Source organism: Danio rerio, chromosome 6, assembly GCF_049306965.1.
Source record: "Danio rerio strain Tuebingen ecotype United States chromosome 6, GRCz12tu, whole genome shotgun sequence".
Taxonomy (NCBI): domain Eukaryota; kingdom Metazoa; phylum Chordata; class Actinopteri; order Cypriniformes; family Danionidae; genus Danio; species Danio rerio.
In genome coordinates, this window is record NC_133181.1 from 52,435,811 (window position 1) to 52,579,989 (window position 144,179).

Genomic DNA, 144,179 nt, shown 5'->3' on the forward strand with positions numbered 1-144,179 from the left:
TATAAATTTTTTTATAAATTTTTTTTGTATCATTCAGTGATACAACAGCGGGAACGGGATTCAATAGTAATTTGTATTGATTGCCATGTATCAGAATTGCTTTATGTGAAGATTGGAGAAAACGACAATTTTAAACGAAGTTTTCGATCGCCTTGTTAATAACTTAATCGACTGTGAACAACCGTCGTTGGTCGTAGAGATGACCATGTAGGAAGTCATGAAGTGTACAAGATTCAAGTATGACGTTACACATTTTCATAGGTTTATATTTTATGCAAATATTTTATGCACTGACCCATTTGAATGAGCCACTCGGCCAGCAGATTGACGGTCTGTGCGACAGCAGAGTAATTCTCCGAGAGGAGCTGAATCACGTGCTCAGGTGAACCACCTGCCTGGAAATACCTGTGGAGACAAACACACAATCAATCACCAATAAGAAGCCTTGCTTTTAATCATCTCCACTATTTATCAATAGATATCACACACTGTCAAAATGGTTGGCTTACGATTTCAGGGTGTTAAACACGGTGGGCTCCATGATGTAGTCTCTGCTGGAGAATTTCTGCAAACAATCCTCCTGAACTTTTCCGTCAGCCTCAGCATCCCCGTATCCATCCTCCTGGAGCAACAGACAAGGGCGAAACTGTCAGTGTCAGGTAATATTTGAATGTTAAATCAAAATGTACAAAACGGTTCTTGTAATAAGGCTTTGCACTTATATTTGTCCACGTGTGCATATAACAAACATTTTAAACAGCCGCTATAGACCGTTTTGAGGGATGTAAACAAAAACAATGGTCCCAACAACATATCTCCTGTTTTACATTTTTTATTTCTATAGCTTCAGAGAATCCAAAAAGAGCCATGTATAGATAAATAATGTTATGATTACTGTTTTGACGTTAAGTTATGATTGAATTGCCTCGTGTTACAGTTATGAAAGTTTAACAACAAGCAAGAAATGTTCATGGGCCAATGACAAGACCACATTGAAACGGTCTATTAAAGTAAAATGTAAATATTACCTATATCATTTTCAAGTGGGGTGACAGGTAAGAGGCTGCAACAGTTTTCTTCTAAACTGAAACTCCTATTTGCCGGTTATTTTAATTGTGCAGCCCAGGTCAACAAGCACAATTAAGATAGAAAATTGACGACAAGACTAAAAACTTTAACTGGCATTTGCCTTTCTTTACCTTTTTACAATGTTCATTGAAGCACTTAAATAAGATAAATAAATGAGATGTGGTTAAAATAAATATATGGATCTGGTTCACTGATACATAAATTACACAAACTGAAAAAAGTCCATCCCCTTCCCTCGATAATTCGCACACTGAGTTTGACTATTAACACTCCGACTATCATGCGTTTGTGGACATTACGACTGGTTTTGGGACACGATTCCGCGGTAATAACATGTTAATCAATCTCCGATGTTTTATAAAGACATGTCATGGTGCAATCATGAACATTTATCGCGTCATTGCTTGATCTAACTTATAAATGATATGAAAAAGCAAGTCCTGATTTCAAAAGCTGTAGCGAGGAAAACAATCAGATTACAGCAGCATGATCTTATTGTCTGCGGCGGAGTTTCAGTAAATTACCATACTGCCGTCTTGTGCTTCCCATTCTCCTGCATGGCTGTAGTATTCTTCGTCCATTGAGGAGGGAAAATGTAGTTATTTTATACAAAACAAAATGACTGTTTACAACATTCGCGCAAGAACAGCGAACGGCGCGTGTATAATACGTCATTGGATAACGGGGTAAAGCGCCGCCTTCTGGACTGGCGTGAACCAGAGCTCTCTACATGGCTCTTTTTATTATTGGAGACAAATATACAACCCTAACAAGACACCCAAATAACTATGAAATGTGGCTCTGTTGTAAAATACTGTACTCTAGGGACGTTTCGAATACTTACAGGCCAGATGTAGCTTTTAAAACTATATAAATTATTTTAAAACAAATGTAAGAAATTGCAGAGGCGGGAGGCAATTTTATATTTTATTTCCGATAATGATTAATTTTTAATTTAATGTTGTTGATATTGTTATTATTATATAACAGCAACAGCAAAATATCTAAACCAATATTTATTTATAGGGCATCAACGGTGGCGCAGTGGGCAGCACAATCGGCTCACAGCAAGAAGGTCCCTAGTTCAAGCCTCAGCTGGGTCAGATGGCATTTCTGTGTGGAGTTTGCATGTTCTCCTCCAAGTGATCTGGTTTCCCCCACAAGTCCAAAGACATGCTATAGGTGAATTGACTAAGCTAAATTGTTCGTATAGTGAATGAGTGTGTATTCCGCTGTGGCGAACCCAGGTTAATAAAGGGACTAAGCTGAAAAGGAAATGAATGAATGATTATTTATTTATTATTTAACTTATTTCAGGCTTTCTGGCTTTAAACCTTGGAGCTTTTATTTTGGCAGAAAACCACAAAGACACTGCTCTTTTAATTTGCTTTTCTTTTGTTGACAACATATTTATTATTCATTCTCATTGCAAAATAGTGTTGTTCGTTAATCTGGATTTTCAAATGCCCTTGATAAGTGAACTATACTGCTCTGAGCTGCCAAAACCCTGTTATCCTGAGCTGCTCATGTGAAAAGATTACAATGCTGTGGATCAATTACATATTTAAATAACTACAGTACAGTCTTAGCAATTTTATTCATTTTTCTTTGGCTTAGTGCCTTTATTAATCTGGGGTCGCCACAGCGGAATGAACCGCCAACTTATCCAGCATATGTTTTACACAGCGGATGCCCTTCCAGCTGCAACCCATCACTGACATTCACACACTCATACACTATGGACAATTTAGCTTTCCCAATTCATCTATAGCGCATGTCTTTGGACTATGGGGGCCACCGGAGCACCCGAAGGAAACCCACACCTCGGGAGAACATGCAAACTCCACACAGAAATGCTAACTGACCCAGCTGGGGCTCGAAACATCAACCTTCTTCCTGTGAGATGACAGTGCTAACCACTTAGCAACCATGCTGCCTTTTGTAAAGTTAGTATCACACTAAACTATATTGCATTATAGGCATAGTTAGAATAATTAAAAAAAACAGCCAACTGGTGAGAAACAATGTTTACTCACATCTGTTAATTTATTAGGTTTTATGAGCAGCCTGTAAACTGTAAACAATAGCAATCTAAAATGAGAGGTTAGTAATTAAATATAATAGTTTAATCAGAAATATCTATTGTAAATACACTGTCAATAAATTAGCAACTATTAAGTTTTATTCATTTACTTTCCTTCAGCTTAGTCCCTCACCTCCCCTCCCCTTCCCCTTGCCACTTTTATCATTAATGGTATTACTTTTACTTTTGTTATCATTAATATTATCACTGTTCTGACCTGTCCTCCTGTTATCTTTTCATTATCATTAATATAAGTATTAATACGATTATCATTATTAAGGTTGCAGTAATTGTTGTTGTTGTTGTAGTAGTAGTAGTAGTAGTTGTAGCAGTAGTCATTGTAGTAGTATCGATTGTAATTGTATTTCGAAGTAGTAGTTCCTGTAGTAGTTGATGTCGTTGGTATAGTGGTAGCAGAAGTAGTAAAGGTGTCGTTGTAGCAGTAGTAGTAGTCGTTGTTGGTGTAGTAGTAGTAGTAGTAGTCATTGTAGTAGTATCGATCGCAATTGTGATTATTGAAGTATTAGTTCCTGTAGTAGTTGATGTCGTTGGTATAGTAGCAGAAGTAGTAAAAGTGTCGTTGTAGCAGTAGTAATCGTTGTTGGTGTAGTAGTACCAGTAGTAGATGTCGTTGATGTAGATGTTGTAGTAGCAGTGATTGCGGTAGTAGTAGTAGTAGTAGTAGACGTTGTATTAGTTGTAGCAGACGCTGTAGTATCAGTAGTGGTAGTCATTGTTGTGGTAGTATCAGCAGTAGTAGACATTATAGTAGTAATAGTTGTGGTTGTGATTGTAGTAGCAGCAATAGTAGTTAATAGTTATATAGTAATATAAGTAACTTTCTGCAGTAGTAGTAGTTAGGGTAGTACTTGTGATTTATTATCATTGTTTATTATTATTTCTATTATACATTACTAAGCATAGTTGTTACTCCCTAACTCTGACTGGTTTCTTTTGTATCTGTTTTACTTATATCTGCGAGACTAGATTCATTTATTGGCTAATATTGTTCCTAATGTATGTAATCTGACCTTCCACCAAGTTACCTTTACATGGACACACACACACACACACACACACACCTAACAGTACCTGACTATATTGTTTTTTTGTTTTGTTTTTTATTGTTGTTTTGTTATGGTTTTTTGTTGATGTTTTTTGGATATGTATGATCCCAATTTATGTACCTTTTTGCATATTCTAATAAAAAAAAAAAAAAAAAAAAAGCTTAGTCCCTTTATTCATCAGGGGTCACCACAGCGGAATGAACCACCTACTTATCCAGCATATGTTTTACACAGCAGATGCCCTTCCAGCTGGAACCCAGTACTTGGAAACATCCATACACACTACGGCCAGTTTAGTTTATTCAGTTCACAAATATCGCATGCCTCTGGAATGTGGGGGAAACCAGACCTGGAGTAAACCCACGCAAACACAGGGAGAACATGCAAACTCTACACAGAAATGCCACCTGACCCGATAGTATCTGGATGCAGCCTTTATGATGCAAGCTGAGACTGTCAGACTTGTCAAGACATAATGCACTCAAATGAAGCTAGTGACGTCACTGTGACGGGTAGGGTTAGGTGAGCCCATTAAAAAGCATTGGATGCAGCCCAGATTGAACTGCACCAGGTCTGCAGCCACTGGCCAGACCGAACCAGCGACCTTATTGCTGTGAGGCGACAGTGTTACCTACTGCTTCACTGCGTCGCTTTAATAGGTTTTAATTATTCTCAAATATACTGTTAACCATAGAAGAGTCTACATTATCTTTGTTTTAATTTTACTGGTAAAAATATTTGTGAATGCAAATATAGAGATTTATTGAGCAGATTTCAAATGATTTAACTTAATAGATTTCAATAATTTACCTTTGCTGTTAACTAACGTAACCAAACCAAGAGATAGAACAGAAAGCTCGGTTTACTGGGCCGTCAGGCGCCCTCTAGAGGAAGACTACACAATGACCCTTAAAATAGTCATTTGCTAGCAGCGTGTGCCATCCAATGGCAGTGTTGTGAACTCCTAAACTGTCAGAAGAGCCATTTTGAGCAGCGCTGTTTCAAATCATTCTGGTCACACAAATCAACTTTGCCCAGAAGTTATGTTTCGATCCAAATGTTGTACACAAAGTCATATCAGCAATCTAGGGTGGGATGATTACTTACCTTAATGTGTATGCTACATATAATTAATATGAAACATTTATATTAAAATATTAATTAAATTGGTTGAATGAGTTTGCATAGTATATTCATTCATTTTCTTTTCGTCTCAATCCTTTGATTAATCTGGGTTCGCCACAGCAGAATGAACCGAAAACTTATACAGCACGTTTTATGCAGCGGATGCCCTTCCATGTGCAACCCATAACTGGGAAACACTCACACAATCCAATTCACACACATACACAACGGACAATTAGCTTACCCAATTCACCTATAGCGTCTGTCTTTGAACTGTTGGGGAAACTGGAGCACCCGGAGGAAACCAGAAACGCCAGCCGAGGCTTGAACCAGCGACCTTCTTGATGTAAGGCGACAGCATAACAGCATATATTCATTATTATTATTTAAATGAAGTCTAACTTTAATAATTCAACAAATTATGTTGTAATTACTATTTTTACGTGCATTTTGACCTTATATCACTGCTGACAATTCAATAGAAACCTGCCTGTGTGGTTTTAGGAAACTTCATTACTTTTAATGTGGATCAGACGCAGTCGATATCTGTCCAGCAGATGGCGCTGAACGTGAATGTTTTGAGCAATACATCCAGCCCAGTGGATGTCCCTGTTGATGATGTGAGGGTGAGATTGACAAACACTGAATAAAGTTTCATTCTGCTTTTAGTAGTCCACACAGTGGTCAGATTTAATCATTAAAAAGGTCTAAAATACCTTTTAGACTTCAAAGACAAACTTGTCATTAACCACATGGAAATATTTATCTAGAGCTGAACTCAGAATATGTGTGTAGGCCCTTATGAAGTTATTGTAATAAAGCCACCATTTATTTATTGTAATAAAAATACTAATGAACAATCCCAAATGTTCACTTAAGAATAATTTGCTCCTGCTTCAGTTTAGATGAATTCTTGTCTTAATGTATGCAAAAGCCAAGCTGAATGAAACTAACCCAATACTGTGTGAAGGGTCTCCTTATATTTACTACTGAGCAGTAAGCTGAAAATCAAAACAACTTGCCAATAAATTAAGTCCTGCAGATGCTGTGTTTAATATTCATCAACAAGTGTGAAACTAAAATATCACACAAACCATCTTGTGTTTTATTATCAAAGTAATGTTTTAGGTTAGAGGTCATCAATCTCGGTCCTGGAGGGCCGGTGTCCCGGCAGAGTTTAGCTCCAACTTGCCTCAACACACCTGCCTGGGTGTAGTTGGCTAGCTAGTAAGACCTTGATTAACTTGTTCAGGTGTGTTTGATTAGAGTTGGAGCTAAAATTTGCAGGAGACCAGCAAGTTTGGTGACCCGTGTTTTAGGTTTTATCTTAAAATCTATGATGTTTAATGTAAAACACTATTCTGATGTCCCATCTGCTTATGCTGACATGTAAGTCCAACCATAAAATCAGCTATTGTTGCTTTAAAGATTAGGGTGTTGTTGCAATAAGAACTGACGTCTAGAACAGTCTTCTCAAATTCCTGGAGGTCCACAACTCTGCACAGTTCAGCTCCAACTCACACCGGCTGAATAGTCTCGAGTAGTCTTGAGCACCTTGATTAGCTGGATCAGCTCTGTTTGATTAGGGTTGGAGCAAAACTGTGCAGAACTACAGGAATCCAGTTTGGCAAGTTCAGACCTTGGTCTAAAATATCTAAAGGAAGTGTAACTTCCAAACCCACGTGTTTGTTAATACATTTTAACTTTAAGACTAGTAATTACTTCCTTTTGCTGTTTAAAATGACACAGGTAATGCTCTTCCAGACTAGAAACAGATTTTAACATTGACATCTTTTAAACACTAATAGACTTGTGCATAGATGATCATATACGATGCATTTAAAGAATTTGAGAAATGTATGCTCATGTGCCTGCCTGCAAGAGAAATGGTGAGCAGTTTAAGGACAGCTAGGTGATCTCTGAAATCATATTAGAATGTGTAATGCATTGTGGCTTTGAAACTGTTTAGGCAGCAAACGATATGTTCATTTAGCTTCTTTAGAAACATCTAGCACAGTGGTTCTCAAACTATTCTCACCTCAGAAGTACCACCTCAGAAAAAAATGGTCTCTCCATGTACCACCATGCTGACCAGAATAGTAAAGTAAAGTAAAGTAGCGTATAGTAGGCTAAATTACGCATGTAGAGCACTGCAGGGTGCAAATACCAGGCATATTAACTCCTATTCCTTTAAGTATATGTATTATTGTCAGCCACTTTAAACATTATAAATAGTTTGAATATTAACTGCGCCTGCAGGTAAAAGCAAAAAAAAAAAAAAAAAAAAAAAAAAAAAAAAATTTTCAACGTTTAAATTAAAATGTGCTTTTAAAAGTTAACTATATTATTACAGTTTGTCGAGACAAACTTTGAGGCTGGCTTGACAAAACCTGTTGGTAATAGTTTATTTCATTTAAACAGTTTAAAAAAAGTAAAAAAGTATGTAAGGATAGAGAGAAAGAAAGAAAAGCTGAAAGACAGACAGACAGATGGATATATGGATGGATGGATAGGTGGGTGGATGGATGGGCGAAAGAAAGAAAAATTAAAAAGAGTCAGACAGACAGATAGATGGATGAATGGATGGATGGGTGGGCGAAAGAAAGAAAAGCTGAAAGACAGACAGACAGACAGACAGACAGATGGATATATGGATGGATGAATGAACGAATGGATGGATGGATGGATAGGTGGGTGGATGGGCGAAAGAAAGAACAATTGAAAGACAGACAGACAGATAGATGGATGAATGGATGGATAGGTGGGTGGATGGATGGGCGAAAGAAAGAAAAAAACTGAAAGACAGACAGACATATACAGTAGATAAGGTATAACAGTTTGAAAAAGTATAGATAGTAAGAGCTCACAAAGTTTGATCCAATGTTAAGTCAATGACAGCCTTTTGCAATTAAAGTCTAAAGTCTGTTTGACACACCAGCCTAATTTAAAATGGCGCTGTTCTAAAAAAGTCAGGAGAAAACTGCTGTACTTTAATGTAAAGTATTAACTTAGTAGCCTATTCATTTAAACCAGGAAATGTCGCTTGGGTATTATAAATATAGGCTATATGTCATATTCATACTTATACAATTTTTGATACCTTTTGAAATATATTTTGCATGTTCATGACATATTTGTTCAACTTTCTGAAATCGAAACATTAACTTGTATGTATGTTGCTAGGGAGCCTGTTTTTTTTTTTTTAGAGGATGTCAAGCTGACAGAACTTGTATCAGAGTGCAGCAATGTTTTATTTATGGAGAAAATTAAAAAGCACTGCAGTGTTTGTCTGAGATAATCAGACTGACGAAATTGTATTCCATATAAAATATGAAGCTGATCAGTCGGTTATTGTCACGTGATTCGCAGTACGGTCGGCAACTCCGCACGCCTGGAATAAGCAAGTGCATCGCACTGCTTGCACCTTCATTATACAGTTGAAGTCAGAAATATTAGCCCCCATGTTTATTTTCCCCCAATTTCCGTTTAAAGAAGAGATTTTTTTCAACACATTTCTAAACATAATCGTTTTAGTAACTCATTTTTAATAACTGATTTATTTTATCTGTGTCATGATGACAGTAAATAATGTTTGACTAGATATTTTTCAAGACACTTCTAAACAGCTTAGTGACATCTACAGGCTCAACAAGGTTAATTAGGTTAACTAGGCAGGCTAAAGTAATTAGGCAAGTTATTGTAGAGCGATGGTTTGTTCTGTAGACTATAGAAAAATATATAGCTTAAAGGGGCTAATCATTCTGACCTTAAAAAGGTTCATAAAAAAAAAAAATCAAAAACTGCTTTTATTCTAGCCGAAATAAAACAAATTAGACCGTCTCCAGAAGAAAAAGTATGATCAGACCTACTGTGAAAGTTTCCTTGCTCTGCTAAACATCATTTGGGAAATATCTAAAAAATAAAAAAATGATTCAAAGGGGGGCTAATAATTCTGACTTCAACTATAAATAATGAACTTGCGTGTGAAAATGGTGCGATATGTGAACAGTCGCCATCATTTGTGATCTACAGCAGTTGATCATTTCGTTGACCGGTGCCGGTCTGTGGCCTGGGGACCACTGCTTTAGCGTGTATCTGCCTCTTTCTCCAGTTCTGCGTTAACTGGATGGATTTTTAGCAGCTGATGACGTGATTCACTAAAGTAAACATTCTAAGTACAGCTCTTTGATCGTAGGCTTTAGAGAACAGCCAATGTTCATCACATCGGCGTTATCGTACGCATCAAATGATTAAAACTATATACATTTTCTCTTTCATTACTCAGGAATCCCTCCACGTACCACTAGATGTAAGCTCGCGTACCACAGTTTGAGAACCACCGATCTAGCAAATCGTCTATTAGACCTTTAAGAACCACCATCACTGAAAGAGCAACTACATTTTCCTTTATAGTTTGATTTGGGCCAAAAAAACAGAGTTAGCCTTGTGAAAAGGATGTGTGTGTGTGTGTGTGTGTGTGTGTGTGTGTGTGTGTGTGTGTGTGTGTGTGTGTGTGTGTGTGTGTGCAGGTGTGTGCCACTCAGACAGTGTTACACTCTTCTTTTACTGCTGTAATTTGAATCTTTGTACAAAATGTACAGTAAGTGTGAGAGACATGGAAAAAAAAGCAACATATACACTGAAAACACTTCTTATAGAGACAGAGTCAGGCAAGGGGGCGTTTGGTACTCAAATCTCACTCACTTATTGCTGCAGCGAGTCTGAACTAGAAAATAAAAAAAGTAAACATACTAAAATGTCATAGCTTAACATCTCCCCCCACCCCAATCCCACACCCATAACCAAATATGATATTTATATAGAATAACATTTGTATTAAATGTTATTTTATATATATATATATATATATATATATATATATATATATATATATATATATATATATATATATATATATATATATATATATATATAAAACGGCTGTACCACATTTTGCAGAAAACACAACCGGATCAAACCGGTTCAACGTTAGAGTTTTGATTCAAATTATGGCCTTTTGGGAAAAAAAAAACAATAGTAGTATAAAATGACAAATAAATAAAACAAAAATAAATACTTTGTTTGTGTAACAAAGTGGACCATTAGAGCACCAAAAGCTGGCCCCTGCTTTCATGTGACTGGGTAGCAGGACAGGAAGTGTGGTACAGAGAGGGTTACAATTGGTCATTGTCCGGTGATGGGCGGCCTCTTTTTGTTAGTATGTCAGTTTGTAGAGCAGCTTTTTTTCTTTTCTTTTTTCTTTTTTCGTCTTTTTTTTATAAAGAAATAAACATGAATACCATGGGAGGGGGGGATATGAACCCAATATCTGACTGTGCAGCTATCAAAACAATTTGTACACTTAATACATCGACAGATTTGCTGTCTTTTTCACTCTTCTTTTTTTTTTAGCAAAGGAATTTGGTTTTTTTACGAAGAGACAAGCAATGTTTTTGCATTTGGATTTTCTCCTTTAACAGAGTTAAAGCTAAAAAAAAAAAAAAGAAACAAAGAAAACAAAAAAAAAAAGCCCCACACCCTGCCTCGAAAATAGACTATTGTTGACACTGACCCAAAAAAGGCAAAGAAAACCTGTAAAAAGCAAACACATATATATAAATAATATATTTACACTTATAAATATATATTTATATATACTGTATATAATGTTTCTTGCTTTGTACTACACAGCATCAGGCGTCTCGCCTTGAATCCTAAAACATAAACCAGAGGCAGGTTAAACGAATGAAAATAAAAGAGCAGAGGGGGGATGCGACAGACAGCATCTCCCCCAAACTCCACTGATAAGCAGTGCCAGTAAAAGTCACGCTCAGTTGCCGATCTGACACCGGTTTCATTCTAGAGTTGTACAGGGAGGCCTGGATCGGCGCAAGGAGGGGAGGAGGGCGGGCGACGTCCACCCAGAGTCTGATGAGCAAACAGGCGATCGGGGAGTGGGTCGAGGGGGGGGGTCAGAGTTCAAGGGAATCGACAGAGGCAGGGCAGAGCCAAACAGCGCAATGAAACATATCTTACTTACATCTTAGCTCATTTTACACGTACAGTCGTGATCAAGGCACAGGGAGCTTCTACAAGTTACTTTTTTCTTCAATAAAGTTGTACAAAATAATACATTTTACAGTCTGTACAAGAATAATGATCCAGCAGAGAAATCAAAAGACAGACCAAAAGCCAGGCTAAAGGGGAGGAGAGGAAGTCGGAGGGGAGGAAAGGGGGAAGAGAAAGAGAGAGAGAGAGCGACTAGGCCATCCGTTAGACATCCTTCTCATGTCTCGCGTCATTACTCTGTCTTACCCTCAGTCTGATGAAGTCCCCACGTGTCAGTGTACAAGGTTTTTGCAGTAGGGAGGAGACAGAGAGAAAGATAAGGAGAAGAGAAAGAACAGGAGAGGGAGGAATGACACAGGAGAGAGCAACCAGGAAAACAAGAGGTTTAAAATGGTGCTTATTTGCACACAGCAACACACAAACTGGGGAAACTAACGAAAAAAAGGTTGTATTATTACAGGAATATATATATATATATATATATATATATATATATATATATATATATATATATAAAGTTTGGATTTTTTGCACTGCATTTAGTTCACTGTTCTGCATGAATCTAGCATTGCATGCGCTCGCCTCTCCTGCGATGCATCTTGAGAAGCGAGTCATGTGATGGGTCTTGTGTTCAAGTCATTCTCTGCTCCACACGCAAAGCAACCCGGAGCAGTAAAAGCTCCAAACCCTCTAGGTTTGTTGGGGCGGGGAGGATACATTTTTGCTCTACATTCTGTTTTTCTTTTGTTTGTTTGTTAGTTGTTGTTTTAAATGTATGGTCCATGGTTTTGCTCTCAACCAAGGGGGGGAGGGGGGGACCGACCCCACCTTGTGGGATGGGGGAAAAAGGGGGAAAAGGTGAAAGGGACACACCAGGCTCGCACAGAGGCACTACACGTTCAACAGGACCAAAATGGTGGAGGATAAGAATAGCGTGTGTATGTCTTGTGCGTGCGCATCAATATAAGTAACGTGTGTTTAGGCATATGACTGGAAAAAAGACAAGTTTGACATGTAACATACATAGGACTGCGGGTCAGGAGTTTAGCTGGACGCATTATGTGTCTGCATGTGTACGAAATGGCTTCCTTGTCCTGAGCAGTCCCGGACAGTTTTTTTTTTTTTCTTCCCTCTTTTCGCCCCCCCCTCCCTCTCCCTCTCACATGTTTTGTTTTCCTCTCTCTCTTTATTAACATCGGTAGTCCTTGGCTGTGTTAACAAGTCTTTTTGCCAGATATCACAGCCACGCTTTCATCAGTAACACAGTGCGTCCCCTTGCCCCAGCCCCTAGTCACTCAGGATGGAGAAAGGCCATGTGTGTGTGTTTGTGTGCGTGTGTGAGTGTCTGTATGTATATATATATATGTGAATATATATACATACGCATATGTATATATCTATATAATATGCATGTGTGTGTAAGAGGTGGGGACTCATCAGTTTGAAGGTTCGTGGTTTTGAAATTGGGGCGTGATGTAGGGCAGGGGGGCCTAAAGAAAGTTCAGGTGGTGAGTTTGCGTCCTGTCATCCCTGCTGCGATCACAAGAGTTCGTACTGTCGTAGGTGCATGCGCTGGATGATGTCTCTGCAGTCGTTAAACACTCGGCGGATGTTTTCCGTGTCCACGGCGCAGGTGAAGTGGGGGTAGCAGTAATGCCGGCCATCTCCACTCGCTGTACTGATCCTCTGAATAGACAAAGCAATACCTCATCAGGATTAAATCAGTTCAAATGAAAGACAAAGAAACTATCTACTAAAGTCAACATCCTTGAGTTTTAGATATATATGAGCGGAGAGGTTTTGAAGTGTCTTTTGCTCACTAAAATACTATAAAAGCAGTAATTCTACGACTAATTTTTTCTCCTCAGTGTTTCGTAGTCATGTTAAAGGTCCCGTGACATTAAAATAACGTTTTATAGATGTTAGTATAAGTATTCTTCGTATTTTAGTAGGCATCCTCCGATCGCTATTGACAGACAATCACATTTCATGACTCAATTGGTACTCGCCAATCTGGCCCATTTCATAAACCGATCCCAGGTGTTTATGAGTTTTTAAGCAGAGGAAGGCACACAAGCGCTCCTGTATATTAAACATTGCCTAAGCCAAAGCTGAACGAATTGTTTTTTGTTAAGCTGTTCTGAACAAGATAGATAGACAGACTGATAGAAAGATAGAATAATGGATGGAAAGACAGAACTAAGATAGATAGATAGATAGATAGATAGATAGATAGATAGATAGATAGATAGATAGATAGATAGATAGATAGATAGATAGATAGATAGATAGATAGATAGATAGATAGATAGATAGATAGATAGATAGATAGATATAACAATTGATGGAAAGACAGAACTAAGACAGACAGACAGACAGACAGACAGACAGACAGACAGACAGACAGACAGACAGACAGACAGACAGACAGACAGATAGATAGATAGATAGATAGATAGATAGATAGATAGATAGATAGATAGATAGATAGATAGATAGATAGATAGAACAATGGATTGAAAGACAGAACTAAGATAGACAGACAGACAGACAGACAGACAGACAGACAGACAGACAGACAGACAGATAGATAGATAGATAGATAGATAGATAGATAGATAGATAGATAGATAGATAGATAGATAGATAGATAGATAGATAGATAGATAGATAGAACAATGGATTGAAAGACAGAACTAAGATAGACAGACAGACAGACAGACAGACAGACAGACAGACAGACAGACAGACAGATAGATAGATAGATAGATAGATAGATAGATAGATAGATAGATAGATAGATAGATAGATAGAACAATGGATGGAAAGACAGAACTAAGATAGACAGACAGACAGACAGACAGACAGACAGATAGATAGATAGACAGACAGACAGACAGACAGACAGATAGACAGATACAGACAGACAGATCAATGGATGGAAAGACAGAACTAAGACAGACAGACAGACAAATAGAGCAGAGGAAGATGCACATGCGCTCCTGTATATTAAACACTGCCTAAGCCAAAGCTGAATGAATTGTTTTCTGTAAAGCTGTTCTGAACATGACACATTCACACCTAAATAGTTATAAGAGACGTGTTTAAGGTATTACATGGAGTATCCTTCATTTATTCTCTTAATTAAGGCAAGATCTTCCCTTAAGGTTCATACTGAATTGCTTAATGCATTATAAAGCTTTGGAATCAGTACTCTGTGTCGGCCGATCACTATGACAAAGAATCGGTACTTGCGAACGGCTGCAAAAATCCTGATCTGAGCATCCATATTTTATCGGATATCTATGAGCTACTGTGCTCTAAAACAGTGACAAATTTCACGTTTAGAAGATATACAACTGATATAAACATGTAAAGCTTTCAGTTTGTTGCTTCCGCCTAAATGGATCAACGGTTTTATTCACGTCAACCCATTCTAGTTTTTCATCACATCATAACCAATCAAATGCTCTTTAGTATCTGGCATGCCCCGCCCCTTTAAGACGCTTCTCATTTGCTTTTCATTTGATGTGCTTGAGCTGGCAGAGCTGTGATAAACACAACGCTATGTCACACATCCAATAAAAATGCACATTCCAAAGCACTTTTTGACTCATATTGCGATTTCGATTTGATTTGCGATTTAATTTTGTAGTCAAGCTTCAGCTCAATAACCTGTATCGTAGCTTCTTACTGCTAAAATGCAGTGAGTGTTAGTTAAAAAAAGGAACTGAAAAGATGTTTACTAAGACATTTATTTACTTTTGTTTTTAAATATTCAGAAATTAAAAAAAAATAATTTAGAAATAAGAAAGATAAATATTTTTCTCTTGAGCCACAAATAAAATGACCTTACCTTTCTGTAAACAAGTTGAACTTAAATTAGGGAGATAGTGTAGCTTATTATACTATCAAAAAATAATAACTATAAAAATAGAGAACACTCAGCAAACAAACATGGCTGAAACAACTCTGAAATTATTATTATTATTTTTTTAGTTTGTTTACACAATTCTGATTGGGCAGAACGAAAGTGTCCTCACTCGATTGGCTAGTAAGACTGTTACACACAGACGGCAGTTACGCATTTGCTCTGGCCGAGAGGAATGAAATAATCTTTCATATCGCAGCTTCTTGCGATTAGCTAATTGCAATGTTTTAAATTGCGATTAGATTTCAGTTAATCACACAGTTCTACGTCATAAAAAACCCAATATAAATACTTTACACATTTTTTTTTTTTTACAATAGCTAAGGGTAAACAAAAAAATTCAAAAACCCTCAGTCCCCCATCCCACCCCAAGGAGGAGAATTAAAAACACACACACACACACACACACACACACACAACAACGTTAGCACCTACAAGAATTGTCAAAGCAACTAAATAAATATACATAAAATATAAATAACACACGCACACATGAATAAAAAAGGCAGAGATCTGTCTTGAAAGAAAAAAATAAAAATAGAAATCTTATTAATCAGTGAAGAGTTGCGTTGTATTCCTGACAAAATTAATTTGAGGATCCCAGTTTTCTAAAATTTTTCAGTGGAACCTCTTAATGTCAACCTAATTTTTTCAATATATAGAAAAGACATCAAATCTTCAAACCATGAGAAAGGGTTCCAAGAACGGCATAATTTATTTAAAATCCGTAAAGTATTAACGTCTCTAAAGGAAATCAAACAAATCACTGATTAATATATAGGTTGTATTTTCCTCAACTGCCACAATTAAATACATAGAGTGTTGCATAATGATTTTTGTCTCACAGAGAACAACCAGACTCACCAAGAACTCGTCTCGGATGAAATATTTTGCTCTCGTAACTCTTGGATCTTCCCCTTGCTCTGGTGTTGCTGTTGGAAATAAAAGCAGAGGTTTCTTAACTATAACACAGACTTTGATTTCCTAGTTTATGAGTTCACTATGCAATTCAATTAGGGTTAATACAAGAACGTGTACTAGGCATGGGACGATAGCAGTTGGTATTTATGCAATACCATCATTCCTACTGTTAGGGTTAGTTTATTTATTTAGGGTGAGTTTATTTATTTATTTATTTATTTTTGACATTTTTTTGTTTAAGTTTTTTAGGACAACAGTATGCCCATCAGAAAAGATATTCAAAGATTTTACTTTAAATGGTAAAGAAATCATTGTTTTTGAAACTAATGAAGCAGCAGAAGTCAATGATTTGTTTGAATGATTTAGCCCGATATGTTTACTGCTCCAAAATACTTTAAATATTTCTCAAAATTGTGTTTAAAAGGGAAAACAAGTGTAAGTTTTTTACTCAGACATTTAAAAATGATATATTTTAGAGCAGTAATCACAATACGGTAAAACCTCGATGATTTTATCCAAAGTTATTATACTGTCAGAATCTTAAACCGGTCCATGCCTATTGTGTACTCAATTAAACTACATGAACAATTTTTTTTTCACTGACCATCATCTGGTGTAGTGTAGCGTGCAAACTCTGGGAAATAATCCTCAATTTTTGATTTTCCCGCCAAAACCTTCTCAGCCAGCAAATCCTGCTTATTTAGGAACAGAATGACAGAAATGGTTCGAAGCCACCTGAAAAGAGAAGAAGAGAAATGATGAGGAAATCTAGAAAAAGATCATCGGAACACTTAAGAACACCTTCATCAAGCCTTCTAGTTCTCTACGTGTGTGAGCGTGTTTAAAAAGGTACCTGTTATTCCAGATGTTCTTGAACAGGTTAAGTGCCTCCTGGAGTCTGTTGGTCTGATTGTCCTCTCTGAGCACCATGTTATAACTGCTGCTGGCTACCACGAAAATGATGGCTGTCACGTCTGTAACAAAGAAAACAAGTTTTTTTTTCAGCATTCACTTTGAACTAGCATGCAAACAAACTATTCTATAATTATTTCTTGATTGCAATAAATTAATACTAATTAATAAGAAAATGTATTAGCCAGGTTAATAACATTTGTGCTGATTCTGTGAACATAGATACAGTGCTCAGCATAATTAAGTATACCCCATTTGAAAGTTAACATTTTAATCTCAGTGAATATAGGCAATTTATTTTGGTACAATTGAACAAAACAGATTTATTAAATGGATATATTTATTAAAATAATATTTTAGTCACTAAACCCATTTAGAAATAGAAAAAAATACAGTTAAATTCAAGAAATAAAGTTACAACCTACAAAATTTTTCAATTATTTTGCTTCTCTTGATTTTTTCTCTTTTTTTAAATCTGTATTTAACATTTTTCTATAACATATACGATTGGGTGTGCTAGTTTTTGGACCGTTATCGTAAGTTACTTAATAGATAAGCTCCAGATTTGGCTTCAGTACTGACAAATCTAATTTATATACACAAATATAATATTGCAGAACTTCCTATTAAAAATATGAAGAAAAAAAAAGATTTGTGAGGGGTGCACTTGTATATGCTAAGCACTGTGGATGGATGGATGGATGGATGGATGGATGGATGGATAGATGGATAGATAGATGGATAGATGGATAGATGGATAGATGGATAGATGGATAGATAGATAGATAGATAGATAGATAGATAGATAGATAGATAGATAGATAGATAGATAGATAGATAGATAGATAGATAGATGGATAAAGACAGACAGGTAGATGGATGGATGGATGGATGGATGGAATGGATGGAAAAACAGAACTAAAATAGATAGATAAATAGATACATTTACAGACAGACAGATTAGACAGATTAGATAGATAGATAGATAGACAGACAGACAGACAGACAGACAGACAGACAGACAGACACACAGACAGACAGACAGACAGACAGATAGATAGATAGATAGATAGATTGCCGGATGGATGGATGGACGGATGGATTAGATAGATAGATCTTAGTATATTAGATGTGTTACTAATTTACTTCTATTAGTGTAACTATTTTACTAAACATCTACAGCACTAGTCATTACATTTAATCACCAGTCATCTGATTTAATCTTCCCTATGATATCAGCATTTAAAACCATATCGATGAAGTAATAAAAAACAAAATGGAACAAAACTGCACTTAATCTTCCCTTTGATATCAGATTTCATCTAGATGGATTAACGTAATAAAAAGGAATAAAAACTAAACGTAACTAAATGCATTTAATCTTCCCTAACATATTGATGGAGCAATAAAGTAATAAAAAAACAAATAAAAACTACATGTAACGCAAAATAAAACATGCACAACATATACCATTGAAACACTGGATCCATTTCCTGCGTTCATCTCTCTGTCCGCCAACATCGAACATACTGGACAAAATAACACAATGCATTAGTCAGGCCACAAACATGTTTACATCAAGCACTTATTACTGATGTGCAACTTAAAAAGGAGAATAAGATGGCTTGTTGCTAGACAGGATATGGTTGAGGCCGGAAGTGAGCCAGAATTATTTATAATATTTATTACATTTCACATTTATTGTATTTTTTATTAGCACTCACCCCAACTCTAAACCCAACCGTCACAGTACTGTAAAATATTAATTATTATTATACAGTGTCATAAAAAATGATCTATAATTGATGTCCATATCGCACTTCCGACCGGCCGCATATCCGATCTAGACTTTACCAACAACAAGCTGTCGACTGTGCTTATGTCTGTGTTACTGTCCTATTGCATTTTGTTTTATAGTTCTGTGAAGTTTTAATAATCTGTGAAAAGCCTCCTGGTTAAACTCACTGAAAATTAACTTTATCCACTTGGAATCTTGTCTCAAAGATCCCTGAAGTCAGAACTCTGCATCTGAGCAAGTCCTAAAGAGGAAGACGACAAAGGTAGGAGTCACAAACACAATAAATGACATCAGACACTATAATATCATTAGACCAAAGATATAAGACTAAATACTATCATGTTCGAATTCCAGCATGGGGGAATTTTTGCTGAATCTTTACAAACCTGATCAGTGGGAGTATAGTCACTTTGTTTCACAGTGTCAATCCTGTCCAGGAAACTGAAAAGAGAGAAAATTATATTAGTAACTTCCCAATATTTAATCATCTCTACCTCAGAATCAATAAAGTAAGACTGATATGTTGTTTGTGAAACTAGAAATAAACACTTAATAGACATCATTAAACATGTACACCTACAGTTGAAGTCAGAATTATTAGCCCCCTTTTGATTATTTTTTTCCTTTTTTAATATTTCCCAAATGATGTTTAACAGAGCAAGGAAATTTTCACAGTATGTCTGATAATATTTTTTCTTCTGGAGAAAGTCTTATTTGTTTTATTTTGGCTAGAATAAAAGCAGTTTTTAATTTTTTTTAAAAACAATTTTGGGACAAAATTATTAGCCCCTTTAAGCTATTTTTTTTTCCGATAGTCTACAGTACAAACCATCGCTAATCAATAACTTGCCTAATCACCCTAACCTGCCTAGTTCACTTTATTAACCTAGTTAAGCCTTTAAATGTCACTTTAAGCTGTATAGAAGTGTCTTGAAAAATATCAACTAAAATATTAATTACTGTCATCATGGCAAAGATAAAATAAATCAGTTATTAGAAATAGGTTTCTAAAACTATTATGCTTAGAAATGTGCTCAAACAATCTTCCCCTCATTAAACAGAAATTGGGGAAAAAATAAACAGGGGCGCTAATAAGTCAGGGGGGCTAATAATTCTAACTTCAACTGTATATGTAGGTCCACACGGAATCTGTGTGCGCCAATCATTAATTCTGTTTATTTACTTGAGTAAATGTGTGTAAATCTATATTTATTTAGTTTTTAAATTATTTGCAGTAATATTATTGACTAATGTGAAAATGTGCATCTGATTTACAGTTTGTACAGTAATATTTTCTGTCTTTTAGTAGAGATTTTATACGACACTTCCTTTGTTTACCAAATAAAGTGAATCTAATTCGATTTGCATTTTAAACATTAAATAAAAGTTAAAAATATATGGTCACACTTTACAATAAGGTTCATTAGTTAATGTTAATTATTGCATTTACTAACATGAACAAACAATGAACAATACATTTACTACTGTATATGTTCATGTCTGTTAACGTTGGTTTATGAAAATACAGTAGTTCATTGTTAGTTCATGTTAACTCATGGTGCATTAACTAATGTTAACAAGCATGGACTTGGATGTTAATAATGCATTAGTAAATGTTCAATTATGATTAATAAATGCTGTACGTGTGTTGGTTATGATTAGTTCATGTTAGTAAATGCATTAACTAATGAACCTTATTGTAAAGTGTTACCAAATATATTATTTTTTTTTATTTGAACATATTAAGGTTTTAGTTATGATACTTTCAAAGTAATTCCACAGAAATCTGCAGATTTTTACCAAAATTCTCAGCAGAAATAGCAAAAAGCGTCTGCAGATTCCGTCTGGCCCTTCCTATATGCTATAAAACTGCAGGCTAACCATGCTTGTATATAACAACTTATATTTGATTTAGGCATGGGACGATAACCGTTTTCAAGGTATACCACGGTTTGAAAAAGTCAAGGTTTTAAATCCGCCAAAAATTTTCTGCTATACCGTTCCTAAGGTATGTGCACATTTTTTTTAAATTTACGTTGTTTTTTGTCGTTTTTTAGTACAACAGTATCTCCAGGTGAAAAGATATCCAAAGATGCCGTTTTAAATAGTAAAGAAATCTGAGTTTTTGTTACTAATAAAGACAGCAGACGTCAGTAATTCATTTAGCTACTGTTCCAAAATATTTTAAATGTCTCAAAAATAAAATAAATTGTGTTCAAAATTAAAAAAGCTTTTGTTTTTTTACGCAGACATTTTAAAAAGGATATATTTTTGAGCAGTTATCACAATACCGCAAAACCGTGATATTTTTTATCCAAGGTTATCATACTGTCAGAATCTTAAACCTGCCTAATTGATTGTAGCTTTAATTTAATTTGACTGTAATGCAATAATGTGCACCTTTTGTAAAGCTGCTTTGAAACAATAATTGTAAAAAGTGCTGCACAAATAAACTTGAATTGTTTTGAAACACGCAATAATACAAATATATTTAATTTAAATGATTTAGGAGAAGGAATAATAATATCTACAACCCAAAGTTCAGCCATTTCCGAACAAGCAACTTACATCTGGAAAGCAAGCACAAATAAAAAGCACCACCACATGACTTCTACATATATACAAACAATCCTATACTGTTGTGTTGGTGTCCATAGTGTGATAAGCTCATCCAACCTTTCATTTGAATCCGAAAAGCTTGAAAAACCCAGCACACTCTTTAATAAAGCTAAATCCTGCATTTACACAATGCCAACAAGCCTCAGCGAAAGTTTCACACACAAATTTTTCAAATGGCAGCTGACACAATCTGCAGCTGCGGCATCAGCCAGCAGGTGGCGCATGTTTGTGTTGCAGATCAAAGCAGGCAGGGTTCTGAGTCATAGTGATCAGAGAGCTCTCAGTCAGACGCTGCTCTAGTCAATGGATCGGCTCTAGTGGGAGGAAACAGAGGGGAAGAGAGGGCAAAACAGAGGGAGGGAGGGGGAATCAAGAAACGCTGTCTTAGTCGAGCTGCTATCTGACGAAACGGCTGCAAGATGGTGGTACGCCTCAAACTCGCCTCTTGGTTCTTCGCGCATGGAGATCTTAGAGACACACATCGGAAATAATCAAGCAAAAAAGCATAGATGATGGCAATCAATGCCCAAGCAAAACGCTTCTCATTCAGAATTGGCTCCTGATTTTTTTTTTAAGAAACATCACAGAGGCTTGCATATTATTCAAATGAGGCCATATTTATTTTCCTAGCACACGCTGGCTACAGTTACATGGACATCGGTAATCTAATTATTTACCTTAATCTGAATAATAAAATATGATTAAGATGTTACTTGAGAATATTTGTTAATAGCAGGAGTTACGATCTAAAAATAGCCCGCAATAGGTGAAGTCCGTGAAGTAGTCGGCTTTATTTTTTACAATAATTATAGATGTTTTAAGGCTGTGAAACCCTTCACTACACTCTTTTCCCAGATAGGCCATAACATTTTCACACTTTTCTCTTTTAAACACTCACGTTACTTCTACCTTCCTTTAGCATGTCCAGAAGTCCAACGTTTTGTGCGATTGTTAGCAGCTAACTTTGCCTTTTGGGTGCCTTTGACGTGCAGAATGTTTGGTCAGCATTGTGAGGTTTGTTGGGGAGAAAACTTGCAAACATACAAGTCCAGCACTTCAGAGGCACACTGCTAGAAATCGAAGATTCATGTGAATTTGTAAACTGAACGCATTCTGTACTGTACAGGAGACATGGAACGGAAGAGATTGATTGACAATGGTCTACAGCCAATCAGGACGCAGAACACAATGCGCTGTAGAAAAAAAACATGTCAAAGTGCACTAAAAAATCTGCGAGACTGAGGGACCACTGTACATAGTTTGATTAACGTCATTACGTCACCATTTGATGCTAGTTTTCTCCAGCGTTTCACGCAACAATTCATGTTGGTCATGGCACCGAACATGAAAAAATAATCAACTGTGATTTTCAGCTTTTCCATTTTCGTTTAACTGCAATTAATTTCTCACACTATGCGTGCAAACAAACAAAAGCAGATACAAATTCAAGCAACAGGCAACTTGGGCCAATTCATTCACGTTTCATTCATGCCTCAGTGACAAACTCGGAGGTACTGAATAAGAGCATAGTCATCTTTTTTGCACTAAATATGAGCTCTTTTGCTTAAAGCCATTCTCATTTGTTCGTCATCAAACACCTGACAACTGCTGTGTGTGCATCCTGTCGCAAAATGTAGCGAGTAGTACTACAAAACGATAATAGTTTAAGGTGCTTACATGTCTGAACTGCAGTTCAATAATGCCACTAAATGTCTTAAATATTATTGTTGTTGATTATTACTTATATGATTATGACTTTAATTAGGAGTCCACCAAGTAAACAGCTATTTTTAGATTACCTTAATCCGACTAGAGTATTGTCTTAATTGTATTAAAATCAGAGTAATGGTGTCCATGTAAATCAGGGGTGTCCAAACTCGGTCCTAGAGGGTCAATATCCTGGAGAGTTTAGCTCCAACCCTAATCAAACACACCTGAACCAGCGAATCAAGCTCTTACTAGATATTAAAAACTTCCTGGCACGTGTGTTGAAGCAAGTTGAAGCTAAACTCTGCAGGACACCGGGACTCCAGGACCGAGTTTGGACACCCCTGATGTAAATGTACTCACTATTACTATTGTGGTGAACAATGAATTCTTGCAAGTTAATCCACTGAATTAAAAGGTAAATTTCGGAAATTTACAATCAAACTTGAGACCATTTGCTTCTTTGGAGTGGTGATACTTCTGTGATGATGTCAGTTCGACGGCTTAAGCCGCAATGTTATTATCCACCCCCTTCTTACTGTTAGTTTGCTACAAGGCAATGATGCGCAAGAAAGCCCCGCCCCCTACTCAGTATTCAATTTCAGTTGGAAGTGCATCAACATACTGAAATTAGTCTCAGCAACTTCCAGTTCACACAGACTTTAAAGTTGACAGATATAATATATAGTATTACCATCTTGCTTCTATACGATATTCTTGACTAGATGATGCTCTTAAAAAAAATAAATAAATAAAAAATGTAACATTTGTAGAATTGAATATTAAGACATTTCACAGTTTCAAACTTGTTTACTTAGTCCTACTAGGGTTGGGCGATGTCGACCAATTTGGCATCGTACGATGTCTAATATGAAACATCGCGATGGACAATGGCATCGTCGTCATAGGCGGAGGTGAATTAATAATTAATGAATTAATTATTTGTAGCCTACCGTTTCAACAACATGACCTGCATGGTGTCTGTTTTGCCCATAAACAAATCATAAATAAATAAAGTTACACACAAATTACCACCTGTCAATCACTTTTTCCGCACGACTCTGGCGTGAAAAGGTAGAGTGATCTGTGTCGTTTAATGGTGTCGACAAACTTGGTCGGTAAAAAAGGTGCAAGACAAACAGCAACCAACCAACAGTATCTGACGTTTTCACTAGAATTACTAAGTGCAAGTGTGAAAGCGAAAGATTGAAGCAGTGTTTTTGAAAGATTCAAAAGACAGAAGAGTCGTTAGATAGACAAGATTAATTAAATATCATGTTTAACTGCTTTAGTGAGACGCGATCCAGCGGTACATCCTTGATAAACTGTCCAACGTGCACTGCTCTCTGGAGCTCAGATAATCGCATTATAATGTGTGTGGCTGTGTCTGTGTGTGTGTGTGGTCACGGGATGTGTGTTTTCAGCGGATGGAAGGTTGTTCAGAAATGCTAGCTAAAACTGTGTGGATAATTTTTGTTCTAAAATGCCATTTTAACACAAAGACGTATTAGTGTAAAAGGGGCCTGATTGTGTGTTTTTCGCGAGCAGGTTTGTGAGGGGGGCGGGGCGGAGGATCGTGTTGTCTATCGGCCATCATCGATGGACGATGGCATTGTCTATCGGCCCAACCCGAACTCCTTCACAACATTTTTTATGCAAAAATAAAAAAAATGCTGCAAACTGTATAGTGAAATATGCTGGGTGCTGTACTATATTAAAGTAATCTATAAATAAACGTTTTAAGGGGTGGTCCACTATAATATCACATTTTAAACTTTAGTTGATGTGTAACGTAGCTGTGTGAACATAAAAAACATCTCTGAATGTAAGACGCTCAAAGTTCAATCCAAAGTGAAACATTGGCTTTTACAGAGTTAGCTTAACAAAGCCTACAGCGAACAGCGAAGTTTGTAGACTACAGAAAATACATCCAGGTTAGTGATGTCATTAACCCTTCAGATTACGCAGATTACACCCCGCGCAGGTAAGGGGCGTGGCCAGAGGCGCTGTAATGTTATAACAGTGATGCTTGTAATGTTGAGCTGATCTGCGAATCACAGCATATTATGTTAGCTGACCAATCAAAGCCTCTTGAGTATGGGTCTTCAGAGTTCGTTTTCATGTTAGCTGAGTAGCTGTATATTATCGAAGTAGGATATATATAAAAAAAAAATAACAATGTGATTTTCTACAAATGAAACATGAGCACACATTGCTTTGCACCCCATAAACACATTCAAGCCTTATAAATAAATTCTGGACCATCCCTTTTTGTTTTTATTTAATTATTTTAATTATTTGGCTAACAAAATTTTACATTCATAAATGTAAGTATACCAATAAGAAACCGAATTTTAAGATGTTGATGACTGAATTATGCTTATACATTAGTAGTATCAGAGACTCTCTAAATAAGAAAGCCCTACACACTTTAAAACATTGTGAACTCTACAATGTATTTAATTATTACATATGTACATTTTGTATATTTGTATTTGATTCATGCTTACCCCTGGCATGTATATTTTTTGTACTGTTAAAATGTTATAATAAAAAAAGAAATAAAAAAAGAAATGAATTATATAATAAATGCTTATATTAAATGATTATGTATTATTATCTTAATGATATAATTGCACTTTTACTCATGTTATAAACATTTAAAGAGTGGATGTCACAACTTGTTTTCATAATGGATTTATTTAAATATTGAAGCAGGTTAAGAAACCATAATCTGAAACATATTCAGCAAAATATTCCTTTCTAGAGTTATACAACAGCCAATTAACTGCACAAGTTTATGATCAGTAAATGCAACATTGTAGGATGTTGTGCAAAAGCAGCTCATTTACATCTTTCCATTTATGAAACACTGATTTAGCCATAACAAATGATACATTTTGAGGTGTGCGCTATCACAGTTTGTTGCAAGACAAAATTAAATGACTACATTAACCTTAAATAACTGTAAATTGTATATATTGTTAAATCTGCATGCTGTACCTGCACAGTCAGGTTATTAGTATTTATTTATTTTTTAAATCTACATCTCACACATCTACTGTAAATCATTGTTTACAACAGCTTTGGGTAAATGAAAATCTGTTAAGGGCGAGTAAATGAAGTCAATTTTCAGTTTTAGGTGAACTATCCATTTAAATCATGTTACAGTTTCTATTTGTTTGTATGAAGCACCCCCAACCCAAAACATCTTCCCACACCCCTGCACCGTCAGCTACAGCAATCAGTCACAGCTCATTAAATAGCAACAAAATGTTTTTCTAATTATTATTATTATTCCAATATAATAAAGCTTATTGCAATGCTTTATTGGATGAATAAAGATGAAAGGCATGCTACATATAATGCTTCATTAAGGTATTTCCACACAATAAATGAAAACAGGATAGATTAAGAGATTTAACAATCAGTATCAGCTCATCAAAATGAGAACTGATTAATATCAAGAGATTGATTTGTTTAAATAAGAAATAACAGGGCTGGGTGATTTGGCCTAAATTCAAAATCTCAACATTTCAACTCAGTTACGATTAATGAACGATTATTTTATTTATTTATTGAATTTTCATTGATCACTGACAAGTTTTGTACAGTAAATACACTTACATATTACAAGTGAGAGATTTCTGAAGGGAGGGTGCGTTACTTTAAAATATAGTAATATAATATGTTAATTTAGGATTATTTATTGAACATCAACGTTGAACATGTATAAATAAGTTATTTTCAATGTTTTTTATGGTAAAAGTAGAAAATAAGCAGTGTCTCTTCTAAATAAAATACCTCTTGTATCTTCAGTAAACAAATATTTTACTGTAATGAAAAACATGCGAAAAAATGCTAGAAAAATGCTCTCAAAAATGGGTCCATCATTGTACCCAGCGCTTAATTTGTGAATTTTGAAGTCTCGGAACAGATTGGGGTAACGGAAACGGCATGCTACCCGAGGCTGAATCCGGAGATCCGGTGTGTTCTGGCACAAATTAAGCCCTGGTCGTACTTGACCAGAAATCAGATGTGGCTGCAAAGTGGCCGCAGAAGTAGAAATCAGCCTTTAACAGTGTGGGCTCACGTGACATGTAGCTAAGGTAATTAAACAAATCGTTATGGAAAACTTAGATTGAATTTAGGTTGTGAATGTCGATTTCCATTACTTTGATTAATCGCCCAGCCCTACTAAATGATATAAATAATAATAATAAAGTACATACAGGTTAGATAGATAGATAAATTCGACCCCCAGACGATCTTAATCCAGCATTTCTACGATTCTGCCAATCATATTTTCAAGTTCAGCAAAGAGAAGCAAAGGCGGCTGCACGAATCTTTTCATTCTTTCATATACATTGCTCTGCGACATGGATACCTCCAAATGATGTTGAAAGAGTCACATACTGTATTTATAAGGTATAATTCACCTAAAAATGTCATTTTTGTCTTCATATAATGATGTATTCGCGGCTGGGAAATCACACGTGACGTGAGTTACTGACTGTGAGCTGTAGTGCGGGCGCGCGCCCTACTGAATGATAGACGTGCACGCGTCTCCTTTAGTGAACAGAACCTGCTGTGAGTAACGGGTAATAAAGTTATAAATAATATTGAGTTTGTGGCACAGAGGGATCATTTGGGTGTCGCGCGTGAAGTATGATCAGCACTTAAAACTGACACATTGGAAATGAAACTGAAAGCGAGCACATCATTTAATAATCATCGCATTTTAGAGATATGACTGCGACAAGCATTTGATGTTTTTTCTTTCATAGTGAACACAGTTGTGCATGAAAATAAATGTTTACAGTGTCAGTATAACTACTCTAGCCTATATAATGTTGATTTTACCAGTGAATTAAATGGTCTAATAATGTTGTCAATGATTGCAAGCATAGGCCTATATCTCAAACTAAATTTAACATCATAATTATTATAAGTAGAATAGAACTATTTATAGAAACCAGTAGACCTACACATTATATTATTTTTTTACCATACGTTTGAGAAAAAAACAATAATATTAACCTTTATTTTACATCTACAGAATCGTGAGAAAATCGTGATATTTCAACAAAAAAAAACCATCGCGATTCTCATTTTAGCCAGAATCTTGCAGCTCTGAAAGATAGATAGATAGATAGATAGATAGATAGATAGATAGATAGATAGATAGATAGATAGATAGATAGATAGATAGATAGATAGATAGATAGATAGATAGATAGATAGATAGATAGATAGATAGATAGACAAATAGATAGACAGATAGATAGACAAATAGATAGATATACAAATAGATAGATATACAAATAGATAGACAGACAGACAGACAGACAGACCGATAGATCGATAGATAGATAGATAGATAGATAGATAGATAGATAGATAGATAGATAGATAGATAGATAGATAGATAGATAGATAGATAGATAGATAGATGGATAAAAAGAACAATGGATGGAAAGACAGAAGATAGGCAGACAGACAGACAGACAAATAGATAGATAGACAAATAGACAGACAGACAGACAGACAGACAGACAGACAGACAGACAGACAGACAGACAGACAGACAGACAGACAGACAGACAGACAGACAGACAGACAGACAGACAGACAGATAGATAGATAGATAGATAGATAGATAGATAGATAGATAGATAGATAGATAGATAGATAGATAGATAGATAGATAGATAGATGGAAAGACAGAACTTAGACAGACAGACAGACAGACAGACAGACAGACAGACAGACAGACAGACAGACAGACAGACAGACAGACAGACAGACAGACAGACAGATAGATAGATAGATAGATAGATAGATAGATAGATAGATAGATAGATAGATATAACAATGGATGGAAAGACAGACAGACAGACAGACAGACAGACAGACAGACAGACAGACAGATAGATAGACAGATAGATAGATAGATAGATAGATAGATAGATAGATAGATAGATAGATAGATAGATAGATAGATAGATAGATAGATAGATAGATAGATAGATAGATAGATAGATAGATAGATAAAAAGAACAATGGAAAGACAGAAGATAGACAGACAGACAGACAGACAGATAGATAGATAAAAAGAACAATGGATGGAAAGAAAGAAGATAGACAGACAGACAGACAGACAGACAGACAGACAGACAGATAGATAGATAATGTAAATGATAATGTTTTTATTTATAACTAATGACTCATTAACTTAATCTGCTTTTGCAAAAGTACTAAATGAATCATTAAGGAACTTAATTAGAATCATTAAAATTCCTCATAATTGGCTGTGAAAGACGAACGCCTCAAATCAAAGCATGAGGGAATCAGAGAGAAAGCGAGAAAAATCTGCAGGCCGGACGCGCATGTGCATCCCCCCATCCAAGTCCAACAGGAATGTGACATGCAGGGTTGAAATGTGACAGCAAGGCTGTAGGTCCCACACACGGACTGCACTAGTTTGTGTGTGTGTGTGTGTGTGTGTGTGTGTGTACGCACACATGAATGCAACACACACAGCAGGCCCTACAAATGAAAGTGTGGCACGTCACATGGAAGATCAGGCATGAACAGAAATAAAAGCAGCAAATAATGAAAGACAGACAGGATAAAACGCAGACAGGCAGGCAAATGAGGGAGGCTAGAACAGACAGTTGTGTTGTGACCGCAGCCGTTGTCTAACACCATATCTCAATTATTGCCTTTCTTCCTATTAATAGCACAATTCCAACAATAGCTCAGCCCGCTGGTCAGACATAATACAACTCATGCCCCTCTGGGTACAAGTTGAGCACACATACAGCCTCTGCTGTCGTAATGCCAAGCAGAAGAGACAGCTATAGCTGCAGCCGAGTATATTTAGGCCTGCATTCCAAATCCAGCCTCAGCTCAAGCGGAATTCTAGAATCGAAACGGCCGCACGGCAGGAAGTTCGGGAAATTCTAGTTGCGTGCCGACGGCTGCCAACAGTTGCAGCAATTCAGTGTATAGCACGAGCTGTGAAAGTAGACGTTAGTGCATATGTATCATTGCATATGCTTTTAACAAACAGTGCAGATACCATTAGGCAGTAACTTCAATAAAAAAAAAAAAGTTAAAACACTTTAAGCAGTAAATGGATGGTCTGGCCACACACACACACACACACACACACAAAACGAATCACATGAGTCATATGACTTGGCCCACACAGAATTTCTGTTCAGCTCCCTTTATTTATTACATAAAAAAGTATGCAGCTCGCTCACAATTAAAGCAAGTAAACTGTTAATTGTAATGATATACCAAGTACATGGTATAATAATTTACATTTGTGTTATACTCCATACTGAAAAAAACAGCTTAAACAAGCCTAGGCTGGTTGGCTGGTTTTAGCTGGTCGACCAGGCTGGTTTTAGAGGGGTTTTGGCCATTTCCAGCCTGGTCTTAGCTGGTCAGGCTGGGAGATGACCAGCTAAAACCAGCTTGACCAGCCTAGCCAGGCTGGGAGCCCAGCCAAAACCAGCTATGTCCAGCTTAAACCAGGCTTGTCAAGCTAATTTTTTTTTGTACACGAGTACGATTTGACTTCCTTGAAAACTGTCAAATAGAGCTATCCAAATCATCTTGTGAAACTGTATACATATCACAGAAAAATAAAATACCGCAATATCAGATTTTTCCAATATTGTGCAGCCCTAATCTTAAATATTATATTTTTGGTGCACTGTTGTGTTAAGTGTCACAGAGCTGACAAACACTATGCAAAACAAACCAGCTTTACTGATATTTATAATCAAGTCTAATGGTTTATAATTATGCATTTCACAATCTTTACTGCATGTACATGTTAGGATGAAGTAATTCCATCACAAAAAAAAAATCAAAACAAACATTTTCAAGTTTTATATATAAAGCAGAATAATTATAAACATGTACTTGTTGGTAAAAAAAAAACTACAGCAGAGTACTAAATAACAAAAACAGTTAAGGAAATAATAAATAATATAATACTTCAAAATACATAGTTTTGTTAACACTACGGCTCTTAAACACACACATTTAAATGATCATATTGCTTTAAGTATTTGATATATATTTTTTTCTTTTATAGTGAGCACAAAGTGCTGTGCATGAAAATAAATGTTATACGGTGTCTGTACAACTACTCTAGCCTAGATAATGTTGAATTTATTGCAAGAGGGAATCTGATAATGACAAATGTCTGATATTACCAGTGAAAAAAATGGTGTAATAATGCTGTCAATGAACATTAATTCAACTTTAGAATTATGAATAGTTGTATTCTGATAATCACTTTACTGTGCGGTAATGACCAGGACAAATTTAAAGTCCACCATTTAAAGTCTATACAAAAGTTAGCATTTTAACCAACACATAAGCCTAATATTATTAATATATATATATATATATATATATATATATATATATATATATATACACACACACACACACACACACACACATACATATATATATATACACACACACACACATATATATATATATATATATATATATATATATATATATATATATATATATATATATATATATATATATATATATATATATATATATATATACACACACACACACACACACACACACACACACACATATAATATATATATATATATACACACACACACACACACACACACACACACACACACACACACACACACACACACACACACACACACACACACACACACACACACACAATATAATATGTATTGTAGTTTTATCTTATGTTTGAGTAATAACAATAATAATAGCCTACTGATATGAACTTTTATTTTACATCTACAGAATCATGAGAAAATCTTGATCTTGATTTTAAGCAAAACAAAAAAAACGTGATTCTCATCGTTACGGCCAGACGGAATCTGCGGACGTTTTTTGCATTTTGTGCAGAGAATTTTGGTAAAAGTCTCGTGGATTTCTGCTGAACTATTTTGGCAGCATCATAATTAAAACCTTAACTTATGAAACAAAAAAATTATATCTTTTTAACTTTTATTTAATGTTTAAAACACAAATTCAATTAGATTCACTACATTTGGTAAATAAAGCAAGCTTGTCATATAATATATCTAGTAAAAGACAGAAAATATTACTGTACAAACTGCATTGTACATAAATCAGATGCACATTTTCATATTACTGAAATTAATTAAAAAAGTGAATAAATATAGATTTACACACATTTACTGAAGTAAATAAACAAAATTAATGAGGGGCTAAAAATCTGCGTGCGGAGATTCTGGGTGGGCCTACTCATTGTGTAGCCCTATGTACTAATATGTTAAAAGCAAATGTTTTCATGTTAACCAAAGTGAAAAGGAGATAACCTCATTTTGAAGAATGTTTTATTCTTATTATTATCATTATTAAGAGTTTATGTAAAATGAAAGCTAGGAAAAATACGCAAAGAGAAAAATCTCTTGATAGAGAGTAGAGTGAGCTGTTGTGCTGATGGTGTATTAGCATGGAAAAGCTGATAATATCCTCATCGCTTACTAATCTGGTTAATGTTACAGCTCATCTAGTTAACAGCAGAGTATTAAGAGTGTGGATTAGGCAGCTTCCGGGGGCCAATACGACAAACACTGTTTAGACTCGAACAGCGAATGGTGTGTGTGTGTGTGTGTGTGTGTGTGTGCGTGGCACGATATGGTACAGAGCCCAACAAGCCTTTCTGAAACAACAGTGGCATTCAACACCAAATGTTTCACGGTTAAAATAAATACATCACATTAGTTTAATTCTTTTATTGTTGAATCTCATTTAAAAACATTTAAATAATATATAATTCGTATGTTAGTTGGTTTCAGAGTTCAGCATTATATGAAACGCAGCCCACAAAAACAGCTAGCTATACTTATCTCAGGAAATATGCTAATATCGGTGACAACGGTGAATTAATCGATAGCCTCCACTGCATTTTCTCTGCCTTACACACACACACACACACACACACTTCTGTAAGTTTGCAACAGCAGAGTAAGGGAGCAGCAGAAAAGCGGGAGAGAGGGAGCGGTGGAAGAGAAAGAAAAGAGAGAAGGCTGTGTCTGACATTACAGCGGCGCTCCAAAAATAGCTCCCTGGCGCCCTGGCCTCCAGCTCGGTTGTCATAGCGACAGAACCACAGGCGCTATAAATAGACTATCAGCTCCAAATCTTGTGTGACTGGAGAGAGGCCAGAGAGAGGGAGAGACAGACAGAAAGAGTGAAGCGAAAAAGAAAGACACAGGGAGTGGAGCGAGGGAAAGGACGGGAGGAGGGAAAGGTGGAGAAGGGCCAGTCAGAAAGCAAAAAAAAGAGAGAAAAAAAAACAGGTCTGGTTTCGCAAAAGAGGGATAGAGGAAGAAAAGAGAGAAAGACCGAAAGAAACATGGCGGGTGGTTTAGAATTGTGTTTTTCTCTCCATGCACTGGGCTTATGTTGAGGAACTGCGGACAGTCCTCCTGAATGCAACGTTTATCTGCTTTGCAAACATACAGAAAGCTTGTGGAAAATAGCTTTGTTTATGCTCTCTTTTAAAATAAACAACCTTCATGAAATATAATATTTTCCTGTGAAACATGCAGGTGAGAATGCAACATTTCTGGAAAATAGAAAGCTCATAGAAATAAATGGTAAATCTTTTGCTTTCTCTGAAACACGGAGACATAGTTAAACATTTCTTTGCATATATTTCCACTAAGTGGTACGGTACGGTATGGTACGCTTTTATGTGCATTTCCACTGTCAAAAGGTACCTAAAAGTGAACCGTACAATATACGGATGGGTATCGTTTAGGTTTTAATGGTATTACTACTTTTATCGATACCACTTATAGGTTTGGTAATTTAACGGTTGTCTTATCTGTACTTTTTGTAGAGTTTTTTATTTTATTTTTTTTTATAAAAAACAAAACAAAACAAATTGAACAGAATTAACAACACTCAGTTTTATTATTATGTCTATAAATGTAACATAAAAGTAAACCAATAATTGTACAACAAATAAATATTTATTTTCGTGTAAAAGAATGTACAATGGTTTGAAGAAAAAACGACTCGACATGTTTGCCTTTTCTGGCAGAAGTCAGGATCTTCCTTGGTTTATTGTGCTCCCTGCAGTTGAAAATACCCTGCAAAATGCAGTTAAACGAGATCATGTTCATGATCTTTCATTAACGCATTCACATAAATGAGTTAACAGTGTTTTGGGTATTTACTGTGTTTTTAATACAGTTTTGGAGCATCTTGCAATGTAAAAACAAGCAGTTTTTTAATATAATTTCTTAATAATAGTTTATTATTAGGCTATTAATAGGCTATACTTGTAAATACAGCTGATGTAAAAGCATTTTTAATGTTTGAGATTTACTTAGGCTACTGCAGAAAAAAGACTGTTTTCCTTGTAACTGAATGTGTGTGTTTATTCAACTATTAATGTTATACTAATTTAGGTGATTGACTGCTGGCATAACAATGTGGATGATGTAACGTTACCTAGGCAGTCAAAAACTTTTCTTTACTTTTCATTGCAGTTAAAGCACTTTTGAAAGATGCTTTCACTTCGCTTATACAAGAAAACAACTTTTGCGTTTGTTGCAAATGGCATTGTTGTTGTCCATTCAGGAAATACAACCTGTTTGGTTCTCTCTGCCACTCCGCAAGCTTACAAGCTGTGTGTGAGCATGTCTGAGTTGCGAGTTATGTGTGTGCACTTAGCGCGAACCTCCACTGAGCGCGCGTGAACAGCCGAGAACTGTAAAGGCTTTTATTCTTGACATGCTTGCAGGAAATACAAGCATTTCTCATGCGAGTTTGCCTACCGTGCAGACGAAGATTAAATATGGCAAATTAGAAAAGGTTGGTCAGTTAAATTAAGCAACTGTGGGTAATGTTTATTTAGCAATATTTCTACAGTACCGATAGCAGAACCGTTAACGTCAGAGCTTAGATACTTCGGCCTTTTATAATGTAGCGAGTTTCGGTGCCCATCCCTAGTACCAAACCAATTTTTGAGTACCTAGCACAACAAAAGTGTACCAAAAGGCAGAGCCAGGCATGCAACTGAACGCTATTGGTTTACAGAGATACGTCACCTGCTCGTGCACAAGCAGAAGAATGAAAACAAAGGAAGCGGCATTTTTAAATACACATCCGAGACATTACATTATAAAAATATATACATAACAAATCTTGTCGTCGTCTTGATGAACAGCAACAAAGCAAAGAAGAAGAGCAGAATCTACCCTGTGCACTGTAGTTGTTTACAAGGCCTTCTAAAGCTCGGATTCACTTTCTGGCATCTATATTTGAAATAACAAGCTTTGAGCTGATGATAATAATGTGCGCGTGATTATTGAAGAGCTTTTGACATCGGATCCTTTCAGAAATAGATAAACAAGAAAGTGAGGAGCGAAAAAACAAAGGAGAAGCCGGGAAAAAAAAGCAGCAAATGATTCTCTCAGCAACCTAAACCATGAACAAACTGCCATGTTTAACTATTATCATCGCATTTTGGACTATTATGAACTCAGAATGACGGAAATACTTTTTAACAAGAGGTTACATGTATATACAGTTAAAGTCAGAATTATTAGCCCCTCTTAGATTTTATTTATTTTAGTTATATTTCCCAAATGATGTTTAACAGGGCAAAGAAATTTTCACAGTATGTCTGATTATATTTTTTTCTTCTGGAAAAAGTCTTATTTGTTTTATTTCCTCTAGGATAAAAGTAGTTATTAATTTTTTAAACAACACTTTAAGGTCAAAATTATTAGCCCCTTTAAGCTACATTTTTTTCAATAGTCTACAGAACAAACCACCATTATACAATAACTTACATAATTACCCTAACCTGCGTGGTTAACCTAATTAACCTAATTAAGCCTTTAAATGTTACTTTAAGCTGTATAGAAAACATTATTGAAAAATATCTAGTCAAATATTATTTACCTGGGGGGCTAATAAAGCTTCTGAAGCAGCAGACGCCCAAATCCCACTTGCCATAGCTTTCCTGTTTGTTTTCTTTCTTTTTTCTTATTGTGGGTGTAGTTTGGTTGTGCAATTCTGATTGTGCAGAACGAAAGTGTGTTTACTCAATTGGCTAGTAAGATTGTCACACACTAATTTGCTTGCGTCAGGGGAAATTATATAATAAAGAATATCTACTTTATATTGCAGCCTCTTGCGATTAACTAATCCCAACGCTTTAAATTGTGATTCGATTTTGATTAATTGCACAGCCCTAATCTCCATCCACTGGATTTACGCTTACGAAATGTAAACAAAAACTAGAACACAAAGCTTCTCTGATTTATGAAACTACTGGGAGCTTGTAGATTATTTTGTCTGATTGTGGGTAGTTCATACAATCACAATTATTTGAGATAACTGCGATATTGGTGCAGTTTCAATTTTAGTCACATTTTGACACTGAAATTAGGGAAATTTTAGCAAAACAAACAAATGGCAATTAAGAAATAGTGTGCAACAATTGCTAAATGGTTTTACTGCTACCTCTAAAAAAATCCAAAATATTATTACATAACTATAAGATTACATTATTATAAGATAAATAAATATTTCTGCTGAATAAATAAATGTTAATTTACAGTTAAAATCTACTTTTAAAATATATTTAAGGTGCTGCAGAAAAAGTATAGGATTATTTAACAATGCCTAAAAAAAATAAAAAGTTTAGTTTTGGTAGGCTTCATTGTGAATTTGAAGTGGACAAAGACAAAAATATTTGTTAAAATTTAAGCTTCACAGTATTTTGCTAAATTTGCATCCACTTTTGAAATATTTTTACAGTACTACAGACAATAAAAAACATACCGGTGACTATTTAATGTTTACAAGAAAATAAATTACAGAAAAATAAGTTAGGCATACAATGTCAAACAGGCCAGATCATTCATCAGAACAGTTTATTTTGAATACCATTATATATTATTAATTATCATCAACACAATCATAAAATTCATGGTCATGACATGCCTAGCTAACACTTTAATAAGGGTTTTTACAGGTTTCATCAAGTCAAATTTAAGACCTTTTTAAGACCATTATGAATGTAATTTCAGACTTGCGGCTAAATGCTAAGGATTTTATTCTAATGGCCAGTTAAAACATTAAAAAAAACATTAAAAACAAGTGTTATTATAAGAAAGATCATTAAACCCTGTGTTTACAAAAAGAAATATAAAAGAGTTGGTAAATAGAGTTAATAAGTAAACATGTCAAAACTTTTATAGAGATAGAGTGATTGAATGGGTGTTGGCCCGATTGGGTAGCTTTACATGGACAGGAAAATTAAGACCCGTTTAAAATGATTTAAGACCTAAAACACAATATTTCAGTCAATTTAAGACTTTTTAAGACCCTGCAGATGCTGTTTATGATCACTTTTTAATTGTATTATTATTTACAATTTCCAAACTTTTTCCTTCTTACAATTATTTACTATTGGTTTAATTTTTTGTGAAAGTCCTAAAGCATTACTGTCAGGAGAATGTGAACTAGTATTTCACTGGTTTACAAAAATACAGAAGAAATTAAAGCTGCAAGCAGCGATGATAGGGACCTCGCACCCGGGCTCACCGCCTCCCGGTGGTCTCAGGATGACAGAGAACAGCGAACAATATTAATTTAAGCCGATAAATATAAAAAACCTAAGGAAATCATAGATTTATGCCAAACTTCCTCTTGTCAGCAGGATGCGCTATAACTGTGACTCAAGATTGTTATGTAGATGCCTTCAGTAAAGGAATCTTATCAACCATGTAAATTTTCAGGCAGATCGAATATTGTTTGGCTGAGTTGTAAGCCAAATTTCTGGTTGCCAGCAGGTGGCGCTATGACTGTGACTCAATATTGTTTTGTAGATGTCTTCAGGAGTGGATTTTAATTACCCATGTGAAGTTTCAAGCTGTTCAGACATTGTCTGGCTGAGTTATAAGCCTAAGTACCTTCTGTCAGCAGGTGGCGCTATGACTGTGACTCAATATTGGCATGTAGATGTGTTCAGAAGAGGACTTTTATCAACAGTGTGAAGTTTCAGGCAGATCAGAAATTGTGTGGTTGAGTTAGAAGGACTTCCTGTTCCATGGCGAAGCGTTGAGGTTTGTCATGCCACAACGGACACGCCCCTCTGCAAAAACTCTAAATCTTCGCAATTTAACATCGCGAAGGCCTTTAGATGAAAAAACCAAATTTTGGTGTTGATCGGATAAAATCCCTAGGAGGAGTTCGTTAAAATACAACGCCTGGAAATGGCAAAAACGCCACTTTTTTACAGCAGGTAGTTAAAAATATCCGACTTCCTGTTGGGTTTGAGTTATGGCTCCAAGAGACTTTTTCTATGTTTTGGCATGTTTGAGGTGTGTGCCAATTTTCGTGCATGTGCGTGATTCGTATATCAGGGGCTCATCCGATTAATTTTGGTAGGTGGCGCTGTCGAGTCTATTTGCCACGCCCACTGCAACATTGTTATGTGGATGTGTTCAGGAGAGGACTTTTATCAACCATGTGAAGTTTCAGGCAGATCGGACATTGTGTGGTTGAGTTATATAGCCTTCCTGTTCCATGGCGAAGCGTTGAGGTTTGTCATGTCGCCACGGACACGCCCCTCTGCGAAAACTCTAGATCTTCACAATATATCAACGCTAGAGCTTTCAGATAACACTATCATACTTTGGTGCTGATACGATAAAATTTGTGGGAGGAGTTTGTTACTCTGTAAAACGTCATTTCCTGTGGCCAGCAGGTGGCGCTATAACTGTATCTGGATATTGGCATGTAAACGTGTTCAGGTCAGGACTCTTATCAAGCGTGTGAATTTTGAGGCAGATCGGATAATGCATGCCTGAGTTATAACGACTTCCTGTTTTGTGGCGAATCGTCAAAGTTTGCGAGGCCGCCACGGACACGCCCATTGACGAAAACTCAAAAGCTTCGCAATTTAACATCGCCAAGGCCTTGAGATGACAAAACCCAATTTTGGTGTCGATCGGATAAAATCCCTAGGAGGAGTTCGTCAAAATACAACGCCTGGAAATGGCAAAAATGCCACTTTTTCGCCGCAGGAAGTTAAAAATATCCGACTTCCTGTTGGGTTTGAGATATGGCTCCAAGAGACTTTTTCGTATGCTTTGGCATGTTTGAGGTGTGTGCCAATTTTCGTGCATGTGCGTAATTCGTGGATCGGGGGCTCGTCCGTTTAATTTTTCTAGGTGGCGCTGTCGAGTCAATTTGCCACGCCCACTTCCGAGACCCATAATAAACGTAAATTTTCGCCACTTCTAAGGCGTGTGCAAAGTTGCGTGAGTTTTCGGGCATGTTTAGCCCCTCTAAATCGCGATTCATTGGAGAGAATAATAATAATAATAATAATTAAAGCTGCAAGCAGCGATGATAGGGACCTCGCACCCGGGCTTACCGTCGCCCGTTGGCCTCAGGATGACAGAGAACAGCGAACAATATTAATTTAAGCCGAATTTTATAAAGAACCTGAGAAAATCACACATTCATGCCAAGCTTTCTCTTGTCAGCAGGTGGCGCTATGACTGTGACTCAAGATTTGCATGTAGATGCCTTCAGTAGAGGAATCTTATCAACCATGTGAATTTTCAGCCAGATCGGACATTGTTTGGCTGAGTTATATGTAATTTTCTGTTGCCAGCAGGTGGCGCTATGACTGTGACTCGATATTGGCATGTAGATGTCTTCAGGACAGGAATTTAATCAACCATGTGAAGTTTCAGGCAGATCAGAGATCGTGTGGCTGAGTTATAAGCCAAAATACCTTCTGCCAGCAGGTGGCACTATGACAGACTCAATATAATTATGTAGATGTGCTTAGGAGAGTACTTTCATCAACCATGTGAAGTTTCAGGCAGATCGGACATTGTGTGGCCGAGTTACAAGCCAAACTACCTTCTGCCAGCAGGTGGGGCTATGACAGACTCAATATTGTTATGTGGATGTGTTCAGGAGAGGACTATGATCAACCTTGTGAAGTTTCAGGCAGATCGGACATTGTGTGGTTGAGTTATAAGGACTTCCTGTTCCATGGCGAAGCGTTGAGGTTTGTCATGCCGCCACGGACACGCCCTTCTGCAAAATCTCTAGATCTTCACAATATATCATTGCTAGAGCTTTCAAATAACATCACTCAAATTTGGTGCTGATATAATAAAGTTTGCGGAAAGAGTGTATTACAATGTAAAACATGTCATTTCCTGTGGCCAGCAGGTGGCGCTATAACTTTATCTGGATATCAGCATATAAATGTATTCAGGTCAGGACTGTTATCAAATGTGTGAATTTTGAGGCAGATCGGATAATGCATGCCTGAGTTATAACAACTTCCTGTTTTGTGGCGAATCGTCAAAGTTTGCAAGGCTGCCACGGACACGCCCATCGATGAAAACTCTAAAGCTTCGCAATTTAACATCGCCAAGGCCTTAAGATGACAAAACCAAATTTTGGTGTTGTTCAGATAAAATCCCTAGGAGGAGTTCGTTAAAATACAACGCCTGGAAATGGCAAAAATGCCACTTTTTCGCCACAGGAAGTTAAAAATAACCGACTTCCTGTTGGGTTTGAGATATGGCTCCAAGAGACTTTTTCGTATGTTTTGGCATGTTTGAGGTGTGTGCCAATTTTCGTGCATGTGCATGATTCGTATATCGGGGGCTCGTCCGATTAATTTTTGTAGGTGGCGCTGTTGAGTCATTTTGCCACGCCCACTTCAATATTGTTATGAAGATGTGTTCAGGAGAGGACTTTTATCAACCTTGTGAAGTTTCAGGCAGATCGCACATTGTGTGGTTGAGTTATAAGGACTTCCTGTTCCATGGCGAAGCGTTAAGGTTTGTCATGCCGCCATTGACACGCCCCTCTGCGAAAACTCTAGATCTTCACAATATATCATCGCTAGAGCTTTCAGATAACAACACTCAAATTTGGTGCTGATACGATAAAATTTGTGGGAGGAGTTTGTCACACTGTAAAACATGTCATTTCCTGTGGCCAGCAGGTGGCGCTAAAACTGTATCTAGATATTAGCATGTAAACGTGTTCATGTCAGGACTCTTATCAAGCGTGTGATTTTTGAGGCAGATCGGATAATGCATGCCTGAGTTATAACGACTTCCTGTTTTGTGGCGAATCGTCAAAGTTTGCGAGGCCGCCACGGACACGCCCATCGACGAAAACTCTAAAGCTTCGCAATTTAACATCGCCAAGGCCTTTAGATGACAAAACCTAATTTTGGTGTTGATCGAATAAAATCCCTAGGAGGAGTTCGTTAAAATACAACGCCTGGAAATGGCAAAAACGCCACTTTTTCGCCGCAGGAAGTCAAAAATATCCGACTTCCTGTTGGGTTTGAGATATGGCTCCAAGAGACTTTTTCGTATGTTTTGGCATGTTTGAGGTGTGTGCCAATTTTCGTGCATGTGCGTGATTCGTGGATCGGGGGCTCGTCCGTTTAAATTTTCTAGGTGGCGCTATCGAGTCATTTTGCCACACCCCTTTTTGAGACCCATAATAAACTTAAATTTTCGCCACTTCTGAGGCGTGTGCGAAGTTTCGTGAGTTTTCGGGCATGTTTAGCCCCTCAAAACCGCGATTCATTCCGCGGAAGAAGAAGAATAATAAGAAACGGAGCAATTCCAATAGGGCCTTGCACCGTTCGGTGCTCGGTCCCTAATTAAAGCTGCAAGCAGCGATGATAGGGACCTCGCACCCAGGCTCACCGCCACCCGGTTGCCTCAGGATGACAGAAAACAGTAAACAATAATATCTTAAGCCGATATATAAAAAAAGATCTAAGAAAATCACAGATTTATGCCAAACTTCCTCCTGTCAGCAGGTGGCGCTATAACTGTGACTTAAGATTGGCATGTAGATGTCTTCCGGAGAGGAATCTTATCAACCATGTGAAGTTTCAGGCACATGGGACATTGTGTGGCTGAGTTATAAGCCAAACTACCTTCTGCCAGCAGGTGGCGTTATGACTGACTCAATATTGTTATGTGGATGTGTTCAGAAGAGGACTTTCATCAACCATGTGAAGTTTCAGGCAGATCAGACATTGTGTGGTTGAGTTATAATAACTTCCTGTTCTATGGCGAAGCGTTGAGGTTTGTCATGCCACCACAGACACGCATCTCTGCAAAAACACTAGATCTTCACAATATATCATCGCTAGAGCTTTCAGATGACACCACTCTATTTTGGTGCTGATACAGGAAAGTTTGTGGAAGGAGTTTGTTACAGTGTCAAACATGTCATTTCCTGTGGCCAGCAGGTGGCGCTATACCTGTAACTGGATATCGGCACGTAAACCTGATCAGGTCAGGACTGTTATTAAATGTGTGAATTTTGAGGCAGATCGGATAATGCATGCCTGAGTTATAAAGACTTCCTGTTTTGTGGAGAATCATTAAAGTTTGCGAGGCCGCCACGGACACGCCCATCGATGAAAATTCTAAAGCTTCGCAATTTAACATCACCAAGGCTTGAAGATGACAAAACCCAATTTTGGTAATTATCAGATAAAATCCCTAGGAGGAGTTCGTTAAAATACAACGCCTGAAAATGCCAAAAGCGCCACTTTTTCGCCACAGGAAGTTAAAAATATCTGACTTCCAGTTGGGTTTGAGATATGGTTCCAAGAGACTTTTTCGTATGTTTTGGCATGTTTGAGGTGTGTGCCAATTTTTGTGCATGTGCGTGATTCGTAGATCGGGGGCTCGTCCGTTTAATTTTTCTAGGTGGCGCTGTCGAGTCATTTTGCCATGTCCACTTCAATATTGTTATGTGGATGTGTTCAAGAGATGACATTTATCAACCATGTGAAGTTTCAGGCAGATCGGACATTCTGTGGTTGTGTTATAAGGACTTCCTGTTCCATGGCGAAGCGTTGAGGTTTGTCGTACCGCCACGGACACACCCCTCTGCGAAAACTCTAAATCTTCACAATATATTATCGCTAGAGCTTTCAGATAACACCACTCAATTTTGGTGTTGATACGATAAAATTTGTGGGAGGAGTTTATAACTCCGTAAATCATGTAATTTCCTGTGGCCAGCAGGTGGCACTGTAACTTTATCTGGATATCGGCATGTAAACGTGTTCAGGTCAGGATGCTTATCAAGCGTGTGAGTTTTGAGGCAGATCTGATAATGCATGCCTGAGTTATAACGACTTCCTGTTTTGTGGCGAATCGTCAAAGTTTGCGAGGCCGCCACGGACACGCCCATCGACGAAAACTCTAAAGCTTCGCAATTTAACATCGCCAAGGCCTTTAGATGACAAAACCCAATTTTGGTGTTGATCGGATAAAATCCCTAGGAGGAGTTCGTTAAAATACAACGCCTGGAAATGGCAAAAACGCCACTTTTTCGCCGCAGGAAGTTAAAAATATTCGACTTCCTGTTGGGTTTGAGATATGGCTCCAAGAGACTTTTTCGTATGTTTTGGCATGTTTGAGGTGTGTGCCAATTTTCGTGCATGTGCATGATTCGTGGATCGGGGGCTCGTCCGTTTAATTTTTCTAGGTGGCGCTGTCGAGTCATTTTGCCACGCCCACTTCTGAAGCCCATAAAAAACGTAAATTTTCGCCACTTCTGAGGCGTGTGCAAAGTTGCGTGAGTTTTCGGGCATGTTTAGCCCCTCAAAATCGCGATTCATTGGAGAGAAGAATAATAATAATAATAAACGGAGCAATTCCAATAGGGCCTTGCACCGTTCGGTGCTCGGTCCCTAATAATAATAATAAACGGAGCAATTCCAATAGGGCCTACGCACCGTTTCGGTGCTCGGTCCCTAAATACTGCCAGTGTTTCACACATTTGTGTATTAACTGTATGGTAAAGAAAAATGTCTTTTGTCTGTAGTCAAACATCTCTCGCACACCTGAATGGTAGCAGGCAGGTGCGTTGGATAGAGGACATAATGCATAAGAGAAAAAAAAACTGCATACTGCTGTATCCTGCGAGAAATCCAATATTTACTGAGATAGCAACGTTTCAGTCATGAGACCTTTGTCAGGAATTTTTTTAAATCATGCACTTGATTTGCATTTGCAAAAAGGGAGGAACACAGCATTTCTCTGTTTTATGGAAATATAGAGAGCTCACAGATAACATCAAAGAAGCATTTCTTCTTTTTTTCCATAGTGGATTTCCGCAAAAAAAAAAAAAAAGAAATACACCGACTACGTTTACATGAACAACAGTAATCAAATTATTTGCCTTAATCCGACTAAGACAATACTATGATTAAGGTGTTTACATGAGTTACTTTTTCCTTTCATGATCCAGTTTTACATGTTATAGCACATAATTCAATTAACATCATTGCATCACCGCGATATCCACATTTCCTCTGGATTTTCATGCCATTTCTGGTGTTTCGCTTTTAATTTGTCGACTTTAACTGCAGTTTGGCACTTTCACTTTCATTCAGGAACATTTGATGCATGCCCCCTGTTAGGGCTGTGCGATTCAGGGAAAATATCTAATTGCACTTTTTCTGACAGATATTGCGATTTCGATTTGATTTGTGATTTCATTTTGTAGTCAAGCTTCAGCTCAATAATCTGTATCACACTTTCTTACTGCTAAAATGAAGTGAGTGGAACTGAAAATTTCAACTTATATTAGCAAACAACTCTGAAATTGTATTTTGCTGTTGCTTGCTATTAGATTGAGTGTCAGTGGCAATACTTTTCATTTGCTTTTTAGCAATACGCTTCTCATATAGCTACCTGTGGTGCTTTTTTAGGTGCTGGTTGTCGTGTTTCCTCTTGTTGTGGCAACAATTCTACGACAGCTGTTACAAATGACCTGGGTTTTGTTTCGTGTCTGTGACTTTGAAATTAAGAGAATCCCATATTACCGACATGCTGTTTTTCTTAGGTATTACTTAGTCTATTAATGCTTCTGAAGCGGCAGATGCCATTATCCCACTCGTTCGGACTTTCCTGTTTGTTTGTTTTTTAATGTTGATCTTCTGCATAGTTTAGTTGTGTAATTCTGATAGGGCAGAACAAAAGTGTGCACACTCAATTGCCTAGTAAGGGTGCTTTCACACTTGTGAATCGATTTAGTTGCTCCGAAACAGGGATTAAAATTGTTAAATTGTTGCTCTTTTGCTCTTGGTGCGGTTCGCTTTTACACGGCAAAGGATCTAAATGGACCAAAATAGCTAAAAAGAAAGTCATGTGAGTAAACTCTCCTCACATTGGTCAGAATTTCACGGTTTATTTTGCAGTCCCGCTCAGCTGTCACAGGGTGCACGCGACATGTCTGAAGAGCGAAGAGGGATGCTGACGTGAGAAGGGTGCGCGACATATTTGAAGACCAGGAGGGAGTCGCACGATTTCCAGGAAATTATCACTTGTTTGCGGACATGCGGGAGTCTCGGTGCATTTGCAGGAGACTAAGGGAACTTTGGGATACTTGGGATGTCTAGACTGACCTCCCGCCCTACTCATAATTCTCTCTTCATATAGTCGTATGCCTATTACATATCCATAAAACACTGTGATATAGCAAAGCTCGGATCATATGGCTTTTTCAACACAATTGATCCGCTCCAGAGTTCGTTTAAACCGAGCCAAGTCCACCTCACTCAGGCGATCTCAGACCGATTGTTGTGGCGCGGATCCGAGTGCGATTGCTGGATTCACATATGCCAAACGAACTGCGCTAACTGGGCAAACGAGACAGGTTCCGAAACAAAAGTCTAGGTGTGAAAGCACCCCAAGCCTGTCACACAGACGGCAGACACGCATTTGCTCCGGGTGAGGAAGTTAAATAATATGTTTCATATTGCAGCCTCTTGAGATTAGATTTCGATTAGTCACACAGCCCTACCCCCATAACAAACAAGATATTGAATGAGAGTGTGAACTGCTGGAAGAGTGTTGTTTTAATGGAATGTTATACAGCATGCCATATGGGGGAAAAAACCTCCGCATTTTGCAATGCAGGTGTCTGAAGTTCTTCACTGACTTGATAGGTGCAGAGAATAGTGTCAAACAGCCGTGTGTTTGCAGACTATCCTGCTGCAAAATGCGGTGAAAATCCTACATGCAGGTAATAGTTTGATTGAGGTGTTTACATGTCTGTACTCCAATAATGCGACGATGAAATCGGCATACTCCACAAGTTGTAATTTGAGTTTTGTTTAATTCAAGCGGCAATCTCCCGCTCTCCCTTGTGAAGCAAATACAGAAGTAACTGAAACTGCAATTCATCGAAATTCCACTAGTCACCTGTCAGTGTTATTTTCATTCTCTCATCTTCAGCGCTTCACATTTTTGCGGTTGTAGCTCCTGTCGTCTGAAGGCAGAAGGAATTGACTGAGTGATTGACGGCTGATATTAACCAATAATTCGCGCTCAGTTAGACCAGTGGGCCAATAAGAAGACCACAAAGGCAGGGAAAGCATTGCGGCCATTTTTACTTAAGCAAGTTCACATAACAACTGTTCATCTATTCCTGAGTGCTGCATTTGGCGTTTTTAGGTGCAAAGATGCATTCTGCACAAATGTCTCCTAAAGCCGCGCACGCGGTGAGGGTTTTGCAGTGAAAACAATGAAAATGTATGCACTACAGTGAACTCCAACCGAACTCTCATCTCCTCCACCAGCTGTGGGAAAAGCCATTAGAACGACACATCACTGTGCCTATTCATGCCAGAGTCCCGCGGAAAAAAAGTGATTGACAGGTGGTCATTTGTTTGCAACTTTATTTATTTATGGTTTGTCATGAGTAAAGCAAAGACCATGTGGGTCAGGTAGAGAAAACGGTAGGCTACAATTAACTAAATCATTATGAATTAATTGATATTTAACAACCACCCCTGCCTATGACAATGAAGGCATCGTCCATTGCGATGTTTCACATTAGACATTGTACGATGCCAAATTGGTCAACATCGCCCAACCCTACTGACTAACATCTAGCAGCTAAATGTGTCTGGAAATAAATTCACAGGCTTTCATTCTCATAAACTGAGTGGACGTGAATGTTCTGACTGGCTAAAGTAGACGTCTTACGTCAGCACGTTTTAGATATGAACGCGCTTCTTCCGGCGATTTTCCTTCTGCGTTCACACAGCACAGCATTCCGGCAAATTACCGGTAATGTTACAACTTCTCTTTCTGGAAAATAGCCGGACTGAATTTACCAGTATTTTCAAAAAAGGCCTGTTCGCACGCACAGACCTGTATGTGTGAAAGGGGCTACTGTGTTCTTTGACAGAGCATACTTGCATTATGATGCTATTATATTGTCATTCTGGCATTATAAAGTGAGTGGCATAAAATAAAAATAATATCATTTATGAACTTATATTTTGGTGCACTATATCGTACAAAGAAAAATAGATATCGTGACAGGCCTACTCTTAATCAGTGTATTGTCTTAATCACATTAGAATCAGATTATTGGTGTTCATGTAAACACTCAATGTTTATTTAGTTTATGAAAATAACTCGTCTCACAAAACAACAGAACATATTGCTTTATAATTACACATGCTTGCCATAAAAACACCGCAGCCCCAAACAAATGCTTTCTCTTCTAAGATTTACAACAAATACAGAAGATTTGCTTTGATTTCATCAGTGTAATCTTTAATAATCTTCAATTTCCAATGGAAACAGTATAACCCTGATCAAACTATTGTCATTGCTTTTTTTTTTTAGATCTCAGCCATTTTCTGGTACTGCAGTGACGCTACCAGCAGATGTAGGAAGAACTAGTCAGGAGAGGGAAAAAAAACATGCAGGATGAACAAAAACAAATAGAGATGCGTTGTTGCGTACTCATTTTAGTGTTCGTCTCGGCATCTATGACAGCATTATTGAGCCCACAATACCGCTGCAGCTCCGACGTACAAAGAAACCCAGATGAATGAAAGCGAATACACACGCACACGTACAATATGGACACCTGGCCATGTGACAGGAAGAGCCTTGATAACACTCAGACAGAAAAATGAGCTCATAACAGGATTAGCAATTGACGACGCACGGTTCTTGTCGAACGCGTGTATGTGCGTGTGCGCGCTTGAAAAAGCACCGTCATTCTCCTCCGTCCCTCTTCGCAGGCTGGGAGTTGCCCTGCAAATCCTCCAAAGTGTCCACCATTATCACTTCAAGCTCATTTCTTTTTCTTTAAAAGGGAGATGCATTATTTGCGATACTTGCGGATCGCCTCTCTCTCTGATACAGTCTACTTCTGCTGCGAGTGAGTGAACCAGCGAGTTAAAAATAGCTCTCTCTCTCTCTCCGCTCTACGTTTACATAAGCGTGCAGCGGGGAGCAGTGGAGGGGGGCCACTTCCGGTCTAAACGGCTCAGGCCAGCGTCTGATCCACAACAACCACCAGTGGCTGTGGGAGAAGACAGGACACACACATATACTGCACAACCTTTCCCCGTATAGTCAACATGAAGCGTCTAGCACTAGCTCATCGCATTTCTGATTTCCCTCTCAATTGTGTGCATAAATCAGTCTGAAACATGCAGTGTGCTGGGAATGTCACACAAAAACAGCTTCAGCCCGAGAGCAACCAATCTGACCAACTGTTACAAGAAGATTCCAATGTTACTGAAATTGCCTGTATTAGCAAAACACTGCACAGTTAAAGTAAATCCAGCATTCAGAATGAACAGAATACTCACTACTGCGCGCAGTCGATCAGTTGATATTCGTTGGATCTTTCGAAGCAAGCTTTCACCCCTTCATCCTGCCACAGGGTTTTTGTGTGTTCATAAAATTCCTGTTGGGAAGACAAGTGGAAGAGAGGACAAGCCCTTAAATTAGCTGTCAGAATCTTTTACACCTCTGTAGTTTGCTCATTTTGTCAACATGTTTATTTGGTTTGCAAAGACGCTTTTGACTACAATAAATAAATATATTAAAATTAAAATTATTATTCTTATTATAAAAAAAATATTTCATTTTTAAACTTTTACACAGAAGGATACCAGATTTTGCTTCACATTCAGATTAAAATTGGACAATATTTTTTTGATTCCTTAATAGTTAAAAGCCAGATTTAAGCAAATTTAGTTTCGATTAGGGCTGCACGATATTGGAAAAAGCTTCCATTGCAATATTTCATTTTTCTGCGATACATATTGCGATACTGAGTACAATTCTACCAGATTAAATAAAAAGCTCCATTTGGAAAGAATTCATAATTTTAGATTGATTGGGATTGTTTTGTAGGGGAGATCATCGGGCTCTATTTTGACGATCCATGCGCAAAGCGCAGGGCGCAAATGCCTTCAGGGCGTGTCAGAATACATTTTTGCTAATATCAAGACGGAAAAATCCGCTTTGCGTCGTGGCGCATGGTCTAAAAGGGTTGAGTTTATTTTCTTTTTGAGTTCAAGATGTGTTTTAGGAAAAAACCAATCAGAGTCTCATCTCCCATTCCCTTAAAGAGCTAGTTGCTTCGCGCCATAAGCAAATTTGCTATTTACATGACGTAAAGTAAATGGAAGTGGAATAACTGAGTTTTTCACTAGCAAGAAAACAGTTAAACAGAGCATCTACAGCGCGAGAATGAAAGATAAGGCATCTCATAATTACTTTCACTTTCGCTCTCGTGGACAGGGAAACCTTGGACGCACAGACATCAACTAGCCTATAAATATTTAATTTCGTTGATTAAGCACAAAGATTTGTTTCAAAACTGTTTCTAAATTCAGTTCTACTTTCTAGCAAACGAATAAATGAACAATAATAACGAAGTGTGGTCAAAGGTTGCGCCGGAGCATACGCTTGCGCTTGATGCAGAAGTATAAATCAGCCTTTAATTTTTCTATGTTTAATCAACTTAAATTTGAATAATCTAATAAGTTAAATTAATTCCAACATGTTGTCTCAACACACATCGATTGTCTGGAACCCAGCATTATTTACAGTGTTGTTAAATACAGTAGAGCAAAGTTACAAATTAAACATTCCTTATTATTCTATAAAGGTATACCAAATTGCAAAAGTAAAACACTGTTTTTTCTTCATTGTATATGTACATAAATGCTATAATCTTTTTTAAAGTTACTTAAATCAAATTCTCACACAGTGACAGACATTAAAAACAAATGCAAATGCTAAAGTTTTTGGTAATTTTTGGTTAAAATTTGCAATGACTCCACAAACCAACTATGGCTCCTGGTAACTATAATTTTGATTTGACATTGCAGATCCTGTGATGCGAGTATTGCGGATGCACACATTGCGATATCGATGCTGAAGCAACATATATCGTGCAACCCTAGTTTTGACAAAACAATAATATAAATAGATCCAAGTGCTTCCCACACACTTTATTGGGTGAACCGCCTTAGTATATTAACGACCACTCAAGTACATTTAGTGACACGTTTTGTTTTTTACTATTATCATCATCCTTTTACATTATATTGTATTCGCCTAATATAACCAAACATCCACGATCCATTAAGTAGTGTAAAAACCTCTCTCATTTATCCGTTTCGTTTTGTGTGTGTGAGACCTGTCAACACTCTAACATACAGTCTCTCGTGCTTTGCAGACCCCCAGAGACACGCCTTTTTGACACTTCAATTTGTCCGACAGAGTTTCTAAATTTCCTAAAATGTTCGGGATTCAGCTTTTGCTTTGCGAGCTGTTGTTCAGTTAAGTACCTTTTTACTCAAGCCTACTTTCGCTTGGCTGTACAACTGACTGCGTACAGTCGCGAGAGTGAGAAAAACATTAAATAATTCATACTTGAATATAAACGACTCAGAAAAACTTTACTATTTACTCAGAGAGGACGAAATAGCTGGTCTAAACTGGCTGCAATATATCTGTACACAAATAGTTAAATCAACGCATTTGCCTTATTTAAATAATCTACACGTTTTAATCTTGTATTTGTTATCATTTTGAGACACTGTCTCAAACTCCTTTTTCTGTCATTTATTTCTCATTTGCAGTATATAATATTAATTTGATGATGTCAGTAGGCTATATCACATAGGCTATTTTCTATCTAAAATGCTTTGGCATTCACGTTTGCTTTGAACTTGAAAGTAATAATAAATAAAATTATTGTTAAAAATGTAATTATGTTTTGTTTGTCGCATATAGATAACTATTTATGTGATGTGGGTAAATGGTGTTTCAATCCAGCTACCACCACAAGTATATTTCAAACCTATGGGAAGCACTGGTGTGTGTGTTTGTATGTGGGTATGTGTGTATGTATGCATGTATGTGTGTGTGTATGTATGCATGTATGTGTGTGTGTATGTATGTGTGTATGTATGCATGTATGTGTGTGTGTATGTATGCATGTATGTGTGTGTGTATGTATGTGTGTATGTATGCATGCATGCATGTATGCATGTATATATAAAATAATAATTAAAGAATTTCTCTTAAGATAGAATTAAACCTTAAGCCAAGAAATTGGACATATTTAGTATGCAATAATACCAAGAAAAAAAAAACATAGAAATGTTCTCATTGTGCAACTTGTCCTGTCACTTTTTCTGAAAACATGTAATACACACACACACACACACACATATATACACAAATATATATATATATATATATATATATATATATATATATATATATATATATATATATATATATATATATATATATATATATATAAATATATAAATATATAAAGAAAGAAAAAAAAAACAACATATGCACTTTATGCATAACAAAAGCCACATTTAAAGAAGAGTTCAACACAGAACTAAAGAATTCTGACCGCCCACTGCAATCCAGACATGGTGGTGAAGCATGAACAAGCGTTAGAAATGAGAAACTTCCAATGTGAGCAAATACAACATGACGAGAGACACAGACAGAATGGTCTCACCTCGCTAAACCGTTTATATGTTGCAGCATGAGCCTGAACAGCAAATGGACTGGTTCACAATACACAGGACTAAATATTCCTGACATGGAAAGAATATTTGCCTCGCCAGATCTTTAAGCTTATATGTTAAGAAATGGTTGCTTTCAATTTGGCACAGCTTCTTCAAAAAAAAAAAAAAAAAAAAAAGTGCCACTACTCTGTTAAATGTGTAGGACAAAAGCCACACACTTCAGGATCACGCCACCCACCAACTTCACTGCACCTTACATTTCTCTTTTTAACATACAAATATATGGATTTTTGAATCATAACAGTATATTGAGATATATTTGACACACGTTACATGTGCTAATAAATTATTAAAAATAAATGCATGCATTTATAGACACAAAACACACTAGTTACAGATCAGATGAGAGAATTAGAGGCCTCCATTTATTTTTTACCTATTTTATTTAAACGCACACACAATCATATTATTATACATTATTGTAATAATTATAGAGAAACTTTAGCAAACCAAACAATGAACAAAAATTGGTTACACTTTATTTTACAGTGTCCTTTTACTGTGTAATTATACATTTAAGCACTGAGTAATGTTAATTAACAACATGTATTTACTTGACTGAAAATAAGGTTAGCTAGACGTTTGGTTCTGGGTTGGTTTTTAATCCAACTATGCATTATTTGAAGATGTTACAACAGTACGTACATGTAACATGGACATTGTAAAATAAAAGTGACACAAAATTTGTAGAAATTATAATACAGTAAGTAATATCAATTAAGTAACATAAGATAATAAAAAGTAAACAGCATAAGTGAGGTACAGCAGATGGTAGCTTTTAAAAGACAAAAACAGGACGTTCTTGAAACAAACTTTTATAATTATATACATTCAAAATGTTTCTTCTACAACATACATAATATAATGAACATTCATTATCTTTAAATTAATTACTTAATGTACGAACAACATATAGACCATTTCAATGTGGTCATCTCATTGGCTCATGAACATTTCCTGCTTATCAAACTATTTCATAACTGTAACAAGAGGCGATTCAATCATAACTTCATTTTAAAACAGCTATCATAACATCATTTATCAATAATTTATCTCTTTTTGAATTGTCTGAAGCTACAGAAATTAAAAATGTAAACAGAAGAAACGTGGGGACCGCTGTTGTTGTTTACATGCCTCAAAATAGTCTATAGGTTACAAGTATAGGGCATTTTACAACCTCAAATTTAAACTAAAGTTAAAACAGTTGGTCATCTTAATTAATTTGAATGTTTTCAATTAGTTCAAACTGAAATGATTGATTGAAACAATTTAGTTAAAACTGCTTTTTTATTATATTAATGAAAACTGCTAAAATTGAAAATAAAAGAACATGAAAAATCAATCATCTCGTCTACATCTGTCTTTCTCTCCACTCGAAAATAGTTATGCCTGTACTTATCGCCAGCTTCCGTCTCGCTTCATCGCTTCAATTCTTTTTTTAAAGAAATATTTCAACTTGTCCATACAAACAGTGCAGAAATAGTCTTCATCTATAAACTTCAATGGGTCTTTATATCCTAAATTGGCTTTACGGAGTTATAAATGTCAATAATTGCTTTTGCTTTTTTTATTTTTGTCTTTTCGCTTGCAACACAATCAACCAGTCAGACTGGTTCCCAGCGGGCCCTGGGGCCACCGAGGGAGAGAGAGGGAGGGTGGGGCAGTATCTTCTTTGTAGTAATGCTAAAACTACAGACACTTCCTGCACTCGATTCTGAAGTTTAACAGTAAACGATCAACTCCAAATAACATAGTTCCTCTGCTGATCCTGAAACCATACTAAAGAATTTACACCTAGCCAAACCGCTATTCTACATCCATCCAGCTTTGTGAATAATTACAACCGACTGTATTCACAATCAAATAATCACAGTAACGTTTACGCAACGCTAACTACCTAAAAAACAGCAAGTGAACCGTTTGTGCTTCCTATTTTTAAGTCCACAGGGCCACCATGTTTGAGTCACCTGTAATTAAATCTTAAGCAGGCCCATTGGTGCAGGTCAGGGCGGCTCTCCGCTCCCCTTTCCCTAGACACAGAGCACCTGTCTGGGTGATGAGGGAGCAGGGAGGTCCTGGGTGACAAGCTGTGTGGCTCAGGTGAGGCCCTCTTAAGGGAGGGTTTAGAGATTATTACAAGTAATCAGTCGTAATGAACGCCGCACCATTATACCTGAGAGTCACACGTTCACACACCCACATTTCCCTCAGGTGGGGCGCTTTTTCAATTCACCAACGTGTTGTCCCACAGCAAAGAATAGCTGCCAATTATAACCGCACAAAAGGCACTACAACTGAGGGAACACTCAACTTGTGGTGACATCTGAACATGCTCAACAATCTGCACAACAATTTGATGCATGTAATGGCTTTTCGTTTAATACACACGATTCTTAACCATTTCCACGCCACATCGGAATGAAAAAGGCTAAACATAAAGCTGAGAAGGTTTGGAAACCAAAACCGGGATCATAGGGGTGACAAAAAACCTTAATACTCACCGTTGTGAACTCAAAGTCCTTTTGATTGGCTAAGTTGAGGATGTAGTCAATTCGAAACTTATTTGCTGGACAGGCTAACTGGACTGGAGGTACCAACACGGACATCGCCGTCACAATAGTCTGCAGGAAAAACAAAGCCATTTAGAGTTTCTGTTCGTATTTGTTTCAGATTATTAGTACTAAAACCGTATTTTACTATATTTTATTGTATAAAATCTTCAACAATTACCTCTATAGCTTCTTTTATATTATTCTTGATGTCTTGAATTTTCTGTTTTTTCTCTCTGTAAAAAAACAACAACACATGGTTACTTCAGATCTCTTCATTTTGAGGCAACATGCAGTGTCCAGCGTTGTAAAATGTAGAAATTAAGCAAACCAAGTTTGTATATTGCAGCATGAAACCTCGAATATCATTACAATACTACAGCAAAACAAGTTATTTTTGTTGGAAATTCAACTAAAAAGCTTTGATATTTAATAGTCCTAATTAAATAGTACTTGTTGAAGCTTGTGCTTGAATAACCTGATTAATTAAACACACAAATACTTACGTCATAAAAAATTCTAAAAGACATGAAAGATGTTTAACTAACATTATGAAAACTTAATGTCTTTAAAGTCTGACTTGATAGGCGAGTTGTTTAAAAAAAGTTGCACAGCATGTAACTGTACATAATTTACATGCATTTAATATAATATTTAGTTTAGGTGTTAAACATTTACCAAATATATGCATAAATGGTACAGCGAAATCAAACATTACACAGCATATAATATCAGGCCACCCTCGAGTAACTCTTTCCTGCTTTCTAAACACCAACTTTGTTTTAGTTGCTGAAGCGCAATTTTACTCATGCAAGAATTACTTGATTTGCTGATTTAATCATTAATTAACTGTAATCCTGATAGTATGTGACTCTGTAATATCCCTATGATTCTGATCAAGGACTAGATTATATTCAGGGTTCAATGCTAAGGATTTTTTCTACTGGTCCGATCGGGCAAGTGGTTTAGATTTTTACTTGCCCTGCCAAAATTTTCACTGGCCCCACCAAAAAAAAGGGAAGTTAATAGCTATTTTTAACCACATATTTTAAACAATGTGTCAAAAATAAAGTCTGTAAATCTAGAATTTCAATACTTAAAAAACAATTGTAAATATAAGTGTTATGCAAACAAAAAGAGCAGTATGGAAAATGTGGAGGCATTTTATTGCAGTTTGAAATTATTTTTTTTTAAAAAGGTGGCTGACTTGTCAAACTGACGGCAAACTATGCATAACATCACTTCATTATTATTTTGTCATGTTGTTTCCATGTAAATGTCTACTTCCAACACGTTAGAGACAGACATTTTTGTTTAGCCTTTTAATTTGAGCCAACATGTTGCTGTTTCTATGCTGTACTGGTTGTTACCAGGTTACAAAAAAAAATAGCATGGTCAAATCAATCAGATAAGACGAATCAGAAAGCAATATGTTGTTTACGACATTACAGAGAAGGTAGCATTTAAAGATTTAAAAGCACAAACTTATTACTTATCGCTAATTACGTGACATCACCCAGACGAAGGAGCTTGTGCGGACCTGCCCCAGCCTGAACCAATCACATGGATCGAGCACGTCATTGTTAATATTAGGAATAAAATAAATATATTTACAGGGTTCAACGCTACAGATTTTTTCTACTGGTCCGATCGGGCCAGTGGTTCAGATTTTTACTTGCCCTACCACAATTTTCACTGGCCCCACCAAAAAAAAGGGAAGTTAATAGCTATTTTTAGCCACATATTTTAAATATCCGTGTGTCAAAAATAAAGTCTGTGAACCTAGAATTTCAATACTTCAAAACATGTTAATAAAAGTGTTATGCAAACAAAAAGAGCAGAGGAAAATGTGGAGGCATTTTATTGCGGTTCGAAATTATTTAACAAAAGGTGGCTGACTTGTCAAACTGACGGCAAACTGTGCAAAACATCACTTTATTTATTTTATTTATTTTTTTGTTTCATTGTTCACAAGATGTTAGAAACAGACATTTTCTTTTAGCCTTATAATTTGATGTTGCCGCCATGTTGCCGTCTCTTCGCTGTATTGGTTGTGACCAGGTTACGGAAAAAATAGCATGCTCAAAACATCAAATCACATAAGAGGAAACGAAAAGCAATATGGTCTTGATGACATCACAGAGAAGGAAGTGTTTAAAGACTTAAAAGAACAAACTTAAAATGCACGCAACTGACAAATAGTCGCAGACAAATTAAATGTTAGTGACAAGGCAGCACTGTCTCAATCGGGCCAGTAATGATTCTGTCTACTGTCCCAAGCGTCTCTCACACTGGCCCTGGGCCACCGGGCAGTCCTTATTGTTGAGCCCTGATTTATGCTCTTTTGGAGTCAAACACTTTGGACCATGCTTGAACAAAAATTAAGACCTCGTAAAAATGTGATTAAGACTTTTTAATACCTTCAAAAAGCCTTAATTTTCTCAGAATTGATTTATCAACTTTTAATACTTTTTAAGACCCCGCAGACACCCTGCTGAAGCTACAAAAATTTGAGAATCCAAAAGATGACATATTTTCGGCCGATAAATTTTCGGTAAATTATATCTAATATCAACACACTTCCCGTGGTTGCAAATTTCAGCAGGGTGATAGGCTCTTAGATCAATATAGAGTGTAAAAGTCCAAAGTCTACCATTGTTGTTGACATAAATTATCGCAATTCGATATAACATCGTTTATCGGCCCAGCCCTAATTACATTAAACAAATGAGCAGTAATCAGAAACCTGGTTTCAGACCAACTGCTTATATGTTAGTAAACATTACTTACTGAAATAAAGTCAATATGTTATTATGAGTAAGCAAAAACGTAACATCCCACTGCATTAAAAGCACAATGACAACGATATCAACATCCTCCCAAAAGAGCAGGACTTCACCCAGAAAGCACTATTTCAAAACTGTATCACCAGCACAATTGCACAACAAATGAAAACAGTGTTTTTGACGCTATATATCATCCTTAACTATAGGCTACTTAAAATAAATCTAGTTTGATTTGACTTAAGAATCAAATAATAGATCCAGAAAGCCATACTTACTCAGCATTGAAGCCATTGACATGTAAAATGCGCATCTGTTTGACTATGGTGCTTTTCCCCGATTCTCCAGCCCCTGAGAGACGAGCAAAAAGAAAGATATAAATCACAAGGGATGTGGGAGGAGAGGGGGGGTCAGATATCACCTGATTCAACAAGAATAATTAATTAGATTTCACAGTAGCATTTTCTTTTAAATGGCAAATCTAAACATTCATCTCTAGCAGAAAATTAATGCTAAAGCTAATAACGGGATTATTGAATTATTGCTAAAATGTGTAACTACTTTCAACATTTTCATTAATAATATCAACTTAGTCATAATTTCTTATCAAATAGGAACATCATAGCTTTATCTTTTACTATTTAAGTAATATTCACCACTAGTTTCCAAATAACTAGCATGCTCGATAAACACTCAACAATTGTTGCCATAATTCACCAGGTAAAACAAAGAGATGTAGACTGATTCTAGTATTTAATTACATTATGATCACTTCAGAGTCACAATCAGTGCCCAAACTTAAAAAGTAACTCGCTATATCCATCAAATCAGACGGTGAAATGCAAAACAAAATTCTGGTGAGGAAGTATGTGGAAACACCAGCTATTGTCATACACTACTTGTTGTTAAACATTGACAGTACTGAACAATTATTACATTTATGGCGCACAGTCGTCTTGAGTTTCTAAACGCTAAATATGAAATGAGAGTAAACTTATCCCCATGGATGTCAAGAACAAACTGCAGAAAGACCAAAACAGGCTTACGATGTGAATCGGTTTATTACAACAAGTTCAGTTACCAGGCTCTAATTGTGTCAAATAGGCCCGTTTGCATTGAGGAATTCCACTTTTGTGCTCCAATTACACTGGTACACATCCCTAAATCATATATTATTATGACACACTTGAATTATGGGTATCTAGAAATATACCCATTTCCTCCTTAAATCCCAGACATTATGATTTAGAGTGCTTTGCTACGCTGAATACACAGGATTTTGATTTCGAATAGGACACTTTCATGTCATGTGTCTATCATGCTAAACAAATAGGGTGTTGAGAAGAGGGTTTTATCAGACTTAGCGAGACTAGTGTTTCAAACAAAGACTAAATCAAATCAAAAGCATCTTAATGCCATGCTTCAGCACGTCTATGAAACTGAAATGCTTACTGATTAAGTCAGGCCCAAAGTAGTAGTGTTTGTTTTTTTTTTGTTTTTTTTAATGGGCAGTAATACCAGTGACTAGGTCCATACGGAATCTGTGCTAGGCATGCGACGATAACCATTTTCAAGGTATACCGTGGTTTGGAAAAGTCAAGGTTTAAAAACTGGCAAAGTTTTCTGTAATACCGTTCCTGAGGTATGTGTAAGATTTTTTATTTACATTTTTTTAGGACAACAGTAGCTTCAGCTGAAAAAATATCCAAAGATGCTGTTTTAAATTGTAAATAAATCTGTGTTTTTGAAACTAATGAAGACCGCGATATTTTTATCCAAGGTTATCACACAAGGTAACCACAAAACTTATACCGGACCATGCCTAATCTGCGCTTGCAGAAATCAGCAGATATCTTCAGATTTTCAGCCCATCATTGATTGTATTTATTTAGTTGTGTAAATCAATAAATTGTTAAACTAGCACAAATTGTTAATATTATAACTATTATAACAAACTGTGCAATAGTTATTTAGGTATTATTTTATTTCCTTCTGTGATTTTTTTTTAAATTGGGTTATATTTTATATAACTATATTGTAATAAAAGTATGAAATTATAAAACATATTTATTATGTTAGGTTTTTATAGTGTTTGATGTTTTTTTATGTTCTTGTTGGGTTTGATGCAACTTAACTTCGTTCAGCATTACAATTTATTGTGATGTTTTGAATGACAAAAATAAAATTAAATAAAACAACACAAAATGTGTATAAATGTATAATTATTGAGTTTTAAAAACAAGTTTAGTAATATTATTGACTAATATGAAAATCTTCATTTGATTCATTTACAATATAGTTTGTAAAGAAATATTTTCTGTCTTTTAGTAGATAGATTATATAAGAGACTTGCTTTGTTTACCAAAAAAGTGGATCTAATTGGATTTGCATTGATAACATTAAAGTTAAAAAGGTATTATTTTTATTTCATTAATTAACTTTTTAGTTACAATACTTTTAAAATAATTTTGCATAAATCTGCAGATTTTTTTTTTTTACAGAGTTCAGCGCAGAAACAGCAACAAAAAAATGTCTGCAGACTTTGGCCATACCAATGACAAATCTATAGAGCAGGGTCCCACAAAGAGATAAAAAAAAAGCTAGTTTAATAAGTAGTACATTTTTCATTTCAAACTATTTTCTGAATTAAATAATAATAATAATAGTAATAGTAATAAAATAATGTTTATTTGTTGACCACCTGCTAATTTCAGAACTGACTAGACATAAGATTCTGCCGGTTATGATAACCTTGGATAAAAACATCACGGTATTGTGATTACTGCTCTAAAATATATTCTTGCTAAACGTCTGGGTAAAAAACAAAAAACTTTTTCCCCTTTGAACACAATTTATTTTATTTTGAGAAACGTTTTAAGTATTTTGGAGCAGTAAACATGTCAGGCTAAATCATTTAAATGAGTCATTGACTTCTGCTGTCTTCATTAGTTTCAAAAACATTGATTTCTTTACAATTTAAAATTACATCTTTGGAAATCTTTTCTGCTGGAAATATTATAGTCCTGAAAGAAACTCAAATAAATCTCTTACATATACCGTAGGAACTGTATAGCAGAACATTTTGGTGGTTTTAAAACCTTGACTTTTCCAAACTGCAGTAAACCCAGAAAACGGTTATCACTGCATGTCAAGTCCTGACAATGTGCGACACTCCCATATTATTAAAAACATTATATTTAAAGCATATGAAACGGAATCAAATGATCCAATCAGTTTCTGTTCCATATGTATTATGTATGATGTAAAAAATACTGTGGCATATTTTGCTATTATCATTATGAAGAGACTTAGAATGATAAACCATAAAACAGTATTATGTAAACAACCTTTCATGGGTCTTGAATGCCTATAAACAAGCAGACAGAAAATGAGGTAGTTCTAAAATACTGAACAGCATACCAAAAAGGCCTCAACTAAAAAGTGTAATCATCTAATTTACTAATGTTCCCATAATTACATGACATGTAAAGAGATAAGCACATTGTTTCTTTAGCAATATGCACAAACAACCCTAAACTCACAAGTCTGAAGAAGCTGTGATGTGCTCAGAGCCCTGCATGTGCAAGTCTATTCTCACGAGTGATGGATCTCCATAACACAACTGAATTTCTAAATCATGTGAGGCCAAACATTTCCATAATGCAAAACGCATTCGTCATAAATCAGATGCGAATGAATGGAGAGATTGAGCGGCGTTAAACGGAGCACCACAGGCCTCCACTATAGCACGGCATCGAAATCCCCAGCAAAACGCTTGTACCTACATCATGTACTCGCGCAAATGAATCAAATTCGCACAAACAAAACAACAAACGCTACGTGTGACAGGCCCGATGACGTCACGGGCATCAGTCACAAGCGTCCATCAGGAAAGAGTGTGTGTGTGTGTGTGTGTGAGTGTGTGTGTGTTTGCAGCAGTGACAGAACCTCAGCTTTTCAGACCAAGCGACCAACCTACCCAGCAGCAGTAGTCGATGAGTTGCTCTGTAGATCTGTTTGTCTTTCTGGAGCTGCTTCTCTATCTTTTTGTTAGCTTCTCGCTGGGCCTTCTCCTCATTTCGCTGGTCCTCAGTCTTACTGTTGCCCAAACAACCCATTTTCCCAAAAACCCAAGAAAAGTTTTGGGGTGGGGTGAGGGGAAGGTGAATCTACCGAATGAATAAATGATCCAAATCCCTCGATTGGCCTCCGATCAGAACACTGTGATGGAAAACCGGGACATTTATACGTGTATGCACACAACTACCCTGGATTTCGCCGATGTGGGCAGGGGAGCACGGGGAAATAGGAAAAAGCTCTGGGTGACTAGTACTGGCGAGAATAGGTGGTGGTGGTGATGGTGGTGAAAACACTAGGCCGGCCTACAGACGGCCAAGTCCTGTCGAGCGCTTGCTACTATAAAATAAGAGATTTCTGTGTATGGATGTGCATCCAGCAAAAGCCTTCGACGTTACATGAATGATCTCGGCTTTCCCACGACGGCGATTTAGCAGATTTCCCGTCGCGAATCCATGGTCGCTTTCCCGAAATAACGACCGACTCCTATTAAAATCATGAATAGCTCCACAAAACGCGATTCTTTTCGGTGGCTTGCTGTCGAATCCGTTCGCCGATGCAACGAGACGGGCAGAACGAGATAGAAAGGGTGGCTACAAATTAAAAAAATAAATATTTCCACCAAAATGACGGCATGTGGATCATTCCGCCCTGCGCCGTGGCCGACATGAACCTTTTAACTCCGTTACGAAACGACGTTGTCTGCGAGCAAAATACGGTGGTGCTGCTGAAAAATTCCCCTCAGATTGACGCTATTTTCCCTCCTGTTCTGCTTATGGTGACTTATCGCTTTTTTCGGCTTGTCCAAATCAAACGAGGCCCTTCGCCGTCTTCTCCGTTACTGTAATTTGAATTTCTCCTCACATCCGTAGGCTTTGCTTTGACGCGAGCGGCGATCCTTACGGTTCTTTCAACCGCAGATGCAAATGCGACCGATTCCGTCGATATTTTTACCGGTTATCGCAGTCCGAGTCCGCTGTCAGGCTACGCTTTGTATCCTTCTTGAATTCGGGTGGTAGATCATGTGCATTTGGATACGTGAAGATAAATCCGATACCACAACGACAGCGGTGGATTCCCTACGGACGGAGCGCGTTGAATCCCCAATTGTGGCGAATGAATCCTTTTCGAGGGTATATTTTTAGCGATTATTTCCTTTTCTCAGTGAATTGTACATTGAGATAGATAGCGTTGAAGAGATGGGTGGGGCAAACAGCTCTCATTGAACCCTGAGTATAATCACATGACAGCCAGAAAACGTCAGCAAGTGGAGAAAAGGCGCCCTCTTTGAAGACATGATTCATACGTGATAGAGTTCGCGATTCCAGCCGATCCGTCTTTCACTGTTGACCAAAACTTCTGGTTATGTGCTGACTGTGTGATGTGCTCTTATAATGCACGTTCAGGGCTCTGAATAACAGCTTCAAGCTGAAAAACTAATTAATATCTTAACCTTATAAAGTATTTAAAAGCGAGAATTGATTACATTGATAATACTAAATAATATTTTATGCTACAATATTTTTTTTCCAGCTATTAATCCACGGAAGTACATTCTGCAACCGGACTAATATACCCTGAACAGTGCAGTTCGGCTCCCTGAACGGATGGCTCTTATGAGTCGGTTCTTTGTTATGAATCTCCAGCATTCAGACCGACTGGCGCAGTGCGAGTCCCAAACGAATGACTCGCATGAGTCGTCGGCTCTTCTCGGTGAATCAATGTGTACTAAAACACTGCCGGACGTTTTATACTGATCAGTGTAATTATATAGCAATAAAATACATATTTTCAAAATGCTTTGTTTGCAGTCTAAAAAGTCTTAAAATTTTTGCATATGTTGTTGTAAATCGGATATTCTCATAATTAGCCACCAGTATGTTGAGAACAGGTAATGCAAAACAAGCTATAAAAATATAATTAGACAAATAGGGAAAAAGTAAAAAAAAAAAAAAATCACAAGTTATTTATTTTATAAAAATAATGAATTAATTTACAGATTGTTTTGTTTGTGTTTGCACTGCAGTATAGTCATAAACAGGTTTAAGCTCATACTTTGTAAATGTATAAAAGTACTTCTGCTTAACATCTAATACTGTTGACACCAGTCTGCTGAGGATAGGCAACGGTGTATGAGTTACATTTCCTCTTTCTAGGTATTTTAAGTTACAAATATATATATATATATATATATATATATATATATATATATATATATATATATATATATATATATATATATATATATATATATATATATATATATATATATATATATATAAAACTGACACGTAATACTGAGGACCTTGTCACAATTAATTAAAACTAACAATACTGATTTGTGTGAATGAACAAAATTCAATTACTTATTTGTTACACTAAAACCGCATTTCTAAAATTATTCATTAAATCTAATTACATTAAAACTAAACAGTTATTCAATAAAATAATATATACATATTATATATTATACATATACATACAGATATTATAGATTACATTTATTAAACATGTTGAAACGAACATTTATACTGGCCTATATTGTGCAATAAACATAATTCATCATTTTTAGGCATCCTCTGCTTTTCTAAATGTGAATTATATGCAGGTTATATGTTTTTTTAACAATAATGTTTGTAAGAGCTGATATAATTTTATTATAGAATAACTTAAATGAGTCTTCAGGTACATTTGGGTCTTGACATGTTAACTTCAGTCATCAATGTTTCCAAACCGTTTTCTATACTGCTCCAAACAAAGATCTAAAACAGTGAAAAGCTGACAGCCAGAGAGTAAACGAAAGAATCCAGAAACAAAGTTCTAGCATAAGAGATCATACACAAGTCAAAGTGATGTCAACTGGTGAGAGATAAACTACTGTATGACAATGACCGAATTGGAAAATGATGTTTCACTGAGCTATTTTAGACACACTGTCGTCTATTTTTGATCCCTTAATCTCTGTGTGGTGTGAGGACGCAGAGACTAAACACAATCAATCAGAAACAAAATAAAGCCTGTTTTTAGAGTAAAGTTGTATTAACGGTATTAAAAGTTCAAGCCTAAAATAAATATTTAAAAAAAAATCCTCGCCTTTTCTACAACCGGCATTCTGAGATGAACTTTGTTGTTTTACATGCGCTGATGTATGAGTATTGTATGGATACAATTATTTATAAGTTGGCATGATATTAGTTGAGAACAATATACCGTGATCTGTCACCAGAAGGTGGCAGCAGTTCTCTAATATTAGCTCTCCTGCAGACGTGTTATTTTTGAGGAACAGTAGGCCATTTGTGGCCAAAACTACGTATGCAACGATTCTAAATGAGGAGAATCCTCAGGACAGAACACACACAATCAAGTATTCTCTGCTCTGAGAGCAGAGGGCACAAATATCTATCACATATTCTTTTTTAACAATAAAATAAAGTCTCATTAGGTGTTTATCCCTTTTATTTAAAAATGCCCAATCTAAATAGAACAAATGCAGTCTGGCATTTCTGGAAAATATAATATTTAGAAGTCTCTAAGTTGACTGGATTCATATTGTTTTAAACTATTTTCTTGTTCACTGTTTAATGCTTATTATCTTTAACAGATCTTCCACAACATATTCAATCATCATCCAGAGTTATAGACCAAAATATCAGACACTATTTCAGTGGCCACATTTGCTCTGTCATGTGGAACGTTTCAACAGTAAAATTCAGTTCAGTTTAATTAAGGAAAATTAACATTCTCTTTTCATTTGAGACCATTTATATAGAGTTTTAAATTATGTAATATTATTGTATGTATTATTCTTGCTGTTTCTGGCATAATAAGTTTGTATCTTTGTATATCGGTCAAAGGCAAAACTCGCCATTTTGGAGTCTGCATCAAATTAAATTGACAAAACTTTTTTTATACACATAAAATGCATATTTGATGCAAGTGAAGTGTTTACATCTATTTATGTAACAAATGAAACTTAAATTGACCTGTACTTATTAAAATATATTGAAAGAATAAGTGATTTGTGGCCAAAACTACAAAAACTACATATGAAACGGTTAAATGAGGAGAATCCTCAGGACAGAACACACACAATCAAGTATTCTCTGCTCTGAGAGCACAAGGCATAAATATCTATCACATATTACGTTCTTTTTTAACAATAAAATCTCATTAGGTGTTTTTAAACCCTTTTATTAAAAAAAAAATAGAAAAAAAATAGAAAAAAAAGCAGTTTAGCCTTTCTGTAAAACATAATTGGTTATATTTAGAAGTCTCTAAGTTGACTGGATTCATAATGTTTTATACTATTTTCTTGTTCACCATTTAATGCTTATTATCTTTAATAGATCTTTCACAACATATTAAATCATCCAGAGTTATAAACCAAAATATCAGACACTATTTCAGTGGCCACATTTGCTCTGTCATGTGGAACGTTTCAACAGTAAAATTCAGTTCAGTTCAATTAATGCTCTTTAGGAAAATTAACAATCTGTTTTTATTTGAGACCATTTTTTATAGAGTTTGAAATTACGTATTATTATTGTATGTATTATTCTTGCTGTTTCTGGCATAATAAGTTTGTATCTTTGTATATCGGTCAAAGGCAAAACTCGCCATTTTAGAGTCTGCATCAAATTAAATTGACAAAACTTATTTTATACACATAAAATGCATATTTGATGCAAGTGAAGTGTTTACATCTATTTATGTAACAAATGAAACTTAAGTTGACCTGTAGTTATTAAAATATATTGAAAGTATAAGTGATTTGTGGCCAAAACTACAAAAACTACAAATGAAACGGTTAAATGAGGAGAATCCTCAGGACAGAACACACACAATCAAGTATTCTCTGCTCTGAGAGAACAAGGGCATAAATATCTATCACATATTACGTTCTTTTTTAGCAATGAAATCTCATTAGGTGTTTTTAAACCATTTTATAAAAAAAAAAAAAACAGAAATAAAATAGAAAAAAATGCAGTTTAGTCTTTCTGGAAAACATAATTGTTCATATTTAGAAGTCTCTAACCTGACTGGAGTCATATTGTTTTAGTATTTTGTTGTTTACCGTTATATATATATTATCTATACATTGTAAAACCCAACAGTCGACTTTATCAAATGAAATGACTGTATTCAACTCAAAATTTACTGAGAGTTAATTCTACTCATTTGAAAAGAGTGTTAAAGGTGATGAGTTAATTAAATACTTCATTATTTAAACTTAAATGGAGTAAGTTCACGGTACTCATACAGATTAGTTTTTTTAACTTCAATGGTTTGTAGCAGTCGGTTTCCTCAAACGGTTTGAGTTGCCTTAACTTATTGGGTTTTACAGTACTCAGATGGTTTGAGTTCTCTTCATTTATCTGGTTTTTCTGTGCTCAAATTGCTTCGTTCACTCAAATGGATTAAGTTCACAGTACTCATTAGTTTTTGAACTGAAATGGTTTGAGTTACCTTCACTTTGGGTTTTACAGTGTAACAGATCTTTCACAACATATTCAATCCAGAGATATGAACCAATATATCAGACACTATTTCAGTGGCCACATTTGCTCTGTCATGTCATTCAGTTCTCAGTTAAGTTAATTAACATTCTGAGACCATTTTAATTTATGCATTATTATTGTATGTATTATTCCTGCTGTTTTCTGGCATAATTAATTTGTATTTTGTATACAAAACTCGCCATTTTTAAGTCTGCATCAAATTAAAATCATTTTCGGCTTAGTCCCTTTATTAATCTGGCGTTGCCACAGTGGAATGAACCGCCAACTTATCCAGCATAGGTTTTACGCAGCGGATGCCCTTCCAGCCGCAACCCATCTCAGGGAAACATCCACACACACACACACACACATACACTATAGACAATTTAGCCTACCCAATTCACCTGTACCGCATGTCTTTGGACTGTGGGGGAAACCGGAGCACCCAGAGGAAACCCACACGAACACAGGGAGAACATGCAAACTCCTCACAGAAACGCCAATGGAGCCGAGGATCAAACCAGCGACCCAGTGACCTTCTTGCTGTGAGGCGACAGCTCTACCTACTGCGCCACTGCATCACCCCCTTTATTTTTATTATATATTGTCTAATGGTTAAAACCACTAGCAAAGCATAACGATTTTAAATGAGATTTAATTAGTATTTTGAGGCTGCGCTGTGATCTTTAAACTTTTCATGTCATCATCTGCGTTGACTATTTTCTAAATATGCCTGCCAATATTTTTTTTTTGGTATGTATAAACTGTTGTATGGCGACGCAGTGGCGCAGTAGGTAGTGCTGTCGCCTTACACCAAGAAGGTCGCTGTTTTGATCCTTGGCTCACCTGGCGTTGATGTGTGGAGTTTGCATGTTCTCCCTGCGTTCGCGTGGGTTTCCTCCGGGTGCTCCGGTTTCCCCCACAGTCCAAAGACATGCGGTACAGGTGAATTGGGTAGGCTAAGTTGTCCGTAGTGTATGAGTGTGTGTGTGAATGTGTGTGGATGTTTCCCAGAGATGGGTTGCTGCTGAAAAGGCATCCGCTGCGTAAAAATGTGCTGGATAAGTTGGCGGTTCATTACGCTGTTGTGACCCGGGATTAATAAAGGGAATGAATGAATGAATAAGCTGTTGTTAAATGATATAGCATTTTAGTTGGTGTATCCTCTGAAGTCTATAGCTGTGTAGTAAAGAATTAAATATGACTGTTTATAAATGTATGAAAGTGATGCGCTGTTTATGCATGATCACAAAAATGAAAAGGGGCAGATACAGAACATGAGATGTTTTCCCAGAAATCTCTCTTGATATTCTTTCCCCACTGTAGAGTATGAAGTTTTTTTCACCCACGTTGTCACCCAAAAATAAGTGAGGTTTAATATAGTCAAACTTTTAACTCATGACCCATTAGTGTTATGTCACATTACATAAAACAGCCCCTTTCAATGAAAGAGGTAATTTGGGGAATTAGTCGCCTTCTCCTGGTCTGATGTTATATTAAGATCTGCACGCCTTCCTCAAAAAAATAAATACTAAATTCACAGAGACCTGCACGATTATATGATTACATGACAATCAGCACGGTAACGTTTCAGCATTCATTGTAAACCTATTGGCTTAATTTAGCTGTGTATAACCAGACACTGATTCTATTAAAACTGGACGTGGTACGTGTTGAATGTCTTTTGTCATGCCCTGCATTAAGTTGCATGATAAACAGTGGACCCCTTATGAGTCCATTCATCTGATTTCATGCAATATTTCATCCTTCATGAGAGGATGTGATTCTATTTAAGTGAGCAATAACACCATGCAATCACTTAAAGTAAGATATTACACTCGCGGGCTTGCAACCGCTAGCACAGCGATCCTGCTTCAACAACAGAGGCCGTAGTCAAAAATCAGGAGGATAGGTTAAGCCACAAAAGAGTTAACCGATGCTTTAAAATGACAAATTATTATTATTATTATAGCCCAAAAACAAATAACACTTCCTTTTTTGACACACACACAAGTGCTCAACTGGAACACACAGAGATGGTTGGTTTTCCTACATTCTAAGGTTGCAACAATCAGCTTTGTATGTATGTGTGTGTCATCTGTTTTTGAACCGAGCGCCCGCATGACTGGAGTATTTTGGTCACAGAGCTTAACAGTTTCTTCATTTGTGTCGTCAGGCTGGCCTCCTTTTCTTGTGTAACTTGTTAATAAAAAGAAGAACAGCTCTCATAAAGGTAGCGGCATATGAGACCTTGTGTAATACTACTTCATCAAAACATGGCCGGTCTAACGTTGTTTACACCTCCAAGAAAGGCCACAGGGAAAATCCAAGAATTCAACGAGTTTAAGAGAGAGAGTATAAACATATTTTACAATGTAGTTGGATAGGCTTAGATACACCTCGTTTTGCTTTGGAGAAAGTAATTCATGTCACTTGGAATTTTTTATCTAAAGAGGAAGTTAAGCCATGCTACTGGCGCAGAGGTAGACGGAAGGGGAAAACGCCACTAAACACATATGCTACAAGAATAGCACTGAAGTTCAGAAAATAAAAATGTACCTCAGACGACAGTTTCACTTCACTTTTTGATCACACAATTTTAGACCAGACTCTGAAGCTGAACGTCGCCGAAAGCTTCTTTAGATTCATTCTTCTTGTCACTTCTTGTGTGTTTGCAAGGCAAAATCAAGTAGGGCCAGTTTTCATGCCTTAGATTAGATCTTGACCAGATGTTTTCACTGTTATGACGATCACACAAACAACATTTCATCTTCGTTTAACACCTTAGTCTATCAAAGTTGCTTTAAATGCTCGTTTGGCGTATTATTTATTTCGCTGACAAACTCAGTAGTCATTCAGGTGTGTTGTTCAGTAACCAGACACAAACCTGAGCGACCATAGTTTCCACCGAAATACCACAAAACAACTTTTTTCAGTACTTTCTATGGACGGTGTACAAGCCTAAAACCTAATGATAGATTCAGATTTATGTGATTTATATTATATGATTTATTATATTAATAATTATTAAGAGAATGGGTCACAACCTTTCACATACTTTCATTCTACGTAACAATTAAAAGAGACACATCACAAATAATGCCAAAATTAGCTGAAAATTAAAGCATGGGTGCAAGATATTTTTAGTATTTCTCTGCATTATGTGATTTTTCCAGCTATAATCACTATTGTACAGTTGAAGTCAGAATTATTAGCCCCCTTTGAATTTTTTTTCTTTTTTAAATATTTCCCAAATGATTTTTTACAGAGCAAGGAAATTTTCACAGTGTGTCTGATATTTTTTCTTCTGGAGAAAGTCTTATTTGTTTTATTTATGCTAGAATAAAAGCAGTTTTAAAAAAACATAATAATAATTTTAAGGTCAAAATTATTAACCCTTTTTAGCTATATATTTTTTCAATAGTAAGTCTACAGAGCAAACCATCATTATTCAATAACTTGCCAAGCTACCCTAACCTGCCTATAACCTATTTAACCTATTTAAGCCTTTAAATGTCACTTTAAGCTTTATAGAAGTGTGTTGAAAAATATCTAATCAAATTTTATTTACTGTCATCATGGCAAAGATATATTAAATCAGTTATTAGAAATGAGTTTTTAAAACTATTATGTTTAGAAATGTGTAAAAAAAAAAAATCTTCTCTCTGTTGGGGAAAAAAATAAACAGGGGGGCTAATAATTCTGACTTCAACTGTACACTAAACAGGCCAGATAGTATTGGATACTAGCAGGTCATTAGATTGTCTCTTCATAAAAAGATACCAGGACACATTAGGAGTGGGACAACAAGTAACTAAAGTTGAGTTGACTCCACCCATATAAATTACATAACTATCCTAGAGAAGCAGGACCAGGATATAATGAAGAATCAATGCAGATTTGTGCCTTCTTGCCTGTACTGTACCTTTGCCTGTCTTAGCATCCATTGAAACTGTATTACTGTAAATGCATTTTCTGCATATATATGAAGACTTTAGATGCAAAAACCTCTAAATGCCGTCTGAATTTCTGCTTTAAAATTAGCATTTTTATCAGGCTCCTGTGTGTATGTTCAGTAATATCACTTTTATGGCAAAGAGTAAGTCCTTTTTCTAGTCTTTAAAGTGAAATATCTCAACATAATCAAAAGAGGCTGAGAAAAATGTTGGCATTAGGAGGTTTTTGCTTCTGAACTCTACCTTAGTATCCCACCAGTGACGATATACAGCCAAATCTCTTCACTAACGCCACTTTAAAGCTAGTATTTGAATGATTCTCTAGCATAATGTCTAAAGTGATGGCAAAACTGATGATTTTGCTTACATTTTAAGATTTTAAGGCTGAACGGCCATCACTCTATAGATTTCCAAGTATTTCTCTGTTGCAATCGGGATATCGCAATATTTAACGTTGAAAAAGCCAAAGCAAAGCAATCACTACCAGATTACTGTTGTCTTTGCGATAAGGAAAAATGCTAAACACATGCGGGCATTCCTTCTTTCTTTCTGTTTACTGAACTAGTCTGCAGTAACGAAAACAGGAGATACATTAGAAACAAACAGATGGCCAACCAAAAAGTAACTCAGTGTTTTACAAAGAGTGGCCAACACAGAACACATACATTCCTGTTATGTGATGTCATCTCACAATCAATACACAATAATTACTATGGTATAAATACAGCACTACAACAATGTCACTCCCTGACAGCAATGTCACTCACCAATTTTATAATGATTTGATCAGCTGTCTAACGATCTTTTCTCTTCTAAGGGCTTATTATGCAGTCTCTGACGCCATCTCGTGGATGGACGTGCTGTATGCCCGAAATTATAAATATTTAAAATAGGCACTGTTCTTATAAATAAACTGCATAGATGCAATCTAAACAACTACATTCTCGCCTTAAAAAGCCTAAAAAGTACTTATCTTGTCTAAAGGCTGATTTATACTTCTGCGTCAAACGCCGGCGTATGCTACGGCGCTGACGCTAGCCCTTCGCCTTGGCCGTCAGTGTGGCTGACGTGCACCTCTCAAAAATTGTAACTACACGTCGCAACGATGTGTAGCACAAGCTCTGTGATTGGTCGGCTTGGTAGCGCTGACGAGTCAGGGCGGGAAAGAGAGCCGCGCGAATGGCGCGAGCGATTGTTTACAAGTGTGGAGTCCCGTGAAGAAGCTCCGGATGGAAAGTTTTGTTTTGTGTTTACCTCATAGTTAAAGTTGTTGCACGTCCGCCGGTTCCTGCCTCAAAATGAACGAGTTTGAGTCACTTGTACAACCAGGAAGTGTTCAGGAAACGCAAAACAGAAGCGAAGAAACTCGACACAGAGGAACATTTACACCTCACTGCCAACTTGCGTTTCGGAAGTGTTAATGCTGACCAACAGAGACAGCGCGCAGAAGTATAAATGCACAGCTGCGCGCGTTGCATGCGCCGTGAGTTACGCTGGTCACTTGACGCAGAAGTATAAACCAGGCTTAACAGCTGCAATATTTATCAAACTGTAGTGAGTTTATTGATCTCCTGTCACTATATTTGTGCAGTAATACAGATAAGTGAGGAGGCTGTAGAAGCTTTACTATTGCAAAATAAAGCATGTCTAACAGCCAATCAGATTTGACAACCACACAGAACTATAATTGCAACTGAGTAATAAACCATTAGTACCTGTACAGTGTTAAACCAGAAATTTTTAGAAAATACTTAATGTTTTTATACCATTTCATGTCAAAGATTTTAGATATTTGTTTTATACTTAAAAAATAAATGCAAAATAACAGTTATACACACATATGATTTGCATTTCGCATATACCACAATTTATATATCAATTTAACACGACTGAGTTTCAACTGTTGCAGTACAGTCGAGATCTCAGAAGTGGTACAGTAAAGGTCAACATAACCATATTAATAAAATAAACAATTTTAATACATTATTCTTACCATATGTAGACTATTACCCCATATGCTTAAAAACTAGTATATTAATTTGGTGGAGACTATGCAAACACAATATATGATTTAAGTACTAAGTCACAAACTTTGCATCAGCTCGTCTGCACACATTTGACACAGCAGATGAAAGTATAGTCGCACCACCAGAATCTCCTCTCTCTCTTACCTAATAAGAGCAGCCTGTGCGTCTGCTTGTACTCTCTCTTCTCCGCCTTCAGGCTCTTGTCAATGTTTCTGCTCCGCTTGTTCTCCGCCTTGACCCGCGCCCGCTCCTCCGCCCGCCGCCGCTCTCTGAGCTGCGGGTCACAGCTGTCCGAGTGGCCGCCCGACTCCGCATCGATCCCCGCGCCCGCTGCGCTACGGCCGCCCGTGTACGTGATCGCCGATTCTGATAACCGAGATCTGAAGCTGTGGCACATCCCCATGACCAATGCTTGCTGTTTAACATCCGTATAGGAAAGTCTTGAAGGATAAGAACACCATGATGATGATGATGATGAAGATGGTGATGATGATGATGGTGGTTATCCAGGTCAGGTGGAGAGAAAGGCTCGCTATCCCTTACAGCATTACCGCTCAGGCTTTCCAAAGGTGTCGTTTAGCCGCATCGGCTTTTCCCCCTCAGGTTCTGGTATTGACAGGAGTGAACTTTGACCTGACACACATAGCGCACTTTTCACTGTTTGTTATTCTTGCTCTACTATTTCTGGACGCCGCTCCAAGTCCCTCCTCGTCCGCTTCTCGCTCGCTCCCGCCGCTGACCGGAGATCAGTTTTCTGCTGTAACTTTTTTTGCACGGCGTTAAATTTTCACGAGCAGCAGGGGGAGGTCACTCACTCCGTGACGTTGCTTAAATATTTGCGGCTCCACAAATTTTACTTTAAGGGAGATTTTAATATATATGTATGATTGTAGGCTATATAAAACAGGATTTAAATCCTGTAATAAGTGTTATTAAATTAGGTATTTTATAAATAATTTTCCCATATCATCCTTTATGTGAGGCTACAATGTACGCATTGAACTTAAAAGTACTTTATGAAACGAAGTATTTATTTCAGCGGTCGCCCCCGGCGGTTATCTTATATTGGCTGTTATTCATGCTGTTGTATAATGTTGTTGTTCATTGAATAAAAAAAGGTCACTCTGTGACGTCACGTGGAGAAACAGCAATCACGATTTTACAGTGTTGCGAGACATTTACTCCTCTTATCAATGCAATGTTTGGTTATCTGCTCATAGTTTTAATATTGTTTTAATGTATTGCAGGCCCGTTGGCAGCCAAATAAAAGGGCTGGTTCTTTTCTTCTGGTTATCATTACCACACTTTTTTAATGCAGCAAAAATACTTCCTACATTTATGACTACATGTTTTGTTTACAAAAATGTTTTTTTATTTACAAATGTGCATTTAAACTGTAAGGTTGTTACATTTTTATATGAACTGTAATGAGATTTGATTTTTAGAACTATGAAAAATGCTTATTAAATGCTAATTTATTATCATACATCAGAAAACAATTGCAATCTCTTAAAGCTTGTTTTAAATTAAGAACTGTACTCTATATGCAGATAATAACAAACTGGCCAGCTTATTTCCTCAGTCAGAATTTGTCCATTTAAATAATAAAAGCCTTCTTTTATTGGTTATTTTATTGGTTATTCTTCTTAAAGACTTCTTCTATTGGTTATTTTCACAATTTATGATGGCATACTGTCAAAATAGGACAAATTAGCTCATTTAGGGGCCAAATTCTGGACTTTGTCAGAAGGTGGGTGGGTCTTTCAAACCACCCATCCCTCCACCCCCCACCGGTACAGGCCTGTATTGTATTTTTTAAATAATTTTATAGTGATAGTTTTCATTGTAGAGATGAGATATACAGTACAAATGATGAGTTGTCATAACCCAATGTTGGGTTTTATAAAAGAAATATAATATTTATATTGTTTATATAATATTTATATTGTTACCTTATCTACTGTGGAGGATGTTTTCTTCCACTCTGGGGTGATTTTGTGTCTTAATTTGGCCATTACTTTTTCTGTTTCAGCTAGCAGAAGGACTTTTGGTTACAAATCTTATTTTGACACATATTTTGAGAAAATTCATTCATTCATTCCTTTTCTTTTCGGCTTAGTCCCCTTATTAATCTGGGGTCGCCACAGCGGAATGAACTGCCAACTTATGTATGTATTATTCTTGTTGTTTTCTGGCATACTTAATTTGTATCTTACAAAACCCGCAATTTTTGAGTCTGCATCAAATTAAAATCATTTTCGGCTTAGCCCCTTTATTATTCTGGGGGTGCCACAGCGGAATGAATCACCAAATTATCCAGCATATGTTTTACACATGGATGCCCTTCCAGCTGCAACCCATCACTGGGAAACACCCACTCGGCTTACCCAATTCCCCTATAGCACATGACTGTCGAGGAAACCGAAGCACCCAGAAGAAACCCACACAGAAACACCAACATGCAAACTTCACACAGAAACGCCAACTGACCCAGCCAAGGCTCGAACCAGCTACCTTCTTGCTGTGAGGCGAATGTGCTACCCACTGCGCCACCCTGTTGCCCATTTTGAGAGAATGCTTTGAATTAAAAAACCTCAGAAATATACTCTGGGCAAATTTACTACCCTTTTGTTATGTTCGAGATGACAATATCCACTAAATGTTAATTAACAGATAAATATATATTTTTTCAACCTCAGTCCTCATTAAAACTAAATTGCATAGAAAATTAGAGGGTTTTAACTCTTTTAATTGCCAAATTCACAAATTATGTCTCTGATTTGGTGGGGGGGAAAAAACACACAAAATGGCGTACTTTCAATATCAAAAGTAATTGTGAACTGGATTCTTTTATCAAAGTCTTGGACATGTGAAACTACATTAGCTTTGATGCATTGCTTTTATTTAATTTTCTTTTTTTCTCCCTAATTTACTGTTGGGCAGTTTTGCTACATTGACTTCCAGTATAACCATGTTGTTTTGATTACAAATCCGTGACACCATATAATCATGCATTTTTGATTGTTGTTAGTTGAGGTCAAAATAGTCATTTTTACTGTTGATCATCCACTGGCATCATTAACCCGTTACATAGGCCTGTGCAAAAAAGCTTAGTTTCTAGATTTTATATTGAGATTTTATATTGAGTATAACAGCAAATAATTAAACTCTGTGTATGTGTGTCTATGAGTGTGAGAGTGACCTTTGTACACCTTGATGCGTCTGAAAAAATCTAAATATGCATCTCAGCTCTCAGAATGGAACAAATAAAAACAAAGACTGTGTAGTTATGCACCATCAAATGTGGTTATAATGGAAAACAACAGGGCAAAAACAGCCACCAACAGTAAATTAGGGAGAAAAAATGAAAATCTAGCAATGCATCAAAGCCAATCTTGCTACTAATCATTCACATATCCAAGAGTGTGATAAAAGATTTTAAAAAATCCAGTCCACAATTACTTTTTTTATTGAAAATACGTCATTTTGTGTGTTTTTCCACCAAATCAGTGACATCACTGAATTTGCCAATTAAAAAGTGAAAATACTGTAATTTTCTAAACAATTGAGTAGTTTAGGACTGAGGTCGATTAACAAATTTATGCAAAGATAATTTGAAAAAAAAATATTAATCTGGTGAATTTTTACAGCAGTTCAATTCAGTGGATGTTTTCATAACATAACTCAAGGGTAGTACATTTGAACAGTGCACAAGGGTTAAACATAATTTAAATTACACCCAGCGGTTTGGTTTTTCCAGGGTTTGTCATATTTGACCCAATGTTGGATCACACTGAGCCATAATTTTGTTATAGTGTAGATAGATAGAAAGCAAGAAAAAAACACGTGTGATTAAAAGTCAAATATTTTCAATTTTCTGTAGCTTTTTTTCTAAGGATCTTTTGTAAAATTTTTTAATTATGTAGATCAGCATAATTTTGTATTTTAAACTCTGAATTGCTGAATTTAAACCCATTGTGTGCTTCCCTATGTGTCGTTATATTCAAATTATTTATTAATATTATATTGTCATTACTTGATGAAGATCTTTAAAATTTCCTTAGTTTAGCTCCATTAATGCTGCGGAAACTCTGACTGTATTAAAATAAGTTTAACAATAGCAGTTCTAGCTTTTGAAACTACAGGATGCATTAAATATAAATATGGTATTCAATAAATATACACTGAAAAAAATACTGTCTGAAAAAAAATGCTGTCTGCAAAATTGTTGCAAACAATTTATTTGTGTTGAATTTAAACAAACAAATTACATTTAGTATTGTTTAACATAATTTGTTTGTTTAAATTCAGCCCAGATAAATTGTTTACAAGCCCTTAACTTAAATTTTTTTTTAGTAAATCCAAGGAATCATTTTTGAATGATTTTTTTCAGTGTTGTTTATAAAGTTGAGTAATTATAGCCCCCTGTAGATGGCGCTATTGCACATAAACCGGGATGTACACGACAGACAAATTAATTAAAGATGTATAATAAGCTTTGAAATAAACTAAATGTTTGTAAAGAAATTATTCTGGCTCAAGAATAATCAAAGGTGATGTTAAAAAAGGTCTAAACTTTTTCATAAAAAAGTATTTTATAATATTTTTACACAAAATATTTTATGAGATTTATTTAAAATGTTTTAAAAGTATCTTAAATCACATAAGCCACAATTGTGTGACAGAACACAAAGTTAAAGTTCTGTGTGATGTATTTTTCCAGCTTGTGTCATGTAATAAATGTAATAAGTTTAATGGTGCCAAATATTATTGCATTTATTATTGCCGAAATTTTATTCTGCTTAATTTCATAGTGGAAACCATAATACATTTCAAGTTTCTTTGATGATTAAAATCTTATGTGACGTTATAAATGTGCTTTATAAATAAACAATTCATTAATTTGTTTTCTGTGCATGCTACTTTTCAATAATAACGTATCACCAAATAATCATATTACAATTATTTCTGAGTGGAATTATAATGCTGAAGACTTACATTTACCACAGTAATAAATTACACTCATCGGCCACTTTATTAGGTACATTAAACTGCTCATTAACTCAAATGACTAATTAGCCAATCACATGGCAGCAACTCAGTGCATCTTGGTATGTAGACATGGTCAAGATGATCTGCTGCAGTTCAAACTGAGCATCACAATGAGGAAGAAAGGTGATTTAAGTGACTTTGAATGTGGCATGGTTGTTGGTGCCAGACGGGCTGGTCTGAGTATTTCAGAAACTGCTGATCTACTGGGATTTTTACGCACAAATATCTCTAGAGTTTACAGAGAATGGTGTGAAAAAAAGAAAATATCCAGTGTGCGTCAGTTCTGTGGGCCTTGTTGATGCCAGTGGTCAGAGGAGACTGGCCAGACTGGTTGGAGCAGATAGAAAGGCAACAGTAACTCAGATAACCACTTGTTACAACCAAGGTCTGCAGAAGAGCATCTCTGAACGTACAACACGTCCAACCTTGAGGCAGATGGGCTGCAGGAGCAGAAGACCACACCGGGTGCCACTCCTGTCAGCTAAGAACAGGAAACTGAAGCTAAAAATCGCCCAGACTCACCAAAATTGGACAATAGAAGATTGGAGAAATGTTGCCTGGTCTGATGAGTCTCGATTTCTGCTGTAACATTGGGATGGTAGGGTCAGAATTCAGAGTCAACAACATTAAAGCATAGATTCAACCTGCCTTGTATCAACGGATCAGGCTGGTGGTGGTGGTGTAATGATGTAGGGGCTATTTTCTTGGCACACTTTGGGCCCATTAGTATCAACTGAGTCAACGCCACAGCCTACCCGAGTATGGTCGCTGAACATGTCCACCTCTTTATGACCACAGTGTCCCCATCTTCTGATGGCTACTTCCAGCAGGATAACGCACCATGTCATAAAGCGTGAATCATCTCAGACTGGTTATTTGAGCATGACAATGAGTTCACTGTACTCAAATGGCCTTTACAGTCATCAGAGCTAAATCCTATAGAGCAGCTTTGGGATGTGGTGGAACGGGAGATTTGCATCTTGTGCATAATGCTATAATGCTATTATGTCAATATGGACCAAAATCTCTGAGGGATATTTCCAGTACCTTGTTGAATCTATGCCACAAAGGATTAAGGCAGTTCTGAAGGTGAAAGGGGGTCCAACCTGGACCAGGTACTGGAAAGGTGTACCTAATAAAGTGACCGGTGAGTGCATAATCACATAGAAAACAGTTGTTTTAAATGGAATGAACATTTTCAAAAAAATGTAAATGCTTTTATTGTATTCTGGATTGAACAAGTGCAGCTTTCAAAAACATTGAGCAAATCTTGATGTTTCAAACTATATAAAAGCAAAGCAGATTCGTTTGCCCTTTATCTTTGGCTTTCTCTAATTCCTCCTCTTGCATGCTGTTTGATTTCTGTTAATAAAATGACTCAGAATTATGAAAGAACTCATTGTAAATACAGATCTGACACACTTTGTACAAACACCACAGCACTTTGCTAAATATACGACCGCTCTCCTGTTTCTTGGAAGGTTGAATAACTTGCACAATAGTTTGCCTTCTGTTCTTAATCTGTCCTCTAAGATGCCTCATGCATTGACCTTATCTACAACAGCGCCGGCGCTTCACACTTCCCCTTAACTCCAGGGTCTTTCTAACAACTCAATTCTTGTGGATTATCTAACCTTGTTTTATTTATGGTTGTTTAGATGCTGACAGTCAAGAATCACTAGGATGAATGAATGATAGGAAAATTTCTGACTGAATCTAAATTTTAATTTAGGAGTAAACGAAGAACTCTTGTGAAAACTACTTTGAGCAAAACAGTGGCATCTGCTGGTGAACTATAAATCTGCATATACGTGTCAGACTCCATGTTAAAGATGGTTCACCTAAAAAAGAAAAAATCGTCATTGTTTACTCACGTTTTATGAGTTTATTTTTCTTTGAAACACAAAATAAGATATTTTAAAGAATGTTGAAAACCATTGACTTCAATAGTATTTGTCTATCCTACTATGGAAGGCAATGGTTAACAGCATTTCTCAAAACATCTTCATTTGTTTTCAACAGAAAGAAAGAAGCTCTTAAGTTTGGAATTACTTGAGGGTGAGTAATTAGAGGACATTTTCATTTTTGGGTGAACCATGCATTAAATTTCACCCAAAAATGAAAATTCTGTTATCATTTACTCACCTTTTACATGTTTCAGACCTTTAAGAGTTTATTTTTTCCCTTTTAAACACAGGACAAAATATTTTAAAGAATGCTGTAAAGCTGTATGACTTACATATTCCTGTAAAGGGATAGTTTATGAAAAACTGAAACTTCTGCCACCATTTACTTCTCCTCAAAAACTTTATTTTATGTTAACAACAAAAGAAGATAGTTTGAAAAATGTTGAAAGCCTGAAACCATTGGCTTTCATAATATTTGTTTCTCATACTATGGAAGTCAGTGGTTACAGGTTTTCAGCTTTCTTTTGTGTTTAACAGAAGAAAGAAACTTAAAAGTTTTCAATCACTTGATGGGGAGTAAATACTGATTGAATTAAACTTTTTGGGTGAACTATCCTTTTAAACAGATACTTCACCCAAAAAAAAATTGTGTCATCATTTACTCACCTTTTACATGGTTCAAACCTTTATGAGTTTCTTTTTTTCTTTTAAACACAAGGCAAGATATTTTGAAGAATGCTGTAAAGCTGTAACTATTGACTTCCATATTCCTGTAAAGGCATTGTTCACTAAAAAAGGACATTTCTGCCATCATTCACTCCTCCTCAAGTGATTAAAAACCTTAAAGCATCTTTCTTCTGTTGAGCTTATTTTGAAAAATGTTGGAAACCTGTAATCATTGACTTTCCTAATATTAGTTTTTTCATACAATGGATGTCAATGGCTACAGGCTTTCAGCTTTCTTCAAAATATCTTCTTTTTTGTTTAACAGAAGAAAGACACTTGAAGGTTTTTAACCACTGACTTCCGTGTTCATGTAAAGGGATAGTTCACCCAAAAATTTAATTCTGCCATAATTTACTCTCCCTTGAATGATTAAAAACCTTCTTTTGTTGATCAAAAAAGAAGATAATTTGAAAAATGTTGGAAACCTGTAACCATTGACTTTTATCGTTTTTCACACTATGGACGTCAATGGTTACAGGTTTGCAGCTTTCTTCAAAACTTGAAGGTTTTTAACCACTTGAGTGGGAGTAAATAGTGATTGACTTTTGATTTTGGGGGAACTATCCTTTTAAACAGATACTTCACCCAAAAATGAAAATTCTATCATCATCTATTCAGCTTTTACATGTTTCAAACCTTTATGAGTTTCTTTTTTCTTGTATACACAAAATAAGAAAAAAAGAAAATTTTGAAGAATGCTGTAAAACTATTATTATTATTAGTTTTTTTCATTCTATGGAAGTCAATGGTTGCAGGTTTTCAGCTTTCTTTAAAATATCTTCTTTTGTGTTTAACAGAAGAAAGAAACTTCAAGGTTTTTAACCACTGACTTCCATATTCCTGTAAACAAATAGTTCACCAAAAAAAAAAAAAAAAAAAAAAACGTTTCTTCCATCATTTACCCCCCTAAAGTGATTAAAAAACCCTAAGCTTATTTCTTCTGTTGAACAAAAAAGAAGATATTTTGAAAAATGTTGGAAACCTGTAACCATTGACTTCCATAATATACATTTTTCAAACTATGGAAGTCAATTAAATTGGTTAATTAACTATGAAAATGGTTACAGGCTTTCAGATTATTTTATAATATCTTCCTTTGTGTTTAACAGAAGAGGGAAACGACTTGAGGGTGAGTAAATAACGATTAAAAGCTCACTTTTGGGTGAACTGTCATTGAATATGTTACATTAATATGTAAATATAAATTCAAATGCAAAAAGGAGGTCGTGCAATAACCAGGTCTGATATATAGAGTCAACATAAATCTACATTATTTTGCTCTTGGGCCCAAACATCATAAAAGCAACCTACAAACAATTGCTATGAATGTCTATGGAACTGTGATATAATTACGTACCACACATTCTCATTGTAAAGTTTACATTGAAAATATACAATATTTTAGGCAGAACTGAGTTGACTGGGTGAGCCCAGCCCTATAAAACCACCCCAGTTTCTAATCTGCCCCCTTTTGGAAAATGAATTGCCCACCCCTGCCTTACAGAATTGTCAGCTGAACAAACTGTAGCAGGAAACACTCAGACAATGAGCATGCGGCCTGTCTGTCTTTCTGATGGCCTGTGTCACTGCAATAGGACAGATACGGCCTGCAGGAGTCTTATCATGAACACCAGAGAGAAAGCGACTGATCGAAGCTCATGATGACTTTGCATCCTGTATATGAAATTCTATAACATATATGTAAAAATAGCTCTAAATCATTCATTAACATCATCAGTTTGTCTCGTTGTGGTGTGCTAATGTTTGACAACACAATATCTGTCCATCTCTAAAATGCAATAAGCTCTTGTAACGTTACTAGTTCGTAATTCAATGTTCGTTATGTGGCGTTTGGGTGACTCCCTCTTGATGTTGTCATCACTGGTATTACACACACAGTGGGCACCTCGGACTCCTGGTTAAGGCTATTCCTGCTCTTTCAGCAAGCCAAATTTGCCATTATGCGCGAGATTGTTCATCTACAGATCGGACAGTGTGGGAATCAGATCGGCTCAAAGGTGACTCAAAACGTTTTGTGTGTTTTTATATGTGTGTTTTTGTTAATTAGTGTTACAGCATTACCATCTCACCCCTGACTTGTTTCACGCTAGATTCTGATGCTGGATTGAGAGAAAAATGGGCATGTATTTATCTAAAGGAAGAATTCATTTGTATTTTGTTTATTCAGTTGGTTATGTCTATATGTAGTGTCATTAATTTATTATTATATTCATTTCTGTAGTCATTTTGAACAGCATTCTGCTTGTGGATAAATACTTAAAGTGTTTCAAGTGTGTTTATTCAATGTTTGATGGATGAATTGTGCAGTTGAAGTCAGAATTATTAGTTCCCCTTTGAATTTTTTTTCGTTTTAAAATATTGTTTAACAGAGCAAGGAAATTTTCACAGTATGTCTGATAATGTTTTTTCTTTTGGAGAAAGTCTTGTTTGTTTCATTTCGGCTTGAATAAAAGCAGTTTAAAATTTTTTAATAACTATTTTAAGGTCAAAATCATTAGTCCCTTTAAGCTACTTTTTCCAATAGTCTCCAGAACAAACCATCAATATATAAAAACTTGCCTAATTCCCCTAACCTGCCTAGTTAACCTAATTAACACAGTTAAGCCTTTAAATGTCACTTTAAGCTATATAGAAGTGTCTTAAAGAATTTAAAATATTATGTACTGTCATCATGACAAAGATAAAATAAATCAGTTATTAGAAATGAGTTATTAAAACTATTATGTTTAGAAATGTGCTGAAAAAATCTGCTCTCCGTTAAACAGAAATTAAGGGAAAAAAAATAAACAGGAGGTCTAATAATTCGGAGGGGCTAATAATTCTGACTTCAACTGTATATATTATAATAATACATATGTAAATTGATGATACGTGCAGTCATAGGGTGTTCACCCCAGCGTGGTCTACTGTAAAGATAAGAGCAGAGGCTCCTCTGATGGGGTGGGCCTACTTTATCATGGATTGAGCTCAGCAGGCTTTGAGTTTCATGCTGTAGGATTGTGGTAAAAACAGAGTAGACTCTGGAAGAACAAGTGCAACTCTCTCAACAGAGAACGCAGGTATTGGTGGTGTTTAAAATGGCAATCAATGTCAATTAAACCAGATTGTCATCCAAGGTTTTATTCAGTGATAATAAATGGGTGAAAATATGCAGACATTTTTCCAAAAGTGTTTTTGTGTGTTTGCAGTTTTGGGAGGTGATCAGTGATGAACATGGCATTAACAGAGTTGGAGCATACGAGGGCGACATGGACCTTCAGCTGGAGAGAGTCAATGTTTACTTCAATGAAGCACATGGTATGCAGACCGACACTTTCCATTCATGTTTTCTATTGTACAGTGGGGAAAATAAGTATTGAACATGCCAACATTTTCTCTGAAAATACATTTTCCTAAAGATGCTGTTGACTTGAAATTTTCCCTGGATGTTGGAAAACAAGAAATAAATCAAATCTAATTAGTTTACGAATTAAGTTATGCATAATAAAGTGAAATGACGCAGGGAAAAAGTATCGAACACATGAAAAAAGGAAGGTGTAGAAAGGTAGTGAAAGCCCAGACAGCAGCAGAAATCTCTCAGTAGTTATTTAGATACCATCTGGCCTGAGAATCAGAATCAGTTTTATTGCCAGGTGTGCTTCACACAAGGCATTTGTTTTGGCTACAGAAGGTTTCAGTGTACATAAAGTTACAAGTGACAACACGAAAATAAATATGGAAAAAGACGATAAACATTAAACAGAGATGCAGTCAGTATAAAAAGATCTGGATGTTGAATTGTATGTTAAGATTTATTATAAATATACAGGTTATAAGGTGTTGTGTACAAATGCGAATGAGAAAGTTGTGTGAGGACAGAGTAAATAAACATTACCTGCTTCAGTTCAACATCTACATTAGCAGGATGATGAAGATGAACCCAGGGTGGACATTTCTGAAAGACAGTGATCCAAAACAAAGCCAAGGAAACTCTCAAATGCTTTCAGAGAAAGAAAATCCAGCTGTGGAATGGCCTAACCAATCACCTGATCTGAATCCAATAGAAAATACAAATTAAAGATCAGATTTAATAGACGAGACCCACAGAACCATCAAGATTTTCACACTCTGTTGAAGTATGTGAAAAACTCACTCCTGAGCAATGCAGGATGTTATATTCTCCATATGAGAGGCATCTTTAAGCTGCCATCACCAAAAAAGCTTTTTATAAGCAACTTTTTTTTTAAAGCATTAAATACATTTCAATAGTTCAGGAATTTCTCCTTGTAATACACACAATTTTTGTTGTAATACACACAAAATTAAAACACATTTTTTAGATTTTTTTGTTTTGTCACATTTTTATATGTCTTTAGTTGTTTTTTTTTTTTTTAAACTAAAATCTGGTTCAATTTCATGTTTCATGTTAACAGCTCCGTTAGAAATATTAATCCCAGGAAAAACATGACATGTTCAATTTCCCGCAGTATATTGACTGCTGAAACTACTTTAATGCTGTTCATTAGTGTATAAATGAATGCCTATGTTGAATATTATGAATATTGAATATTTGTGTTTAGCGTTGTGCAGTACTTTGGGTTAGTTTTGCAATCCTAATCTTAATTTAAATCTGAACTGAGATGTTACATTGTGTGTCAGGTGGAAAATATGTTCCAAGAGCACTGTTAGTGGACCTGGAGCCGGGCACTATGGACAGCGTGAGGGGCAGTCAGATTGGACAACTCTTCAGGCCTGATAATTTTATACATGGTAAGGCAGTAATCAGCTACATTTAAAGATCATGTGAGCTGATGATGGAAGCTTTCTTTATTATTTTCTCTTATTCTTGAAACTATACATTCTAAAAAGATGCTGGGTTGTTTTTACCCCTTACTGGGTCAAAATAAACTGTTAGGTTTAAAAAAATGCCATATTCCAAGCTAACAGGGAACTTTCCCAGGACATTCACTAACGTTCTTTAAAAGTTGTGAAAATGTTAGCACAAAACGTTATCGATGGAACGTTTTTTGAATGTTCTCATGACAACAAAGTTCTTGGAACGTCTTCAGGACGTTATTTGTTCTCAGAGATGGGCATAACAATTTCTATCAAAATACTTTAGTGTCTTGTATTTTTGTTGTTTCAAAATACTGTAAAATACTTTGCAAGACGTCTACAGTACATGATGACATTTTAAACAACTTTCCCAGTTATTTGCCTTAGCCTAAGACCAGAACAGAAAACTGATTCATTTTTAAGAAGGTGGTCAGAGATTGGAGTATGGATGGAAATTATTCTTAAAGAAAGCAACAGACAAATGGTGAGGGTATATTCAGGAGCAAGTCAACAACCATTGAAAATAGCTACTGAGCAATACTAAGACCTGAAATAAGACAGCCCAGCATCACTAATAAAACATACGGTATATTCTTTTCAGCGGCTCAAAATGGGTAGTTTAGTTCAAAATGTGCTGTTAGTTTTCTCCATCAAGTAGAACATCAGAGAAGGTTTTAGCTGAAACCTTCTTCTATCTTGATTCATAATGCAAGTCAATCAATGCCATGATCATCCAAATATTAGTTAATCTGAGAAAAGCAATCCCCATGGCTCCTGACAATACAGTGATAATCAAGGGGTGTTTGTCGAGGGTAATATAGTGAAAAAGTCACTCAAATCTCAACCCAGGCTCATTTAGAAAACATAGTACTGTGGACGATTCTGGAGGCCGCGAAATATGTCACGGGAGGTACGTATTTTTGCAGTTTTTGTTTTGTGTATCCGCAAGAGGCCGCTGTGTGCATTTCTCAATTTTCTCTCGCGAGTACCGTTCACGGCGGCTGTTCTCGCATAAATCCACCAGAGGCCGCTGTTGACCGACTGTCTGTCTGACTGACTGAATGACTGACTGGCCGGCCGACCAATCGACTGACCCACCCTCCTCCTTCCCTAAACCTAACCAATTTTATCTGTTGACCCACTCACCCATTTACTTCCCTAAACCCAAAAGCCATCCTGAAAAAAAGCCCTTGTCTGATTTTTACCAGGTTTTTGGATTTTACCATGTTCTCACACTGTTGTTCACTTGTTCACTTTTGGACTCTGTTTTTGACTCACCTGATTTCAGGAACCGCTCTTACCCGGACTTGAACCCCATCGTCGTTGTAGTGGTCAACTTCTTTCTGCGTCTCCAGTCCGCCGACGTACACAACGTACTAACAGGACAAACTGGTTACGGCGGGTTAGCCCTTCACAAGGAGGTAAGGGTTCAGCTGGTAAGCGCGAAAAGGAACGGCGTCATACAGCCCCGTAGCGTTCGTTTAAAAAAATAAAATGCAGCCAAACGTACATAATTCGCGGTCTTCAGAAACATCCACGGGATTATGTTTTCAGAATGAGCCTGTGTTGAAAAATCTTCAGCATTCTTATAAAGAAAAACATAAGTCACCTACACCTTGGATTCTGAACAAGTCAACACAGGCTCATTCTGAAACCGTAGCCCTATATACGTTTCTGGAGATCGTGAATTATGTAGCCAGAGCTATGTACGGCTGCATTTTGTCTTTAAAATGAACTATATGGGGATACCATTCCTTTTCTCGCTTACCAGCTGACCACTTGCCTAAATGTGGACGACTTTTCAGCTGTTACCAGTTTGTCCGTTAGCTCTACACGTACATCGCCGGACTTGAGACACAGAGAGGAGTTGACCACGATGACGGGGTTCAAGTCTGGTGAAGAATGGTTTAGAAAGCGGGTAGGACAACAACAAAAGCCAAAAAACAAAATAAGCAAGTAAATAACAGGGTGAGCATGTGGTAAAGTCTGAAAACGTTGTAAAATTAGGCAAGGGCTTTTCTTTTTCTGGATTGCTTTTCAAAACAATATTGTGAAGTTTAGGGAAGTGAGTGAGTGGGTATATTGGTGCTTTTTAAAACACTGTTGGTTGGGTTAAGGGAAGGGGGTGGGTGGGGTTATTGTCGGTTGGCTAGTCAGTCAGTCAGTTGACAGAGCCTCTGGTGGACTTACGCAAGGAGAGTAGGCGCGAATGGCAGTTGCAAGAGAAATTTGAGATCTAAAAAAGCGTACACAGCGGCATATGGTGGATTCGCAAAAACAAAATCTGCAAAAAAAGCGTAGCTCCTGGGATGTATTTTGCTCTCTCCAGAAATGTATATAGGGGTAATCAGAATGAGCCTGGGTTGGAACTGGTCATTTAAGACTAACGCTAAAACTCATCAATTTGGTTGTTAGAAGAGTTGATTCAAGAACATTTCTCATATGCCATAACATTGTTCCTGATGCTGTTTTCTTTCTGCAAAGGCAATTCTGGAGCTGGCAATAACTGGGCCAAAGGTCACTACACCGAGGGCGCAGAGCTTGTGGAACAGGTTGTGGATCGCGTCCGGAATGAAGCAGAGAGCTGCGACTGCATGCAAGGCTTCCAGTTCGTCCACTCATTAGGTGGCGGCACTGGTTCAGGAATGGGTACCCTAATTATCAATAAGATCCGAGAAGAATATCCTGACCGCATCATGAATAGCTTCAGTGTAATGCCCTCGCCGAAGGTTTCCGATACAGTTGTAGAGCCATATAACGCGACCCTATCCATTCACCAACTGATCGAGAACACAGATGAGACGTATTGTATCGATAACGAAGCGCTGTACGATATTTGCTTTCGCACTCTAAAACTCACAACGCCAACCTATGGAGATCTCAACCACCTTGTATCTCTCACCATGAGCGGGGTCACTACTTCCCTCCGCTTCCCAGGCCAACTCAATGCTGACCTTCGGAAGTTAGCTGTCAATATGGTGCCTTTCCCACGTCTTCATTTCTTCATGCCTGGTTTCGCTCCTCTGACAGCACGTGGTAGCCAACAATACCGAGCTCTAACGGTGCCCGAACTCACCCAGCAGATGTTCGACCCCCGCAACATGATGACCGCATGCGATCCTCGTCGAGGACGATATCTAACCGTTGCAGGCATTTTCCGCGGTCGGATGTCCACTAAAGAGGTTGACGAACAAATGCTCGCCATTCAGCAGAAAAACAGCAATTATTTTGTGGACTGGATTCCTCATAACGTCAAAGTGGCCGTTTGCGACATCCCACCACGAGGGCTCAAAATGGCCTCCACCTTCATCGGAAACAACACCGCCATCCAGGAGGTTTTCAAGCGCATCGGAGAGCAGTTTGCACTGATGTTTCGACGCAAGGCTTTTCTGCATTGGTACACAGGTGAAGGCATGGACGAGCTGGAGTTCAGCGAGGCCGAGAGCAACCTGAACGATCTGGTGTCAGAATACCAGCAGTATCAGGACGCCACCGCCGATATGGATTATGAAGAAGAGGAGGTGATGGAAGAGGAGTCTTCAATAGCGCACAGCACTCAAGTGGAGATTAAGACTGAAGTGGTCACTGAAACTTCAGTCAGTGAATGATGTGAGTGTGGGATTTAGTGAACGAGTGGGACGAGTGGATCAGATGTATGGAGTGAGCTGCAAAAAATTATTCAGATGCTAAAAGTCGCCATGAAATTAAAATTGGCCCTTCTTATTTTTATGTTTATATAATAATAATAATAATAATAATTCGTTACATTTATATAGCGCTTTTCTGGGCACTCAAAGCGCTTTACACAATGGGGGGAATCTCCTCATCCACCACCAGTGTGCAGCATCCACCTGGATGACGCGACGGCAGCCATTTTGCGCCAGACCGCACACCACACATCAGCTGATTGGTGGAGAGGAGACAGAGTGATGATATGCCAATCACGATATGGGGAGGGTTAGGAGGCCATGATGGACAGAGGCCAGTGGGCAGATTATATCGCAGTGCTTGTTATAAACAACGTAAACATTAACTTGGCCTCATAAGCTTTTATCAAATACCATAACCATCTCTTGAATTGGACGACGCAGTGGCGCAGTAGGTAGTGCTGTCGCCTCACAGCAAGAAGGTCGCTGGTTCAAACCTCGGCTCAGTTGGCATTTTTGTGAGGAGTTTGCATGTTCTCCCTGTGTTCGCGTGGGTTTCCTCCGGGTGCTCCGGTTTTCCCCACAGTCCAAAGACAATGCGGTACAGGTGAATTGGGTAGGCTAAATTGTCCGTAGTGTATGAGTGTATGAGGGTGACAGGCCGGCCGGAATGTGTAAAAAAGTCATTATCATATGGACAAGTCTAAATGGAGGACTTGTTCCAAAGAGCCGACCCTGCAACCATACGTAACTAAGGTCGAAGAAGAAGAAGAGAAGATAACAATCCCTTGAATTGACTTGACTTAATTTCTGGTCACATTGAAGTCCTTTTGAGAGGGGCTATCAGTGGCTGTCAGCTATCAGTCTCATTTCGAAACAGGTACAAATGGAGGTTGGACCCAACTCCAACTGGGTGGGACTTGAGCTCAAAGTGGAACGTACAAAACTGGAGTTTTTATTTATTTAATGTCTTGTACATGACACAGAGTCCAATATTGCGCTTTATAAATGTCTGCACCATCCCCAACTCTAAACCCAACCACACAGTTACCTGTTGTGTCTTTATTAACATCTACCCATAGTCCAATCCTAAACCCAACCTCACAGTAACCTGATGTGTTTTATTAACATCTATACCTACCCCAAAACCCAACCTAACAGTAATCTCATTCAATTATTCATTCATTCATTTTATTTTTGCCTTAGTCCCTTTATTAATCCGGGGTGGCCACAGCGGAATGAACCGCCAACTTATCCAGCACATGTTTTACACAGCGGATGCCCTTCCAGCTGCAACCCATCTCTGGGAAACTTACAGTAACCTGTTGTGTCTTATTAACATCTACCCATAGTCCAACCCTTAATCCAGCCTCACAGTAACATGTTGTGCTTTATTAACACCTACACCCACCTGACCAAAAACCCAACCTCACAGTAACCTGATGTATTTTATTGATGTCTACCCCACCTACACCAGGGGTGTACAAACTCAGTCCTGGGGGGCCGGTGTCCTGCATATTTTAGTTCCAGTCCCAATTAAACACCTGAACCAGCTAATCAAGCTCTTTCTAAGTATACTAGAAACATCCAGGGAGGTGTGTTGAAGGATGTTGGAGCTAAACTATGCAGGACACTGGCCCTCCAGGACCGAGTTTGGACACCCCTGTCCTATACCATCTAAACCCAGCCCACCTGCGGCGTAAATCCCTCCCACTCATCACCCAACCGGTTTGCGGCGTAATATCTCCACTTGGAGGTCTCTGGGCTGCATCGATATACTTGCTCATTTCTGCCCTGATTTCCTGCAATTATCAATTTTCCTTCATTTTCTCAGCAACGGCCATCTTCCAACAATCCAATCAGTTTCAAGTGGACGACATCATGCACCGCCCTACAATTTTTATAATTTCAGGACAGTTTCAATTGGATGCTAGTCACGATATGGGGGAAAAGGGAAAATTTAAATTCCTGTTTCATGGCGACTTTAAGATAACCCATTACATATGATATGATAAATCAAGAGTCAGCTTGACTTTTCATGAGTTTCCAAATTGTCTATTTTTTACAACTGGAATGTCAAACTCTGAGAATTAAGTTCCAACTCTGACTTCAACACAGACAACTTACCTGCATGATTCAAGCAACCATGAAGGACTCATTTAGTTTGATAAGCTTGACGGTGCAGAACTGCAGTCCTCTGGGAAATGAGTTTGACACCTGTAATATACAATATATCAAAACATATGTGTAAAATATAATAATTAAAAAAGAATAATAAGAAAGAAAGTTTGTTTAAACTGTTTTAAAATGTGTTTAAATACTATTTGGAGCCCATGTACATAACAAACTGTGAAATATTTTTGATCTCCAGAAGAGAGGGTCAAATTACACAATTAAAAATAGGATTGATTAGATTAAAATGACTGCATATAATTCAATGTTTCTAATATCTCTTTGTGTTGGATATACACTACTCCTCAATAGTTTGGGGTCTGTAAGACTTTTTTATATTGTAGAAGCTGCAATAGTTTTATTCAGAAGCTCAGTATAAAATGTAATATTGAATATTAGGCAATTTCAAATACATATTTGAATATAAAGGGGAATATTTTACTGTGCAAATTACTCTTAAGTCTCATGATGCTTCAGAAATGATTTGTGCTGATTTCTTTTGCTCATTACTGAATACAGTTATGATGCTTTAATATTTGTGCTTAAAATGTATGCATGCAAGCTAACAGATCTTTCAGGACCCTTTTTTATCAAATGTAACCTTAATTAACATCCTTGCTGAATTGTCTGTCATGTTATCCAATTCTTACTGACCTTAAACATTTGGAAGATTAGTGTTTATTACCACAAAACCATCTCTGCGTGCTCTGTAACAATGAAACATCTGCAGTGATGTATAGCGTGTGGAAAAACAAGAGTAAGTGTATAATGATTTGATTCTGTGATAGTACTAAATAGGCTTAAATATGTGTGTTGATATTTGTTGTCAATGTTCAACAAAGGCTACTTAGTTTTGCTTATCCTTTAATAAAAGTTTAAAATATGCATTTTCATGATCAATTTATAAAACAACTGTCAAGAGTATCTTTGATGTTTATGAATTGTACAACAGTGCACACAGCTTATATATTTTTTACTATAAATATCATGTTTTCATGCAAAACTTTTTAAAAAGCTGTTTGGCGAAGGTAAGCAGTCATTTCTGAATAATGCTGGCTACAAAAAGTCATTTTTTCTTCTTTAGAACATTTACCTTTTTAGCATCAGCTTCATAATAAGGTAGATTAATGTAATATGTATATATCCTTTCGAATAAAGTCTTATAGTAGAAGACTTACGTTTATGTAACTGGCCCCAGAACTTACTCTTACAAAAAGAAAACACTGTTAATAGTTGAATAAACTAAATACATTTCACTTGCCAGAGCAATATCACCCTGCAGTTCAAGACGGGTTACTCACTGAAGCTAAGCAGGGCTGAGTCTGGTCAGTACCTGGATGAGAGACCACATGGGAAAACTGGGTTGTTAATTAGTCCTATTGCCCCAGTGTAGTATAGAAGACACTATACTATCAGTAAGCACCGTCTTTCTCATGAGACATTATCCGGACTCTCTGTGGTCATAAAAAATCCATTGGCACTTCAGTGTCCTGGTCAAATTCCATCAATCAGCCCTTACCCATAATGGCCACCCACTCATCCCCATCATAGATATATACACTAGATATCGCATAGGGACCCTGAGCATGCGTCAATAGCGCTGCCACATTGGTACAGTGCTCCCAGGACAAATGTCATTCAACCGCACTAGACAAGACAGTGTTATTACGTGAAGATGCGGGACTTTAGCGCTGTCTACGGGTGTAGTAACAAGCAAACAAAGAAAACAAAGCACAAAGGCAGTACATTTCATAGGTAATATTATGTTTTTTTCTGTTTTTGTATGTTCTGAACTTTTGTGCTAATCAGGTAACGTTATTGAGGATAACAGTCACTTACAGCATACGGCAAAGTAGCTCTAACTCGCACTAAACACTCGGCTTATGCTAGTTTTGTTGAATAAAATCAGCAAACAATGCAAAAGAAATATGACAACGAGATGCTGCGCTGCCAGAAACTTGTATTATTGTCGGCTAGTGAACGAGTCGTTCGGGGGATTCATTCACAAACGAATCGCTCCTCCGTCAGTATGAGAAGTGAAAGCAGGAGAGGTGTGTTTCAGGACACGGATTAGATTAAATTTAACAGGGAGGGTGAATAGTACACTTCTGTATACACAAACACAAGTTTGTCAGGAATGCCAGTGCGATCACTGATCCATCAACGTAGAAAAGTGATGTAAAATTATAATTTTCGTAATTAGAAAAAAATAAATTACATACTAACATCCAGGAAAACTCCCGGTCACAGATATATGTGTAAATGTGTTTATCTCTGGCTTTGCATGGCCACAGTCCTCCACTGTACCTTGGTCCCGCATTCATTTCAAAGGAGCGCTACCCTGTAGCAAGATGGCGGCGCTATTGACGCATTCCGTCCAATAGACAACAATAGGCCATGCGACATCTAGTGTATATATCTATGATCCCCATCCCCTTGGACTGGCTTGATCACCGTCTCTCCACTCCACCAACAGCTGGTGTGTGGTGAGCGCACTTGTGCTGTTTTCCTGTGGCTGCAGTCGCATCATCTAAGTGAATGCTGCACACTGGTGGTGTTGTGGAGAGACCTCCCTTTCTCATGGCTTTGGGGTAATACACACATTACATTGCTGCTTTTTTCAAATGAAACGATTTAGATGGACGCACCTGATGAATGCCACCTTTCATTGACTTACAAAATATGAATTTAAAAGAGCTTTTATATTGATAAACCAGAAGTCTCCACAGAACTCCCAGAATGTAAACCTGTAATACTTTCATTGTCTCTATAGACCGTTACTACTTGCGCACAAGCAAAATTGATAAGCTTATGCCCTTGCCAAACTTACAGCTCTTCGGACAAACAAGAGGAGGCTGTTTTAGTTTGAGACTCTTCATAATTTATTATCAAAAGAACAGCTATTTTCATTCATTCATCATAACTGCAGATCTTGAAAATCCAACAGAGAATGTGTGTGGAGACGTGGGGATTGCAGGATGTAATTACAGCTCCTACAAAAGAAGAAACACAATCAATCATTATTCACAACATAACATACACATGCATTAAAAAAAACACTAAAAAGTGGATCTAAATGGACTTAAGGCTGATTTATACTTCTGCGTCAAACGCCGGGTATGCTACTGCGCTGACGCATAGCCCTTCGTCGTGGCCGTCGGCGTTGCTGACGTGCACCTCTCAAAAATTGTAACTACACTTCGCAACGACGCGTATCGCAAGCTCTGTGATTGGTCGGCTTGGTATTGCTGACGAGTCTGGGCGGGACCGAGAGCCGCACGAATGGCGCGAGCTGGACGCGAGCCCAATGGAGCGATTGTTTACAAGTGTGGAGTCCAATGAAGGAGCTCCGGATGGGAAGTTTTGTTCTGTGTTTACCTCATAGTTAAAGTTGTTGCACGTCCGCCGGTTCCTGCCTCAAAATGAGCGAGTTTGAGCCACTTGTACATCCAGGAAGTGTTCAGGAAAAGCAAAACAGCAGAGAAGAACTCGACACAGAGGAACATTTACACCTCACTGCCCACTAGCGTTTTGGAAGTGTTAATTCAGACCAACAGAGACAGCGCACAGAAGTATAAATGCACAGCTACGCGCGTTGCATGCGCCGTGGGTCATGCCGGTCACTTGACGCAGAAGTATAAACCAGGCTTTAATGCATCACTTTCTACACAGTGTTGGATGTAATTGTTAACCAAGGAAGTAGTTACTTGGCCGGTCACAATAATCAATATATGAAGAGTTCAGATGCAAAAGCCGCTAAACGCCACTTCCGCCAAAGATGAGCTAATGACATTGAGTGAATGCTTTAGGTATGTAGTACATGTTCAACAAACAGATTTGCTTCAAATCATTTAAAATCGCAGCATCAGCGCATTCAGAAATAAGTTTGTTGGCAAAAGCTGCTAAACGCCACTTGCCTTTCACAGCAAAAGCCGCTATATCCCGAGAACCAATCAGAAGGCACGAATCTAATCATGTTTTCAATGTAGCGGATTGCTGATACGGCGGCTTTGATAGGGAGACTGTTTTATTCTGCTTTCGATTTTAAAAGATGGAGTTTGATGAACTGGATGAGTCTGTCCGAATGTCAGTGAATGACAAAAGAAAACGTCCCTTACCTCAAAACTCATAAGAAAAAAGAAAACACACTGTATAGTCTAAAGTGTATGATGCATTCATAACGTTTGTTTTGCAAAGCGACACTATAAGTCTGATTTACTATACATTAAACGACAACTGCATTTCACGAAAGAGAGTAAAGAGAAAAAAATAAAAGTTCTTTTATCCCACGTGGATGCTATGAGGATAAACAAGAGACCAAAACCTTGAGTATGGTGAAAATAAATGAATGACAGCTTCTAAAATTGTCTGAGAGGCATCCCCTTTTTGCCCAGTAGACCTACCTTGTGTTTTATTAACTAATGTAAGCTCTTTTTTTAATAGATAGTCTATAAAATTATACATTATTTATATTACTTCATAATACCTATACGTCTGATAAGCTTTTTTTATTAATGGACAATGCACAGATATTGATGTTTCACACTGTTTTTACAGCACATTATTTGAATCCATCAAGCTTAGTTTACAATGTTTACACTGTTCTACTTGCATTAAATCTAAATCCAGAATATCAGAAATGACAACAAATTGTTAAGATTTAACTAATGTCGGTTTTAATGTTATTGATTAATGCACTTCACAGATTTCATTCATTCATTCATTCTCCACCTGCTTTTTCCCTGGTTTATCACAGTGAAATGAACCGCCACTTACTTGACAGATTTATGCATTTCAGGTGGTTTGCGTAATGTGTTTTATGTTTGGTAAAAATTTCTAATTGCATCTTTATTTTCAACTAATTACACTGTCTTGTTCCAATAGGTGGATTTACAGGTTTTCAAAAAAAAAAAAAGACGACATGGATTTAGCTGGTTTTGAAGCAAAATAAAATGTCCCTGGTTAAAAACCAAGAGAATGGTCTAACCAGTTAAACTCTGCTGCAATTTTGGGATTTCCGCCTGGATTTTGCCTACCCAAATTTAAAAGTTTCCCAAATCCACATGCAGAGGTGTAAATGCAAAAATGTGGTATCATTTTAAAGAAAACCCTTTGAATTTACATAAAACACTATTGAAAGTGTTTAAAATAACTGTATATATGTCGTCTGTGTTATAATAAACACCTAAAAAAAAACAAAAGAGGCGCTTCTTGTATTTTATTTTTTATGAACTCAAATTTGAAAGTGTACCTTTAGGTTCTGTGTGGTCTAGGGTGCTGTAATTAATTTTGGTGGTTCCTGCACATGTCTAAAATCATAGGAAAAAAGAAAAATGTCTACCATAATCTATGCAAAAGTTATTGTATTTCAACTGATGAGAGGTGCTATACAAGCCACAGGGACTGATCATCGTTTACATATTTCACTATTCTTTTGTTTGATCAAACATAATTCGCTGTGTTTGGAGCACATAAGACATATAAATGGATTACTTATGCACATCACCTCAAAAACAGAGGAGAATGGCCCTGAAGTGCCCAGCATAAGGTAAGAGATGACAGCTGTCTGTGCTATCTGGGGCTGCTTAGTGATCATAAATGTATTGTTTTCACTTCTGCTCCATGGAAACAACACGATTAATTTGACAACTGTTTGATATGTGAATATGATTCAGTAAAAAGAATGCTAGAACCATACAAGCACCGGCAAGAGCTTTCATTTGAGCTATAACTTGTACATGTGTCATATGAAAATGAACCAATGTTCAATACCCAGCTCGGGTATCCAAAATACTGTGTATTTAAGTGTAAATACATTTTGTACAGTAGAATAAAAACCAAAGTGATGCATATGTGCATAAAATATAGATTCTTCACTTTCAAACAAAACCACTTATGGGGGTCTGTTGCAATGCTAGCCCTTTAAATCTTATAGCGAAAATCGATGAGGTTACGGACCCGGTACTGGGTCCGCAGAGTTTAAGTGACATTTATGAAAAAAGCAATTTTATTTACTAGCTAATAACCTTATTGCCTATAACATGAAACGTTCTGAACCTAATCAGAGGAGCCTGATAAAAAAAAAAAGCTCTTTTACAAGAAAAGAGGTCAGGTGGATTTAGAGGGTTTTGCATCTGAACTCTTATCTCTTGACTTATCACACAGCACATGGGTATGTCCTCAATCATTTTTGGTAACACAATATACATCCTCTATACATAAAAACCAATTCTAACAACATTTTAGCTCATTGTGCAACATTTCTATGTCTACTGGAGGTGTCAGTATGGTCTTAAAACACTACAGTATTTACTATCATTTACTTTAGTATATTTTCATGTGTGTCTGAGAACTGAAAATAGATCTAATAGCAGATGGTCGCAACCTCTGTTACTTTTTACCTTTCATTTTTTTGTTAATGTTTATTATTATTTAGGATATACCTTTTCACATTCTAATTGCAATGTCTAATTATTAAATCGTTAAAATGACTATAATTAAATAAAATATTCTTAAGAATAAAATTCAGAGTAGGACTGGGCTAATAAACACTATAATATTTACTCTATATTGATATAAGTGCCAATCACCCAGCATAAATGCTCAACTTTGGGAATTTAGAAGTGTTTTGATACAAAAGATGTACCAAATTTTTGGCCACCGAAAATATGTTACTTCATTTCATGGACCCTCTAATTTCTGTACCTTCAGTCATTGTTGGGGTTCTCTTAAATCTGAAAGCAACTTGTATCGAAATGTATATCGTTATCAGTCAATATGGAAAGCAATTATCGAGATTGCATTTTTGCCATTTCGCCCAACTCAGAGAATTCTGTTACACACATTTTGTAACTAAAGGTCACATTCATCAAAATATTAGTCTTGATTTATTCATTAATATATCAACTGAATGTGCATTGAGATGTACAGAGATGTTTGGTATTGAATCACGCAATCAAATTCCTCATTGAGTAATTCAGTTAATTTTCAAAGTAATTAGTAACGTAATTTAAATACAATTATAATAAACGTGCCTTGCCTATTAGGCATGATAATCAGTTTCAGAATTTATTGCGGTTTGAAAAAGTCAAGGTTTTAAAATCGCTAAAGTTTTCTCTTATACCATTCCTAAGGAATATGTAAGATTTCTTTTTTTTTAGTTTGTACGTTTTTCACAACTATTTTTAATGTTTTTTTTAGGGCAACAGCAGAAAAGAAACCTCTACATCAAAAACTACTAGTCTAAACTATAGTAGATGTTTCTAAAAATAAAATATAGTGTGTTAAATGGGGGGGAAGGTGGTGTTTTTTACCCAGAAATTTAAAAAGAACTTATTTTAGACCAGTAATCACTAAATACCATTTCAATGTGGTCATGTCATTGGCTCATGAACATGTCCTGCTTGTTATGAAATTATTTAATAACTGTAACAAGAGGCGATTCAATCATAACTTAACGTTAACACAGCTATCATTACATTATTTATCAATATGTGGCTCTTTTTGGATTCTTGGAAGCTATAGGAATTAAAAATGTATAATAGGAAATATGTTGGGACCATTGTTTTTGCTAACATCCCTCAAAATGATTTATACTGTGCTGTTTTTATCCAAGGTTATCATACCGCCAGAATCTTATTCCAGCCCATGCCCATGGTCTATATTAATGTAATTAGTAATTAATTACCTAACACTGTTTCCACTTATGTAGCACAGTTCATATTAACATCTAAACTCACATCATTATGTGGTCTTGGCTTTGATGACCCTCACATTGGACTCGGCGTTTTTAATCGCCTCAGCTTTGATCTGCGGCTTCAGTGCAGCCCGCACGACCCTTGCGCAGATCGCAGAGTACCTGATGTAGCTGAAAACACAACACAATCATTAGCTTACTGAATAACCGTCAGAACTGTCTGCTAACTTTAGTATATCTGAATTAATCCACTGTGTTAAAAAGATACACATAGCGCTAATGCTAAGGTAAACAGCAGTAAGGTCAAAGGCACTCTACAGCGAACATTTAGCTTCACAGACTGCAGAGCGCATGAATATTATAACGCAAATTGCTCTGCTCTCTTTAAATTGATTAATAATGATCATTTAAATACCTCAGACCCGCTTGTCTCCAATAAGCAACCATTTTTCCGAGTAAATGTGCGTCAAGCGTCCGACAAGTGCTGCTGTTCGTGCTGATCAAGGACGAGGACAAGGCCTGTACGGCCGCCGGAATCTACGTCATAGGCCGGCGCACAGACTTATTGGCCGGCAAACACGTCAATCATTATAGTTGTGTTGGATTTTAACCAATCACCGAGCACAAATTTAAAACCTCAATTTCTTATTTTGAGGCAGATATATTTTGAAGAAAGAAGACGTTGAAAATGTCTTAGCTTTAAGAAATTTGAGAAATATGAGAAATAAAAAAAAAGTCATGCAAGCAGAATGCTACACAATTCTTTACATGTTAAAAGTGTTTTTGCAACATTACATTTTAATAAATAAATACACAAATATATACATAAATAAGTAAATGAGTAAATAAATTCATGGATTCCTGCATAAAGCAACAAATAAATAAGTAAATACACAAAATTAATAAATAAATATGTAAATAAATCCACACAAATAAAACAATAAATAAATAAATAAAACTGTATATATATATATATATATATATATATATATATATATATATATATATATATATATATATATATATATATATATATATATATATTTATATGTGTGTGTATGTATGTATATATATATATATATATATATATATATATATATATATATATATATATACACACACACACACACACACACACATACACACACACACACACACACACATATAAATAAAACTGTATATATATATATATATATATATATATATATATATATATATATATATATATATATATATATATATATATATATATATATATATATATATATATATATAAGACACTACAGTATTTACTATCACTTACTTTAGTATATTTTCATGTGCGTGTCTGACAACTGAAAATAGATCTGGTAACAGATGTCGCAGCCTCTTACTTTTTACCTTGCACTTTTTTGTTAATTCATTCATTCATTTTCTTTTCAGCTTAGTCCCTTTATTAATCTGGGGTCGCCACAGCGGAATGAACCGCCAACTTATCGAGCACGTTTTTACGTAGCAGATGCCCTTCCAGCCGCAACCCATCTCTGAGAAACATCCACACACACTCATTCATACTCATACACTACGGACAGTTTAGCTTACCCAATTCGCCTGTACCGCATTTCTTTGGACTGTGTCGCCTACATACATAAATAAATACATATAAATCCATAAATTCCTGCATTAATCAATATATAAATAATGAATAGTGTGGGCAGGGGTAAATAATTTAAAAAATTAAACGGATGTTGGGAGAATAAGAAAATTCTGAACTGAAAGTTGATTTCTTTTTCCCCCTAGATTTTTAAATTTATTTAATAATTTATCTGCCCCCAATATTAATTATTTGTAAAATGATTTATGCAGGAATTTATGGATTTATATTTATTTATTTATTTATTTATTTGCTTATGTGTTTATTTATTGTTTTATTTATGCAGGAATTTATGGATTTATATATATATTTTTTTCATGTATTTCCATATGTATTTATTTATTGTTTTACTTATGCAGGAATTTATGGACTTATTAACTCATTTATTTATGTGTTTATTTATTTGCGTATTTATTTATTTATTTATTTATTTTTGCAGGTTTCAAAATATAATAATAATAAATATAGAAGAAAAAATATATAAAGTGAATACTAAAAGTTTCTCTTTCTCCCTTTTGAAATTCTAGTCAGCAGGTCCTGAAATGTTAAGGTTCTCAATGACAGAAAATATGGGACTTCATGTTTAGGTAAAGGAGTTCAGTGATCCTTTTGTGCATAAATTTAACTAAAAACAGTATTAATTTATTTTAATAAAAAGTAAGCTCGCTAGTAACATCAGTAATCCTAAAACATTTATTTTATTTAAAAAAATTTACTATTTAAAAAAAATGTATGATGGTGAAAATGGTGAAAGAAAGTAAAAATTTATAAATAAACCCTTATAATTATAGACAAGCACGACCTTTAATCAAATAAATTTATCGAATATTTTGATAGGGAGGATAAAACCTACAAAAACAACAAATAAATACGCAAATATATATATATAAATGAGTAAATAAATCCAAAAATTTCTGCATAATTTAAATAATAAATAAATAAATAAATAAACATGCAAATATATAAATAAATGAGTAAATAAATCCATAAATTCCTGCATAAATAATATTATAAATTTATGGATATATACATACATTTGTTTATTTGCATATTTATTTATTATTTTATTTATGCAGTAATTTATTAATTTATTCATACACTTATTTATTTATTTGCGTATTTGTATTTATTATTTTATATATGCTGTAATTTATGTATTTATATACATATATTTATTTGCATAATTATTTATTTTTGTTATTTTATCTATACAGTACTCTATTAATTTATTTATACATGTATTTATTTATTTATTTGCGCATTTATTTATTATTTTATTTACGCTGTAATTTATGGATTTATTTATTTATTTGCATCTTTATTTATCTATTATTTTATTTATGCAGGAGTTTTGGATTTGGGTGAATTTATTTATGGATTTATTTGAAAATTTTCGTTTTAATTTTTTATTGTTTAACAAATCAAACTGTACAGTTTAATTTGCCTTTCTATTAGTACAATGTTGAATAGTACTGTAGTAATTTAGCAACTTTTTATAAAAGCACAGAAAAAAAAAACATGACTTTGGAAAATTTACACTTATGAATATGAAGCTTAATCAACAAAATTAATATATTAATATTAAAAACTTCGTTATTCACATCATCATACCTAAAATATCCAAAAATTATTTTCTACCACCTCACATTTGTAATACAGCGTGACAGAGCGGAAACATTTCTATACGTCATGACGTGACTCACTTTCCCGTGACGTGATGATGTCATGCGGCCTGGGTTAGAGAAGAGGAAGCAGAAAACAACAACAAGCCTGTTGGGTTCAGTGACAGCCAGAAGCCACACCGAGGTGACCAGTCTACCCTAGTGTCAAAAACCACCGTCCTGTCAGCCCTTGCTGTCGACCCACGGGAAACATGTCTTTGTTCGGGAAGATGTTTGGTAGCGGTGGCAAAGGGGGTAAATCTGCAAGCCCTCAGGAGGCAATCCAGCGACTGCGAGAAACTGAAGAAATGTTGACCAAGAAGCAGGAGTTTCTGGAGAAGAAGATCGAGCAGGAGCTCGTCACGGCCAAGAAAAACGGCACGAAGAACAAAAGAGGTGAGCGGTCAACTCGGTTACCCTGGTAACGTTAACGTCTAGATTATCCCGTTAACTCGGTGCAGTTAGCCACAGCAGGTTACCGTGTTTGCTTGTTTAGCCTTGTACAAAGTATACATGTATTTGCTCTGTGGAACGTATTAAACCAATAAACAAGAAATAACACACTTAACGGACTAGTGTTAATTAGCTAAATCATACTTTTACTAAGTACACGCTCTTTTGGCTATGATGTGAAATCGCCCGTGAGGTTTTTATATACACAAGGCGATAGTTTGCTTAAATTGATCTAACGGTATTATTATAGGAAGCTGGCGGTAAATAAAACAGCTCTCCATCAGTTCACCTTTGCCCTAGCCTAGTGGCCTAGTATCTATGGTGATGACAAACATGTACGTCACGTTTGACTCTGGGACTTCCCTGGATTAATTATAAAATAAATGAAACAACATCAAGAACTACTCACTAGCAGGGCCAGACAGAATCTGCAGACTGTTCTGATGATGTTGTGGAATGATTTTGGGAGTATCATAACTTAAAACGTAATATATGAAATAAAAAATAATGCCTCTTTTTTTAACAATGCAAATCCAATTAGATTCCCTTATTTTGTAAACAAAGCAATTCTCTTATATAAGTCGCCTACTAAAAGACAGAAAATATTGCTTTACAAACTGTTTTGTAAATAATGCAAATGAACATTTTCATATTAGTCAGTAATATTACTAAAATTAATTTAGAAACGAAATAAATATAAATTTACACAGGTAAATAAATAGACTCAATGATGGGCCAAAATCTGTGTAACTCTTGGTATTTCTGCGCACACAGATATAGAGGTAAAGTTGGTTTTATATTCGCACATTCAGACTTTCCCCTTAATAAAATAATTTCATAAAAGTATTATTTGCAAACTCTAAACAGTGAAATCATATTAGCAGCCAATGACTATCAAAGTACAACATTGTTCACAGTCAAATAAACAGTGTTAATATTGTTTTCAAGCCACACTTGCATGCTAATTCCAATTGAATATTCAAAGTAATATGGTAAACAATATAGAGACTTCTAAATGAATGAATGTGTGAATATAAAACCAACTTTACCTCTTTCACACAGATTCCATGTGGGCCTACTAGTCATCCTTTAAAAGAGGTTATTGGTAAATATGCCTGTTCTGTGGGATAAATTTAGTTTCTAAAATACTCCAGTCGAAGGTTTGCACCATAGATCATTTAAATACGATGTTCTGTTATTTTAGAGTGACCTAAAACTGGAGAATAATGTATAATGCAAAGAAAGCTTGCTTATAGCTAGGGTCAGACAGAATTTGCCGTTTTTTGCCATTTCTGCAGAGAATTTTGTAAAAAATTATGCGGGATAATTTTGGCTGTATTGTAACTAAAACCTTAATATATGGCATAAAATTAACACATTTTTAACTTGTATTTAATGTTTACAATGCAAATCCAATTAGATCAACTTATTTCGTAAACAAAGCAGGTCTCTCATGTAATATATCTACTCGAAGACAGAAATCATTACTTTACAAACTGTATTTTCATATCAATAATATTGCTGAAATTAGGTTAAAAACTGAGTAAATATAAATTTACACTGGTAAAAAAATAGATTCAATGATGGGATAAAAGTCTGCAGATTTTTGTGTGCTCAGATTTCATGTGTTTAATTAGTCAGTCTTATCTTTTAAAAGAGGTAGTTGGTAGATATATCTCTGTTCTGTGGGATAAATGTAGTTTCTAAAATACTTCAGTTGAGGTTTTTAAAAAGGAGATCATTTATAGATAATGTTCTCTGGCATTTTGTCGTGACTTAAAATTAGAGATGACATCAAATATGCCAAAAAAAAAAAACAAAACTTGCCTATAGCTAGGGCCAGACAGAATCTGCCATTTCTTGCTATTTCTACAGAAAATTATGTAAAGAATCTGTGAATTTATGAGGAGTGATTAAAAATAATATCTTTTTAACTTTTATTTAATGTTTACAATGCAAATTCAATTAGATCTACTTTTTTGGTAGTCAAAGCAAGTGTCCCATATCTACTAGAGCACGGAAAATATTACTTTACAAACTGTATTGTAAATAAATAATATGAAAGTTTTTATATTAGTCAATAATAATATTACTGATATTAATTTAAAAACTGAATAAATATAAATGTGTTCACAGCTTTCGTGTGGGCCTACTTGTAGCTCTTTAATGTTCTTGTCAACTTAAATTTTTTGATGGCAGCATCGTTTCTAAAATTATTTCCAGATTTATAAGCTGTTAACCAAACTAAACAGCTATGGGGAGAATCACTACATTACAAACTATGATTTTATGCAAATAATTATACTTATAAAAGTAAGACTGTCCTTTACTGCTTCAGAGAAAAAAAATACCACAATCCTAACCTTAGTAAATGTCACAGCTGAATAAAATAAAGGACTGAAAAATGTAAAACTGTTACTCCAAAATATCGGTATCACTTTATTCTGATGGCCCCTTTAACGCATTTTGTTGAATTAAGTTACATTGCATCTACATGCCCACTAGTTCTCAATAGATTATAAGTAGACTGGGGTTAGGGTTAGTCTAAGTTGACATGTACTTGCAGTTTCTTATAGTCAGTTAAATGTCGTGAAAATATAATTTGCTAAATCGTAGAAAAGCTGAATTAAGATCACGTGTAGGATTGAATCAAGATTGCAATCTTTTTTCAATTAATCGTACAGCCCTAATAAGGACCATCAAGATAAAGAGTTACTAAAATATCCATATTCACCTGTACCACGTCTTTGGACTTGAGGGGGAAACCAGAGGAAATCCACGCGAACACGGGGAGAACATGCAAACTCCACACAAAAATGCAAGTGACCTTCTTGCCTTCTTGCTGTTAGGCGAACATGCTACATATATATACATATATATAGATATATATACATACATACATACATACATACATACATACACGCACACGCACACGCACACACACACACACACACACACACACACACACACACACACACACACACACACACACACAGATTTTATTTTCTGCACGGCATCATGGGTAATGTAGTTTTTCCCTTTTATGCCATTTAATAACTGTTTTGTAAAGTAGTTTATTTAATGCAAACACATGGTGTTACGAACCGCACAGTTTTGCTGCGTGTATGCTCTTTCTTTCTCTCTCTCTCTCTCTCTCTCTCTCTCTCTCTCTCTCTCTCTCTCTCTCTCTCTGTACCGGCCCTGTCATTTTCTCAGGTACCGCCTACTTTGGAGCACTATTGGCTGACAGGACTGCCAATCCTAATCAACCATGTGACGATGACTTCTCTCTCTGCCAATCGCGTTCGTTGCAGAGCCCTTTAAAAACGGAAGCGGCAACGGGGAGAGATCAGCTGTTGTTGTTTTGGCGTGTTGTCTGTTTGGTGGTGTCCGTGTGCGTTGTCGCTGTTACTGATGTGTGCTTTGATTGAGATCTATTGATGTTGACTTTGAGTGAGTAACTGATGACTTTGAGTGAGATTTGTTTGAGAGTTCTGACGTGTGTTGCTACATCTATAGCCCGCTAATGCTCCATTCAAAACCTTCTGTGATTTGACAAGGGAGATCTGGAACAACATAGTAAGTCACGTGACATACATATTTGCACGCAGGATTATTGATGTATAGACACACTAGTTAGCGAAGTGCGCTAATTTTGTATTTTTATTTATTAGTTAGAGTAAGTTCAGGGCGCTTTGCGCTGAAGACTTTTCTTTTCATATTGTTATTTTCTTATTTAGTGGATTGGGGAGGAGATTAAGGGAATGTTTTTGTTATATTTATTTCTTTGATTTCCATGCGCAAACTTCAGTTCCCTCTCCTATTTGTCTTGGTTCTTTTCAAATTTATCTTATGGTTTGTAAATATTGTAAATAATGTGGGAGCAATAAATCTTTTGCGGTGCTAATTTGTTGTTTGGTGTTTTCTTTTGCCATTTTTCAACATCAGTTTATACTTTGGTCATCTTTATGTTACTCCTTTTAATACCCTAGACAAATTGCCATCAAGGATTGTAACATGAAATGGGGGCTCGTCCGGGATATTTATCTGAGACATTAAATAAGATCAATTAAGGTAAGATAAAATAAATCATCTGGAATAAATTGAATTCATCAAGAAAATAATTTTAAAAAGTAATTTTTTGAAATTAATATTTCTTAAATTTATCAGATGATAATCTTTGAAAAAATGACCAAAGAAAAGCTGTGTTGATGGCAACAGAAATTGCTGTATAGTAGTTGACATTTAGGTAAGTTGCAGAAGTAGCAGTTGGCAGCACTTTGAGCACGCGACACTTTAATTTAAAATGTTCAGTTTAGAGGAATTTGTTAAGAGTCCTTCATTGGAGCTGCTTGACGTTTGTCGGAAACAAGACTTGTTTTTGATTGCTGATCATTTTAAACTGGTAGTTAACAGACAGGATCGTAAAGCTGAAATTAAGCAAAAGTTAACAGAGCAGTTGGTTGAGCTTAATGTTCTTATCACGCCAAATATTGAAATGGATGAGACGGCTGATCATGCAAGCCTTGGTGATGAGGTGGTGACTTCTTTAGATATGGGAGATCAGAACGTGTGTAGTGGCAGTACAGATGCAGAAGCAGGGGTGGAGGCCGCTGTTGATACTAATGTTGGTTTGCCACCGTTTGAACCGTTCTCCCCATTCTCCATAGGTTCACGAGATGATGCGCGACTGAAAGTTCGCATGGCACGTCTTTATTATGATGCGCAAGAGCACACCCGTCGGGCTGAAATTGACTTGCGTTTGCAGATACGCAGACTCGAAATCGAGGCTGATACGCAGGTGAGACTGCGCCAGCTCGAGTTGGACGCTTCAAAGAAGGCTGTGGAGGCTATTCAGCCAGTTCCAGCTTCTTCCTCTTCTTCATATGTATCTCCGGTGTCGACTTCATCCACTTCAAGTTTTGACGTGAGTAAGCACATTGCGCTTGTTCCACACTTCAGAGAATCTGAAGTTGATTCTTATTTTAATGCGTTTGAACGCATTGCGACTTCATTGCACTGGCCACCTGAGTTCTGGTCTTTGTTACTGCAATGTAAACTTGTAGGCAAAGCTTTGGAAGTTTATTCTACTTTATCACTTGAAGAAAGTTTAAAGTATGATTCAGTTAAATCAGCAATACTTCGTGCATACGAATTAGTTCCCGAAGCTTATAGACAGAAGTTTAGGACGCATAGGAAAACTTCCAATCAAACTTTTGTGGAGTTTGCTAGAGAAAAGGGCACGCTTTTTGATAAATGGTGTGTAGCTAGTGATGTGGCAGATTTTAAATCACTGCGTGAGCTTGTTCTTTTAGAGGAGTTCAAGAATTGTTTGCCTGAGAGAGTGGTAGTTTATCTTAACGAACAAAAGGTAAATTCATTGTCACATGCCGCTGTTCTCTCTGATGAATTCATTTTAACTCACAAGAACGTATTTGTTCACTCACGTGTGGAGAATGCACCTGCCGTTCCAATTTTATCTAACACACAGTTTGTGCGCTCGAAAAATAATGCACCTAGAGTTGGCGATGAACGTAACTGTTACTATTGCCATGTAAAAGGTCATGTAATAGTTGACTGCCCCCGACTTAAACGAAAACAACAATCACAAGCTAAACCTGTAGGTTTTGTAAAGACTTTTAATCAGAGTGTGGCTGAAATCTCAAAAGATAAGGTAGAGGAGACGTTCCGTCCTTTTATTCTTAAGGGGTTAATTTCTCTGACTGGTCGTGATGAGGATCAAAAGGAAATCACAATGCTTCGTGATACAGGCTCAATGCAAAGTTTTATTGTTGAAAGTGCGATCAAATTTTCTGATGAGACGTCATGTCATTCTAGTGTAGTAGTGCAAGGAATTGAAATGGGATGTGTAAAGAGACCTTTGCATAATCTGCATTTAAAAAGTGATCTATGTTCTGGACTTGTCCGTGTTGCAGTTTGTTCTTCACTGCCTATGAAAGGGGTAGATTTTATCCTGGGCAATGATTTAGCCGGAGGAAAAGTCATGCCGTTATTAGAAGTTCTGGATGAACCGACAGAATGCACGTCTGATGAGGTGGGTGAAGCCTATCCTCATGTTTTTCCTGTGTGCGCTGTCACTCGTGCGCAATCGCGTAAAGAGATTGAATTGAATGACTCTTTCTTTCCTTCTGTTGTAAATGGAGAGGAAAATTTGAACTTTGAGAAAAAGAAACCAGAAAAGGTGAGGATTTTGCATGATGTAACTGACAAAAATTCATTGCTTTTAAAGATCTCACGAGAAAAATTGATCACTGCACAGAAAGAAGACAAAACATTGACTACACTTTTTAATGCTGCAATTTCACATGATTTGGCTAAGACAAAACAAAGCGCTTACATTTTAGACAACGACTTGTTAATGCGTAAGTGGTGTTCGTCACCTGACAAGGCAGAATTGGATGCTTTTTATCAGATTGTTGTTCCTGCCCCATATCGCCCACATGTGTTATGCTTGGCACATGATCATCCACTTTCGGGTCATCTGGGTGTAAGGAAAACTTACAATCGGATTTTAAAACACTTTTTCTGGCCTGGATTAAAAAGTGATGTAACTCGTTATTGCCGTTCTTGCCATGTTTGTCAAATTGCGGGAAAACCAAATCAGGTTGTTCCACCAGCACCGTTAAAACCCATACCTGTTCTTGGCGATCCATTCGAACATGTCCTTATTGACTGTGTAGGTCCGTTTAAAAAGTCCAAAAGTGGTAATCAATTTCTGCTCACAGTGATGTGTTTAGCCACTCGATTTCCTGAAGCAATTCCTTTGAGAAAAGTCACTGCACCTGTTGTTGTTAAGGCATTAGTTAAGTTTTTCTCGACTTTTGGTTTGCCTAAAATAGTGCAAAGTGACCAGGGCACTAATTTTATGTCCAAGCTGTTCAAACAGGTCATGCAAAATTTAGGAATCACACATCGCACCTCCAGCGCTTACCATCCCGAAAGCCAAGGAGCTCTGGAGCGTTTTCACCAAACTTTGAAGTCGATGTTGAGGAAATATTGCATGCAGACTGGTAATGAGTGGGATGAAGGTATTCCAATGCTGATGTTCGCGATTAGAGAGAGTGTTCAGGAGTCACTCGGCTTTAGCCCAGCTGAGTTGGTCTATGGATACCAATTGCGCGGACCTTTGAAGGTTCTGAAAGATCAAATTCTGGAAACTGACAATTCAAAAACGAATGTTTTAGAGTACGTAACAAAGTTTCGAGCAAGGTTGCAGACCGCTTGTTCAATTGCTAGAGATTCACTTGCACGTGCGCAAAAAGAAATGAAACGAACATTTGACAAAAAGGCAGTTGCGCGTTCTTTTAAGCCTGGTGACGCAGTTCTTGTTTTTATGCCTATACCTGGTTCTTCACTGTCAGCTAAATTTTTCGGACCGTACGAAGTGAAAGAAAAATTGAGCGAGACTAATTATGTGATCTGTACACCCGACCGAAGACGAAAAACCCGCACTTGTCATGTGAATATGCTTAAACTTTATCATTCGAGGGCACAGGATGATGCTGAGAAAATGACGGATAATGCTGTTATTTCTGTTGTGGCTGTGACAGAAAATCCTGTTGATGCTGATGAAGATGGGCTTATGTTTCCAAGTATTTCTCAGTCTACCGTGAGTTTGTCTAATTCTGAGATTTTAAAAGATCTTGATTCACATTTTAAAAACTTGACTGTTGATCAGAAACGCGATCTTGTGACATTAATTTCTGAATTTAAGTGTCTGTTTAATGATGTCCCAACACTCACAAATGTCATTCAACATGACATTGATGTCAAAGATGCTCGTCCAGTCCGACAGCACGCTTACAGAGTAAATTCTGTAAAACGTTCAGTTATGCAACAAGAGGTTGACTATTTGCTGGATAATGGTCTTGCTAAGCCTAGTTCTAGTCCATGGAGTTCTCCATGTATTTTAGTGCCAAAATCTGATGGTTCTTTTAGATTCTGCACAGATTTTAGAAAAGTGAATGCACTAACGGTTCCTGACAACTATCCACTTCCTAGAATGGAGGATTGTGTTGACAATGTAGGATATGCCAACTTTGTGAGTAAATTAGACATGCTGAAAGGTTATTGGCAAATACCACTTTCGTCTAGAGCATCTGATATTGCTGCTTTTATCACTCCAGATGCGTTTGCACAATATACGGCCATGGCGTTCGGACTCCGAAACGCACCTGCTACCTTTCAGAGGTTAGTAAACACTGTTTTAGCTGGTATTCCTAATTGTAGCGCTTACTTGGATGATGTTGTTGTTTATTCCAGAGATTGGAGTGAACATTTGAAGTCATTACGTGATGTATTTCAACGTTTTGCAAGTGCTTCATTGACCCTTAACTTAACAAAATGTGAGTTTGGTCAGGCGAAGGTGACTTATTTGGGAAAAGAAGTGGGACATGGTCAAGTTCGACCTGTGGAAGCGAAAGTTGAGGCTATATCTGAGTTCCCAGTTCCTACGACGCGACGTGAACTCCGAAGATTTCTCGGAATCGCTGGTTATTATCGCAGCTTCTGTAGAAATTTCTCGTCTGTGGTTAGTCCATTAACTTCACTCTTAAGCCCTTCTAAATCGTTTGTGTGGGATGAAAAATGCCAATATGCATTTGAGAGTGTGAAAACACTGTTGAGTAGTTCACCAGTTCTTGCAGCCCCTGATTTAAATCGTCCATTCAAACTTGAGGTTGATGCAAGTAATGTTGGCGCTGGTGCTGTGTTACTGCAAGATGATGAGCAGGGTATAGCTCACCCGGTGAGTTATTTTTCGAGGAAGTTTAAGAAGAATCAGTTAAACTATTCTGTGATTGAAAAGGAAACACTTGCTTTAATTTTTGCTTTGCAACACTTTGAAGTATATGTTGGATGTAGTGTACAACCTTTGATCGTTTTTACGGATCATAGTCCACTGACATTTCTTTCAAAGTTGTATAATCACAACCAGAGATTGACACGGTGGTCACTCTTCTTGCAAAGTTACAACCTGGATATTAGGCACAAGAAGGGAGTTGAGAATATTCTAGCGGATGCACTGTCACGAGTATAAACTTTTTTTTGTTTGTTTTGAAAAAGAGTTTATTCTTAAGTGGGGGAGTGTTACGAACCGCACAGTTTTGCTGCGTGTATGCTCTTTCTTTCTCTCTCTCTCTCTCTCTCTCTCTCTCTCTCTCTCTCTCTCTCTCTCTCTCTCTCTGTACCGGCCCTGTCATTTTCTCAGGTACCGCCTACTTTGGAGCACTATTGGCTGACAGGACTGCCAATCCTAATCAACCATGTGACGATGACTTCTCTCTCTGCCAATCGCGTTCGTTGCAGAGCCCTTTAAAAACGGAAGCGGCAACGGGGAGAGATCAGCTGTTGTTGTTTTGGCGTGTTGTCTGTTTGGTGGTGTCCGTGTGCGTTGTCGCTGTTACTGATGTGTGCTTTGATTGAGATCTATTGATGTTGACTTTGAGTGAGTAACTGATGACTTTGAGTGAGATTTGTTTGAGAGTTCTGACGTGTGTTGCTACATCTATAGCCCGCTAATGCTCCATTCAAAACCTTCTGTGATTTGACAAGGGAGATCTGGAACAACATAGTAAGTCACGTGACATACATATTTGCACGCAGGATTATTGATGTATAGACACACTAGTTAGCGAAGTGCGCTAATTTTGTATTTTTATTTATTAGTTAGAGTAAGTTCAGGGCGCTTTGCGCTGAAGACTTTTCTTTTCATATTGTTATTTTCTTATTTAGTGGATTGGGGAGGAGATTAAGGGAATGTTTTTGTTATATTTATTTCTTTGATTTCCATGCGCAAACTTCAGTTCCCTCTCCTATTTGTCTTGGTTCTTTTCAAATTTATCTTATGGTTTGTAAATATTGTAAATAATGTGGGAGCAATAAATCTTTTGCGGTGCTAATTTGTTGTTTGGTGTTTTCTTTTGCCATTTTTCAACATCAGTTTATACTTTGGTCATCTTTATGTTACTCCTTTTAATACCCTAGACAAATTGCCATCAAGGATTGTAACACATGGGTTCAATGAAAACATACATAATCTATTAGCAACTTCTGAACTCAAAGCGCTCTGTTTTTAAAAATTTATAATTTATTATTATTTTTTAACTTCCAGAACATGATTGCAGTGGTCTATCTATGAAAACATGTCAATATTTAGCTTTATTTACAAAATCCAAAGTGAATATGTTAAATATTCTGAAGCTTTTAAAAATCTGTGTTCTCTTTCTTTTTATGTTAATGTTAATGTTGTTGTTTTGCTAGTCTTAATTAATGCTCTGCATGTTTCTTTCTGGCAGCTATTTCAATGCCAATACTATTTAAAAATCTAATTAGAAACTGATTGCCTCAAAACAAAAAATAAAAACATTGTCATAAATTAGTATTAAAGTATTTTTAGACAGTGGAAATGTATTATAATGTGAACACAATTACCAAAAATATCTTTAGAAGGTTGTTTTGTCCTTCCAGAACTGTCTAAATCCAGGCCAAAATCCATAAATTATTTTAGGGCCACATTTAAGAGCCATCTAGGTTGTAAGGTCTGTAACACAACTCCACATTTAAAGTCCCCAGAACAGAGTTAATCAATAATTGATCTGATTATCCTGTATGGGCTGCTGTTGCTGCTGGGACACGACTGTTAGCTGGCTGTGGGACTGGGCTTTTGTCATAGTTTACAGTTCCAGTGCTGTCATGGAAAAAAGTGTGTGACATGCGTTATTTTTATGTCATGTGACGTCTTTTGAATGGCCTCTCTGAGCGCTCATGTGATGTAAGAGTCTGACTGGGGTTTTATTGCATTGCAAACCTGATAAATTCAGATTACATTCCATACATTGCACAAACACAGCTGCTGTTGTCTTCTTTCCACAGCTGTTGTTGTATCTTCTGCTTGTTGAATTGACAGCTCGAATCATTGTTTAATAAAGGTTTGGGATTTTAATTTTCAAAGAGACTAAATAAGACCTCTATTGGGCCTGTTTAAAAATGAGCAACTATACCATCATATTTTAGTATCACTAATGTACTGTTTTTGTTTTTGGTCAAATTAGTTAATGCTCATTTTTTACATTTTGTTTTGAATTTCATTTTTCTTCGGCTTGGTTCCTTAGTCATCAGGTGTTGCAGCAGTGGAATGAACCGCCAACTTATCCAGCATATGTTTTACACAGCGGATGCCCTTTTATCTGCTACTCAGTACTGGGAAACATCCACTCATTTACACTCATACACTACGGCCAATTTAGTTTATTCAATTAGCCTATAGTGCATGTCTTTAGACTGTGGGGGAAACCAGAGCACCCGGAGGAAACCCAGCCCAACACGGTGAGAACATGCAAACTCCAAGGAATTCTATACTAAATATCAGAGGGCAGAGAGTTCGACAAGTTCAGTGGCAATGAATAGAATGCCTGATTCACTCAAAGATTTTATCCGCAAAGGTGTTTGTTCATTTTTTAGCAGCGAAAAAAGGCAGCATGGGGCAAAATTTGCCAATGTGTCTCAGCTGAAAAAAAAGATCTTTACTGTGGCTCAAATGTAAGGTTGGCATCAAATATCACACCCAGATATTTAATTTTTTTACAGTGTCAAACTTAATTTATCATAAACATTTATTTTCTGTGAAAACGATCATATTAGAGTGACGTCAAAGAGCAATATCAGAAGGCTCATACTATTTCAGTGCAAGTCAACTAAACCACCAGCACATACTAAATGGGTAGAAAATGTAATGGCAAATTTAAAGCTAGAAAAACTCAATTGTAGCACCCAAGGCTCAAATAATAGATTCTTCAAAGTTTGGAGACCCTCCCTGTCATATTTTGAGAACAGATTTATTCCAAATACTTGAATTGTAAGCTCCCAACTCACCCCTAAATTCATTATTTACCATTTTTTCATTTACCTTTTTCTTTTTAATTAGTATTATTTTACTTTGTATTTGTTTTCTGTTTTTTTCATGTACTTCGTTCTGCTATACGTTTGAGTTGCCATATGTAAAAAGGTTTTTCTGAAAAATTCAATAAAAACACTTGTCTTCTTCTACTACAGAGCTGCGAATTCATGACTCTTACTAAGAAAATTAAATAACTTTTTCTTTTTTATATAATAATTTTTTAATATATAATAAACGGGATTTTACCTTTATTCGATAGGACAATAGAGAGAATTGTCAGGAAAGCATGGGAGCAGAGAGAGGGTAAGGGTCGGCATAGGACCACGGCGCGGAATCAAACTCGGGTCGCCGTGAGCACCGGAGTGCATGTGTGGACGCACTAACCACTGCACTACTGCACCACTGGCGCTGACAAAATTAAAAAACTTTAAATCAAATCAAATGACTCTTAATTAAATTGTGCAGTATTATGCAATGCATTTACTAAGTTCTCCCATTTTCTGCTTTAATTATTCACCTTGCTTTCTCTTGTTGAAACAGCGGCACTACAGGCGTTGAAGCGCAAGAAGCGCTATGAGAAGCAGTTAGCTCAGATTGACGGCACTCTTTCCACTATTGAGTTCCAGCGGGAGGCGCTAGAAAACGCACACACCAACACCGAGGTCATCAAAAACATGGGCTACGCTGCCAAGGCCATGAAGGCGGCACACGACAACATGTGAGGAGTTTCTCGGCTCTTATCAGTGTTTTTGTTCTGTTTCTCTCTGCCTGGGTTTGTGTTGATGCAGATTGCAAGTACTGTACAAGAACACAGACTAATTAACGGTTAAGGGAGCTATATATACAGTTGAAGTCAAAACTATTATTATTATTATTATTCCTTTAAATATTTCCCAATTGATGTTTAACAGAGCAAGGAATTTTTCACAGTACGTATGATAATTTTTTTTTTGCTGGAGAAAGTCTTATTTGTTTTATTTTGGCTAAAATAAAAAGTATAATAACAGTTTTTAATTTTTTAAAAAACATTTTAAGGTCAAAATTATTAGCCTCATAGCGAATGATTTTTTTTCCAATTGTCTACAGAACAAACTACTTTATAGAACAGTTTGCCTAATTGCTTTAACGTGCCTAATTAACTCAGTTAAGCCTTTAAATTGCACCTTAAGCTGAGTATTAGTGTCTTGAAAAAAGTAAAATATTATTTACTGTCACCATGGCAAAGATAAAATAAATCATTTATTAGAAATGAGTTATTATAACTATTACGTCTAGAAATATGTTAAAAAAAGTATTTTTTATGTTAAAGAGAAATTGGGGAAAACTAAAGGGGGCCTAATAATTCAGGAGGGCTAATAATTTTAACTTCAACAGTTAGTTAGTGTATGTCTTGAAGGGATAGTTCACCCAAAAATCCACAATTTAAACACTGTTAGTTAGCTAACTGTATTTGTCCTTTTAGGGAGATTTCATTTGCGGTGTACACTCACAGAGACATCTGACATTCAATAAATCAATAACCATCTCCTTAGTTTTAGGAATATTTAGGAGAGGGTTTGAATTTTCACACCAAGTTAAGAACAGGCCCAGGGTATTTTTACCCTCTCTCAAGTGGTTCCAAATCTCTATGAGTTTCTTTTTTTTTCTGATGAACACAAAAGAAGATACTCTGTAGAAATGTAAAAAAAATGGGTAACTGTTGATATGCATCAAAACAAATACTAATGGAAGTCTATGGTTACAGGTTACAGCTTTCTTTTAAATAGTAATTTTGTGCTTAACAGAATAAATAAACTCAAACAGGTTTGGAGCAAGTAAAGAGTGAGTAAATGATGACACAATTTAGTTTATCAATTTAATGGCAGTATGTAAGAAAACGTTTGACTCAAATTCTTAGGTTTACATTGCAAAAAAAAATGCCTTTCTTAATTTTTTTTTGTCTTGTTTGTAGTCCAAGTGTCTAAAACTAGTAAATCAAGAAGCATTTTCTAGACAAGCAAAAAATATTGTCTTGTTTTAAGTAAGAATATGCCAAACTTAGGTGAGTTTTTCCTGAAAACAAGCTAAATAATCTGCCAATGGGGTAAGCAAAATACTTTTTGTTTTTGTTTTCACATAAGATTGTTTTGCGTCCCCCATCTGCTTGTTAAGTGGGACGTCACACAAAGCAGCTTCCGGGTCCAATCGCTATATCAGACTGTATGGGAAGACTCAACAAATGGTAATAATAAATGTTTACAAAGCTCTGCAAAACTTTTAAAAATCACAAAATAAATATGTCCAAGCCTAATATCCGATAGCCAGTAAGTGATACATTTTTTAGAAATGTTTTTTATTTGTATTTTTATATAAAATTCACATTAATGTGTGATAGGACTAAAAAGTGGCCACAAATGAATATTTTCTCAATTCAAATGAGTAGCGGCTTGGACCCGGAAACATATTATTTTGATTGTTTTCAGGAAAAATTCATTAATTTTGGCATATTTTTCCCTAAAACAAGACAATATATTTTTTGTTTGTCTAAGAAAATGCTTCTTGATTTAGAAATTTTTAGATATTTGGACTATAAACAAGACAAAAGCATTTTTTTTACAGTCTATGAAAGCCAGGAAAAAGAAAAACGCCTTTTGTTACATTTTTACACCTGAAAAAATGCATATAACGCTTAGGATAGCGCTGTCCTGTGTTCTCAAAGTGTCTTGCAAAGAAACAGATTAATTCATAAAGTTTCACTTAGCTGAACTGTAGTCTTACATTGATTTTATTACAGAACAGTGTAATTTTAATGAGCTCATCTGGCGACATGATGTCTGTGAATTGCAGAACTTATGCAAACATCTCTGTGTTGTTGTGATCAGATGCTTCCTTTAACTGCAGTTTCTCTCACTGCTGTTAGTTTTGTCTCATATTTACATATTTCATCTAAACATCGCTCTCAGCAGTGTGCATGTCATCTGAATGTTCAAAGTATTTCCAATAATCAATGATCTTAAAAAAACAACTTGTCCATGAGTATATCAGGGTATCGTATCATGTTTTCTTTTGACTGTTACATGTGCTCAAGTACAAGCATGAGCTTTTAGTTCACTTAGAGGCCACCGGTGTTACTCAAAACTATTATTTTAGGAATATATTTTATTGATTGTCATAGCTATTGTGATTCAGTATCTTACTTGTGTACTTTCAGGGACATCGACAAAGTGGACGAACTCATGCAGGACATCACAGAACAGCAGGAGCTGGCACAAGAAATTTCAGACGCAATCTCCAAACCTGTCGGGTTTGGAGAGGAATTTGATGAGGTAGGAGTAAAAGATGCTAACCTCACCGCTTTCAGATTATTTCCATGTACTTTCACAGTTTGCACCTGTGTTTACGTCTATTAGGATGTCTGCGGGGTCTTAAAAATTCTTAAATAATTGTAAACGGGTCTTTTCCTATGTCCATGTAAAGCTACCCGACACGCATCCAATCACCAACAATCCATCTCTATAGAAGTTTTAACAAGACTCTATTTATAACTCAATTCACAAAATAGTTTAATTATCTTCCTTGCAATAATATTTGTTTAAAAGTTCTCTGTGTATTTGTAGTCCATATATGGTGAAGACACTGACCTTTTTAAAGTTTTTAAAGATATGTTTTATTGAAAAATATATACGTATACACCTAGGCTTTGCTTGTTTTGACAATTTATTAAAACATCTGGCTAGGAAATAACAAATAATAATATTATATAAATATAAAAAAGTCATGTACAAGTCTGAAATGTCATTCATAATGCTCTTAAAAAGGTCTTAAGTTTGACTTTGTGAAACCTGCAGAAATCCTGATTATAAATACAGGTGTGAAGGGGTCCAATGCAAATGTGAAGTACTTTATGACATGGTTAGAAAATAACATAGCTCCACATGACATAATTGCATCAATCCAATGACATCTTGCTTGTTTAAACACATTATATTTGTGCCAAAACACATTTAGATTCAACTTTGATGTAAAACAGACACCACATTTTTGGTGTAGGCTGCCATGAATAACTTAAGGTCATTATTTGCATAATCTTGAAAGGTTTTGGGTAAGATACAGTAAATTATATAATATTGGCATCAACAGTATTGTGGAAAAAATATACACATATTCACTTTTTATTTTCAATGTTTTAATTGTATTTTATTCCTTTTGATTCAAAGTAGAATTTGCAGCATTGTTACTCTGTTTTGATGCTCAAGAAACATTTATGATTGTCTGATAAATAAAGTTGTGCTGTCGGCACTGATAGCCTCATGGTCAGTGTACTGAGTCTGATACATTGTGCTATTGCACTTGAGGTGTCCTGAGTTCAAGTCCCAGCTCACTGACCTTTCCCAATCCTGAATACTGTCTAAATACTGTCCTATCCTTATAAATGCTAAAACAACTTAAGTAAATATGGAACAAAACAAAAAGACGACAGCAACAACAAAAGGTTTGCTGAAAATGTTTATTAATTTTTGATAAATATAAAGTTTAGTACAAAATTTGTTTTAAAAATAACATCTTTCACACTATTATGAGTTACTTTACTATCACTTTCGATGTATTTAATGCAAAAAAAGTAGATTAGCTCATCCTAAAATTAGAATTACGCTGTATTAAGTTATGTGGGATCTCTAAAATCCTGTCAGATTTGACAATCATGTCAATTCTTGGTATTAACAGACGGTGTGTTGTTTTCAGGATGAGCTGTTAGCTGAACTGGAGGAACTGGAGCAGGAAGAGTTGGACAAGAACCTTCTGGAGATTGGAGATAATGTACCACTGCCAAACGTGCCCTCAACGTCTTTACCATCCAGACCAGGTACTATGCACACACATACACACACACAAACACACAAACACACACACAAACAAACACAAATAAGGGAGTTTTCCGAGAGAAATAACAAAATGGGAGATTGGTGGGAGATGGATCTGGAATATGAGAGACTCCTGGGAAAAACGGTAGTGTTGACAGGTATGACTACGCGGTGGGCCTCAAAATCACTGATTTGGATCCTATTTTAACGTCAGCAAATATAAAACAAAGACTTGTTGAGTTTCTATCACTCCAATATGACTGTGGACACACTTTACCTACACACAGTTCTGTCCAAACAGCTTCCAAAAGTTGATTTCCATCTTTGGTGCTCTTTAAATTGTGGCATTAATTAAGTTCTACTCCCTTCAAATTGCTCTGTTAGATTCCTGCAAATGTGTTTATGGTGTCTTTTACTAAATGCATGTGTATTGTGTGTTTGCAGCAAAAAAGAAAGAAGAAGAGGACGAGGATGACATGAAAGACCTGGAGGCTTGGGCTGCCAATTAATGCTCTCATTTCTCCAAACAAAAAAAAACAACCCATACACACGATACAAGGCATAAACCTCACTCCAATACCAGTTATTAAAGGACCCGGGAAGGACTCTTCAGTATGACACAGTTTGACATCTCTGTCTAAAATAGGTAAATATATAAACACCAACAAGAGAAAAACTAAACTCTCCGCCAGGCTTACAGTCAGCACACTCTTCTACACAAGTCTGAGATTTCGCCTCAACTCCGGACTCTTCTGACAGGAAAGGAAAGAAAGACTTGTTGTAGATGAGTGTCTGTGTTTGTACGGCCCTCCGTTACCTGTAAAAGTAGTCATCATTTCAATCCCGCTTCACGAGGAAACCTCTGCTTGGTCTTGAAAACCAACACACACACCCTTTGCACGCAGGGGAAAGTGTCTGTAGCAGTCTGTCATGTTTATTGAAGGGAACGTGTGGTGTATTATGAGTTCGTCTGTTCACATGCACACATTTTTTAAAAGCACTGTACGCCCCTTTTTCGCATCAAGCGTTTCAGATGGTGATAAAAGTGCTGGTGCTTCTCAACGGGACGCCCCAAATCAGCACTTAGTCTTAATGAATATAAGACTTGAGGTGGAGGTAAAGGTCTTTATCACCTCTTGAACGTGCATCAAGCAACAGAAAGGATTTTACTGTAAATAATCTCTCGTTAAAGGCATGATGGTTTACGCTATCCCGACAGCATGAGATTCCTATCTAATAGGGCTCTTGACTCAACGTGTACTGTAATTGGGATATTTCAGAAAAAAACGCGACAATGTCTTGACATTAGGAGTGGTTTCTTGAAATGGGTGTTGTGTTAGAGGGGGTTTGTTGTAGATTTCAGATATTTGTTTTATTTTTGTGGTGCGAATGCGTTCAGGACTGTTTGTATAAGGACAGACGGCACAGATTAAGTTAATATCATGCTTTATTTTACAGAGTGATCTATTATTATGTTCTGGTGAAGTGGTTTTAATTCATTTTTCCGTTCCTAAAAGAGTTTATTAAAGCATTTGAGTATAGAATATTTTAGAGGGGTATATAAGCGCTGAACACGTAACCGAGTTTATTTATCAGACTCCCAATGTTTCAATCGTATCCTTCGTTTGTCTTTTTGACACTCTCGTTTATTTTGTCCTCCTCTGCCTTTCAACCTCACACCTACATTAAAGTTTTGCCAAAATGAACATTTCTCTGGACGTTTGTTTCTATTTTCTTTCTATCATTTGACTATTTAACGTTTCTGTTTTTTGTGTTTCGATTATTAAAGCAGAGTTCAGACTGCATGATTTTAGCCTCAATTTTTGACTCGCTGACAAACGCCTGAAATCACAGGCAAATCGGCGCTCGTTCACGTGAAAAACTATCACACAGTGTGTATTATCAAAGATGCGATCTGAGAGAATCGCCAATGATACTATTGGGGGCCCCCAATCACCCTCTCTCCCCCACTCCCCAAACCCCGCTCCTCACTTTTGTCTGTGACAAAACCTGAAAAACCTAAATGTAGGGCTGCTCGATTTTGGGAAAAATCATAATAACGATTATTTTGGCCATAATTGAAATCACGATTATTCAAAACGATTACTGTTAAAGTCAAAATTATTAGCGCTCCTGAGAATTTTGTAAAAAATAAACATTTCCCAAATGATGTTTAACAGTATTTCCTCTTATATTTTTTCTTCTGGAGAAAGGCTTTTTTTATTTTTATTTTGGCTAGAATAAAAGCAGGTTTAAATATTTTGAAACCCATTTTAAAGTCTATAATATTAGCCCCCTTAAGCAATATATTTTTGATTGCCTGCAGAAGAAACTACTGTTATACAATGACCTGTCTAATAACACTAATTAAGCCTTTAAATCGCACTTTGAATCTGAATGCATGTATTTTGAAAAAATATCTAGTCAAATATTATGTGCTCTCATCATGACAAAGATAAAATAGATAAGTTATAAGAAAAGAGTTATTAAAGCTATTATGTTCAGAAATCTTCTTTCCATTAAACAGAAATTGGGGGGAAAAGGGTTGCTAATATTTTCCACCCTGCAAAGGAAAGAGAAATAAATACAATAGAATAAAAATATAAAACAAACTGTGCTTTAAGCATCTTCACTTTAAGAAACAATTTAGCTACAAAAGTCCTTCAGTCAAGAGCAGAGGCATGTTCTCCATTTGTTGTTTGATTAATAATCATAAAAACAGGCGGCAGAAGGATAATAGCGCTCTGTCTCTTTAATAGTTTCTCTTTTGCGTCTCTTTTGATTCTCAACTCGTTTGTTTATTACACAAATGATACTTGATATGAATAATCACTAAACACCGTATTTTGACACCTATTTGACCATTAAAGCGCTCATGTTAAGATGACTTTAGATTTGTGCGTTGACTGCGATCTGCTCGTCTCAGTGTGCTAGTGAGACCGAATGCTGACTGCATGCTTCAATTCTGTGGGTGCGCGGCACACAGAATCATGCGGTCTTTCGCGCTTTTAAGATCAACACGTGTACAACTGGAAAGGGGCGGTAAATGATGCTATAATCATTTATCTCGATTAGTGATTTTTCATAATCGTTAGAAGGCAAAATCGAATTTTCGAGTAATTGCACAGCCCTACCTAAATGTTGTCACTGGGCCCGTACCGACCATCAGTGCCACTACTGACAACCGTGAGATATTTGGCAGGCATATCTGGGGCTTTTGGCAATTCAAAATCATGTCTTGTGAAATGTGTTCTGATTGAAAATAACATCAGCGATCACCTACAGCCAATAAGGAAGCAGCATCAACTAGTGTGTGTATCTGCAGGCCAGCGGGAGGTTGGGGAGAAGTTGAAAGTGCTAATTTTCGGCCTATTTGGACTAAGAAATTAAGTAGAAACTGGTGTAAATTTGGCAGGAGCACACATGTCTGTTTGACGTGTAATCTGAGCAATACTACAACTGGGTCGAAAAAGAAATTGCTAATTCCCTTCAAAGCCAGGTGAGCAAAATAATGTTTTCTACCCCATTAAAGGCTTCTTTCTCATTATGTAGTCAATAACAAAATATATACTATGTGACTTTGCATTGTTTCCATGTCACTTCTTGCGTGTGTTTGGTTGTGAGATGTAGTTCGTGGTCCAAGACGAAGTTGTCATCGATTATTCCTATTGTAAAGTCATTCAGTGTCCAAATGATCCTACAGTGTAAACACAGCAGCGACGAAACACTAGCACTGATAGTCATGCAGTGTGAAAACATCTGTGACGAGACTACTTTGAAAATCATGCGCTCTGAACTCGCCATTAGTTTGTAGACAGAATGCATGTCAAAAGGAATATACAGCTGAAGTCAGAATTATTCACCTTCCTGTGAATTTTATTTATATCTTTTTTAAATATTTCCCAAATGATGTTTAACAGAGCAAGGAATTTTTCACAGTATTTCATATAATGTTTTTTCTTCTGGAGAAAGTCTTATGTGTTTTATTTCGGCTAAAATAAAAGCAGTTTTTAATTTTTGAAAACTATTTTAATGTCAATAGTATTAGCCCCTTTAAGCTATGTTTTAATTTTGACTGTTTACAGAACAAACCATCATTATACAATGATTTGTCTTATTGCCCTAACTTGCCTAATTAACCTAGTTAAACCTTTGTCACTTTAAACTGAATACTAGTATCTTGAAAAATATCTAGTCAAATATTATTTACTGTCATCATGGCAAAGATAATATAAATGAGTTATTAGAAATGAGATATTAAAACTTTATTGTTTAGAAATATCGAGAAAAAAATCTTCTCTTCTTTTAACAGAGATTTGGGGGAAAATATACAGGGGACTAATAATTCAGCAGGGCTAATAATTCTGACTTCAACTGTATTTTATTTATTATTTAAAATACTTGTACAATCAGAATCTTTTCAGAGGTGCTTTTGCTGTGGAATTGAACCTAAGACTCAACTGTGTAGTGGTAATGAAAAAAATTTGTACAGGATGTGAAAGATATGAAGCTTTAATACATTTGTATGTTTTCATTCTCTTGTAGGTCCTGGACTTATTGTTATATTCTTATTCTTATTGCTATCATTATAATATGACTTATTATTGTTATTAAAATATTTTGACTGAGACTATTGGTTCTAGTATGTAAATGAAAGAGTTCAGTAGGATTTCTTTGAGATTTGAAACACTCATAAAGCATTCTGGTAATTTTTAGCTGGGAATGAATCTTTGCGAAAGGCTTTAAACCCTCAAAATATACAGTTTGCAGTTATTGGGAGACATAAAACTATTACAACAACAACAACAACAAAAAAAACATGTTTCAGTTAATTTTGGACTACCATTATTTTAACAGACTACCATCTATAAATTAGCTCACCCCTATCTTACACACTCTCGAGAATTCATTTTATTGATGAACTTGAATATGTGCATAATTCTGTTTGTGAAAATGTGATTATTTTCACATTATTTTCTGATTATTTTCTTAAAATTTTCATTCAGTGATGTGTTCAATGAAAACTTACACTCACCGGCCACTTTATTAGGTATACCTATCTAACTGCTTGTTAACGCAAATTTCTATTCAGCCAATCACATGGCAGCAACTCGATGCATTTCGGCATGTAGACATGGTCAAGATGATCTGCTGTAGTTCAAACCGAGCATCAGAATGGAGAGGAAATGTGATTTAAGTGACTTTGAACGTGGCATGGTTGTCGGTGATGGGCTGGTCTGAGTATTTCAGAAACTGCTGATCTACTGAGAATTTCATGCACAACCATCTCTAGGGTTTACAAACAATAGTCCGAAAAAGAGAAAATGTCCAGTGCGTGGCAGTTCTGTAACACAAATGCCTTGTTGATGCCAGTGGTCAGAGGAGAATGGCCAGACGTGTTCGAGCTGATAGAAAGGCAACAGTAACTCAAATAACCACTCGTTACAGCCGAGGTATGCAGAAGAGCATCTCTAAACGCTCAACACATCCAACCCTGAGGCGGATGGGCTACAGTAGCAGAAGACCACACCAGGTGCCACTCTGAAACCGAGGCTACATTTCACACAGACTCACCAGAATTGGACAATAGAAGATTGGAAAACTGTTGCCTGGTCTGATAAGACTCGATTTCTGTTGTGACCTTCAGATGGTAGGGTCAGGATTTGAAGTCAACAACATGAAAGCATGCATTCAGCCTGCTTTGTATCAATGGTTCAGGCTGCTGGTGCTGGTGTAAGGATGTAAGGGATATTTTCTTGGCACACCTTGGGCCCATTAGTACCAATTGAGCATCACGTCAACGCCACAGCCTACCTGAGTATTGTTGCTGACCATCTCCATCCCTTTATGATCACAATGTACTCATCTTCTGATGGCTACTTCCAGCAGGATAACGCGACATGTCATAAAGCGTGAAACATCTCAGACTGGTTTCTTGAACTTGACAATGAGTACTCTGTACTCGAATGGCCTCCACAGTCACCAGATTTCAATCCAATAGAACGGGAGATTCACATCATGGATGTGCAGCCGACAAATCTGCAGCAACTGCGTGATGCTATCATGTCAATATGGACCAAAATCTCTGAGGAATATTTCCAGTACCTTGTTGAATCTATGCCACAAAGGATTAAGGAAGTTCTGAAGGCAAAAGGGGGCCAACCCGGTACTAGTAAGTGCACCTAATAAAGTGGCCGGTGAGTATATATTGTATGAAGTATCATAAATTTGGTCAATAAATGTACTATTGGCGAGTATAAAACATTACTTTATAAACCTATTGATTCATTTATTCTTCAACCTCTAACTTTGAACAGTAGTTTAGGTAATAATCTACCTCAACATTTAAATTCTGGTCAGATAGTCAGACTATTCTGACCTCAAACCACTCACTAAACCTTTAATAATGTATTATTGACAGGCTGTTCTGTAAATCTGTACATTCATTCATTCATTTATTTTCTTTCGGCTTAGTCCCTTATTTCTCCAATAGTATCTGGATGCAGCATTTATGAAGCAAGCTGAGATTGCATCACTCAGCGATGCAATGTCAGACACAATGCACTCAAATGGAGTGAGTGACGTCACTGTGACGGGTAGGGTTAGGTGAGTCCAGTAAAAAGCATTGGATGCAGCTCAGATTGCACTGCACCAGGTCTGCATCCAGACCCCTCTCTATCAGGGGTTGCCACAGTGGAATGAACTGCCAACTCATCCAGCATATGTTTCAAGCAGCGGATGCCCTTTCAGCTGCAACCCAGCACTGGGAAACATTCACACTCATACACTACAGTTAATTTAGCTTGCCTAATTCACCTTTAGTGCATGTCTTTGGACTGTGGGAGCAAGCGGAGCACAGGGAGAACATGCAGACTCCACACAGAAATGCCATCTGATCCAGCTAGGACTCAAACCAGCGACCTTCTTGCTGTGACGTGACAGTCCTAACCATTGAGCCACCGTGTTGCCCCTAAATCTGTACTTACACATAAACGTTCAGTCTTTCAGGCTAAATTTCATCACACTATTCACTTTTGAGATATGGAGATTTGCATGGGTCACTGAATGGACTTTACACTGGTGTCCAAACAACACAAAATAACCTCTGTTAGTTTACAGAGAATTTACTGTGGAGGAAAACACTTGTTTACATTTAGTAAAGAATGCAAAGTAACTCAATATTTATCACGCTTCTGTATTTAAGCCAATTTTCAAATACAAAAATCAAGCAGCTAAACAGCTTTCTTCCCGCATGCTCAAACTTGTTATGTTAACTATTATTAACAGCCAGCTCAAACTTGTTGTATATTAAGCAAAAACTCCTCACATTCCAAATGATATTACACACCTTAAACCTTTGTGGCTTCTCATTGGCCTCCGCAGCACTATATGAGCACGCCTACGACGGGGGATTTAGGCCAATTGGGCGGGGCGTACGTCAACCTATGAGAAGCGACAGAGGGCTTGAGCTCATGAATATTAAAACAACCGGTTTGTACACACTTATATTCAAGTTCACATAACAGTTACCTCCTTCTGCACTCACTCAGGTCCACAGCCGGGCTGAAACCAAACCATATCAGGCATTACCAGACAGCACAACGTCAACATGTCAGAGAAGCTTCCATTCAAAGTTGGTTAGTACAAGTTTTATCTGATTCTTGACTCTGGATTGGGCTTAATGCGAGTCTGCACAAAATCATGCAAGCGTGTGTTTACCGCCAATGCTAATTAGCTGATGCATCGCTTCTGATTTGTGAACAGCGCTTAAATATGTACTCGATGAAGCGGGTGAATCTGTGCAGAATGATGTTGAGTTATATTTGATCGTGTTTTAATTGTAAATCTTAAGTTACTTGCTTGTGCTTATGTATCACATGGCACTGGAGGCGTCATTGTAAGCGCTGCCTTGCTCTAACCGCTCTAATACAAACCCTCCCCTTTAAAATCACTGTTTGGGCGCTTTATTCATCTAATATATCACTACATCTATATATTTGTTTACTCACGACGTATTAAATATGATTTTATAACTAACACCTGTCAAACAAGCTAGCGTGGTTCCATTGAGCGGACGTGAATAAGAAAGTTTGGAAGTTGTAGTTTTTTTGCGTTCTCTGTTGAAGCGCTTTCGTATGTGATCTACTGCACTGCTGAACTACATTTCCCATGATACAGTGGTCAAACGCGCCACTTTTCATTGAACGACTTCATTCGTTATTGCGAGTCGGTTCCTTTGAACAGTTCATAAAACGTCTGCTCAACGTTGTCACGTGGTCCCCCTAAATATATAAAACGTGTATACAAAGATTTTTTATAGTCTATGATAAAGATATCTAGGTAAAATATTATTTATAACTTTATTTTCCACTAGTAATTTCGTTTTTTTTCTCATTGAGCAGTCATTTAAAGCATACATTTGATTTGCATCCACAAAACCCTATACAAATTTAAAAGAAATGTATTTGCTTATTACGTAAAATATTTCTTAATTTAAATCAACCATGTTTTCTCTGAAGGTGTCATAATGATCCTTAATCCAGTTTTAATAAAAAACATGTTAATTTCACATTTCATTTTCGAATATGAATCATTTGAAACGTTTCAACTCAATGAACGAGTTGTTTTATTAAGGTTTAACAGATATGTTTTGTGCTAGTCATACGTCAGCCTGGTTACATTGACCGGACTTGGCAACTGTTTGGGTTAAGGTTGGGGTTAGGACATTTGTAGCATCTGTTGTTGTTTTTTCAGCAAATCTCTCTGATGTTCTCAGTGGGCCAGATAAGGAGTAATTCATTCAATAGTAAATCCAGCTGGACTTTGCGCTGCAGTCTTAAGAGTTCAGAGTTCAGTTTTTCAAAATCAGTGAATGAAATGTCAAAGTTTGTCTTTTACAGCCCCCAGCACTCTACATTTGACTTGCACATTAATAGCTTGTTCTGAAATCTTCTCACAGGATTCTCATGGTCAATGAAAAACAAATTGTGGTTGTGTTTGGTCACTGAATATTTGGATTGTCATTGTCTTTTATTTTCCTTATTTTTTTCCAAGGGAGGTCGTTTTTGATTGGAGTTATTGGGAATAAAACAAAGTTCAGTTTGTCATTTTTGAGAGGTCCTTTTCTCGTTTTTTAAATTGGCAGTTTGCTAAAAAAAAAAAAAAGAAAATATTGTGTTTTATTTATATTTTTTCTGAAAGTGTAGTCTTTGGTGATTTATTAAAGGCTTTAACCTCCTAGGGCTTTGTGGCCACATACCCGGACAGCACATTTTAGCTCTTAAAGTGGCTATTTAAAATACTTTTGAATGTTTTGTGTTTTGTTACAGACATACATCAGTCATCATGCTACTGTTTTGCAGCATATGAAATGTCATAAACACTATTTTTAACTGTCCAAAATAGGAAAAATGTTGTTTTTACCTTCTGATAATCAAAACATGTAAAAAAAAATCATATGTTATATATGCATAAAAAACTCAGGAAAGTGTTATGTAAATTTGGACCCAGAGTCCACATATATGGACATCATTTTTCTCTAAAAGAACGTCATTTCAAAAGATGATACTTAGGTTTTATTCTAATTAGTTTCCAATTAGACCAAATAATCATTCATTCATTTTCTTTTCGGCTTAGTCCCTTTATTTATCTGGGGTCACCACAGCGGAATGAACCGCCAACTTATCCAGCAAGTTTTTACACAGTGGATGCCCTTCCAGCCGCAACCCATCTTTGGGAAATTAGCCCAAATATCAAAGAGAAATAAAAAAATACATGTAAAAACACATTGGGCATTAAGAGGTTAAGAGTCAAACAAATGTAATACTTGTGGCTCCTGACCATACATTGAGGTCCTATGAAGTGAAACCTGCAGTTCTCCATGATGGACTTCTAGTGTTCTCCAGCCTCTGGCACTGAGACTGCAGCTCCGCACAGGAAGTTTGGCCAGAGGAGAAATGATTGTTCCCAACTGAGTCTGGTTTCTCTCAAGGTTTTTTTTTTATCTGAAATTGTCAGTTGGTGAAGTTTTGTTTCACACCACTGTTGGCACTGGCTTAGGCCCCGTTTACACTAGTGCGTTTTAGTTTGAAAACGCATAAGTTTTGCTACGGTTACGCCATCCGTCCACACTACGCCGGAGTTCTCGAGCGCCGAAAACGGAGCGTTTCGAAAACGCTGGAGAGGCCGTTTTCATTCTGAAACGCTGCTGCTCCGTCTCAGTGTGGATGGGGAAAGACAGAGACATCTGAAAACGGAGGCGGGGCTGCAAACATTCGCCTCTCTGATTGGGGCTTTTCCTCAATATTAAGTAGCCTAACACACAGTTCAGTCCTGAATCTTCTCCGTGTAAGTTCAGACTTCGCAAGTTTGATCAAGGCTGCATCTCTTCTTCTCAGTTTGATATGGAAAACATACAGAGGACACGCGTCAATCTTCACAGGGAACCATGTACTTTATAACTTCATTCACATCACCTTGGCTACGTTGTTTCACTTTCTCAACAATAAAATGTAAACTTGATATAAGGAACTGCCTATTTTTATTTTAATATTAACAACTAAACAGACAGCAGAAATGTTGAGGCGCCGTGCTGCATATATGAGCGTCATCTTCACTGTGTGGATATTTATAACAAAACGGAGCCGATAACAACTGCCTCCTTTCAATTTCAGTGAAAATACGAAACATACCCTTTGCTGAATATCAGTTTTAATAATCGATAATGGCCATTATAAAAGTATAACATACAATAAGTTTATACATTATAGGAAATAAAGGCAAGCGATCAGTCAATATACAGAATGTAGGCTACGTGCTTACATTAATCATTAACTTATCTTTGCGCTCAACCAAAACACGTTACCTGAGAACAAGTAATAGATTCCAATGACCAAAGTCAGGGAATATGTCGTTAGATAAAGACAACAAGATGAATGAAATATCACGTTTAATAAATATAGTGAGATTAGATCCAGCGGGAGATGCTTGATGAGAAGTCCGACTAGCAGAGCTCTCATCTGGGTAGATGGGCTCCAGCGATTGCCAAAGTGTGTGTGTGTGGTCACGTGATGTGCGTTTTCAGCGTTTTGGTGTGGACGGAGAGCAGTTCAGAAACGCTGGGTAAAACGCGAGTGTGGACGCGGATCGTTTTCATTCTAAAACGCCGTTTTAAAACTAAAACGCACTAGTGTAAACGGGGCCTTACTTGATTTGGAACTTGTGGAGCTGCGTAATCAATGGATTTGCTCTTCAGTGTTTGGACTTCCAGCTGTGAAATTTAAACCACACTGAACTAAACTTCAACTCTTGAGAAGTTGACTGACACAGTTTCAATTGACTAAAAACAGCTTAACAAAGAAGTTCGACACAATCTACATTGTAAAATTGCTATAGAAATAAACATGAATTAAGTTGAAACATTTAGTCTGTTCAAGAAACTGAAGGTAATTACTTTTCTTGATGCATATTGACATGTGCAGAGACAAACGTGCAGATGAACTGATGCTGTGTTCCTTTTTTTGATAGACCTCTTTTTTTACCAAGAACTAGGAGTATTACATTTGTTTTGCCTTATGTTTTTTTTTACTCTTAAAATGCCAGTATAATTATTTTTGCATTTTTTTTTAATCACCAATAATCACGGTTTCAGCTAATTATCTTCTCTTTTTTTTTTTTTCTACTGAACAAAAAAAGTAATATTTATTGACCTGAGAGTGAGTAAATTAGCAGCAAATTAAAATAGTTGGGTGAGCAATTCCTTTAAGTGAGCTTGTGAAACCAAACACCCATCACCTCAACCAATTCAGGACATGTTTGGCATGTGGTTTTGAGTGTCATTCCTCTTCGAGACATCCACATATGAGACTTGACACTTATAAGACCTCATGTTTTAAAGGATGTTTATCTATTTTTGCTACTCTCTAGAAATGTGCTCTAAATTCTTTCTGACACCTGTACTAGTTTGCAATTTATTATTTTTTTTTCCAAACCTAATTTGTTGTTGTTTTCCTCTGTTTAGCCGATATCAGCCTGGCTGAGTGGGGACGTAAAGCCATCGAAATCGCTGAGAATGAGATGCCGGGTCTGATGAAGATGAGGGAGCTCTACGGCCAGAGCAAACCTCTGAAAGGCGCTCGTATCGCTGGCTGTTTGCACATGACTCTACAGACTGCTGTGCTCATTGAGACCCTGACTGCTCTCGGTGCTGAGGTTAGTAGGACGATGGGACAATAACCGGTTTCAAGGTTTACAGTGGTTTGGAGAAGTCAAGGTCCACTTTAAGACCATGCTGTGTTTACTGTACACTACCTGACAAAAGTCTTGTCGTCGATCCCAGATGTAAGAGAAACAAATGATAATTTGACATCTAGTAGATCATTTGAAAAGTGTTAGACGGTAGATTTCAGTCAAGTTTAGTGAGGGAAAAATCATGGATTGGGGTACATTCAGTATTGGGCGTGTGAGAGATCTGGAGAGTGGATGGCAACATCAACAGCCTGAGGTATCAAGACATTTGTGCTGCCCATTACAAACAACAGAAGAGGGCAACTTTTTCAGCAGGAAAGTGCTCCTCATACTTCAGCCTCCACATCAAAGTTCCTGAAAGCAAAGAAGGTCAAGATGCTATAGGGTTGACCAGCCCAGTCACCAGATATGAACATTATTGAGCATGTCTAGGGTAAGATAAAGGAGCATTAAAGATGAATCCAAAGAATCTTGATGATCTCTGGGAGTCCTGCAAGAACTCTTTCTTTGCCATTCCAGATGACTATTAAGTTTTTTGAGTCATTGCAGAGATGTATGGATGCAGTCCTCCAAGCTCATGGGAGTCAGACACAATATCAATGCTGTTTCCACTGCACCATGACTTTGTTCTATACTGGACATTAATTCTGTTAAGTGACGAGACTTTTGTCTAAGCAAAGTCAGATCTTACTGTCCTAATTAAAAAATTAAAAATCAAGGCATGATCATATTTTATTTTGTTAAAATAAGCATAATCTAGAGGCCTTTGCCTTTCATATAAGCCACTTCTGATCCCAAATGATCAACTAGAAGTCAAGTCATTTTTTTTTGCATAAAACTTGGATAGGCAACATGTTTTCACATGTTATTTATGACTATTTTATTCAGTATAGTTTAGTCGTGTGATAATCACACATGATGGGACGTGCTATAAAAGCTATCTGTTCCATGTTAAAATGAGAAATTTTTAGAAATTTATGTTGCAGCAGAACAACAGCATAAACAACAATGCCTGATCATCTCAAGTACTGATAATGGGCTTTATTCAGTGTTAAATGCTTCCAATGTCAGTTTGTACGCCGTTTGATATGAAAGTCAGAACTTTGACTCCGTCACTCAGTAGCTTATGCACTTTTAATAATGTTAAAGAGGTTTATTATTTAGTAATTCGATTGCAACTCTTGCGTTTCATTAGATAATAAAATGAATTGTGTAACACTGCTGTAATGATACTGAATATTTAGCTTTGCATTCCAGGAATTACCTATACATGAAATTAAATGTGGCGGTTCATTCCGCTGTGGCGACCCGCTGATTAATAAAGGGACTAAGCTGAAAAGAAAATGATAAAATTAAATGTCGAAAAATATATTAAATATATTTAATATAAAATATATATAAATATATTTAAAAAAAGATGAGATAAGACAGCCAAACACAGTTGCTTGTTGCTGGAATCTTACAATCTTATATAAACAGCTTTTCCTCTACATTTTTGACACTGGTATGCCTGTCAGACTGTTTAGTTTCAACATTGCTTTGACATACTTTCCTGTAGGTTTCAAACAAGCCTGAAGGACTAGTTTGATCAGGTGTTTTTAATTAGACTTAAATCAGGCGGTGTGCTTTTAGCTTAACATAACTCATTAAATCGGATAAGACCATTAGCATCTCTGCATTAGCATTTTCCATCAGTCTTAGTACACCATATATCTACAGAAGAGTCGAGCTTTAAATGGTAAAATTATCAACACTCTATTTTGAATTTGAGTAAGATGCTAATGGTCTAATCCGATTCAATGATTTAAGCTAAGCTAAGCTAAAAGTGCTCACGCCAGACCAGCGATTGTCTGAATGAACTGAAAAATGGTAAGACTTAACAGTTTAACTTTAGGGTAGTTGTAAAATTAGCCTATTTTGAAAATAAAAAGGGGAGTGTTACTTTGAAGACATAACAAATTTCAGCTATCAACTTTGGTAAATGTAAAACCCTTCCAGACTCCTAAATCTGCTTCAAACTTTAAACTGCTTTCAAGCTTTTGAAACTCAGGCTAGGCCTTTTCATGCACAACAATAAACTTGCTCCTTCAAACTTTTTAAATAGTTATTATATTAATTTAAATCTCTACTGGGTTATATTACCATGGTACTTTGTTAGGAAAGGAGCAGTAATTTTACTCTGAGATGCCTGAAAGCAAAGTCTGACTGAAATGCTTCCCTCTTCTTATCCCTTTAAATCCTCAGTCGAACTGGAATTTCCCAGCCCAAAGCAAGAAACTTATGAATGCAAGTCTTTGTAAGTCTAAAGATCTGACTCCTGCACTTTGTTGTGCGTCTCCTTCAGGTGCAGTGGTCCAGCTGTAACATCTTCTCCACCCAGGATCATGCCGCCGCAGCCATCGCCAAAACCGGCGTTCCAGGTAACAGGTGTTTCAGTTCTGGAGCATGGGTTTGTTTCATAACCGCGGCTCTGGTGTAATCCTGCCGTCTGTTGACTCTAGAGCTGCGTAATCAAGTGTAGATAAGGAGAACACAGGGTTTAGAGACACGTCCAGCTTTACAGCATGTGCTGAGGAAAAGCTGCCATCAGCACAAATAGGTTTAATCTGTAGACCTGAAGGACTAGCATACAAGAGTGGACAAGATAAAAGTGAAATCAAAAAGTGTCATCATTGCAGCTTTTGACAAATCGACTTAAACCTGGAAAAAGGTTACACACTGAAGGTCTTTTATGGTTAAAAGTCACACATTTTATCTAACAGTTATTTTCAGACTGTACTTTCAAAAATCAATAGTTTATCTGTATTGCTTTGTTTGCAAAAATAACTTGCAACAGCACAAGCTATCAACAAATATGCATATTAATAATATAAGTGTAAGGTCCACCCAGTTGGTCCAATGGAGGTGTCCAGTGGTGGATGAAGGTTCATTGCCTGTTCGGTCTTTCCAGTGCACAATGTTGATTTACTTTAAATGTAACTCATATCTGACTCCAATTTGAATATGAGGTGGTTTAGAATATTAATATATTAATATTTGTTTTATCTGACTCCAATCATAAAACATTAAGAACAGAGTACCTGCAGGGTCTTAAAAGCATTGAAAAAGTCCTAAATTTGATAATCTCAAATTAAGGCCTTAATTTTATTCATTTATTTTTGCCTTTCCTTGCGTTAAAGTTCATACCATAACAAAATTAACTGTTATTAATGTAAGCTAATAAAAAAAATCATGCTGCGTAACAGTGAGTGCATCTCGCGCTCCACGTCATAGCAGAAAGTGTGAAAGTGTGCGCACCCGTTACTATGGTTACTAGGCAAGTGAGGTACAGAACGAGATAGTCGATAGCCTAGTTTGTCAGCTAAAATGGGAAAGTGCCGGTTTAATCTGCTGTGGCCAAGGAATCCGAATTACGTTTTGGTCAAGCCTGTGCCAGGAAATGACTGCGAGGCCTACTGCTGTCGATGCCAAAAATCTTTTAAGCTAGTGACAATGAGTGTTACGTCCCCCTGGACTCTCATATGAAGGGTGCCAAACACACCGCGTGTAGTACTGCTCGCCAGTGCCAACCACCAATTGTCCAGTTCTGTGCACCTGAGACTTCTTCGGTTACTGAAAAAGCTTCAGTCTGTCAATAATGAAGAAATTTCTACATGAGAATCATTGCCACCACAGCCAAGGAACATACTGTGGCTCAACACCAACAATTCGGCAAACGCATTGAGAAAAAGCCACAAGCAGAAGTTGACAGGACTTGAGAGTCTGGGCGAAAAAATTGCAGCCAAGGCAGCAGAGCTGTGAAGGCTATAGTGTTCAACACCAAATTTATTTGTTTATTAAAAATCAAACATGTGTTACGCTGTTGCATATGTATTAAATATAGCTGACAATTTAAATAAAATGTTTTATTCAATTCAAGTAGCCCACTTTTACATAATTATTCTCTAGGGTTTAAAATTTATCCAGATTTGACATTTTTCCCTCATACTTCTGTCGGAATGGGTACAAAGTTGCCATTGCATTTCATTTGAAAGGGTATTAAAAAGGTCCTAAAAAGCCTTGAATTTCATTTGGAGGGTACCCTGAAGAAGATTATATCAATATATAATTTAGATAAATGTTTGAACCTTTTATCTTCACTCGTAACTATTACATTTGTTCATTCGGGTCCTCATGTCGCTTCGAGAGCTCGCCCTGGCCGATGGCATCCCTCACGGTCACACTCTTGTCAGTCTTGAATTTTAAACAGAGGTAGATGACTAATACTTTTAGATGGCCACTCACATGTTTGCTCATTCTAAAGGATTTTTGATTAGTCCTCCTTAGATGGACACCCCTGAGTAAAGACAATATCATTTCCAATCAGAGGTTAGGGCCATTATTATAAATGTAACCGACTACTGTACTCTATAATAATTTTGGTTTCACCAAGCCCATGGTTTCCCAAATACACTTAATTTAGAATAACATTACTTTCAAACAAGGGTCGGGTACACTATCTAGGTTGGTTGTGCAACCAGACTACCTAGACGGAAGTTAACGCCCTTTCCACCTAAGTACACTTGAATCAATATCAAGAGTCAGTCGGATCCCTAAAATACAATTAGTGTGCCCAATGCTCCATCTCAACTGGATTTTAGTTTGTCTACTGACCTGACACAGGAAGTTCAGAAACAAGAATACAGCGTAATCCACTAGAATAATTAATTACAGAGTAAGCAAAATATGTTAAAATCATAACAATTTAATAGTCAGGTAAATATGTATTATGCCAATTATTCATTCAGCTTATAAACGATCAATACAAGACATCAAATTCTCAAAGATGGATCCAAGATCAGAAGATGCATAGCTGACTTCAAAATATACATGGAGTGTGGAGCTCCACACTATGGGCTCATCTAGTTATAGAATCGCGCCGAACATTTAAAAACTTTAAGTAGTCAATCTAAGAATCTGCTTGAGGCGAGGGGTGTGTTAAATAACAAAAGGCATTTGCATTTAGTGGAAGTTTTTGCCTATAGGAAAGGCACACCCTTCGCAGTGGTTCAACTGAAGTTATGTATCTATTGTTTTGATTATATCTGTTTCTGAGGAAATGAGAACATTGTACCAGTCGCACTGAGACATTTCAAATGATATCAAACATAATAGATAAAGTCCCTTGGATTGATATAGAACATTTATAGTTTAAAATGACCATTCTGTGCGAGTAGTGTGAAAAGGGGCTGGGTGACCAAGGGCTGTTTCGGGAGATGTTTCAAATGTAAATGGAGGGGAGCTGGTTTTCCCACATTCCCACCTGGTGGGTTGTGGAGCCGATTGTTTCTGTGTTTTCAGCTCACGTTTGAATTGTCAAAGACATCAAAATATTTGTGGTATCTCAATTCTTACATAAGTACAATATTTAATAGCAACGTTTTAATTTGAAGTGTTAAACCCTCTATTGCACGGTGTATCCATTTAACAATATGATACTTATGTTCATTTCCCTCCGACTGTTTCTTAAGCTGCATTTACACTGCAGATCTTGGTGTCTTTCGATTTTGTAACTGTATCCGATTTTTTTTGATGACCTGCTTACATCATCTTTTAAAAGTGACTTGTATCCGATCGTTTACACGGCAAAGGCGTAATGACCAGTAAAAAAAAAGAGAGCGGGTGCTGACTGACAGCTGATAATTAAAGAGTGCTATTTTCTCTATTCCAGTATGTAATCTGTTTGCAGCTTCTGACAAGCGGTTTTACTATAGTTTATGACAGAAAGGTTCTCATTTGTCCGTCTTTTGTGATATATAGTTTTTTTTTCAAACCTTTAGGCATCTTAATGTAATGTACATGACATGATTTATGCACGTGATGTATGCAGTAGTTTTATATTAGTTTATATTGGTTACGTGGCAGAAATTGCTCTCACTCGCTCTCGTGAACGTGCTTAAATACCTGTGCTATATGAAAATATAAAAGCTGTTTTAGTCCTCGTGTATGAGATTTAAGGTTTGGGACTCTGCTGAAGTCTGTTCTGAAAAAAGAGTGTCAGACTTGACGTCATTCGCTGTGGTTTTTAAATGACGCGCGACTCGCATTGACAGGTGAAAATACTATCCTGCTTCCATTGCTGACACGAGAACACTGATCCGATTCATATCGGATAAATTTCCACATATGAACAAGGCCTGAATCTGATTTGAGTAAACCGGAATCCATGAGATTTGTTCCTGCTTACACGTACATGGGCCATATCCGATCTGTGCCCTGTGGGAGAAAACAATCAGAATTGAGTCACTTACAGTAGTGTAAATACGGCCTTATTTATTTATTTATTTATTGTTGTTGGAAAGAGAAGACCGTAGAGTAGCCAATGATGTGCTTGTGTATACTTGTATACATGTTTTTTTTTTATTTATTTTTTAATTAATTAATTTTTTTCAGCTTTTTTTTTCCACACTGTCATTTATGGGGTATTGTGTGTAGAATTTTGAGGAAAAAAATTAATTTGATCCATTTTGGAATAAGGCTGTAACAAAAATGTGGAAAAAGTGAAGCTCTATGAATACTTTCCGGATGCACTGTAAATATTATTATTATTTTAAATATCTAATAATGCATGTAAAACGGTTATCTCTTTAAATAATTTAAATGTTTCTTTTGAGGATGGAGGGTTTCTTATACATTTTTTGTTAATGCTTCACAGAGATTGTCAATAAGAATAAAAACAAGTGAGTTATATTCTCGCAGAAACACAAACATACTGAATGATTTATAGCATGTTTCTAACCACTACTATGTCAAATAAATATTAGGTGTGTTTATAATCTTGAACCCATCACAGTGCATTACGAGATTGCCTTCTCTACAGAGTACAAGCTTAAAGTAACGCCGCCTAAGAACGTGGCCTTAAGAAGGTGTTTTAGGAGCAGCATAATTACATTAACAACTTTTTGCAACCTCTATCATTCTGGGAGCTCAGCTGTGATGCAGTTAATTCTGTGGCCTTGCTTAGGTTGTGGAACAAATGAATATTGGTTTAGAGCTTTGTGGAACAATGGCAGTTTTGTAAAAATAAATATATGAAGTGTTTTGAGAGTAAAAAATCTTGAATTGAGAACATATTGAAAAGCAAATATCCTGACATTAGTTTCAGTTACTGGCAAATTATTCCTTTTTTTTCCCTCAAATTATTATTATTACTGTTATTATTTTGAATATGTTGTTTAATGTAATATTTTGGCTATTTCAATCTGAATCGTCTGCATAATATTTTAGTATACATACCAGCTAGAAATGAATGCACCGAATTGATCAAAATGATCAAATTTTCAGCTTTTGTCAATGATATCTCCACTCACTCAACAGAAAGGGCTGCGATTGGCGCTCTTCACAGATGAGTGACACTGATTAACGGGGATCACAGCTGATTCATGTTAGACGCGGTGGCGTAAACTGCAGACACGCGCTCTGTCTGTATCCAGAAGTATCAATGTAACAGCTGATAGGAGAGGAAAAGTCGCTCTATATATATATATATATATATATATATATATATATATATATATATATATATATATATATATATATATATATATATATATATATATATATATATATATAATTTATTATTTTATAATTTTATAATTTTTTTTTTTTTTTCACATTTTCACTGGATCAAAACAATTACTGAATCAAGACGAGCCAAGAAATAGATTTTCAGGAAAATTCGATTTTGGGTGTTTCTGTGAGAATAAGATTGAATATACATATACACTATAAAGCCATGTGCACAGTCCTGATGCTCTGTGTTTCCGTGTTTGTTTTTTATTCAGTGTATGCCTGGAAGGGAGAGACTGATGAAGAGTATGTGTGGTGCATCGAGCAGACCATCTACTTCAAGGACGGTCAGCCCCTCAACATGATCCTGGACGATGGTGGAGATCTGACCAACCTTGTGCACCAGAAATACCCCAAACTGCTCGCAGGTACAACACTGGCGTTCACTCACCCTGATATTAAACACTTATTCATGATTTTTTTTTCGGCTTAGTCCCTTTTATTTATCAGGTTTTGCTAAACTTATCCAGCATATGTTTTATGCAGGGATACCCTTCCACAGAGATGTATAGTAACGAAGTAGAACTACTTCACTACTGTACTTAAGTACTAAAAGGCAGTATCTGTACTTTACTGGAGTATTGTTTTTTTCTCCTACTTCCACTTTTACTCAAGTACATATTTTCCATGAGTTTTATACTTTTACTCCGATAGATTTTTTATGTGCTGCATCGTTACTCGTTACTAGGGGTGTCAAAATGATCGATATCAGTTCAGTAATAGATCATAACCGGTGATTACGTGATGACGTCATTTATCTCCTATGCGCGATGTCGCAATGGTCTCAATATTATGGCGGAGGACGGCGCGAGGGCGAGTGAAGGCGGCAAAACACACGAGCCCCTATTTCACTATTAGGGAGAAATGTTGTAAAACTTCACCTCTGCCTCTCTCTCTCTCTCACTTTGGACATTTGACCCGCTGGCCTTTTTGTAAGGTAACTTTTCCTCTCTTCTTGGCTGATAAAGCTGTAGATTCAGACACGAGCGTGTCTGATGCGCAGGTTTTCTCCACTGTGTCTATTACCTGTGATAATCGCGCATTCTTCCCGCCATGGCTAACCAACGCTTTCATTTCTAAATCCCTTTCTGTTGAGGACAATAACCAATCATTGGCGTGCAATACCTCGCCTGTCAGCGCTCAAAAAGGAGGCGGGATAAAATCCACATGAGTTTATTAGCTGTAAATGTTCATGCTGTCTTCTGTGCATGAGTTTTGTTTGATACATTCAGAAAGTGTGTTTTCTTTGAGCAGGTCAAATTAAGGGCACAGTTTATATATCTGACTGCTGTATTAAAGAACAAAATTCTCACACCAAGTCACACCAAGACAAAAGCAATAGAATTCTTTATTGTATATCTTACCTCCTAATGTCCCTAGTTAACACAATCAATGCATTTTTTTCAACACATCCCATAATTTCTAAAATATCAGCCTCTACTAAATGGTTGAGAAGTTGGTTTATGGTAAAAGTACCAGAATTAATAAATATACTACAGAAAATATTAAGTGTAAGACCAATTTAATTAAAAACATTATAAAAAAAAAAAACATTTTGAATACTAAACCATAGCCGTAAGCCATAAAATATTTCAGATTATCATTTAACAGTAATATACACGCTTTCTTGTTTTTGTTTTTTTTACAATAAAATCAAAATCAAGTGAATTAGTGCAACAGGATTTAGTTTGCTTGCGCGCATTAAATGCTTTGCTTTGCTGCGCGCGCGCGAGAGAGAGTATGTATGTGAGTGAACATGCTAAATTATCTCATCAGTGAAGGGTTTTTCTGGTAAAAGGGCCTGACGATGTGAGTTCTTGTACCATAGAAACTATTTACAGAGAAAAACAGTATCATAAGCCATGTTTCTTTTTGTTCTGCGTAATCACGTGCCCCAAAAAAGATATTTAAAATAAACAAAACAATTAGTGTATTTTGACTGCTTTCTTTAATAACTACATTACACAATACTTGTACTTTTACTTTCAGTACTTGAGTAGTAAATTTTGAAATAAACTACTTGCAATACTTAAGTACAAAAAATGTTGAATACTTTACTACTTCCACTTAAGTATGGTGCTTAAAGAGCACTTCTACTTCTACTCAAGTCAATTTTTGATTGAGTACTTGTACTTTTACTTAAGTATGGGTCTCTAGTACTTTATACATCTCTGCCCTTCCAGCTGCAACCTAGTACTGAGAAACACCCATACACGCTCACATTCTCACATACACACTTTGGCCAATTTAGTTTATTCAATTCACCTATGTCTTAGGACTGTGTGGGAAACTGGAGCATCACATAGAAAAACCATACTGACCCAGTGACCTTGCTGTAAGGAGACCGCGCTAACCACTGAGCTACAGTGCCACCCAGTATATAGACCATTTTGAGGGATGTAAACAATAACAATGGTCTAAATGTATTTCCTGTTTTACATTTTTAATTTCCATAGCTTTCGTGAACTCGCAAAGGTCCAGATATTGATAAGTAATGTTATGATAGCTGTCTTAACATGAAAATAGGATTGGATTGTCTCTTGTTACAGTTATGAAATGGTAATATAAAAAGCTGGAAATGTTCAAGGGCCAATGCCATGACCACATTATAATGGTCGATAACACATTTGGAAGTTTAAAATGAGGCTACAAGGGAGTGCTAAGGGGTCTTTTGGAAATGTTTGAAAAAAGAATTGTATCTTTAAATTAAATTTAATCTAAAAAGGACTATTAGCATCTTGCTCAAACTTAAGAAAAGTTGAGCTTTGAATAGAAAAATTATCTAAACTTTGGGCGAAGTGCTAATGGTCTAATCTGACTTTAGCATGATTTATGCTAAGCTAAAAGTGTTCACGCCAGACCTGGAAAAGGGCTAATTAGATGCAGAAATTGTAAAACTCAAGTGTTTAACTCTTGTATAGTTAAAAGGTTTTCATAATAAGTGGAGCGTTCCTATTAACAAAATTTGTAAATAAAAATAAATAAAAAAAAAAACCTTGTTTTTTAAACATCCAACATTTTAAGAGGAGAAAAAAATACACCAGTGGAAGGAAACTAATAAATTAAGTGATAATAAAAAATGAATAATACAATTTTAATAATTGAAATAAATGAATCATTGTAAAATAATTAATATGATTAAAGGGTCATTAAACTTTATATAGTGGAAAAATTCATTCATTCATTTTCTACCGCTTTTCCGGGGCTGGGTCACGGGGGCAGCAGTCTCAGGAGAGAACGTCAGACTACCCTCTCCCCAGACACTTCCTCCAGTTAGGAAGATTCCAAGGTGTTCCCTGGCCAGCTAAGAGATAGTCCCTCCAGCGTTTCCTGGGTCTTTCCCGAGGTCTCCTCCTGGTGCGACATGCCTGGAACACCTTGAAACTGAAACAAATGCCTGAGCCACCTCAACTGACTTCTCTCTGTGTGGAGGAGCAGCAGCTTTACCACAAGCTCCTCCCGGGTGACAGAGCTCCGCACTCTATCAATAGTGCCACGCTGTGAAGGAAACTAATTTCGGCTGCTTGTATCCGCAATCTTGTCCTTTCGGTCATGTCTCAAAGCTCATGACAATAGGTAAGCGTAGGAACGTAGATTGACTGGAAAATCGAGAGCTTTGCCTCTTGGCTCAGCTCCTTTACCTCAACGGACAGGTACCTCGACCACAATGCTGCTGCTGCTGCTGCACCAATCCACATGTCAATCTCCCGTTTCATCCTTCCCTAAATCATGAACAAAACCCAGAAAAGTCCTTACCGGGGGTAAGGACTTTCCTCCAACCACAAATCGCATGTGGACTGGTTAGGCATACTCCCATGAACCCTCGAGCACCCTGGTGAGGATATAGAGCTAGTCCAGTGTACCACGGCCTGGAGGAAAACCACATTGTTCTTCCTGAAACCTAGGTTCAACCATCGGCCGGATCCTCCTCTCTAGTACCCTAGCATCAACTTTCCCAGGGAGGCTGAGGAGTGTGATTTCACCCTAGTTGGAGCACACCCTCCAGTCCTCTTTCTTAATAATGGGAACCACCACCCCAGTTGCCCAGTCCAGAGGTACTGTCCCTGACCTCCATGCGATTATTGTAGAGATGTGTCAGGCAAGACGGCCTCACAAAATATATATTAATATATTTAAAGTGTGTTGGTTGCTACTATTATAAGATGATAATTATGCAAATAAAATTAATAATAGCATTGGTAAATTTCAAAATTTGCAAGATAAACTGATTAATTTTGTTTACCTTTTTACATTTCAGCTTCCTGGCATGGATATGATTGTATTTTGATCCCTGACATCTATACGATTTATAACCTGTGATTTTTAAACTGATTTTATAATTATAACTGACCCAATTATCATTTTTCTCTCATGAATTTCCTATATATAACCATTCTAATGTTGTGTTGTAGTGTTATGTCACAGCCACTAGATGTCATCCTACTCCAGGATCACGCAGTTCTTTTCCAACATGATTTTGAAGCATCTGTTGTTTTGAGTCTGAGTCATGCGGTCTTAGTCTTACTCTAAATATTGTCTGAGTTTTAATGAGTCGGTTTTATGAA

The 144,179-nt window shown here is 36.6% G+C and overlaps 6 protein-coding genes across 10 annotated transcripts in view; 3 read left to right on the forward strand and 3 right to left on the reverse strand.

Annotated features, from left to right (window-relative positions):
* The window catches only part of nelfcd (negative elongation factor complex member C/D), an 18,765-nt gene extending 17,037 nt beyond the window's left edge, over positions 1–1,728 (reverse strand). Inside the window, 3 exon segments of the mRNA NM_201190.1 lie at positions 296–405; positions 510–622; positions 1,614–1,728. Of these exon segments, the coding sequence (NP_957484.1) occupies positions 296–405; positions 510–622; positions 1,614–1,670 (280 nt within the window). The 5' untranslated portion in view covers positions 1,671–1,728.
* A 10,871-nt stretch (positions 1,729–12,599) lies between these two features.
* On the reverse strand, positions 12,600–73,975 carry gnas (GNAS complex locus). Of its 4 annotated transcripts, none has more exons than XM_001335696.7 (12): positions 73,364–73,975; positions 57,940–58,012; positions 55,060–55,114; positions 54,831–54,950; positions 49,066–49,163; positions 19,382–19,436; positions 19,163–19,236; positions 18,668–18,726; positions 17,139–17,259; positions 16,890–17,020; positions 16,229–16,296; positions 12,600–13,119 (listed from the first exon to the last, which is right to left on the reverse strand). In XM_001335696.7, exons 1-12 carry the CDS (start codon positions 73,620–73,622, stop codon positions 12,973–12,975), a joined length of 1,260 nt encoding a protein of 419 aa, XP_001335732.1. In that variant the 5' UTR covers positions 73,623–73,975; the 3' UTR covers positions 12,600–12,972. The 4 variants fall into 4 exon arrangements, 2 of the variants coding, with proteins under 2 accessions (XP_001335732.1, XP_005172181.1); XM_005172124.5 differs by lacking the exon at positions 73,364–73,975 and adding an exon at positions 61,641–62,931; XR_012408217.1 differs by lacking the exon at positions 12,600–13,119 and adding an exon at positions 15,678–15,795 and having other exon boundaries at positions 15,849–16,296.
* Positions 73,976–82,793: 8,818 nt separating this feature from the next.
* tubb1 (tubulin, beta 1 class VI) lies at positions 82,794–89,508 on the forward strand. The gene is made up of 4 exons (NM_001326422.1): positions 82,794–82,922; positions 84,114–84,222; positions 85,564–85,674; positions 88,225–89,508. Exons 1-4 carry the CDS (start codon positions 82,866–82,868, stop codon positions 89,346–89,348), a joined length of 1,401 nt encoding a protein of 466 aa, NP_001313351.1. The 5' UTR covers positions 82,794–82,865; the 3' UTR covers positions 89,349–89,508.
* A 4,907-nt stretch (positions 89,509–94,415) lies between these two features.
* atp5f1e (ATP synthase F1 subunit epsilon) lies at positions 94,416–99,799 on the reverse strand. The gene is made up of 3 exons (NM_001302742.1): positions 99,671–99,799; positions 99,299–99,426; positions 94,416–94,552 (listed from the first exon to the last, which is right to left on the reverse strand). Exons 1-2 carry the CDS (start codon positions 99,700–99,702, stop codon positions 99,303–99,305), a joined length of 156 nt encoding a protein of 51 aa, NP_001289671.1. The 5' UTR covers positions 99,703–99,799; the 3' UTR covers positions 94,416–94,552; positions 99,299–99,302.
* A 2,859-nt stretch (positions 99,800–102,658) lies between these two features.
* Positions 102,659–121,466, forward strand: chmp4ba (charged multivesicular body protein 4Ba). Its single transcript, NM_200195.1, is given in 5 exon segments — positions 102,659–102,945; positions 115,460–115,637; positions 118,110–118,224; positions 119,642–119,762; positions 120,205–121,466. Coding segments are annotated over 5 exon segments (663 nt in total). The 5' UTR covers positions 102,659–102,761; the 3' UTR covers positions 120,270–121,466.
* Positions 121,467–127,260: 5,794 nt separating this feature from the next.
* ahcy (adenosylhomocysteinase) overlaps positions 127,261–144,179 on the forward strand; it is a 40,178-nt gene continuing 23,259 nt past the window's right edge. Inside the window, 4 exon segments of one of the 2 annotated variants that reach the window (NM_199218.1) lie at positions 127,261–127,397; positions 131,780–131,970; positions 134,351–134,426; positions 139,830–139,982. In NM_199218.1, the coding sequence (NP_954688.1) occupies positions 127,370–127,397; positions 131,780–131,970; positions 134,351–134,426; positions 139,830–139,982 (448 nt within the window). In that variant the 5' untranslated portion in view covers positions 127,261–127,369. 2 annotated transcript variants of the gene reach the window in all.

Coding starts and splice junctions, on each gene's coding strand:
- gnas (XM_001335696.7), bottom strand. CDS start 73,622: ATGGGGATGTGCCACAGCTTCAGATCTCGGTTATCAGAATCGGCGATC. Junction 58,013..73,363: donor GCACAGGCTGCTCTTATTAG/GTAAGAGAGAGA, acceptor CTCGTCTCTCAG/GGGCTGGAGAATCGGGGAAA. Junction 16,297..16,889: donor CTACACTACACCAGATGATG/GTCAGTGAAAAA, acceptor TATTTCCAACAG/CAACACCAGAGCAAGGGGAA.
- tubb1 (NM_001326422.1), top strand. CDS start 82,866: ATGCGCGAGATTGTTCATCTACAGATCGGACAGTGTGGGAATCAGATC. Junction 82,923..84,113: donor GGAATCAGATCGGCTCAAAG/GTGACTCAAAAC, acceptor GTGTGTTTGCAG/TTTTGGGAGGTGATCAGTGA. Junction 84,223..85,563: donor TTACTTCAATGAAGCACATG/GTATGCAGACCG, acceptor ATTGTGTGTCAG/GTGGAAAATATGTTCCAAGA.
- atp5f1e (NM_001302742.1), bottom strand. CDS start 99,702: ATGGTTGCTTATTGGAGACAAGCGGGTCTGAG. Junction 99,427..99,670: donor TGGAGACAAGCGGGTCTGAG/GTATTTAAATGA, acceptor TTGTGTTTTCAG/CTACATCAGGTACTCTGCGA.